Raw genomic sequence first — 144,179 nt, forward strand, 5'->3', positions numbered from 1 at the left:
CTTAGGAGAGCCCTGCCACACTCTTTAGAAAAATGCACAAGTTAAAACTTCCTTGCTTCAGGAACTTTATGTTTTCCATTTCAGACTTTGCCTGACTATGAGTAACTGAACTGTGGAAAGAGAAAAGGTCAGAGATCAGGGGGGATTAGTATGGTATGCAAGATTCTTTATATGAAGGAAAAACATGCCCTAAATTTTGAATTTAAATTCTTGAATTAGATGACCTCATTACGTTCATGTTCAATCATTACTGGAGTATGATTCTCAGCACTGTGATTACAGAGGGGGCCATAATTAGAATGTTCAATGGCAGAAAAGAAGTCATTCTGATACTATTGTAATACTTTTGCCTGGAAAAAGGAAACTTGCCTTCTTTTTTATTAAAAATAATATAATGCTTAAAGGCTGTTGAATTTGCAATTATTTTGGTTAGCTTTTTATATCCCAGGAAGTATGATTAACCTGTCAAGACTTAAAAACACATTGGCAGGTGTTTTGATGAGAATTTCTATTTTATCAATGGTTTCCTGCTTCCCCCTTTTAATACAGGTCACCAGATAAGAGTGGCTTAAAGCTCGCTCTCAGGTTTAATATGAATGAGTCACCTGGAAGGCTTGTTAACATTGTAGGGTTCAAACTCCTGCAGTTTCTCTGTTCAGCAGATCTGTGCTAAGCCCAAAATTCTATGTTACTAAGAAGTTACAGAGAGTTACTTACTATGTTTCTCTGGGCTTATGAGGATGGAGCCAGTAGTTTAAATGAGGGCAAGTGAATTCCTCATTAAATCATTTTGCTTAGGTTTATGACATAGCATATTTTATTGGAAAGATACTGTTGACCGTTCAAAGATGAATTTCAAAAATAGGCATTTAAGGTGTGCTTAGTAAAGTACACTGAACTTCCTGCTGTGTCTTACCAAGTATAATTCCTGACTAAACAACAGTATTTGTTCTCAAGGATGAAAGCTTATGCAAAGCTTGAAGTCCTAGTTAGAGAAGAATATCTAAGTATTTATGAAGGTCTTAGCCCATGACTTCTATATACCAATACCAATGAAATAAACTCAAGAAGTATGGGTAATATTGAAATAGTACAAAAACAAATCTATACTTTGGAGTGTTTTGAAATATTTTCAATATATTTGGCCTTGACCTTTGGGATACAGGGAGGTGACAATACATTTCTAGAGGCCACACCTCAGCAGAGCATTATGGTCACTCAAAACCTTCTACAGGTTAATAACATACATTGTGTCAGTTTCTGGGGGTCTTTTCTTTCCTTCCTTCTTTCCTTCTTTCCTTTCCTTCTTTCCTTCCTTCTTTCCTTCCTTCTTTCCTTCCTTCCTTCCTTTCTTCCTCCCTCCCTCCCTCCCTTCCTCCCTTCCTTCCTTCCTTCCTTTCTTCTTTCCTTTCTTCCTTCCTTCCTCCTTCCCTCCCTCCCTCTTTCTTTCTCTTTCTTTCTTTCTTTCTTTCTTTCTTTCTTTCTTTCTTTCTTTCTTTCTTTCTTTCTTTCTTTCTTTCTTTCTTTCTTTCTTTCCTTCCTTCCTTCCTTCCTCTCTCTCCTTCCCTCCCTCTCTCCCTCCCTCTCTCCCTCCCTCTCTCTCTTTCTCTCTCTCTCCCCCTCCCTCCCTCTCTCTCTCTTTCTTTCTTTCTTTTAATTTTAAGTTGTTTATTGTAGAAAGGCATAGAGAGGGAGAAATGTAAAGAAGTAGAGTGTGGCCATGGTCAGGTGGAAATAGGGGAGAAGGGAAGGCAGAGATGGGGGCGGGGAGCAAGGGAGCAAGAGAATAAGAGGTAAGAGAGCAAGAGCAGGAGTCTTTTTCAAAAACACTTTGTAACTAGTTCCTTGGAGAGAGACACTAATCTAGTCTGTACTTTCTTGCAGAGTTGGAGAGAAATATGTGTGAGTCGTGTTCTATTTGAAGGTATATTGATGATATGCACAAGATTGTGTTGAGGATTCCAGTGCCTCAGCCCTACCCAAATGACATAGCCTTACCTGGGAGGTGCTTTGAGGGATGACAATGCTTTCCTAGGGAGTCTGAGAATGAGTGAATTCCCAGTGTATGCAAAGACTACAACATGCAGCTTGTCTCTTGGCCTGGATGTTTACCCCCTGAGATTGGTTGCCTACAGAGACAAATGAACAGCCCCATAAACATGCTGAGGTTGTGGGTTGCCAATGGCAGCTGGTGCCCTCCATCAGACTGAGCACAGTGTATCCAACCCCAGTACTTTTCCTTTCTTCAGTTGCTCAGTGGCTGATTTCAGGGCCTAAGTCATGAAGGGTGGCACTGTCACATCATCCTTGCCTGAATAAAAGCTTCTGGCTGGGCCTGGTGGTGAAAGCCTGTCATCCCAGCACTTGGGAGGCAGAGGTAGGCAGATCGCTTGAGCTTGAAGCCAGCCTGGTCTAGAAATCAAATCCAGAACAGCCAGAGCTCTTTTCCACAGAGAAACCCTGTCTCAAAAACCAACCAGACAGACAGACAGACACACACACACAAACAGCTTCTTTCACCAGATGTTCAATGCTAGTATGTTAAGCTATGATTCCTAATAGATTCGCATTGTAAATAAATATTGTAAACACCGCACTTACCTTTTGTCTATTTAAATATCCATGCTAAAGCTAAGGCAGATAGATACTGTGACGTTAAGATGAGAAACAAACCTAGAAAACTCACGTTCATGGTCATGGGAATAAAAGAGAAACCACACTCTTAACAGGCCTTGCCTATTTTCAATTATTTCTCTGTATGTAATTGAAGCTTTCTGGGTTTTTGTTGTTGTAATAAATGGTTTCTATTGTTCATTTTCAGACACATTATCCTTACACTTAATGCTTGGATTTCTTTTCTCTGTCTTTCATTATATTCGCCACCTCCCCAACACACACCACCAGAAACTATAGATACTCTCTACCATCTCTCAGACTACAGAAGACTGGAAGAATTTCCCTGGACTACCAGAGTAGCTAGAATTGATAACCTCATATCTTCTACTATAGTCCCAGAGCGACTTTCCTGATAGCTATATGTTTTTGAACTGGGCTTTTCCCATTTCTTTTTCTTTTTTCTTTTTAGAGTTTTCTGAAATATTTTTCCTTTCTTAAAAAAATATGCTGGCGGTGGTGGTGCACACCTTTAATCCCAGCACTTGGGAGGCAGAGGCAGGTGGATTTCTGAGTTCGAGGCCAGCCTGGTCTACAAACTGAGTTCCAGGACAGCCAGGGCTATACAGAGAAACCCTGTCTCGAAAAAACATATATATATATATATATATATATATATATATATATATATATATATATGTGTGTGTGTGTGTGTGTGTGTGTGTGTGTATATGTACATATATATATATATATGTGTGTGTGTGTGTGTATGTATATATATATATATATATATATATATATATATATATATATATGTTACAGGGTTGGAGACATGGTTTAGAAGTTAAGAATGTTTTTGCTCTTACAGAAGACAGCAGTTAAATTCCTAGCAACCATCTTGGGTGATTCACAACCACCTGTCTCTTCAGTTTCATGGCATCCAATGCCACCCTCTGTCCTCTGCACCAGGCACCTATACACACATAGGAGTTAACATGTGTATAAATACAACACAAATAAAAATAAAAGAAATATTTAAGAAATTATATATTTAATATATATAGTTTAATATAAATTATATTATTGTTTTCAGCTTCTGACTCTCACAAATAAGATCACTATGAACATAGTGGAACATGTGCCCCTCCGGCATGGTGGGGCATCACTTGGGTATATTCCCAAGAGTGGTGTAGCTGGTTCTTCAGGTAGGTCTATTTCCAATTTTCTGAGGAAAATTGACTGATTTCCAGAGTGGTTGTCCCAGTTTGCAATCCCACCAGTAATGGAGGAGTGTTCTTCTTTCTCCACATCTTCTCCAACATGTGTTGTCACCTGAGGTTTTGATCTTAGCCATTCTGACTGGTGTAAGGAGGAATCTCAGGGTCATTTTGATTTGCATTTCTCTGATCACTAAGGACTTTGAGGGTTTCTTTGGGTGCTTCTCAGCCATTTGAGATTCCTCAGTTGTGAAATCTTGGTTCAGTTCCATATCCCATTTTTTTGATTGGGTTGTTTGGTTTTTTTTGTTTGTTTGTTTGTTTGTTTGTTTGTTTTTGGTGATTTACTTCTTGAGTTCTTTATATATTTTGGATATTAGCCCTCTATCAGATGTGGGGATAGTGAAGATTTTTTTCCCAATCTGGAGGTTGCTGATTTGTCTTATTGACTATGTCCTTTGCCTTAAAGAAGCTTTCCAGTTTCATGAGGTTCCACTTATCAATTCTTGATTTTAGAGTATGAGCTATTGGAGTTCTGTTTAGAAAATTTCCCCCTATGCCAATGAGTTCAAGGCTCTTTCCTACTTTCTCTTCTTTTAGATTCAGTGTATCTGGTTTTGTGTTGAGGTCCTTGATCCACTTGGACTTGAGCTTTGTACAAGGTGACATATATGAGTATATTTTCATTCTTCTACATACAGACAGCCAGTTAGACCAGCACCATTTGTTGACGATGCATTCTTTTTTTCCGTTGTATATTTTTGGTGTCTTTGTCAAAGATCAAGTGACCATAAGTGTGTGGTTATATTTCTGGGTCTTTAATTCTGTTCCATTGATTAGTGTATCTGTCTCTGTAGCAATACCATGCAGATGCTAGATGTCCCACGACAGAAGAATGGATACAGAAAATGTGGTTCATTTACACAATGGAATACTACTCAGGTATTAAGAATGAGGACATCCTGAGTTTGGGAGGCAAAGGGATGGAACTAGAAAATATCATCCTGAGGAGGTAACTCAGACCCAAAAGGACATGCATGGTATGTACTCACTAATAAGTGGATATTAGCCACAAAGTACAGAATACCCATGATATAGTCCACAGAACTCAAAAAGCTCAACAAGCTGAAGTGCCTAAGTGAGGATGCCTCTGTCCCACTTGGGAGGGAGAAGAAAGCAATTACAAGTGAGGAGGGAGAGAGGGACCTGGGAGAGAAAGTAGAGGTGGGAGTAGGGAAGGGGAGAGGGGAACCTGATCTGGTATTGGGTGAGGGAAAAGGACTGAAGCCCCAGAGTCAATAGAAAGAATGTAAACAGGCAACCTCAGGAGGTGGGGGGGGGCACCCTCCAGAATTCGTCAGAGACCTGGGATATGAGAGAGGGACCTTAGATGAAATGCCTGACAGTAGGGAGAGGGAACATATAGAGCCCATCTCCAGCAGGAAGACGGGACATCAAATGAGGGAGTGGGGTGAGGGGGCCATCCCAGAGTCACAACTCTGACCCATAATTGTTTCTGTCTGAAAGAATTTCATGGATGGAAATGGAGAGGAGCCTAAGGAAAAGAAGGTCCAGCGACAGGCCCAAAGAGGAATCAAACTCAAGGGGAGGTCCCAAGGTCTGACACTATTACTGAGGCTATGGAGCGCTCACAAAAAGGGACCTAGCATGCCTGCACTCTGAAAGACACAACAAGCAGCTGAAAGAATCAGATGCAGATATTTGCACCCAGCCAATGGACAGAAGCAGCTGACCCCTGTTGTTGAATTAGGGAAGGCTGGAAGAAGCTGAGGAGGAGGGAGAAGCTGTAGGAGGACCAGCAGTCTTAATTAATCTGGACCCTGAGATCTCCCAAACACTGGACCACCAAACAGTCAGCATACACCAACTGATAGGAGGCTACAACACACATACACCAGAGGACTGCAGGTCTGTGTTCATTCAGAGAAGATGCACCTAACCCTCAAGAGATTGGAGACCCCAGGGAGTTCAGAGGTCTGGTGTGGTGGGGGTGGAAGGTTGGGAATATCCCCATGGAGACAGGGGTAGGGGAGTGGGGAGAAAGTATGTGATGTGGAACAGTAGGAGGGTGGACGAGGTGGGGTGGGGTGATAAAATATGGAGTCCAAAATAAACAAACATACAAATAAATAAAATTTTAAAAATTATATTATTGTTGAATGATAATAATAATAACAAACTGACAAAATGTCAATGGTTAGCATATTAGATAAAAGTTCAAGTGCAATATCATTGAAAATCATGCAGAAATATTATCAATATATTTTTTGATCATTGTAAAATAAGGACAGACTATTTCTAAAATTAGCAGGATATTCTAGTGATTTCTGGCTTTTCAATAAAGGCATTCTTTTTCTTAGTAGGAACATTGCAAAAATTTGGTAACAACTCTACTTCTCATTCTCAGAAATCTTATTTCCCCCCAATTTTTATGAGCTGGAAAAATGAAAAAAAAATCATATACTCGGGTGCAATTGAATAAAATATTAGGTAGTTCACTATAAAATCTAATTTTGGCATATAACATATATTCTGAAAAAGAGGATAATGCTATTGTTTGGACACCATTGGGACATATACTTGTAGCACTCCTGTGTTGCAAGCCTGCACTCCAATGTAGATGGAATCTTTAAGAGGCAGTGTATAGAACCAAGTAATCAGGTCACAGGGATACCACTGTCCACAAAGACTAATACTGCTTTTGCAGAGAAAGTTGATTCTAGGGAGGGTGGGTTCTTACACACGTTAGTCAAGAGGAATCTAAGATTTATTGAGAGGAATCAAGCAAACCACACTGTGCAATGTCTGCACTGTGGTTCGGTCCTTTCTGTGTATTTGGCGTTTCCCTTTTACCTCCTTTGCCATATTGTTTAACAATCTGAGATGCTTGCCAAGATTCTCCTATTGAAACATGCAGTCACTAGAATTGTGAGCTTGTAAACTTCTTTTCTTTACGAAATACTGAGCTTTAGGTATTTTGTTACAGCAACACAATTTGACCTAGTACAGACTTTTTTTTGTATATAATAAACATAAGAAAATCATTCACACATAAACTAAGGAAACAACAATGCTAATAAAGCACAGAGGAGCAGAGAGGATAGCATTTTGGGCTGGTGGGTTCTTGTTGGTGGCCTTCTTTTTTTCCATTAATTTGTGTATTTATTCACTTTACACCTCAATTGAAGAGCCACCCTCCTCCCACTCCTGCTTTCACCTTGCCCCCTTCCCCTTCTCCTTTAAGAAGGGGCATCCCCCCTGGGTACCAACCCATCAGGGTGGCTTTCTTGTTCCTGCCTATTCTGAACTTCCTGTCCTCTGAAAGAGATTTGTTTAAGCAAGCTCAGGCATCAGATGCTTTCACCTAAACAATGTTTTTTCCTGTGATAAAGCTTGTGGATAAAAGTTCACTTCCACATGCTGAGATGCCAGATTAATAGGGACAACAGTTTCAGTATGACAGCCATGATGTTAAGCCAGAGGAGACAGAACTCCATAGTATGACTGGAAATTTCCTTCTGGAGAGAAGTGCACAGAGCGTTGTATAATGCAAGTCCAGGCCAACTGAATATTTTCTGTCTCAATATGGTCTTTAATTCTGGAGGATCTCCCTGTCATTTCAGACAGGGCTTCAGCCCCTACTAGAGGGTGATTTTGGAGAGGTGTTGAGGAAACATTTATTGCTGTACATTCTGCTTTTGGATTTGCTGACCCTGAAAATACTGGCTCTATCCAACTTAGCTATGCTCAGAATAAAGATTTGGCTTTGGTACGATTTTGAGTCAGCAATGGGAAGCAGTACTGGTTTAACGTACTGGTCTGGGAACTGGGCTCAGAGGTGAAGGATTCAGTACACAACAGGAGTAGATCATCAGTAGATTAAAGGTGTATGCCCAGTAAAAATGGCGGAGGTGGGTTAGTGATTTTAAGTTTTTCCACAAGAAAGAAATAGATACTAGAAGCCAACAGCAGCAGTTGGTAGATTCATTGCATAAAGTTTTGGGAGGAAACCAGGCTTTAGCTGTAAATGTGCAGGGTATTAAGACATTGCCAGATGATCAGGCAGAAGTTGCCATTTATGTTGTTGAGCAGTCTCCAAATGGCACCTCAAGTAGCGTTCCAGATACAATGTAATGTGCCCATTTCCCACAAGCCAGTATGAAAACTTCAGTGCAGCAGCTTGGTGTTCGCCTGTCTGTGACTAGAACAGAGTGGCCTCATGCACACCGCAAGCCAGTTTACAGAATCCTCCCGCTCCATTGATCTTGTCATTCAGGAACGACTCAAGATGAATAACCCTAATCCTGAAAAATGAATTCCTGTGTCAATGATCATCTCAATGATTTTTTTTTGAAGAATGAAGGTTCAGAACCTGATGACAAAACAGCATAAAAACCAAATGAGATCTCACACATGAAGATATTACTGATGAGATACAAGTGAATCAAACAACAACTTAGACCACAATTAAACAATGCAAGAAGAAATCTCCAGGATCACCCCAACACAGCCTGAAGGTCTGAATCCACTGAGAAAGTTAAAGACTGGCTGAGCTATCCAGGTTAGGAAACCCTGAATATTCTACTAGAATCAGTTCAGTGTGAACTAAATAGTGCCCGCTCAGAGTGATGGCTGACCAAATGAACTAATGTCTCAATCAGATGTAGAACCACTTCAGAGCTGTCAAATTTGAGTGCTGAGATGTAGATCTATTGAAAGGAATCAGCATAATTTGAAACAAGAGGACAGTCCTAGGCACCTGTTAGCACCATAAATTGATATCAACAATATATAAACCTGGTGGAACCTGTATCAAATGAAACCACTCATAGCAGGGATGGCATCTTTAATTGACAGTTTACAAATTTGTTTGGTAGGTTTGAAAAATGTATCCTTCACTTATATTAGGCCTTCTCTGAGATGACCACAGTGAGAAAACAAAGGAACACCTTGGATGGGAATTTTGAGATTACTGACATCTTTCTTTTATTAAATCTGAAATAACCACTTCAGAGCTCTTCAAAGATAACTATTCAAAGTTTCACTTTTAAAAGTTGTATCAAGTTTAAAAAGAAGTATGAAGTTACCAAAAGTGTGGGTAGTGTCACACATTTTTACAACAGCATTAAACATAATTGATTTGGTAGAAGAACCATGATGCTATGTATCTAAAATATTTCCCATTTAAACTTCTTTTCCTAATAATTTAAATTATGTATGTATGTATGTATGTATGTATGTATGTATGTATGTATCTATCTATCTATCTATCTATCTATCTATCAATCATCTCTATCTCTATTTATCTATCTATCTCTATATCTATCTATCTATGTATCTCTATCATCTCTATCATCTATCTATCAATCTATCAATCAATCTATCATCTCCATCTCTATCTATCTATCTATCTATCTATCTATCTATCTATCTATCTATCTATCTATCTATCTATCATCTATGTATCTCTATCATCTCTATCATCTATCTATCAATCTATCAATCAATCTATCATCTCCATCTCTATCTATCTATCTATCATCTATGTATCTCTATCATCTCTATCATCTATCTATCAATCTATCTATCTATCTATCTATCTATCTATCTATCTATCTATCTATCTATCATCTATCTATCTATCTATCTATCTATCTATCTATCTATCTATCTATCTATCATCTATGTATCTCTATCATCTCTATCATCTATCTATCAATCTATCAATCAATCTATCATCTCCATCTCTATCTATCTATCTATCTATCTATCTATCTATCTATCTATCTATCTATCATCTATGTATCTCTATCATCTCTATCATCTATCAATCTATCAATCTATCTATCTATCTATCTATCTATCTATCTATCTATCTATCTATCTATCTATCTATCTATTTACTTATCCAGTGTGAAAAAGTGCTGTAAGGAAAGTGAAAGATAAGTATATGAAGACTCTCACTCTCTTCTCATGCCAATCTCCGAACAAAGTCCATGTTAACTGTTACTGTATATCCTTCTGAATATTTTGCATATGCGTTCATCAAAATTCTTCCATTAATATGCATATCTACCTATCTATCCATCCGATTTCAATTTAAACCTAATATCTCTTGTTTATCTTTCTCTAGACAGAGGCAACATCTGTTCCAGATTCTCCTATATAAACATCTCAATATCTGAGGCCAGACACCAACTGCTCTTTCCTTTTTCCTTTCAGTTCTACTTGTTAATTGTTGATAAATCCACTTAAATATTTAAAATAACACTTCCCCTTTTCACAATACATACACATGTAGCCTGTGAACGAAGTGCTCTAATCAAAGTGCAAGACGCCGGCAAACATTATAATCTAATATGGATCAGGTCTGTGTCGAAGCCCCACCTTCTGTGTAATGGACTATCTGACTCATCCAGGTCATTTTAACACCTAATTTTGTTTGACATTCAGGTGATTATTTTCAGATAAAAAGTGTGATAGCTATGTAGAGTAAGATGTCATTTTAGTTGACTCATTGTCTTTATTTTAAATTTAGGTACTTAGAAGCATCGATTTATTAGCTAACAAGATGTGGTTACCCAAAGCCAAATTTGAATGAAGGGCAGAGGTTTTTTATTTGTTTTTGTTTGTTTGTTTGTTTGTTTTGTTTTGTTTGTTTTTTTCTGATCCATGTCTCACCAAATCCCGCCCCCCATGGTGGTCATCTCAGATTTTCATTAAATATCAACCTCAGAATATTAAATAACTTAAGGAAACCTCTTTCCTAGTAGAATACTTTCCAAAGTATTTTAAAGGTTTGTTATTTCTGGAATCTTTAAACAGAAAATCTATTTCCTAATGGATTCGTTAATTATTAGAGTGTGTGTGGTATATGCAGATCTATGCATATGTGCACATGTATGTGCCTATGGGGAACATAGGTTGTGATACAGAATATATTCCTTAATTCCTGTCTACCTTAGGTTTTGAGACAGAGTCTTGTTTTCTTTTCTGAGCCTGGATCTGTTTCAGCTCTGTTGGCTAGCTAGTGAGCTTTTCACATCCTCTTGTTTCTGATCCCCTGTGATGGTGTAACAGATGCTCAGGGCTACCTCTGAGGTTTTACAGAGATGCTAAGAATTTGAACGAAGGCTCATGCTTCTGTGGCAAGCATTTTACTTAATAAATTGTCACCCCACACTCTTCAGTTATTTTTAAATTTATAGAAAAGTATAAAAATTTATCTATAAACTCTAAACAATAGTTTTTCATCTACCATCTGGAGTCAAGAAACAATACATGAAGGGATTTGGATATCTACCGATTTTGAGACACTCTGGGAGTCTAAGAAAAAAATCCTGCATATTGGATACCAATTATGATTGCATTAATAACACATTTGATAAAGTTTTTAAAAAGTCACAGGGCATGAGCAACACTTCCGATGCACCTAGCCAAGTTCATCTATTACTCTCTTAAATTGTCTTCTCCTTGTTCGTTTGATTGTTTTATAGGTTTGTCAATGGGAAACCTGCCTAAAGCATTATATTGTTTAGTCTTTCCAAATTTTAAACTCTATATGAATTGAATGGTGTTTAAATTAGTCTTTGACTTCAGCAACCCGAGTTTTATGATTTATCATGGTGATTAGTGTAGGGTGAATTAGTTCCTTTCATTGATGAAGAATGTCTTACTACATGAATGGCATAAAGTCTAATTATTCATTTACTGTCAGTGAGCTCTTGGATTTCTTCCAGTTTGGCCATTATTGATAACACTGAGGAAATCCTTAGATATTTGCTCACCACAGGGATTGTGTTGTTCATCCAAGAAATTCAATTTTTAATACAAATGAAATCTGCATATAGCAGGCCCTGACAAATGCTTGAGTGAATTAATTTAAATAGCTTGATATGAGCTCTAAAGTCTACTTGAATATTTCCTAGAAAATATGTACCAAACGTCACATTGGAAGCACACATTTGTGGAAGTATTGCAGGGTAAAGTTGTAGATTGTTTAATTTGACATATCCGTTCTTGGAACTAAGTCCTTCTTAAAGAAAATGTGAAACAACTAAAAAGAGATAACTCACTGTCACTATGTGTGTCCCTTGCTAGACCACCAAGCAAAAGTACATTTACCCAGCTAAAACCTTAAGAAAACCTTCTGGGGCAATGACAGATAGAGCCAAGTACAGTCAGTCAAATATTTGTTCAGCTGACTTTTCCTGTCATGGTTGTCTCTCTTTGTATGGGTGGCAGTTGATTTGCCTTTGAGTTTCTTTCTGGTCCTTTTATTTTTATCTATGGGACTCCAATTCCAGAACATCTGTTACATGTTTATCCACGGCATTGCAAATAGAATCAAGGCTGCAGAGTGATTGGTGTCCCTCATTACTGAAGAAGACATGGTAAATCCACATCCTGTGCTGGATCTTTCGTTATAAAACCAGTTATCCATGAATATCTTGATTCATACCATGTGCAAAAGCGTAGACAGCAGGAGCACATGAATAACTAGAGTAATACCCCTGAAGGCATTTGCAGCTCCAAAGAAGCAGAATTCATTCACAAATTTCCCTCTGGAAGAAAGTGTAAAGAAGCCAAGTGCTTTCTGCCTGTGATTAGGCTCTTCTGTGCTATCCTCCATTCTGTTATAGAATATTTCAGTGGATTTTCTTGATGACAGTGATGTATCTGATCTCTCTCATTTCTCAGCAGGATTATTTCCAAAAAGTTTTTTTAATATCTGAATATCCCTATTTTTCTTAAAAGTTGATTATTTTATTTTATTTATTTTATTTTTTTTATTTTTTTATGCACATTGGTGTTCGATCTGCATTTGTGTTCTTGTGAAGGTGTCAGATCCACTAAGACTGTAATTATACACAGTTGTGAACTGCCATGTGAGTGTTGGGAATTGAACCTGAGTCTTTTGAAAGAGTAGCCATTTCTCTTAATCCCTGAGTCATCTCTTCAGCTCTAATATTCCTATTCTTTGTTGCACAATTTCCTCTGATCATTGCATGTGTAAGCAGGGATGTTCCAATTTATATCTGGAGAGTGAAAGCTGCAGCCAGCAGTGAATCATATTTCTTCATATTCTATTGGACCTCGCCAATCGTTAGTAAGGGGTTAACAAGAAAGGGAAACTTCCTGATGCCCACCCTGTCTTTCCCTGAATTCTGCAGGCTAGTTGTGTTGTTTCTACCTTGTTAGCAGTTTTGTCATTTTTATATTTATTGTACTGAAAATGTTTAAAACAACTCTTCCCTTTAAAAGTTCACTAAAGCCAGCATACTCTGTTAGCACAAAAGCAATAGCACTTTTCTTGCTAGAAGAGTGTCTGAGGAAGCTGTCTTTGCCCATATTTTCTCTTCTTTATATTTACCTGCTATACAGGTAGATTATAAGTACTGTAATATCTAACCAAAAGTGTTTTCATTATAATATTTTCCTCACTAACATTTTATGGCAGAGAATATAGCTCAGTGTTAAGAGTACCTGACTAGCACATACAAAGCACTGGTTTTGACCTCCTGCATTGAAAAGTAAAATCAAGTAACATTTTAAGGTACAAAAACAGAGACGTATATTTGAAATATCCTTGAAGGCTGAATACTTAGACTCACTTCTAATATTGGCACCGAAACAAAGAACAGCTACTCAGATAAACGTCGATTTCATATCCATAATGGGTATAGCAGTTGTTTATGTACGTCTGTCATCCTGCAACGTTTAGGTCATGCTTATACTAAACAATTATTCACTGTTTATCTGACATTCACATCTAGCTGGCATCTTATGAAATAGTTTGCTAAATCTGGCTGTCATTGTCCTTGAGATGGAGGACTTCCAAACGCCTGTAGACATTGGTTCCTTCCTCCAATACAATGTGGCTTCCACACTGCTGGACTGACACCCGACTTGAAGTAACATATGATAATCAACATATGATAATCATTAAGGGTAGCCGGTGTCTGACAAAGATTACTTTGACCCATCTGTGTACTTTTTGGTAAAATTTGTAAGGACTCAAGGCCAGACCATTCTTATTCTGCATTGGCTTCTTCATCCTCCACCCTTGGGTGTTGCTATATCATCTAGGCTCATCTTGGCCCATCTATCACCCAGGCTCACAAGAATCTTATTAGGTCTTAGCTTATAGGTGATTCTGCTGGGCTCCTGGACCTAGCAGAGGGTTATATCATCACCTGCCTGTGTGTCCTGGTATATAAGGAGAACTGCTTGCAACCCCAGTTTGTTTTCCTCTCCCCCTCTCCCCATCTCCATCCATCCCCCTCCCCTCTTTCCTTCTCCCTCTCTCCCCCCACCTCTTTCCACATGTTCCCAGCGGACTTCTCTCTCCTTCTTTCTGTAGTTCCCTCCTTCTGTGCCCTCATGGCTCTGCTCCTGTCTGTCTGTCCCTACCCCTTCTCTAGCTCCTCACTCTCTTCCATTTCCCCTCCCCCAAACTCCTTTTATATCAGGTTTGTGGCATGGTGTAATTTCTCATGGGGTCATTTTGACATGTGCCCACCACGTAATCCCTTGCCCTCTGCATTATATTTCACAACAGTAAGTCTGTTTGGTCAGAACCTGGTTTATCTTTAATGCTTCATTGCTATATTTCCACCACTGAACCTAACCTGTTCCCTGGTTGTAAATTCTCTTTTTACCTGAGATGTGTTTAAAGTGGAACTCAAATGCATTCCTTATTACGAGACTCTTGGGCATTGGTCATGCCAACTACGTTGATGGGTTTGCATGGAATCCTCTTTTCCATGTTTTACCACTGGAGAAGTTCTTAATGTTTGTGTACTGAGAATACCTGATAATGGATTTGAATAGTTTTGTCTCAGTAGATTTTTATGCAGATAATTTGTTCAATGATAATTCCAAGATTTCAAAGCATTGCCCCTTTTCCCTGACACCCACTTCAGGAATCTATTAGACAGTAATATTCCATGGTAAAATTGTTCTAGAGCTGACTATTCTAGCCCTGTAAGCTATGTACCATATTTCAGGGGGATGTAAGACTGCCTGTGGGAAGCCTGGCTGGCCTCCTCCCTACAGAATCACTTCCTGCTCAGCAGCCATGCTTCTGGGGTTTGGCCTTTGGTGTCCTCACTACAACTGAATTTCTTAGGTCTTTGGTTTTTGTTTGCTTTTATTTTCTTTGTCACTTGGCTTCATTTGGAGCTATCTTAGGCTTCTCTGAAAAAGGTCAATATTCTTTGAGTCTTGGAGATAAATAGTTAAAGACCTTTTATTGTTACCAAGAAGTCATAAAGTAATTAAACTTCATGCGAATGTGGTTAAATGAGGTGTTCTTGCAGATATGGATAATGGCTGTGCTTTCTGTAGAAAAGTGAAAGAGGGAAGAAACAGGAGGAGGAGAGAAGGAGTGAGAAGAGGAGGGGGAGGAAGAAGAGGACCAGGGGGAGGGGAAGAGAAGGAGACAAGGAGGGGAAAGGAGAAGAGAAGAGGAGAAGGAGGAATAGAGATTGAGTTTTGCTCATAAAATCAGAGGAAGTAAGAATCAAAAACAAGAGCCGGGCGTGGTGGTGTACGCCTTTAATCCCAGCACTCGGGAGGCAGAGGCAGGCGGATTTCAGAGTTCGAGGCCAGCCTGGTCTACAAAGTGAGTTCCAGGACAGCCAGGGCTATACAGAGAAACCCTGTCTCGAAAAACCAAAAAAAAAAAAAAAAAAAAAAAAAAAGAATCAAAAACAAAACTAAAAGCATTTAAAGTCCTTCTTTCAACGGCAAATGATCAGTACTGAGCTCCAAATACACTGGTAATTTCTATTAATAAAATGTTTTCAGCCTTCCAAAAATCTTTTATGTATGTCTTATGTGTGTGTATGTGTGTGTGTACATGTGTGTTTTCCTCTGGGAGCTTGTATATACTTAGTACATGTTGCAAATAAATTTATATCTTAAGCACTATTTTCCAATCAGTCTTTTTGTCACTTATTAGCAACTGTTTCTATATTATTGTACATGTAAAATTTTATTTTAGAGGTTGTAGAATGTTTCTGACTTTAATGTTAACAATTACTTGCATCATGACTTTAAGTGATTTTCAGTTAGTATCTTGTGGCTAAGTTTTTCCTATGTCTTTTCTTTTTTAGGATAAGTGATAATAACAGAATTTATTGACTTTCAATGAGTGACATTTTCCCATTTATAAAATTTTATATTGAAATGTTTTTAGATTTACAGAAGTGTTGCAATGTTAATACAGTTTTTCTAACTCCAGTTTTCTAATTTTTCTCTAATTTATCTTCATCTCATTTTCCCTGATGTTATTATCATCTTATCATATTCTTGGCATAGCTTCTATTAAGAAAATGTTAGTAGTACTAATTGAGTTGCAGTATTAATGCTACTTTTCTGTTCCAGGTACAATTCAGAAAATATGTCGCATTAATTTTCACATCTTTTTAAGCTTATCCAAATTACTTTTCATGATTTGACACTTTTGAAGAATAACACTTAGTTAGAAGCCCCACAATTTGGATCTTGCAAAACCTTGCCCTTGATGAGACTGGAAAGGTGATTGAGTACCTAAAACTTTTGAAGTATATATTGAAGGTCCTCTTACACAATATTAGTTACAGATTATATAAGAGGATATTAAAGCAGAACACCTTTCCTTTGAAGATTTCATATTTATTTTTAATTATGTATAGATAGTATGTGTGTCTGTGTGAAAGCATACAACATGTATGCTGGTGTCTATGGAGACCTGTAGAAAGTGTTGGATTGCCTGGAGCTGGAGTAGGGAGCAGTTCTGAGAAACCCAATGTGGATACTGAGAACTAAACTTGGATCTTTGGCAAGAGTATGAAGTGATTTTAACAGCTGAGTCATTTCTCCAGTCCCCAAACAGAATACCTTTAAAAATGATAACACTTTTAAATAATACATACTTTATATTTTATTTGCTTTATAGATCTTTATTCACCAATATGTTAATGTCAGTCAGTATTTTATTTCCTGTAATATTTTTGCTACTAGGAAATTCTCCAGATAGGACTCATCATCTTTCATAAATGAGCATTATAGTGAATAAATCCCTTATGAGTCCTGTTTCAACTTATTTAAAATGGAGAGAGAATTTGAAACTCTTGAAAAGGAACTTTTTAGCATCAAAATTTTTTCTTTTGAACTAGACTTACCTAATCTGATTTGTGAGCATCTTTCCTTCTTTGACCTCTTTATTCATATACATCTGACACACACACACACACACACACACACACACATTCATTGAGTTTCAAAGCATTTTGTTTCCATTGAGACAAACAATCACTTTCATCTCATTAATTATATAATATTAACCAAAAGAGCCATTTCAACAATGCCTACAACTAGAGAGACTGAGTTTACAAAGAATCTAACTGACTTAGTAGATGCATCATTTAGTTCCTGGCCAACAATCTCCTTAGTGGAGTCTGAGATAGGTCTTGCAACTTCATGTATTCATCATGCAAAGAGACCCAATCTATGCTCTTTAAGTGAAACATGAGTGCTGCTTCATCTAGGGCAGTAGTTTAGTCATGGTTGCTCCCTTTGTTGTCCATCATACAGGAGTGACTTTGGGCCATCAGAGTCCAAAGATCTTGTCATCTCTTTAAGTGGCCTGCTTTGCTCAGCTAAATATCTATCTATGGGAACTTGTAATTAGCATAATTAGCATTTCGATTATCTAGGGCTAAAGTGTAACCATTTTCATTCCACAAGAAGTTTCTAAGATAAAATTCTTGACTATTCAATTTCTGGTTATCCAGACTCTAAGAGCCTCTGTCCTGGGCATGTTCATCTTCATGGATTACTTCCCATGCCCCCTTTTAGAGCCTATTAACCTGATACTTGACCTTTGAAACCCTTGAGATGGTAAAAGAAGCCACTGTAGGCAGAGTGTGTTGTTTATCACTTTCTTTCAATTCCCTGGGACTATTAGTGTTTGATGGAAAACATTTTTGGCTGGTAAGATGGCTCAGAGGCTAAAACCTCTTGTATGCAACCATGACCTCCAGATTTTAATCTCTGGAACCCATGTGAAAAGACGATGGCTAGAATCAGTGGGTCAGTCTATAAACCAAGCTCTGCTCGTTCTCCGGCAAGATGGAAGGTGGAGACAGAGGAAGAGCATAGCTGCAGAAATCACATAAGCTCTACTTGAAAAACCAGTGTGAATGGACTCCCCCAAAGTCATCCTTTGACTTGACATGCATGCCATAACACCCCACCCTTATTTCTCTTTGTTTCACTCTCCCTCTGTGTCTGTTTCTCTCACACTGGTATGCATAAATGAATAAATATTTAAACATTTTGAGAAAAGATTAAAGATGCTTTGTATCAGACAATATTAAGAATTGTGGATTCCTCTTCTGCTTACAATGTTTTTGTCCTTACACCCACAAGAAGTAAAAGACAATCAGTCAAAAAATAAATAAATAAAAATCACTGGTCCCATTAAAAGCCTGAAAAAACTTACAGAACCTTCATAACACGGGATGAGGCACATGGATTGTCTAATTTTGCAGAGTGTAAGAGAAGGAAGAAGAAAGCAGTGGAAACTTCAACAAATACTTAAAGATTACATGCAGGCCAGCATATCAATTTAGAATAACCAAGCCCCTCTCAGGGGAAGTTTTTAGAGTCCTTTACAAAGTTTTTTCCATGGTTTGCATTGAATGATCACAAACAAAGGAAGATTGAGGGCAGTAGACTGAAATGAGCCCTGGAAACAAAGGAAGATTTGGTTGCCATGGGAATAGAGTCAGGAATGCTAAGAAGGCCCTGCCTCCAAGGCCCAGGTACACAGAATCAGCTAACTATTGGGCTAGACCTGACACACCAATGCCTGGTATAAATTTGCCTAGCACTAAATAATGAATAATTAAAGTTGACTGGCCGAGAGAGAAGGCAGAACTAGAAGAGATTACCCTCTGAGGAACTTACTTTTAGGAACTCATGCAACCTGGGGGTGGAGCAATGACACATGAAGAACTGACTTAGCCTTAGGGAAATATGAAGATTGTTGCTCTGAGATAATGAAGGTGGTGACTCCAATACCCAAAGCAGACTTACTGGATGGATCGCAGGATTGAGAAAGCAGACCCGATGAAATACTATTTCAGGCTTTCCTGTCTCATAACTTGATCAATTCTTTACAGAAGGAGTTTTCCATGTTTGAGTTTGGGGAAACCAACTGTGAAGAGCTAGGTTTTTAAGACAAACTGTGGATCTGATATATTTTTCTGTCTACAATACTGCTAGGAGTGAGGAATCTAATCTGGGGTGTCCTGTGGCTATATTGTGGTTTGGTTTTGCATCTACCTACTAGTCCCTGTACCAGTGTTCATGACCTTGCAGCCAGACTGGAGGCTATGGGAAGAGTGAATTATAAAACAAAAGTCATTTATCATTGTTTGCAGTTAGATTTTTTTTCAAATATCATGTACAGGAAAACATGCACAGGCAATTTGGCTTTATGAAACTTCTCCTAAAAAATCAATATGACATAGTGATGTTAAATGTTAAGGTTATTTTTTAAAAATAATACTTCCCTAAACTCTCCAGTGCATTCTCTCAAAAAGCCATAAATATACACAAGAGGCTATGAAATGGGTGGGGTGATGATTCATTATATTTTTCCAAGGTGAAATTTATTTATACCGCTTTCTTCTTACAAGGCTAACTGCTTGATATTTACATGCAAACAGAACAGCATGGTTAGGAAACACAAACTCAAACATGTTGATTACAATATAATTTCCAGTACTTCATAGAGGAGTTACCCAAGATTTCAGCTCTAATTTTAAATGTAGCACATATTCAAAAGCAAAAGAGACAGTAAACATTTACTCAGACTGCTCTTCACGAGTTCAGCTGGAAGCGTATTGCTCATTGAATTCAACTGCAGCTCAAGATTATACCCAGGGCACATAGAGGGAATTTCACTTAAAGAAAAAAAAGAAGCAGCAGTATTCTCATGCAACTATTTGCTGAAGAAACATTGAGTCGCAAACATCTTACAATATGACTTATTTGGAAATTATAACATGTTCTGTGCAAGTAGAAAATTTATCTCTACCTTAGGTTCCCTTCAGAGTCTATATGTGTTGGCAAAAAAAAAAAAAAAAAGTTAGCATAAACAAACGAGTATTTTTGTAAGGAATGGTATCCTAAAAATAATTCCAATTGCTACCTACATCAGAGCTTTAGTGCAAGAATCTGTTGATTTTCCAGATACTCAGTGTATTGAGAAAAGACAGAAATCCCAAAGTATTGATCCCCCTAGCTTGTCTTCCCACATGAATGGGCTTTCCTCAGGTAATAATTCGGTGAACCACACACTTTGTCTTTTATGACCTCCTTAGGGCAGTTTATTTTAAATGCATATATACAGATGGTACTTGTGTGTGTGTGTGTGTGTGTGTATTTGTTTGTGTAAATATCTATAAAGAGAAGAAGTCAAAATTTGAATAATCAATGTTTATATAAACTATTAGATATTTATGTTACCTAAACACACTTATATTCTGTGTAAATACTTATACATTTAGTAAAGGGGAGAAGTGCTTCTGTATTCAAAGATTTCAGTGACAGAAATATACGTGCAAAGAACAAAGGGAAAAGAGATAGCAGCATCTATGTAATTAGAGACATAACTGTTAAGATGGTTTTTACTTTAGGTTTAGTGTAGGAGGTCCACTATAAAACCCAGAGCCACATACAAAAACCTCTGTTACACATGTAGGCTTTATGGAAGAGTCCAACGTCTAATTAAATTAATTGATTAATATACTTCACATCCTTGAAGGGGACCTGTCTTTTCAAAGCCCTCTCATTCCTTTCCAATTGTAAGTCCTTATGCTTCCTCACGAGCTTCAGTTGAAAGTGGATCTGTTACTCTCTCTGAAACTTGAGCCTCTTCTCAGTCCACATTCTTCCTTCACGTTCCTTCTCATGGAGACACAGGATATCTGGCTGTTGTATAATAGATTGGAAAGTACATGTTTTGGTCCAAACATACATGAATTTTAATCTATTCAAGCCATTCACAAACCTTCTCACCTGGGTAAATGAGTGAACATCTGGGAACTCCTATTTATTCATCTATGAAAAGAAGATGCAGTAATACTATTATATTACACAGGTGGCAGAAAAAACGAACAAGGCCACGGCTTGTATATAATAAATGCTCATTATACCATCAAATATAAATTATTGCAGTCCCTTTGGCTACTACCACTTATAAATTCTCAGTGAGTTCAGAATTATAGAAAGCATTGGCGGCTAGTTCTTAGCTCAGCTTCCTATTCGGCGCCAACACTAATCTTTCAAGATCATGTCACTGTTCCTTCACTGATAGTGACACTGATAGTGTTTTATGTATTTCTGCACTTATTTTATGTTTAGTTTTGCAAAAGACATTTGAGGCTACATTTATGAGAGATGTATAATTTACTTTTTTAGAAGAATGTACATGTCTCTTTCAGGTATTGAATAATAGTCGTCTTATAGATGAGTTGGGAAGGTTCCTATATCTGTGATATAAAAGAGTGTGACTAGGACTGGTGTGATTTGTTCAATGTTTACTAAAACTCATTAACTGAGCCACCTGGGATAGACATCTGATGTGTAGGAAGTTTGGAACTACATTTCCTCTTTGTATATAATCATTCAGATATTCTTGTTGGAAAGGGAGTGCTAGATGGAAACAATCCAAATATATCGTATTCATTTATGAGGTTTTCAAATAGAAAATAGAGATAACAAGAACATAATAATTTAAAGCTGACCCACAAAGTTAAACATTCTCCTATCCATAAGAAGATGCTCTCTTTGTTTTAACGCTAAAGGTCATGTCCACTCTGACAGAATCATCAACATCTGCATGACCAGATGTTCTGCAGTAGGCTCCTAATGGCTTTAATGATTATTCTCATTTCCCGATATCTCTTCCTCACACTTCTGCCAGAGGCATCCTTTTGGCATATACAACTGATGGACTAAGTTTCTCCATAAAATTTCCAGTGGCTACTAACTGCCTTCTTGATAAAGCAAATTCAGTCTTAATCCTCAGAATTCTTCATTATCAGATTTATAGCTAACTCTCTGTTATTATTTCTTGACCTGTACTTCATTATAGTATCAAGTAGAATTCTGCATTCCTGAAATTCCAGTTATGATTTTACAATTTTAATTGTTTATGTATTTATTATTTTACCAACAGTTAAGGTAGACATTTTGCTACACTAGATAAAAGAAAATGGAAAAGCAATAGGTGTCAAGCAGAAATACAAAATACTTTCCAGGCTATAGAGGAAAAGAAAATAATTATTTTTCTCTAGGAAGGTGACTAAAACCTCTCTTTACTTTATATATATTTCCTTCAAAACAGACAAGTTCCTGTCTATTTGACTATAGGCTACATCTTGACCTATTTTTATCTCGTGTGTTCTATAACTGAACAATAATTTCTTTCTCTCTCTCTCTCTCTCTCTCTCTCTCTCTCTCTCTCTCTCTCTCTCTCTCTCTCTCTGTCCCCTTCCCATGAACTGGTGCTGTTGCATGTATGAACAAACTCAGGTCATACAGAAATGGATGATATTGGGGCTTGCTCAGTATATGCAAAGTGCTTGAACAAGAATAATGCTAAAAGCGTGCAAGGCATGTTTGATATTATGTTACACTGTAATCACAGTGTTGGGGAGGAAGAACCAGACATAGTTTCTGGGTTCATGGCCAGGCAGACTAACCTAACTGACCATTTCTAGCCCAATAAAGAATCTATGTAAAAAAAATTACTTTGAAGAAGGAATGACACTGGAGGTTATCCTTTGGTATCCACCTAAATGCACATTCACACTTGTACCTGCATACACGTGCACACAGACACACAGACACACACACACACACACAAACACTCACACACACGTGGCAGGAACTACTTGATCTCAAGTCTGTTTATCACAATGACTATAAATACTATAAACTTCACACTAGGTTGTTCTAAAACATTTTTTTTCATACAATAAATGTTTGTTTAACTAGATAGCTATCAATGCTATTATATTTCTGCTGATAGCCATAGATCATAAACATAAAATCTAATATAACATTGTTATCTGTTTTAGAACAAGGTTTCTTTGTGGGCAGATATCCCAATCAATATTCTAGTTCTCTTATTTATAAAAATGTATTGATATCTCTTCTATGAGAAGGAATAAAAATTCATCATTTTAAAAGGAATGGAGCATCTCTGTAAGTTGTTCTCAGACACATGTAATAAGAGCAAATACCTTATAAATGATATATAATGTATAATATGAAGTGGAGTCACTAGCATTTGAAATCTGTTTTTGCACAAGCCCCATCAGTTGTTCTAAACACACTCTCATGGTAACAGTTTGTTCAGCCAAGAATATCGCGAGCCAATATACACATTTGTAGAAAAATGCGACCCAACTCTTTCAAGGAACAAGGACATATTTTAGATCAAAATGCCAAGAAATCTAATTTTCTTAATAATTAGTTTCAAAAAAATGACATCTTTTAAGAGAAAAACTGTTATTGAAAACACCTCTCCCTCCTTATGCTACAGTGATTATACCAGATCTTGAGTTGCAAAAATGGGAAAAAAAAATAAGAAAAACATCTAACCTCAACAGTTACAGTACATATTTTTTTCCTTGTTGACATATGGGGCCAGTTGCCTTGAAGGCCATTAGCCACGTGCTCAGGAGCTAAATCTCCCAACTGTTGCTGTTTAACTTGGCAGTCCTGGAAAAGGTTAGAAAGCTTCACTTGAAACTCACAATTTCTGTAAAGCCCTAAAATAAAACATTATAATTTAAATTGATGGCAAGATTATTTTGTTTCATGATCTTAATTTGTAAACTCAAATAATGTATATTTCTCATTTCTCTTTCCCTTTTCAAATGCAGTATCTTTGGTTTTTGCAGGGAAACATATTCATTTATATATAACAAGTTAGAATTCAATGTCTAGATGTGATTTTATTGGGTTTTTGGTAGCCTGGGAAGTACTAGAGAGGGTAGGCATTACATTATTATGTTTTACTGGGAGCATTAAAGAAAAATGAACCTGTAAGCCTGGATGAAGAAGTTTTACCAAAATGTTTTGGAGAGAAATACTAGGTGAAGAATAGCTTTAAGAACTGAAACTTTATTATAATATCAGACAATGGCTTCATGCTGGTTGTTTTTCACAGGCTGAGGTTCATGCTAGGCAAGAACTCTGTTGTTGCACTGTATACCAAACTTTCCTATAAGAGAAAGATTAAACGGAATTCATTTTATGTAATGTGTACAGAAGGAAAAACAGGGGACTATAGAAATGGATCAAGGTTATACTTAAGTCACCAGAGTAAAAGTAAATTCTAAGTCTTATTTCATCCCGACTTGGCTCAGTCTTTCAGAGCTATAGTGCTTTAGTTTCTTAGGCCCATGCGACAGTTCTGGAAACCACCTAAGTTTCCTGGGCTCTTCAACACCAAGGTCACAAGTCATTCAATCCTTCAAAATCCTATGCTCATTTTTGTCTACACCATTTATTTATGCTGCTCCGTTGCTGCATATTTGTCTCCCAGGTGGAACTGTGGGGAGATAATGGAGTGCTTTAAGAGGTGGAACTGGCAGGAAGTCATCGGGTAACTGAGGTGTGCTCACAGAAGGTGGATCTCTTGTGATGCTTTCAGTTCTCCAGAGAGGTGTGCTATAAAAAGCATAAGCCAACCCCACAAAACTCTCTTAGTTCCTAGGTCAAGATGGAATCACTTGCTTGTTTTCACAGTTGCTATCTGTGTTACAAGGTGATGCAGGAGAATGGTCCTAACCGCCGAGTTTGTGCTCTGGCACTTTGGGGTTTCAGTCTCTGAAACTGCAGGATAAACGTGCTGTTGCTCCTTCTCTTTACATGGTAGCCTTTGCCAGTGTTCTCTTATGATGAGAAAGAATGTTGCTGATGTGGGAGAAAAGACTGCAATGGATGAGAATGGTTAAAATAATTATCGGTGTATGGCCAGTAGATCCAGAAACTATGCAGCAGAGGAGACTCTTAAAAGCAAATGAGAAGGACAGCAAGGTCAAAGCTATGCATTTGCCAAAGCACGGAAAGGCTCAGGGACCAGTAATTGAGAAGGGGAGGTAAGATGAACACTGAAACAAACAAACAAACAAAATCTCTTAAAATATGCAACCAATATAAGATATTGACTAGGAGAAAGATCAACCATGAATACTCGAGTCCTATAATTGCCAGATGCAGAGACAGATAAAAGTAAATTGACTCAATTAAGATAGAATGTATTAAAAGAAAGTGCGCATAATGATGAAAAGAACATGGCCTCATCACCACCCTTAATCCATGAAAATCGGCAGTAAAATAGACCCAGAGGACCTTTTTTTTTTTTTTTTTTTGAAGATTGTAAACTTTATATTTTTCCAATTTTTTATTAGGTTTTTTCTTCATTTACATTTCAAATGCTATCCCAAAAGACCCCTATACCCTCCCCCCACCCTGCTCCCCTACCCACCCACTCCTACTTCTTGGCCCTAGCGTTCCCCTGTACTGGGGCATATAAAGTTTGCTACCAAGGGGACTCTCTTCTCAATGATGGCCTAGTCGGCCATCTTCGGATACATATGGAGCTAGAGACACTAGCTCTGGGGGGCACTGGTTAGTTCATATTGTTGTTCCACCTATAGGGTTGCAGACATCTCTAGCTCCTTGGGTACTTTCTCTAGCTCCTCCATTGCGGGCCCTGTGTTCCAAAGGATAGCTGACTAAGAGCATCCACTTCTGTGTTTGGCAGGCACTGGCATAGAGGACCCTTCTTTAAAACAACTGAAGTATCAAAGGGAAAATAATTATAAATATTGTATTTTGTATACCCTCCCCAAAAGCTAGATGGCCACTCACAGCCAAATATGGATATCTGAAAAGCTCACCATATGATACAGTTCCCAAAAACATTTATGATGTGCCATTATCCAATATGATATCGGGATATCAGGGCAATTTCTCTATCTAGAAAGAGAACATTATTTTATTTTATTTTATTTTTTTTTGATTTTTAATATTTTTATTACATATTTTCCTCAATTACATTTCCAATGCTATCCCAAAAGTCCCCCATAGCGCCCCCCACTTCCCTACCCACCCATTCCCATTCTTTTGGCCCTGGCATTCCCCTATATTGGGGCATATAAAGTTTGCAAGTCCAATGGACCTCTCTTTCCATTGATGGCCGACTAGGCCATCTTTCGATACATATGCAGCTAGAGACAAGAGCTCCGGGGTTCTGGTTAGTACATCATGTTGTTCCAACAATAGGGTTGCAGATCCCTTTAGCTCCTTGGGTACTTTCTCTAGCTTCTCCATTGGGAGCCCTGTGATACATCCAATAGCAGACTGTGAACATCCACTCCTGTGTTTGCTAGGCCCCGGCATCTTCTCACAAGAGACAGCTATATTTGGGTCCTTTCAGCAAAATCTTGCTAGTGTATGCAATGGTGTCAGCGTTTAGAAGCTGATTATGGGACGGATCCCTGGATACAGCAGTCTCTAAATGGTCCATCCTTTCATCACAGCTACGAACTTTGTCTCTGTAACTCCTTCCCTGGGTGTTTTGTTCCCAATTCTAAGAAGGTGCACAGTGTCCACACTTTGGTCTTCATTCTTCTTGAGTTTCATGCGTTTAGCAAATTGTATCTTATATCTTGGGTATCCTAAGTTTTGGGCTAATATCCACTTATCAGTGAATACACATTGTGTGAGTTCTTTTGTGATTGTGTTACTTCACTCAAGATGATGCCCTCCAGGTCCATCCATTTGGCTAGGAATTTCATAAATTCATTCTTTTTAATAGCTGAGTAGTACTCCATTGTGTAAATGTACCATACTTTCTGTATCCATTCCTCTGTTGAGGGACATCTGGGTTCTTTCCAGCTTCTGGCTATTATAAATAGGGCTGCTATGAACATAGTGGAGCATGTGTCCTTTTTACCGGTTGGGACATCTTCTGGATATATGCCCAGGAGAGGTATTGCTGGATCCTCCGGTAGTACTATGTCCAATTTTCTGAGGAACCGCCAGACTGATTTCCAGAGTGGTTGTACAAGCTTGCAATCCCACCAACAATGGAGGAGTGTTCCTCTTTCTCCACATCCTCGCCAGCATCTGCTGTCACCTGAATTTTTGATCTTAGCCATTCTGACTGGTGTGAGGTGGAATCTCAGGGTTGTTTTGAGTTGCATTTCCCTGATGATTAAGGATGTTGAACATTTTTTCAGGTGTTTCTCTGCCATTCGGTATTCCTCAGGTGAGAATTCTTTGTTCAGTTCTGAGCCCCATTTTTTAATGGGGTTATTTGACTTTCTGGAGTCCACCTTCTTGAGTTCTTTATATATATTGGATATTAGTCCCTTATCTGATTTAGGATAGGTGAAGATCCTTTCCCAATCTGTTGGTGGTTTTTTTGTCTTATTGATGGTGTCTTTAGCCTTGCAGAAGCTTTGTAGTTTCATGAGGTCCCACTTGTCAATTCTCGATCTTACAGCACAAGCCATTACTGTTCTATTCAGGAATTTTTCCCCTGTGCCCATATCTTCAAGGCTTTTCCCCACTTTCTCCTCTATAAGTTTCAGTGTCTCTGGTTTTATGTGAAGTTCCTTGATCCACTTAGACTTGACCTTAGTACAAGGAGATAGGAATGGATCGATTCGCATTCTTCTACATGTTAACAACCAGTTGTGCCAGCACCATTTGTTGAAAATGCTGTCTTTCTTCCACTGGATGTTTTTAGCTCCCTTGTCGAAGATCAAGTGACCGTAGGTGTGTGGGTTCATTTCTGGGTCTTCAATTCTATTCCATTGGTCTATTTGTCTGTCACTATACCAGTACCATGCAGTTTTTATCACAATTGCTCTGTAGTAGAGCTTTAGGTCCGGCATGGTGATTCCACCAGAGGTTCTTTTATCCTTGAGAAGAGTTTTTGCTATCCTAGGTTTTTTGTTATTCCAGATGAATTTGCAGATTGCACTTTCTAATTCGTTGAAGAATTGATTTGGAATTTTGATGGGGATTGCATTGAATCTGTAGATTGCTTTTGGCAAGATAGCCATTTTTATAATGTTGATCCTGCCAATCCATGAGCATGGGAGATCTTTCCATCTTCTGAGATCTTCTATAATTTCTTTCTTCAGAGACTTGAAGTTTTTATTATACAGATCTTTCACTTCCTTAGTTAGAGTCACGCCAAGATATTTTATATTATTTGTGACTATTGAGAAGGGTGTTGTTTCCCTAATTTCTTTCTCAGCCTGTTTATTCTTTGTGTAGAGAAAGGCCATTGATTTGTTTGAGTTAATTTTATATCCAGCTACTTCACCGAAGCTGTTTATCAGGCTTAGGAGTTCTCTGGTGGAATTTTTAGGGTCACTTATATATACTATCATATTATCTGCAAAAAGTGATATTTTGACTTCATCTTTTCCAATTTGTATCCCTTTGATCTCCTTTTGTTGTCGAATTGCTCTGGCTAGGACTTCAAGTACAATGTTGAATAGGTATGGAGAAAGTGGACAGCCTTGTCTAGTCCCTGATTTTAGAGGGATTGCTTCAAGCTTCTCACCATTTACTTTGATGTTGGCTACTGGTTTGCTGTAGATTGCTTTTATCATGTTTAGGTATGGGCCTTGAATTCCTGATCTTTCCAAGACTTTTATCATGAATGGGTGTTGGATCTTGTCAAATGCTTTTTCCGCATCTAACGAGATGACCATGTGGTTTTTGTCTTTGAGTTTGTTTATATACTGGATTACGTTGATGGATTTCCGTATATTGAACCATCCCTGCATCCCTGGGATGAAACCTACTTGGTCAGGATGGATGATTGTTTTGATGTGTTCTTGGATTCGGTTAGCAAGAACTTTATTGAGGATTTTTGCATCAATATTCATAAGGGATATTGGTCTGAAGTTTTCTATCTTTGTTGGGTCTTTTTGTGGTTTAGGTATCAGAGTAATTGTGGCTTCATAGAATGAGTTGGGTAGAGTACCTTCTGTTTCTATTTTGTGGAATAGTTTGTGAAGAACTGGGATTAGATCTTCTTTGAAGGTCTGATAGAACTCTGCACTAAACCCATCTGGTCCTGGGCTTTTTTTAGTTGGGAGACTATTAATGACTGCTTCTATTTCTTTGGGAGATATAGGGCTGTTTAGATCATTAACCTGATCTTGATTCAACTTTGGTACCTGGTATCTGTCTAGGAACTTCTCCATTTCATCCAGGTTCTCCAGTTTTGTTGAGTATAGCCTTTGGTAGAAGGATCTGATGGTGTTTTGGATGTCTTCAGGATCTGTTGTTATGTCTCCTTTTTCATTTCTGATTTTGTTAATTAGGATGCTTTCCCTGTGCCCTCTAGTGAGTCTGGCTAAGGGTTTATCTATCTTGTTGATTTTCTCAAAGAACCAGCTCCTTGATTGGTTGATTCTTTGAATAGTTTTTCTTGTTTCCACTTGGTTGATTTCACCCCTGAGTTTGATTATTTCCTGCCGTCTACTCCTCTTGGGTGAATTTGCTTCCTTTTGTTCTAGTGCTTTTAGGTGTGTTGTCAAGCTGCTAATGTGTGCTCTCTCTAGTTTCCTTTTGGAGGCACTCAGAGCTATGAGTTTTCCTCTTAGAAATGCTTTCATTGCGTCCCATAAGTTTGGGTATGTTGTGGCTTCATTTTCATTGAACTCTAAAAAGTCCTTAATTTCTTTCTTTATTCCTTCCTTGACCAAGGTATCATTGAGAAGAGAGTTGTTCAGTTTCCACGTGAAGGTTAGCTTTCTATTATTTATTTTGTTATTGAAGATCAGCTTTAGTCCATGGTGATCTGATAGGATGCATGGGACAATTTCAATATTTTTGTATCTGTTGAGGCCTGTTTTGTGACCAATTATGTGGTCAATTTTGGAGAAGGTGCCATGAGGTGCTGAGAAGAAGGTATATCCTTTTGTTTTAGGATAGAATGTTCTGTAGATATCTGCCAGATCCATTTGATTCATAATTTCTCTTAGTTTCTCTGTGTCCCTGTTTAGTTTCTGTTTCCATGATCTGTCCATTGGTGAAAGTGGTGTGTTGAAGTCTCCCACTATTATTGTATGAGGTGCAATGTGTGCTTTGAGATTTACTAAAGTTTCTTTAATGAATGTGGCTGCCTTTGTATTTGGAGCATAGATATTCAGGATTGATAGTTCCTCTTGGAGGATTTTACCTTTGATGAGTATGAAGTGTCCCTCCCTGTCTTTTTTAATGACTTTGGGTTGGAAGTCAATCTTATCAGATATTAGAATGGCTACTCCAGCTTGTTTCTTCATGCCATTTGCTTGGAAAATTGTTTTCCAGCCTTTCATTCTGAGGTAGTGTCTATCCTTTTCTCTGAGATGAGTTTCCTGTAAGCAGCAAAATGTTGGGTCTTGTTTGTGTAGCCAGTTTGTTAGTCTATGTCTTTTTATCGGGGAGTTGAGTCCATTGATATTAAGAGATATTAAGGAAAAGTAATTGTTGTTTCCTGTTATTTTTGTTGTTAAAGTTGGCATTTTGTTCTTGTGGGTGTCTTCTTTTAGGTTTGTTGAGGGATTACCTTCTTGTTTCTAGGGCGTGGTTCCTGTCCTTGTATTGGTTTTTTTCTGTTATTATCCTTTGAAGGGCTGGATTCGTGGAGAGATAATGTGTGAATTTGGTTTTGTCGTGGAATACTTTGGTTTCTCCATCTATGTTAATTGAGAGTTTGGCTGGGTATAGTAGCCTGGGCTGGAATTTGTGTTCTTTTAGTGTCTGTATAACATCCGTCCAGGATCTTCTGGCTTTCATAGTCTCTGGTGAAAAATCTGGTGTAATTCTGATAGGCTTGCCTTTATATGTTACTTGGTCTTTTTCTCTTACTGCTTTTAGTATTCTATCTTTATTTAGAGCATTTGTTGTTCTGATTATAATGTGTCGGGAGGTATTTCTTTTCTGGTCCAGTCTATTTGGAGTTCTGTAGGCTTCTTGTATGTTCATGGGCATCTCTTTCTTTAGATTTGGGAAGTTTTCTTCTATAATTTTGTTGAAGATGTTTGCTGGTCCTTTGAGTTGAAAATCTTCATTCTCATCCACTCCTATTATCCGTAGGTTTGGTCTTCTCATTGTGTCCTGTATTTCTTGGATGTTTTGAGTTAGGATCTTTTTGCATTTTACATTTTCCTTGATTGTTGTGCCGATGTTCTCTATGGAATCTTCTGCACCTGAGATTCTCTCTTCCATCTCTTGTATTCTGTTGCTGATGCTCGTATCTATGGTTCCAGATTTCTTTCCTAGGGTTTCTATCTCCAGTGTTGCCTCATTTTGGGTTTTCTTTATTGTGTCTACTTCCCTTTTTAGGTCTAGTATGGTTTTGTTCATTTCCATCATCTGTTTGGATGTGTTTTCCTGGTTTTCTGTAAGGACTTCTACCTGTTTGATTATGTTATCGTGTTTTTCTTTAAGGATTTGTAACTCTTTAGCAGTGTTCTCCTGCAATTCTTTAAGGGATTTTTGTGCTTCCTCTTTATTGTCTTCTGCCTGTTTAGCAGTGTTCTCCTGTATTTCTTTAAGTGTGTTATTAAAGTCCTTCTTGAAGTCCTCTATCATCATCAGGAGATATGCTTTTAAATCCGTGTCTAGCTTTTCCGGTGTGTTGGGGTGCCCTGGACTGGGCGAAGTGGGGGTGCTGGGTTCTGATGATGGTGAGTGGTCTTGGTTTCTGTTAGTAAGATTATTACGTTTACCTTTCGCCATCTGGTAATCTCTGGGGTTAGTTGTTATCGTTGTCACTGTTTAAAGATTGGAGCAGAAGCTGTGTTCCACTCACCAGCAGTCTCTAAATCCTGCGGCGGGGGTCGTGGGTAGCTGACGGTACCCCAGTGCTGGTCCAGCCGGAAGAGGCCTGTGGTCCTACTCAGGCCGTTTTTCTGCTTCCCTAACTAATGCAGTCTCTGGTCCCGCGTGCAATTGGATTGGAGCAGAAGCTGTGTTCCACTCTCCAGAAGTCTTAAGATCCTGTGGCGGGTGTTGTGGGTAGCTGGTGAGTGTCAGCCGACCCTGCGCCCCAGCTGCCCCGGTGCTTTTCTGACCGGAAGAGGGTTGTGGCCCTATGTAGGCCGGATTTCTCTCTCCCCAACCAGAGCAGTCTCAGGTCCCGCGTGATTGGACTGGAGCAGAAGCTGTGTTCCACTCACCAGCAGTCCCAAAATCCTGCGGTGGGGGTCGTGGGTAGCTGGCGGGTGTCAGGCAACCCTGTGCTCCCGCTACCCCGGCGCTGATCCGGCCGGATGAGCGAAAGAGAACATTATTAATAAAAGTAATTTTATAAAAAATAGAGGGAATCCTGGCATCAGAAGATATTTTAAACAGACTTTGATTTACACACTCTTAAGAGATATAAAATGTTATTATTATGAAGTAAGAATTGATGCCAAAAATTCAATGAAACTGTATGAATCAAGTTTTAGAAAATAAAAATTTTGTACTTTTAATTAAAGACTCAGTACCCTGGTTAGAATATTAAGAAAAGAAATGCCTTGGAAAAAGAGAATAAAAGGAAAAAAAAAAGAACAGATATGAGGTATGAAAGATCAACAGGGCAGTTCTATGACAGGCACAAACACATCACTCATCTATGATAGATAGATGGATACACAGATGACCCATAACACAGATAGAGGAGGTGGAGGAAAACGTTCTTCAGGAAATAATACAGGAAACATTCAATTAACGAAGGCCATGGATTCTGAGTCGAGGAGTTATCCTTGTTTATGTGTCTGTTGGAGGAATAAAAACTGATGAAAATCTCTTCAGGAAGAACCAGGGCTTATTTTACCTCACAACTCCCAGGTCACTGCCCATCACTGAGAGAGAGAAGTCAGGGCAGGACCTACAGGTAGGGACTGAACAGTCATCATGGAGAGATACTGCTTACTGGCTTGTTTCAAGGCATGCACAGATATCTTTATTATACAAACCAGGACCACCTGGCCAGGGGTGAAATAGCCCATAGTGACCTAGGCCCTCCTGTATCAATTAGAAATCATAATTGCTCCCCACACATGAGAGAGGTCCAGTACGATGGAGGCTCAATTGGTTTCTTCCCACGGGTCTTTAGTGTGTGCTTTCCAGAACCCAACCAGCATACAAGTCTTCTGTGAAAGTTGGGGGGGGAGGAGAAGAAAGTACACTCAATCCAAGGAACTCTTTCCTAACATTCAGATTACCAAAATAACAAGGGAATTTCAAATTTTCCACAGAGCAAGAGAGATTGCATTAGAAGAATGGAACTAATTACAGATTTTTCAGTAGCCAGGAAGAGCTAGCTTTTCAATTCCAATGAGGGTGATTTCCACCCTTCAGACTTTTCACAAAGTGTGCACACGCTTGTGAGGCTAGGATAGTAGCATCTTCAGACATGTGAGAGCTGATAACCTGGACTCCTTCCCTGGTGCTCAGATATTTTGGGTGTTACTCTGAAATGATAGGTAAATAAGAAAAAGGAAAGCAGGGGATCTGGCAAAAGGAGAGCCAATAAGAGAAATGAAAATAGTCCACAAGGTGTTTCACGGACCAGCACCAGCACAGAGTTATGTGGGGGTCTCATGGACCAGCACCAATGCAGAGCTTTGCAGAGTCTCACGGATCAGTTCCAGTGCAGAGCTATGCGGAGTCCCATGAGCAATGGGTAAGGAGAGGCAGTTGACTTCAGGAAAGGCACAAAACTGACAGACAGTGAAATATATGTCTTACGTCACATGGAAATATAAAGCAATACCCTTCTGAAACTTAGAAGAGAAAAATATCATAGATTTAAAAAGTTTTAAAAATTCAAATGTTTATTAACAATGAAATTATTAATCACAGGGGGGAATGAAAGTTGACTGAGAAAATATACAATCATGTGGTCTAAGAGAACACGAAATACTGGCGACAAAATAATCATAACTGCTCTTAATTTTGTGGGATGGGAGCGTGGGGCACAGGCAGAATCCCATTCTTTTCAGATACAAAGAAGTTGAATGACCGACTTGATATAACTAGACGTAACAGACCAGGCATTTTATTTTTCACCACTCAAGCTGTCAGAAAAATAAGCCATGTTACTGATGATGATTATCTCTGATAACAAGATCAGTCACAGGCAGGGGACTGTGGCTTCCTTTAAACTCTATACATGCATCACTTTGTTGGGTAGGAAAACAGCAGATAATTATCAGCTATTGCTCTTTGCTGTTAAGAGAGCTCAGTCTATTCCATGTTGTCATGTAAAGTGTTCCCTGTCTTTGGTATCCTAAAGGAGTTGTAAGATAAAGAAAGCATTATTCTTCCTTGATCCTAAAACACACCCTTGAGTAGAAACTGGAAGTTTCTCTGTCCATGGTATTATCTCAGAGTGCAGCCGGCCAAAGAGGACTCCTTCTTCTGCATATTCCCTGAAAGGCAGTAGTTATATTCTCAGTGCCAAGATTTAGCACTTCTGTTTAAGGAATCTTTATTCCAGCCTTCTCTAGTTTCACTGGGGAAGACATTAAAACTATGGGCATTCTCTCAAGGAAGAATTAAAAATTCATTAGTGGCAGACTCATAGAAGAGAGTAGCACTCTGCTTATCTTTGGAGAGTGGCCTAAGGATGTGCAACCAAGGCAGGCCTTCTCTTCTCTTTTGTACCATTATGTAGGGAATTTTCTTTCTTTCTTTTTCTTTATCTTATTTATCCAGAGCTGTCAACTCACAGTTAAGCTAGCCATTATCTCACCCCTCTGCTAAAGCTTGTAGCAGTAGTTAAGGTATATATTGAAATAATCATATATTGCTGGAATATAGTGAAATTCCCTATATATTCTATTAGGCAACTACTCCTTTGTACTTATTATTAATAGAGTCAAATTCAGTCTAACATCTGCTGTGGCTAGCGTCTGACTATTACGCCTTCAGTTTATTCAGTTTTCTAAGGGATTTTCTACCATTAGCTTGGTGCCATTATATATGCAACCATGTTATGTTCTAAGATTCATTAGTTTGTAGACAATTCTCTGTATTATGTTGTAGTAAATACAGTGCTTGATGAAAGATGTGAGAACATAAAGTTAAAATTTCTTCACTGGGCATCTCCTGTCTTTGCCTTTCAGGTATTAAGAACACAGGTGGGTCATCATGAAGACCCAGCATTTTGTGGGTGTTGGGCATCTGAAGTTCAGCCCCCATTCTTGTATAGCAAATGATTATTTACTGAGCTATCGCTTTAGCCTTTATTATTTACTTTTATTTATAGATCTTCTGTTTAAAAGAAAGTTTACCAGAAGACCTCTGAAAATAGGGAAACTGGTTTCTTTTTATCTATCTCGTTAGCTTTATCACTTACTTCTATTTATAGTTTTTATGTTTAAAATAAAGTTTACTGGAATAGAGGACCTAAGAAAATAAAAGAAACTGTTTTCTTTTTATCATAGCCCACTTGGACTGGTGCTTCGCATGATTCTTGGAACAAAAGAGTCACTGGATAGATATTTTACTTGCTAAATGCTCTATTATATTATTACCTATTTAATTTACTACACAGCTTTATTATTATTAATACTTTATGAAATATTTTATTTTGTGTGTATTTATAATGACTTGCTTGGAATACCTTCTCTCCTGGTTAATTTTTTTTGTCAACTTGACACAAACTAGACTCATTTGGGAAGAAGGGAACCTCAGTTGAGAAAATGCTGCCCCACACTGGCCTACAGGCAAGTCCGTGTAAATTTTCTTGACTTGAGACTGATGTAGTAGGACACATCCCACAGTGGTGGTACCACCCCCTGGGCAGTAGGTCTTGAGTTGTAGAAGAAAGCAAGGTGAGCGAGCCATGCCTAGCAAGTCTGTGAGCTGATTACCTACTCTTCAGTTTCCTGCCTTGAGTTTCTGCCCTCAGTGCCCTCAGTGGTAGGGGATGGGAGGTGTGACCTGAGAATTAAAATCTGAAATAAGCCCTTTTTTCCCTCCATGTTTCTTTCAGCTATGGTCTTTATTTAAAAAAATAGAAACCTTAACTAAGGTACATTTCTAAAAGTCAAATCATGTAGTGTTAAGGCTTGGAACACATTGCCTGATGCTCTTTTTTTTTCTTTTTCTTTTTTTTTTTATTAGATATTTTCTTTATTTACATTTCAAATTCCCTTTCCTTTCCCCTCCAGAAAACCCCCTACCTCCTCTCCCCGCGCCCCTGCTCAGCAACCCATCAACTACCACTTCCTGGCCCTGGCATTCCCCTGTACTGGGGCATAGAACCTTCACAGGACCAAGGGTTTCTCCCATTGATGACCAACTAGGCCATCCTCTGTTATATATGCAGCTAGAGCCATGAGTCTCACCCTTTGTTTCCTTTGATTGTTGGTTTACTTCCAGGGAGTTCTGCAGGTACTGGTTCACTCATGTTGTTGTTCCTCCTATGGGGTTACAACCCTCTTCAGGTCCTTGAGTACTTTCTCTAGCTCCTTCATTGGGGACCCTGTGCTCTGTCCAATGGATGACTGTAAACATCTGTGCCTGATGCTCTTTTGAGTGACTGTAGCAGCGTTTACTCCCACCATATATTAGTGTGTCTACGTTGGTGATCTTCATCAAAATCATATTTTATAATTAAAATATCAAATTAAATTTGGTGGCTTAACAATATAATTTTAATTTTAATGTACATTCTTTGTACATGTGGGAGTTTTGTATATGTATAATTTAAGCTCTCTTTCTCTCTCTCTCTCTCTCTTTCTCTTTCTCTTTCTTTCTCTTTCAGTCTGTGTTGTAAGTGAGAACATGTCTCGTCTGGATCAATATTCCATGTGCTCTAGTTGGGTAAAGGGCTGCACAGCAGCGAGAACAAAGTGGTGTGAGGTCTGCCAAATCCTTCCTAGTTCTATGTGTTCTTTCCTCATTGAGGGCCAAGTGACAGTCTCCAGCTGCCATTGTGAATTCACCCATTCCTCTTTCATTCCAAATAGGCTTTGCCTTACATTTTTGGATGCTTTAATATTGAACACCTAAAACATTTGGATTATTGTTTTCTCACGTGATTGAACTCTCCCATTATACCTCTTTATCTGTGGTAATTTTTCTTTCCAAGTCTGCTTTGGTTGATATTATGATAGCATAATAAGTATTCTGACTTTCCTTATTACTGTTAACATGATTCCTCTTTTATTTCTATACTTCTATTTTTATGCATACACACAATCGGCTTTGTATTTAAAGCAGTTATCTTAAAAATAGCACTCACTTGTATCGTGTATTTTAATACTATAACAGTTTGCCTTTCAGATTGGTTTATTTGGCTATTTACCTGCCAGCCATTTGCTCTTTTTTTGTTTGTTTGTTTTTGGGTTTTTGTTTTTTAACTTGACCATAGACTTTCTTATTATTGTTTTAATCTTTGTCCACTTATCACTTATTTTCCATTATAATTTTATCCTAGTATTTACATCATTGATCTTTACAGACATTTCATAATGCTGCACTTTATTCAGTAAGAAATTTGCAGCAGTGTAGTCCCTCTGTCTCATTGTGGAAGCCTTGTACTTTTAGCCATACAACAACCAGGCAATGCTGTGCTACTGATTTTAGGTTGTATGGCTTATTACCTTTTAAATAATTAAAGATAAAAAGAGTATGTTTACATTCTTACCCTACATTTACCATTCTTCCATTCCTTCTGTAGATCCAAGTTTCTGATAGATAAAGTGCCACCAGCCCCGTTAGCTTCAATTGATAGTTAGGAATGACACATTTCTGCTATCTTATTTGGGATTGTGTGTCTCTACTGGCCACCAATTCTCTCTGAGATATTTGTCTAAGGCATTCTTTTTCTCTGTTCTATTCATGATTTTTGATAGTTAATGATGTATACATTAAATGTAATGAATACATTTAATGATGTATAAAAACTGGGGACTACATTTTTGTTTCAGCATATGTAAGATGTCTTTCTCCACCTTGTCTCTCTCCTCCCTTCTTCCCTCTTCTCCTCTCCCTCCTCCCTCTAATTCCCCTTCTCTGTCTCCTCCTCCTTCTTGCACTGTCTCTGTTGAGAAATCTACTATAATTCTTACCTTGTTCTCCTGTATCTCCATCGGAGTTACATCCACAGTTTTGTCTTTACCTTTATTTTTTTTACCAGTTAAAATAAGACACATTTGCTTCACCCTCCTTTTTATGTCTATACTGACAAGTATTCTCTGAGTTTCCTGAATCTCTACTTTTAAATTTTTCTGTAATTTTGGAAAATTCTCAGCTACTATTTCTTTGAAAACCTGTCCCTGGACCCAGCTTCCTCTCTTTTCTCCTCTGACATCTCAGTTGTTAGTGTGGTTTTCTCCCACGGCTCCTGACACTTCTTGTTTTATGCTTCTTCTTCTTTTTTTAATTTCTATTGACTTATTATAAATATCTTAAAATCTTTTTTTTTTCTGAGCCAGGTCTGTTGTTTAGCCTATTGGAGTCATTCTTGTCTGTGTTATATGGTAATTTCTACCATTTCCATTTAAGTTTTGTGATGGTTTTAATTTTATGACTGAAATTACCCATCTGGCTTTGCATGTGGTCTCCTTTCTTCACTGGAGCTTTTAATTTAATGTATTAATCCTAGTTATCCTTAATTCCCAATGTGATATTTCTAACACCTGTTTCATTTCTGATTCTAAGTATATCTGCTGTCTTTTCTTCTGAACAATATGTTTTTACTTGCTTTTCTGGATGCCTTTTAATTTTTTTGTTGGCAGTTGTACATCTCATGTCGATAGTAAAGCATGAGATGAGTACATTATGGTCAACAGGCTGAGTTCTTAGGTTTCTACTGAGCCTTTAGAGGGGGAAGAACTTGCTACCATTAGGTAAGATGTTGAGCTTTCTGTGTAGTTTGCTGTCATACAGTAGCTCTTTGTGTGATACTGTGTTTTTAGTACTTTAGCATTATCTTGTATATATGGTTGGGGCCAAAAGAATTTCCTGATGTTAGATTCTCCATCAGTCTTACTCTTTGACTTCTCTTAAAGAGAGCTTCTCCCTTCATGGTCTGTTTCTTTCCTCAAAGTTTCTTGCTGCTCATTTAACTCTAGTTGCATGGTTGTGATGATGATGATGATGATGATGTGTGTGTGTGTGTGTGTGTGTGTTGGTGCTGTTGCTGGGGTGTCCTTTGTTGTTATTGGTATTTGGCTACTCTGTGGGTTTCTCTTTCTTCACTTTTCTTTATTCCCTTTTCACCTTTCGACTTCCTAAGACTAGATAGGAGAAAACAAAAAAAGGATAGAGGGGAAAGGGGGTGACATTATGATTAGACTACTTCATGCTGATTAGGGGCATCGAGTTCCTTGGGCAAGTTTGATCTGCACCATCAGGCTATTTAATTTTCTCTTCTTGTTGCTTCTTCTTTGCACATGACAATTTAACAAACAGCAACCAACTCTCCCAAATGACCAACAGTGACCAAGCTCGTCTCTCAGGGCCCTAACCATTGTGAATCCTCTGAAAGGTTCCCAGAATTCCAAATGGCACATAATCCAGGAAACTATCTGCAGCTAGCAAAACTATACCTCTGCTAGAGCACGAAGCAAGTCGTAGTCAGCTACTGTGGACAATCTGAAGCAACCCCATTTCCCACATCCGGGATTAAAACAAAAATATAGTCTTATAATATTTCTGTGTTCTTTTTTTAAAGAAACCAAAATTCTCCTTACACTTTGTTGTTTGATAAAGGTTCAGATGCAGGTAAACACTGTTTTCTGCATCATTAGAGTGAATTTTCACGGGGTTACCAGCCTCTCACTCAGCTGGAAAATTGTGCCAGTCAATGTTCCTTACCCTTCTTCTGTTGGCAAAGAAGTTATTTCTCTATTCCCACTGCTTACAGAAAAATTAATATCCAATAGTGCTTCAAGGAACATGGGGTTTCTGTTTAAGGTCTTTGATCTAAGGGAAGAAGGAATCAGGTGGAGTTTTGCAGCTTTCTAGCAGAGACAGTCCTCTTTTAAGAGAAGAATTTCTGGGAAAGTTGTCTTAGCATCCTTTTTACTATTTTGTCAACGCTTTCTGGGGCTGTAGAGAAAGGCCTATAAGAGAGTGCAGGTATCCTGTTGGCAGTCCACAGAGCTCTGTATTTCCTAGCTACCAAGTTCTTTAAATATTCTTAGCACAATTGTTCTGATGTGTGCCCATCAGCAGCACTGCCAGGTCAGCAGATTCTTGCATTTAATTATCCTTGGATGTAAGTGTATTTTCTTGGACTTCAAGTCCATTGTTATATAGTCACAACTTAATGGTGAGGTTAATCAAGTATTTTCTTACAATGCATGGCTAGCATTCAGTGTGAGAATACATGGAACTTATAAATGATCTACGACACCTTGAATAGAGACTTGACCCAAGTGCTGATGTTGCAAGAACTCAAACAGGATGACCTGAGCAGCCTGCACTATCCATGACACTTTCCATCAGAGGAGTTTCTGGAACTGAAATTTTATGCTCTTGCTACTGGAGAAGCTATGTTTTGTGAAAGTTTTCTACATGGGAATTTCTCTGTAAAGAGCAATCTTTACATCCTCTTTCAAACTGAAAATAATTTCAAGCACATAGCAGCTTAGTTTTGCATCTTATAATTCTTATTTTCAGTTGCTTTTGGCAGTTGATTTTATTATAAAATGAGAAAGAACTACTGAACCGAAAGTAGTGTTAGACTGTGCTGGAGAGACCCAGTCTTCTATGTCACAGTGTTCATTCTCCTGGGATTTTAAAGGATAGCTGGTGAATTCAACATTGTTCTCAGGTAGTGAGATTACTGCCTTTTTGGCCTGCAGATCCTTGTCATCTGGTTACACAAGAATGGACACCTGATGATCAGAGACTGGTGTAGCTATTATTCATTGTGAAGTTCATCCATCTCATTATAGGTGAATGAAACTCAAACTGTTAGGGTATCAAATACAGTTGTTATCTACTTCTCTGTCCTTCCTGTTGAATATATGCTAAAAACACACAATGCACTTTAGGAATAGGCTTTAAAGGACCCCGAAGTGATAACTATTCCAAGGTCTCCAGTTTCAGCAATAAGAAAATGCACAATAGCAAGGGACTAGCAGATCAGACCACTATTCAAGGTAACAGGATACTTTTTAAGGCCCTTGCACTATGTCTTTTGGATATAACACTGGAGGACTGTTGCCAGAGAGGAGAATCAAGTAGTACCTTTGATTTTAACGTGTTTTAAAGACTCAAATTCATTGTATATTTTACCACTATTAAATGTCTTACCATGTTTACCAACAGAATTCTGTTGCTACTGACCATGATGCTCTCTACATCACTGTCTTCTTTGTTCTACTGGCCCTGCCCCTGTCCAGACACAGAAAGTCCTCTTTTCTTTGTGGCTTAAAAGCTCTGCACAAAGTTCCAATTTTTATGTGCCTTTCACAGACGGATTGCCTCTGGGCTTATTCTTTTTGTAACAGAGCAGTGTTCATGTCTGACTCTTTGCAGAGCTGAAGCTGTCTGTGTGTGGCATTGTGTGTTTTTTGTATACCTACATGTTTATCTTTATCCTGTCTGAGTGTAGATGATCTGTATTTTAAATTCAGAAAACATATCTACTTCCCTTACAGCTCACTACGATATCTAGTACACTGTTCTGTTATCGTGCTGTCTTTCCGATTTATAAATAGAAAGAAAATCAAACTAAAAAGTATTGACATTTTGGAAAATCTTACTTGCCAACTGTGATTGCAATTTGATTGGCTGGGATATAACATGCAAATGAAGGATGCTAATTTTATGAAGTATTGCTTGAGAATAATAATCATTTAAAATATATTTCTTTTATTTTTTGCATAAATGTAGAGGGGTCTCTCTCTCTCTCTCTCTCTCTCTCTCTCTCCCTCTCTCTCTCTCTCTCTCTCTCTGTGTAGTAGTAGTAGTAGTAGCAGCAGCAGCAGCAGTAATAGTGGAGGAGGATTAATTTTGCATAATTTTGAAGACAGGGAAAATGAATTAAACATTTAGCTTCAAAGTTCACACTGCTTATCTTTATGAAAAGATTTAAAAGATAGTACAGCTGTTGGTTACTGCCAACTGTGGGTGCCAGGATTGCACCATTAGGGACATCTTGCCATGTTGGTCATTGTTTTAATTCATAAGCATCACAGCTGGTTAAGATCATTGATTCCCTCCTCCACCCCCTTTGTCAGCTTGAATAGTATTTTCTGATACTTTGGAAACTAGTCATAAGGAAGGAGGCTTTTAGGTCAAATCCTGCTCAAATATTCTGAGTCCTTTGTCCTAAGTGTCCTTTCTATCTCTGGTAGATAATCAAGGACAATTGCAATATCCTGCCTATATTAGAGTCTCTTGGAAGGATGTTTTTGTGCCATCAATAACTAGATGGGATGTTTCTCATGCCTGACACTGGAGTTGAGGGGAACATTGTCAGCCCAAGTTGCAATGCTTCATTTAATGTATGTGTGTGTGTGTATTGCAATTTTTGGTAAAAATAAGTAATGATTTCTTAAGGCCTTTCCAAACATTCTTAGGGTTGTTAGGTGACTATCTTTGATACAGACATGGGACTGCTCTTGAAAGTTTTTATTGAGCACATCCCCTCTGTTTATATATTCATTTTGTAAGGAGATCATGCCATTATACTATTTATGAAACAATCTCTTGATATTTCTGTTAAGATATTATGGCAGCTGCTAGGTAAAGAAGCTCACCTAGAGAACCTGCCAGAGTTAATACTTAAACAAATGATCTTCCTGTGTGGGAGCAGAAGTATTATCCTCCAATTAACACTTATTTACTAAACAGTTGTTTTAGATATGCATAAATATTCTATAACTAGCATGGAAAATGTCATTTAAAGTAAAAGCTTTTTTATGAAAGATAAGCGTTGGAGATGGCTTTAGGTCTGGAAATGGAAAAGATGACAGATACAATTTCCCTTCTCTCCTATACTCATGGTCCAAGATAGAGATTTAGAAACAACTAAGGAACTTAAAAAGAGTCTGGTACTGGGAAGCATGCAGCAGGGATTTGTAAATTTCCTCTGGTGACTCATTGAAGAGCCAGCTTAAAGCCATTGGCCCAGAGCCAGTGTGTTCCTGGGTGCTTGTTAGAGATGGGGAGTCTTGAGAATCCATATTAGTGCTATATCAAAAAGTATATTTTAGCAAGATCCTCAGGTGGCTCCTACACACATTAATGTTCAAGAACTTAAAGCCTTGCAAACCACCTGGAGAGCATTTAAAACATGATATTGTGGCCTTGGTGATTCATTTGGGGTTGGGTGGAGCCAGACTTTGTTATGCTATTAACGCATCCTGTGATTCGGAAGAGCAGCCATGATCACAAAATAGAGGACAAGGCTGAGTGGTGAATAATTTATTATAACAGGAACCTTCCTGGAAAAGCAGCAACTAGGGATTTTGTAAAACAAATGTGAAGGATGCTGATGGTGGATCATACATCAGTATGTTACGAAGCTGAACTTTGTGAGGAAAAGCTTTTTCAGTGAGAAAATTCCAAGGGGCACCAAAACACCATAGGAGAAAGATCAGGAGATGTCAAAGATACTTAAAAACATGGATGTTTAATAGATGGTTTGGGGCCATTAGTGTTGTCATGAAGTAGAATAAGAAATGACCACAGGATCTTTGGCTCTAGGGACTGTGAGATTTCTTGTGAAAAGTGTAAAAGTCTTCCCAAGATTGTAAAAGATGAAAGCTTGACTATTTACATATACTAACAGGAAGACAAGAGTCAGAATATAGGAGGAGTAGTGTTAGAGCTGAAGGCCTCTTGTCATTAGCGCTTTAGAAAGCAAACATATTATTATCGGAGTGGCCCTCAGATTTACAATCAAGCATCTTCTCAGAGATAGGAAACAAATTCATAGAGGGCAGTGGCTTATTTATAGTTTAGCAGAAATGAGGGTACAAATATTCCCTTGTTTCTCCCTTTGTCTGTAGCAGCTTTATAGTTTTATATAAGAAATATAATTGAAGTAAAAGCTGGGATACACACATGAGAGTGCATGTAAGCATGTATACTCATACACTCACATCCCATTTCTCTGTATCTTCTGTCTTGGACTGTGTCGGATGATGTATTAGAGTTGTGAATTTCCTCAAATGTCCCTGTGCCTAAGACAAATGCCATAAGCAAAATACAATTAGTATTCAACATTGCAAGATACTCCGTGTTATCTAATGCACAAGAAATATCTTCTGATGATCTCTTTGCTTTGGTTACTTGCAAAAGCCCTGTCCCAACTGACTTTGTGCACTCCAGGCAGTTTCTGAACTCAGGATCCTCCTGTCAGGCCTCTACAGTGCTGGGTATCCATTGTGAGTCCATTTTATCCTGACAATGTCTTTTCTTGCCTTGTAACAATATTTTCTGAAGCCACTGCTGATTAACTGTCTGGTTTGATTCCAACTGTTCCTTGAAGTGGGGACATCTATTCCGGTTTTCTGATCTCCTACCAAGAATGTCTGTGTGCTCGGGGAGGGTGGCAGAATAGGTGGCAGATGTCAAGGAATTAGTGCCAATAAAACCCTTCATGAGCAAACGCAAGCTACCACAGTACAGAAGGAGCAGCTCCTGGCTGTGCCTGTCTGCAGTGCTTCTTGAGCTTTTTGCTTGAGTGTCTGTTTGTACCAAGGGACAGACACCTCAAACAGTACGGCTTAGATTCTTTGCTAACAAAACAAAACAAAATAAAAAACCAAACAAGAAGAAGAACAACAAAAAAACCAACCAAACACAAAACCCCCACAAAACAAAACAAAACAAAACAAAAACATTAAATTTTATCTTTTCAAGTTAGTCATTTTAGAATTTTTAAGTATATCAACATTTGGAACTTGTACACAAGGTCAAAAGGCAACAGTGACCAAGTTTTCAAGAGGACTGCAAACCACAAATAACAAGAGCCAGCACTTCAAGGAAAATTAGTTTGAAAAATAAGCACTGGCAAACATAATTGTTTTTTACCTCGTTCATATTTAGTGAACTATTAGTGGCCACAAATAGACATCTTCTCTGATGCACAACTATTTCTCATAGGTGCAATAGCAAAATACTCAAGTAGCCGAGGCAGATAGACATAGAACAGAGTTTTAAAGGGCAGGTCTGATGCTCACAGTCATCTATTGGATGGAACACAGGGCCCCCAGTGGAGGAGCTAGAGAAAGTACCCAAGGAGTTGAAGGGGTCTGCAACACTATAGGTGGAACAACAATATGAACTAACCAGTACCCCCAGAGCTCATGTCTCTAGCTGCATATTTAGCAGAAGATGGCCTACTCAGCCATCATTGGGAAGAGAGGCCCCTTGGTAGCAAACTTTATATGCCTCAGTACAGGGGAATGCCAGGGCCAAGAAGTAGGAGTGAGTGGGTAAGGGGGCAGGGCGGGGGGAGGGTATAGGGGTCTTTTGGGATAGCATTTGAAATGTAAATGAAGAAAATATCTAATAAAAAAAACCCAAAAAAACAAAAACAAATCACAGAAAAAAAAAAAAAAAAAAAGGGCAGGTCTGCCTAGATGGTAAGCCTGAGTTGCAGCAATTGAAAAATAGCAAAGTTGTCAATTATTTTGCCAATTTATTGATTTAAAATCCAGATGCAATAGTACATGTGAGAGGTTACTTATTGATCACTTTTTTTTTCTATTTTAAATATACATGTCTTTAACTTTTCAAGTGTATGAATGAGGTTTAGATAAAGTTCTAAATTTAGTCACAAATACACAAGTACCAGAATCATCTTAAAGTCACAGTTTTTTAATAAGGCAGACATTAAAGGCTTTCACCCGAACTAATACCTAAGTGAATTTTGCTTTGTTAAGATTCATTTTCCTGTTGGGCAGTGGTGGTGCAGGCCTTTAATCACAGAACTTGGGAGGCAGAGTCAGGTAGTTCAAGGCCATCGTGGTCTACAGAGTGAGTTCCAGGACAGCTAGGGCTATACAGAGAAACCCTGTCTTGAAAAACTAGCTAGCTAGCTAACTACCTAACTAACTATAATAAAATAAATAAAAGATTCAGTTTTCTAAGGAGTCAAAATCAGGTGAAACCATAAAAAAATTTCCAAATTTAACATAAAATCTTATGCTAATTCTTGGGGGTTTAATCTGTCTTCCTTTGTGTGTGTGTGTGTGTGTGTGTACATAAGTGTAGAGGCCTGAGCTATGTTAGAAGCAGGGTCTCTCCATCAAACCCAGAGCTTACAGATAGGACTAGTTCCACTGGCAACCTTGCTGGGGGTGGGTGTGGGTGGGGGGGTCTCTTGCCTTCTGAAGCTGAACTTTCAGATGTCATTCCATGCACCTACACAGGTTCTGGGGACCTCAAGTCCAGCCCTCTCACTTGTTCAGCAAGCACAGAGTCATCGTAAGTTCACAGTCATTAAGTTCAGAGTCATCTTTCTAGCCACTTCTATGCCAATTCTGTCTGAAAATGTTACTAATTTTTATGAATGCCTTGTTAGTTCAGACATTGAGAATTGGGCTCTACTTTACATTGGTGTACTAAATAATGATTTTAGAAAACCCTTTAGAAAACTGACATCATAAAACATTCTTTAAAAGTTTTTGAAAATAGTATTGATGAAAAATGTATATCTCACATGTGGTTGGCCCATTTAAACAGTGCTACAATGTGCTTGTTACATGATTTCAATCAGATTAATATTTTCTATTAACAGTATAAAAATGAACAACAGGAAAAATAAGACATTAAATTTTTATCTTTTAAAGTTAGTCTTTTAAAAAAATTTAAAGTAGCTTAATATCTGAAAAAGTTTATGTACTCTGCTTTTTCAGTGGAATAGAGAACTGCTGAGTCACAGGTGAGAGAGGGACATGGAAGGCTTATGCAATATCCCCTCCCACTCCAAGTAACAGCCTAGACAGAAAGCCACAGAAGAGAACTCTTAAAAATTGTGATTAGGAGCCAGGCAGTATGGTGTATGCCTTTAATCCCAGCACTTGGGAGGCAGAAGCAGGCAGATCTCTGAGTTTGAGGCTAGCCTGGTCTGCAGAGAAAGTTCCAGGATAGCCAAGGCTACACAGAGAAACCCTGTCTTGAAAAAAATAATTATGATAAAGATGCTGACATGTAGCTTTCCACAAATGAGGGCTTCTGGCAGGAGTGCCAGCGTGGACCAACTCAGTTTTGTTTAAGGGGCTGGCCACATGTAATTGACCATGTTCTGGTGATTATAAGGGCAATAAAACTTAGCCCCCCCTTTTTTGTGGGAGGTCATAAAGGGAGGGGGAGTAGATCTTCGAAGACTAGAAAGTGAGTGTGATCAGGGTTCATGATGTGAAATTCTCAAGTAATCAATAAAAATTTTATGAAAAGAAATATTCCTTATAAGTAGAATTTTGGTTATAGTCATTTAATTACATATAAATCTTTTCTTATAACTTTTAAAAAGCATTATATAAATTTATATCTATTCTCTAGATTACTCATAAATGCCATTTATACTTGGAACCATTGTATATTCATGAAGAAACAACATTATCTGAAAACTATGAAAAAAAGGAACAAAATTTAATTTCTTTCTAGAGTTTGTTTTAGAAGAAAATCATTACCCAATTGATATAGACAATACAAAATTCTATAACTTAGCAAACATTTTATGACTCATTGAATAAGTTTTTTATTAAAAACTATACTTCAAATAAAATATCTTATGAAGTAGAAAACTTCTAGTTTCTTTAGAAAGTCAGTTATGCCAAACGATGTTTTGCTGGGGCACATAGGTGAAATAATATCTTGTTAAAGCAGACAGGTGAAAGAATGTTTTCCTGAAGCAGACACAGATGAAAGGATGTTTTGCTATAGCAAACATGTGAAAGGACACATGATGTTCAGAAGGAATATAAACATAACCCCACTGGCCATGAGAGATGGAGCCTTGGTTTGATTTGCTCCGCTATTCTTTGCTAACCACATGCATGTGTTGCTTTGCCTTACAGAGCATCATTGATCGCCACTTGTGGTAATGCCACTATTGAGAGAAACTCGCCAAAGAAATTTATTATCTCCCTAACGTACTTAGAGTACTTGTCTTAGGTGACCAGATACCTTAATGCCTTATTCAAACCATTTTAATATTTTATGAGGCAGATTTAATAGATGCAAATATATGCTATTTACATAATCATTCAGAGGATAACTACCCAAATTTCGAAGTAGACTGAGCAGTATAGATTTTACAGGTCTGAACATCTAACAGAGTGGAATCTAAACGACATTTAGAACAAATTAAGATTATCTCCTGTGTTCCTAAGACTCGGTCTCACATAGCACAGGCTATCCAGGCTAGCTTAGACTTTCTACATAACAAGAAGGATTTTGAGCTTCTTTTCTTTATCTCCCAAGTGCTTGGGTTTTCATCAAGTACCACAATGCCTTTCTATATCTTTGAGGTATATCATTCTGTAATTACTTTTGTGAGACTACATCAAGTTTACTTTTCAGTTCAATTTCCAGAATTAATATTTAGAAGTTTAAATATCAGTTGGTATCAGTTGGCCTCGCTGAGAAAATGGAGGCTTAGGTTTAAGAGATCCTTACCAGCACATCAACAATGAGTTTAATTTCTGCTTTTCTGTGTCTCTGCAAATCCCAGTACCAAAGGATGTGGGGTAGCTCCACGTATGGTGTGACTCACCCCCTAAAATGTGTTGTAGCTATGCTGTTGTATTTTCTCTGCTGATGACCCTACCTCTGAGAGTGGGACAAAAAAGAATCAACAGGACTCATGGGCTTCCAGCCTGAGGAGAAAAAAAAGACTTAGGGAGAGATATTCCCTCAAAAGGCATAAACAGAGAATGATAAAAGAGGTCATCCAACACCTTCTGGTCTCCTCACATATGTGAATTATGTGCATATATAGTAAGAGAGAGACAGAGACAGAGATGGAGAGACAGGCAGAGAGAGACAGTCAAAGAGAGAGACACAGACAGAAACAGACAGAGACAGAGTCAGGCACAAAGAGAGACAGAGAGAGACACACAGAGAGAACAAATAAATGTAAAGACAAAATTACAGCCCACATATGAACTTCATATAGTTTGTTCCTTAGCAGAATAACATTTACTTAGCAGATGCTCATCTTTGTTTTCTTTTGTGTGCTTTTTTTTTGTGTGTGGTGGTTTTGTTTAATATGAACAAATAAAAATAAGAAAAGCTTTTCTTGTCCGTCTTTACTTCATGTTCAGTTATAATCAGAAAGGAAGCGAGGACTTTTGAGGAAGCCAGAATCAGGGCAAAGGAAGAAACTGGCTTAATATCTGAGGAGGCAGAAAATCCAGTGAAAATCTATTCCTGCAGCCACCCTCCAAATGGGGGAGATCACCACACTGGGAGGAGGAGTCAAAAGCTCACAAGTAAACTAGACTAGTCTGAGGCCTCAGTCCTCAATGGCCTCCAGAGATCCTGAAGGAGAACAGGACATCCAGAATGGAGATTCTATTTTCAAGAAAGAATCTAATTCTGTGGATTAGAATGAGCAAGAAAAAGTATTATATATGTCTGAGATTTTAATCAGAATGATTACAATGTTTTATAGTAGGATTTTAAAGAAGATGCTTTCATTGGTTTATATTTTAATTATTACTTATAAGAAATGACCTTCAAATTCCTGGCATTGCACCTCTGAAAAATAAGGTTCCAGGATCTAAATCCTGCTTCTCTTATTGACACACGCTCATCAGTTTGCAAAAGCTCTTTTAAAAGTGCATTGATATTTTCATGCAAAGTTAACTTAAAGTTATATTTATTTGGTTTGGTTTCTTATGAAAGTGTTGGGGGGCACTTCTGAACCTCTTTTTCTTAATTACAGACTTACACATTCCTCTCCCTACATTTTTCTCAAGTCCCAACCAAACATAATTTGCTCAGACTGTTTACCCCAGACCTCTTGAGCTTCCCTGCTGTTTCTCATCTTTCCTATATTGAAACCTAACACCTGAACGATGTTTTTCTCCATTTCTGTGGCTGCTCACTTCTGTGTCCAGCTTTTCAAACGTTCTCCCACTTCTCTCCACACAGCTACGACCCTCTCTGCACTCGTCATGTCGACTCCTCGCTTTATACAAAACACATTTCAATGCTCACTCAATGTATTTTCATCTGCACTTCTTCCTTGGTTAGAAAACAACCCCCCAAGAGATAGAGGCCTCTGCTGGAGCTGATCTCATTCCCTTGTGCTTTTATTTCTTTCTGCTTGGTATTCACTCAATAACAGGAAAAATGGTGACACTTATTGTAATAATACTCCACTTTTATTGTTGTGAGACCAATTTGTGGTGTCTACACAAATATACCCGGGGATGCTAATTCTCCCTGTGCACATGTCACACACATGGATTCACATTATTATATATTATATATGTAACAGGGTTTGAAGACAAGCAGCTAAACTGTCAGTTTCTGTCATGCAGGAAACAAACCCATTTCTTCTTTAGCACAACACCCCTGAAGAGTCAGTTATGTCTGGAAGTTGCTTTCCAGTGAGTGGACAATTGTTTCCTCATGTCCAGTTCCATTAGCAAATTTTTACCATGGTCCAGGTATACTCCAATGCTACTGCTTAGCTTTTCCGGGTTCCCAGACTCCTATCCAGGCCATAGGGTTCTATCTTACTTATGCAGGGGTGTCTCTTCCATTTAATGTATCCAGGTACTAATTTTTTTGGCTTCTGTTTCAGCTTGAGAATTCACTCAAGTATATGTAAGTGAATGCAAATGATGCTGCCAGCAAGAAGACAGGCTGTTTTGGTCGCTAAGCAACAGGGCTAGAAGTGATAATTTATAATCTGCATTGCTTTGTGACCCTCAGACACTTTTTGCTTCATTTCGGGTAACATGGGACTAGTAGGCTGACTGGGTATTGACATGACTCATAATGCATAAATAAGTACAAATTCTACGTACTTCTTTAATCACAGAATCGCAGTTTCTTCTAAGCTTCAGAGAAACTTTCTGAAGTAGCTTGGTATTTATATTCAAGGTCCCCTTGTGCCTGAAGATCTAAAAGCCATACTGGGTTGAAGTTTTATTTCATCTGCAGGATTACTAATGATCTTGTTTCATTGTTTTGTATTATTTGTATATTTGCTTAAAGCATGCCTATGTGTGTTTGAATATGTATGTGTGTGAGTGCATGAACCTATTGAAGTTGGAGATTGACCATGGGTAGCTTCCTTCATTACTCTCCCCTTCACGTACTGAGGAATGATCTATTGCTGACACTAGAGCTTGACTATTCAACTACTCAAGTCTCTATCTCTCTCTTATGAAGGCTGGAGTCACAAGACACAGACAGACATATCCACTTGGCTTCTGTGTAGGTTCAGAGGCTGTAAACTTTGGTTCTTGTGCTTATATGGCAAGCACTTTTTTTTCCCACTAAGCCAACTCTTCAGCTCTTATTTACTTATTTTGAGACCAGGTCTTACTCCAGCATACCAGTATACCCTTACCTTGTAGAGCAGGCTAGATGCAAATCCCAGATACTTCTTTCCCGGTATACTGAGTGCTGAGGTTATAGGCAAGTACTATCCTTTTTCTACTGAGACTATTCTTAAACTTATTTCTATATTTCAGAAAATTCCTTAAGTTGCTCAGTCTTCTGAGCTGCAATTCTTTCCCTGAAAAATAAAACACACACACACACACACACACACACACACACACCTTGATCTATTTCTCTATGTGCTTGGGTTCTGTTTATTTCTCTTTCAAATTTTCTCAGACTTTCTTACATCTCTCTGCAAGAACCTAGAGCCCCAGGGTATTACTCATAAACTTTAACCCCATTCTGTTCTCCTTTGTAGACTATACAAAGCCTCTTTTTTTGCCATCTATGAGTAATATTTAGAATCTTAGTAATATTTTGTGTAACGAGTATCAGCCATACATTAACATAGATAATAATAGCCATAATTAACATACATTAGACATCATAGTCTAATCCATTGACTCTGGATTAGAATAAAGTTACTTTTTGTGAGTACAGGCATATAATAAAAAAAGAATTTTAGTGAGAGAATTTGTGAGCCTTTCCCAGCAGTGGTTCAAGTAGGGCTGGGAGCACCACCTCAGCTAGAAAAGTGCAAACCCCTCTGTTCTTGCATGCATGGATTCTCAGTGTGTACCTGTGTAGGCTCACGGTGCTTGTCAAACACGGTAACATGACTGTAAACAGAGGCTGACAGGAAACACATCAGTTAATCAGCAATCTGAGAGAATAAACAAAGCTGAGTCAGCCGCAGAGAACAATCCCGAGCCACACAGAGTGGCTCTTGGGGGCGGTTTTGGGAAAAGCACAACACTAAGAAGGCATCTTAAAGACTCTTCTCTCTGGCCTAGATTTGATGCTGCCTTCCAGCCTCTTCTTCCACATTATGGCTTTAAGTCCTCACTGACTCCCTTGGTTGATTATTGTCTGGGGATCCCATAGCCTTGATTTTTCACTTTGCTCTTCAAATGTTTTCCACATCTCTCTCTCTTCATTTTGAGATGCTGCAAAAGTAAAAATAGAACAAAAACAGCACACATAAAACCATAGAGAATAATAGCAAGGAATTTAAAAATGTGGCCATGGTCACAATATGCTTCAGAATTATAGCACAGATAAAGCTGGCAATGTTCATGGACCCAAGTCCCTTCTGCCTTTACCCTCACAGAGAACATCTTTCATTGACCATAATGTGACCTTGTAGTAAGTATTAAATAGCTAGTTAGAAACGTGTCCCTAAAACAACATGTACTTTGTTCATACATATACATATTAGATGAATGATAGTCCCAAATGCTTTACTTAGCCAATCATTTTCTCACTTCTCATGCTTTGGTTGCCCTGTCTCTTTTGTATGTTCTTTCTCACACCTATGTGTACCTCATGCTTACTCTTCCATGACTTCTTTCTTTGTATTTTCTGTTTTCTCACTTTGGGTGCATAAGCATAATCATTTAAACTATAGACCAGAAAGAACACCAGAGGCAATTCCACCCTCCTTCACCCTGGAAACAAACAAACAAACAAACAAACAAATCTTTCAGAGCTACCTGAGCTCTGTGGCTTCCACATACATCAAAAGACTATTAAGCCCACCAAGCAAAGGAGAATAAGTCTGTTGGCATGAACTATTCAAACTCTTGGCTAAGTCAAGAGTTTAATAATTCTCTTGGAGAAACATTCCTTTTGTGGGCTACAGGTAAACTCTCACCATTGAATAATCCCATAGTCCCGTCAGTCTTGTCTTTTTCCTCAGGTGATGGGAGCAATGGTAGCTTCCTACTTGTGATGGTGCATATTAATTTCAACTTGGTACCTAAAAGACAGGCCTCTGCTCATACTTTTGAAGGATTGTCTAGATTAAATTTAGCCTCTGAGAACATTGTTGCAGGTTATCTTGATTAGGATAATTAATATGAGCAACCCATTTTAATTGGAGATGAGGCCATTGCCTAAGTAGGAAAACATAGACCATGTAAGACTGAGAAGTCAAGCTAAGCATTAACATGCAAGTATTAGTTTGTTGCTCTCTGCTTTTGACTGTTGTGTTGTGACCAGTTCTTTCAAGCTCTTGCTGCTGTGACATACGTGGCATGATGGGTTTGGACTTGAAAACTGGAGTCGAGTAAATTCTTTCTTAACCAAGTTACTATCAGCAGGATATTTTACATGAGCAACAGCAAAGAAACTAAAAAGAAACTATATTGATGCCAAAAGGAGACAAACTTGACCACACGGCTTTTAGGTCTTTGGAACTGTTTTGTTGAAAGAATGTGGAAGAGTTTGAAATCTTGAACTAAAAAAGCAGGTGAATGCTCGAAGCATAGATTAATGGAGAATTCTAGTGGGAATTTGAAAGACAACGATGCTGATGGAAATGTGGACCCTTGAGTTCCAGTTTGTGAGGTTTCAAGGGGTGGGGGGAGGACTGTTACCATGACTTTTCTCAAGGCCATTTGTGTGATATTATGACCAAGAATCTGACTTTATTCTGCTCATGTCACATGACCTTGAGTGAAATTGGGGGTAAAGCAAACAAAGAAGTAAACAAAAATGATAATGGACTAATTTTATTAAGGCAAAGTTTGTGAGGAAGGTTAAACTTTCAAATAAGGGCTGCATAGAAAACACAGCAGCTGTGACAGCTGAAAGATCAGTGCCATTAAAAAGATACCTAGTTCTTTAAATGAACTGGGATAATATAAAAGTGCTTCCTCTGGGTCAGCACAGAGAAATCGAGATAGCTGTGCTCCAAGGAAATAGGTTATATCTTTTGTTGATGGATGAACTTAGGGATGGTATCCATATGCTACTGACTTTAAAGTCATCGAAGATGTAAAATTGAAGGGGTTGTGGAGAGCAGGTAAGACCAGAAAATATGTGGCAGAGTCAGAGTCCCTGAAAGTTGGCCTTGTAAGACCACTGTGTAAAGCTTTGAAGATGAAACTTAATTTGTATTGGAGACCCCAGACTGTTGGTGATAACAAGATCTTCAGGCGTGGAATGAAGCTGACCAATTAAGTCATGAATCTGAGAAAGGGAGCGAAAGAGTGTTGGGGTATAATGAGGATGAGAGGGAGATAAGAGTGTTGGGGGAGAGAGTAATCAAAATACAGTAAGTATACTTATGAAATTGTCAAAGAATAAAATTAATCCATCAAAAATAGATCTCAGATAGATCAGGAGTGGATACATAATAGGGGCTAGAGCCTGGAATGAGAAAAGAGAAATGAATGGCTATATTTTAATGTTAAATGATACAATTAAAATAAATCTTAGAACACAGTTTTCTCCAGGTACTCCTGCTATAAATTCTCAGTGCACTTACTGTAATCCCATTTAGTCAAAGGAGATTTGCCTCATTCTTCAAGGAATTCTTCTCAAGCCTTGCTATGTAGCTTCTTTGCTATATCTGCTTGACCTCACTCAGTCAAACTCTGACACTTTCTTGTGCCTTCTTACATGTGTGTGATTTACCTCTTTGTAGAGGAATTCTACATGTCTGCTCTGACAAGGGATCACATCCAGAGACCATCTAGGTCTGTGTAATCTGGCTGGAATACAAACATACCTTTAATCCCATTTGAAAGAGACAAGCTAAGCAGATCACGACCAGCATAGAATAGAACAAGTTTCAAGTAAAGAAAAGCTTAGGTCCAGGTATGTGTCCACCATGGTTTTAATCTCAGCACCCAGAAAAGAGAGGCATACAGGTTTCTGAGCTTTAGTTGGTCAGTTTATATTGAGTTGGTGGCAGTTCAGTTGGTGGCAGTGCAGTGTATAGAGTTCTGAGACAGTTTTTACGTGGATACTTTTTTTTTTTTTTTTTTTTTTTTTTACATTGACTTTGTCTTGTTATTTTACCAGCACAACAGAAAAAGCCACAACAACAAAGAGAGACAAGGGAGAAGAAGAAAGAAACTATCCCTTAGCACCCACATCCATTAACCCATTTCTACTCCATACAACCTGAAATTTCCACAACACCTCCAAATGGTGACATCAAACAGAGACTTAGACTTTAAGACATGAGACTGTGGGTAACATTTCCTATTTAAATAATAGTGAAAGAACTCACTGACATGACCTGCCCCAGAATTTTCCTCATAGAATTTTTCTGGTTACCATATTGTCTTGGATATGGGTGTGATTTCTTTTCTGGTCTCTTCATCTTGACTTCTTCCGTGGTCTGAGATTTTTCTATTTCTCCAGAATGCCTAATGTTCATCCTCCAAAGGAAGAACCCTAAATATATAATTTGATCTCTAAAATAAACCAGAGAATCTTCATTCTTTAATTCATCTTTATACATGCCAGTTTCCCTATCTATAGAAATGTGGACAGAATTATATTTCTTGCTATTGGGAAATTAAATAAGATTATGTTTATAAAAGATGCCTAGAATGGTAGCTGACATATGGTATGCATGCAAACATTTTTGACCTATAGTCTGTCATATTCTTGTCCTGGACACTAATTTATCCTTTATCTTCAAGCATTATTCATCTTCCTGGATTCCTTCCTATATTTCTTTTTATGATGGCACACTTTCTGTGGTTTGCAGAATTCTGCTTCTTGGAGATTGGAATAGCAATTGTCCATTTCCAGTGTGTTGAGAGCCTTACATTTTATATATATATTAGATTCTCAGGAGGCATCTACAGAAATTTGTTGATTCCATCTGAAAATTCACTTTTTTTTTTTTAATATTTTTATTACATAATTTCCTCAATTACATTTCCAATACTATCCCAAAAGTCCCCCATAGCGCCCCCCACTTCCCTACCCACCCATTCCCATTCTTTTGGCCCTGGCATTCCCCTATATTGGGGCATATAAAGTTTGCAAGTCCAATGGGCCTCTCTTTCCATTGATGGCCGACTAGGCCATCTTTCGATACATATGCAGCTAGAGACAAGAGCTCCAGGGTTCCGGTTAGTACATCATGTTGTTCCAACAATAGGGTTGCAGATCCCTTTAGCTCCTTGGGTACTTTCTCTAGCTTCTCCATTGGGAGCCCTGTGATACATCCAATAGCTGACTGTGAACATCCACTCCTGTGTTTGCTAGGCCCCGGCATCGTCTCACAAGAGACAGCTATATTTGGGTCCTTTCAGCAAGATCTTGCTAGTGTATGCAATGGTGTCAGCGTTTAGAAGCTGATTATGGGACGGATCCCTGGATACAGCAGTCTTTAAATGGTCCATCCTTTCATCACAGCTACGAACTTTGTCTCTGTAGCTCCTTCCCTGGGTGTTTTGTTCCCAATTCTAAGAAGGTGCACAGTGTCCACACTTTGGTCTTCATTCTTCTTGAGTTTCATGCGTTTAGCAAATTGTATCTTATATCTTGGGTATCCTAAGTTTTGGGCTAATATCCACTTATCAGTGAATACATATTGTGTGAGTTCTTTTGTGATTGTGTTACTTCACTCAAGATGATGCCCTCCAGGTCCATCCATTTGGCTAGGAATTTCATAAATTCATTCTTTTTAATAGCTGAGTAGTACTCCATTGTGTAAATGTACCATAATTTCTGTATCCATTCCTCTGTTGAGGGACATCTGGGTTCTTTCCAGCTTCTTGCTATTATAAATAGGGCTGCTATGAACATAGTGGAGCATGTGTCCTTTTTACCGGTTGGGACATCTTCTGGATATATGCCCAGGAGAGGTATTGCTGGATCCTCCGGTAGTACTATGTCCAATTTTCTGAGGAACCGCCAGACTGATTTCCAGAGTGGTTGTACAAGCTTGCAATCCCACCAACAATGGAGGAGTGTTCCTCTTTCTCCACATCCTCGCCAGCATCTGCTGTCTACGTGGATACTTTTACAGAGACAGGTTGCAGAGAGAACAAGCCAGACACAGGTGAAGGTAGAACAAGCCAGAGAATGAAAAGGAGCCAGGAAATAAGAACAAATTGCGAGAGTTAGTTTGAGGCCAAACAGAACAATTCAGGGAGAAGCTGAGAAAAGTCAGATTGAATGTATCAGCTTGGAGAGAAGTTTGAGCCATAATAGGTGAGTTGAACCAGGTAGCCAGAGATCAGAAACAAGTAAAAGGAGTGAGCTTATTCAGAAATAAGCCTTTAATTGTAAAACATTGCGCTTTACCTTCTACCCTAGCCTTGTTTTTACCAGGGATGTTAGCGAGTCCATGCAGTGGGAAGTACAGACTGCAGACAAGTGCTTGTTGCCCCACACAGCCCAGAACTACTTGAAGCAGAACTTAACATTCTAGGCCCATGTGTTGTTTCAGAAGCCACAATTTCATCAGGCAAATACGAATTATTTTTACACCCTTTCCTCTCATTATGAAGTCAAAGAGCATGTTCATGGCACACAGATTTTAAAACTCCTGTGAAGAATTTGAGTCACTTGGCCTCCCGTTGTTTTGCCTTTTTATATAACTTTTATAGTACAAATGGACACTGAAGAGAGGAAGCAGTCAGGTAAGCGCTTTATTCCCAACCAGCCCACTGGATGCTCTTTGAACACTCCCGTGTGGCTAATCTTTGATTACATTACAGTTCGGTATTATCTGCTCAAATGGGTTTAACTTGTTTGAAGGGAATGCTTATGGCTTAGTACATTTGAAACATGTGTATTAGGGAATCACTATTGTAGAATTTTCTGTGTATGGTGCTTTTTGTTGCTTTAATATACATATACATATACATATATATGTTATATGTAATATATTTATATGTGCTTATATAAATATATTAATATATAAAATATATTTATACAAATATATAAAATATATTTAAGATATATAAAAATACAATATATATAATATATGTATATAGAATATATAAGTATATAAAATATATATGGTATAGTAAGATATACCATAGTCCCTTGAACATATGACTACCCATCCTGAATAATCCCCTTTCCTTTTCTGACTCCTGCTGGCCCTCCACCAATGCTCAACTAGACAACTCACCTTCATAAACTACATCTAAGCTGAAAAGTTGCTCACAGTGAAATTTTTTTCTTTGACATTCAGAGTCAGAGAGCAGTGCCCTCACCACTTACTACATTATCTTCATTGTTGACCTACGGCTACGCACTTACCTCCCCAATGAGATGATAAGCTCTGCATTGGCTACTATCTGACGCACAGATGCCTGGTATAAAATCTGTACATGGTTTAAGAAAAATCTTCCAGTGAGTTCTCAGAATAAAGAAGCTCTTATTGCACTCTGCCAGCAACCTTGCAAAGCATTTTTGCTTCCTAGCGTCCCCGTTTTTCCTTACCTAGACAGTTTTCTCCAGCAAAATCCACAGAAAGGAAAGTTGTTTTGCACTTAGCCTGTTGACGGGTTAATGTGTTGCACATCTGCCCACTTTAACCAGGGAAGGAAACCATTTTTACCCATTATTAGCTACTTTCATTTCCCTGTAAAACCTGAGTTAATGAGCTTGGAACTTGCCTTGCTACCATCCCCATATTAAGGAGTAGAAAGCATTAAGCAGAATCTATATTTCAGGTTAAGAGGACTGAAATAATGCTGATAACACAGTTGCTGCCATCTCCTCTGTATAATAGCATTTTTCTCCTAGACTTTCGCATACCTTTATCAAACCTAATGAGGCAGAAGGTGCCAGTTCCGTGTGCTGCGGCGAAGACGGCATCAATAGCCCGGACTGAATTCTGACCTAAGGAACCAGTAACAGGTTCCTTCCCAACACTTGAGAATGTGAACACAGAGAGCTGCCTTAGTTCAGGCCTTTTCTTTACACTGCAGACTCTGGGGCCCTTTGCTAGTCATTTCTCTATAGATGATCTAGGGACGATTATTTAAAAACCTTTGAAACTTTTACACCTGGATGGGTAGGCAGGCTAAGCAACCTCTAGGGAAGGGCGAGTTCTTATTTTTACCATCCTTTCCCATGTGGTTCTTGTATGTTAGAAAGAAGAATAAGTCTCACAACTGCTGGCAAACAAGTAAAGAAAAATGGCCCTTAAATATAGCAAATGGCAGCGCACTGCTTTGCCACATTTAAACTTAGACTATAGTTGATATTAATATACATTCAAACTGCTAAAAATTACTCCCAGCGGCAGCTGTGTAAAGTCACTTTTTTTTTCACACGGTTGCTTGTAATATGTGAAGTCTTAGAGTAATGCCTTTAAATAGTTGAAGAAGAGAAAACCGAAGGCGAGGTGCCAATTTCTAAATTAGGAACCATCACCTCTGTGAGCGTATTGGGTGAGGAGCGCTCCTGTGAGCTGTCACTGCTTGCTGGGTGGAGTGCCACTCCTAGGTTCTCAGGCTCTCACTGGTGCCGGGGTGGTCTCCACACGTGTGGACGTGGTGCCGTGCTTTATGGTGACAAGGGGACAGGTTCTGGCTTCACTCAGTTCTCATGTAGCTATCACATCTTTTGCCTTTTACCCATGATAAGTTGATGATGACTCATCTCCCAGCCTTTTTACACCGAATGTGAGGTGTCCTGTACTCTGCTGGTCATTTGGTAGTTATTAAAGAGATATGAGTCCTTCCCGGTCTTTCTTGTGTCTTTGTACATTCCCTTTTCTTCTTGCTGTCTTCTCACCTCAAGGAGCTGCACTTACAATGCTTACCCTGAGAATTTCCTAATGGCTTCAGCCCATGCTGCTTGGCTGCCCACTTTTCAATGTTCTTCTTTTTAGTTGGGAATCATTACTTTATTATTGATTTTATTTTCAGTTATATGTGTAAACCTATCTCAAATACTCAGAATAAGTGTCTGTGGACTTGGGGTGATTTATTTTTATGTAGTTATCATTCTATGTATTATTGTATGTTGTAACCATGGGCTCTAGTAACCATGCAATTGATTATTATTATTATCTAGGACCCATCCAGATTTATGTCTAAAAGGCCAGTCTCTAATAAGGCAAACAGTGGCTTACCCACTTTGGCTTTTAAGCTTCTAGTTAATTAAACAGCTTTCATTCTGTGAGCTGACCTACTTTTTAAAATAAACTATCAGCTGGCTGAGGTTTTTTCCACAATTTTTTTTTTTTGTAAAAAAAAAAAAAAAAATCAAAGCAAACTCCAAACTTCTCATCCTATTAATGTGTTTGAATTTCACTGACTACAGATAGCTAAATACTCACTGTGGAACCCAATTGAATCCTTAAGGATTTAAACGGTAGATTTAACTTAGGAAACATAAAAGAAGACTTAGAGTCAGAAATATTGTAAAGGATCAGTCCCACCAAATCTGTTGAGTGAAACACACACGGGAAGACAGGGTAGAGATAGCTCATCTGAGAGCTTCTAACCAGTGTTCACTCAAGCAAAGCGTTTCACACGTAAAAACAGCTAAGTCCTAGTTATATGTGCATGAGAACGTTCACGGCAAAAACTAGTTGCAGAGTTTGAGGTGAACTGAAGCACTCCAGTGCTTATACATAATTTAGTTCTTTCAATTACCCATCATCTCTAAAGGAATCATTATCCATCATTAAATACATGAATCCCTCTTGCCTCCAACTCAAAGTACAACGAGGATGCAAAACAATATTTCAAACTCAAGGTTCTATCTAATCTTGTGAGGTTTTTTTTTTTTAAAGGCTAAGGTAACTACCTTAATAATATCTATATATCATCTTGATTTAAATATTAATTGTACCCACTTACACAATCAAAAGTAATCCAATTTAGACAACATTTTATTTTATTTATTTTTTTTTGTTTGAAACTTTTCTTTTTTTTTTCACTGTTTTTTTTTATTACATATTTTCCTCAATTACATTTCCAATGCTATCCCAAAAGTCCCCCATACCGCCCCCCACTTCCCTACCCTCCCATTCCCATTCTTTTGGCCCTGGCATTCCCCTATATTGGGGCATATAAAGTTTGCAAGTCCAATGGGCCTCTCTTTCCAGTGATGGCCGACTAGGCCATCTTTCGATACATATGCAGCTAGAGACAAGAGCTCCGGGGTACTGGTTAGTTCATCATGTTGTTCCAACTATAGGGTTGCAGATCCCTTTAGCTCCTTGGGTACTTTCTCTAGCTTCTCCATTGGGAGCCCTGTGATCCATCCAATAGCTGACTGTGAGCATCCACTCCTGTGTTTGCTAGGCCCCTGCATAGTCTCACAAGAGACAGTTATCTTTGGGTACTTTCAGCAAAATCTTGCTAGTGTATGCAATGGTGTCAGCATTTAGAAGCTGATTATGGGATGGATCCCTGGATACGGCAGTCTCTAAATGGTCCATCCTTTCATCACAGCTACGAACTTTGTCTCTATAACTCCTTCCCTGGGTGTTTTGTTCCCAATTCCAAGAAAGTGCACAGTGTCCACACTTTGGTCTTCATTCTTCTTGAGTTTCATGCGTTTATCAAATTGTATCTTATATCTTGGGTATCCTAAGTTTTGGGCTAATATCCACTTATCAGTGAATACATATTGTGTGAGTTCTTTTGTGATTGTGTTACTTCACTCAAGATGATGCCCTCCAGGTCCATCCATTTGGCTAGGAATTTCATAAATTCATTCTTTTTAATAGCTGAGTAGTACTCCATTGTGTAAATGTACCATAATTTCTGTATCCATTCCTCTGTTGAGGGACATCTGGGTTCTTTCCAGCTTCTGGCTATTATAAATAGGGCTGCTATGAACATAGTGGAGCATGTGTCCTTTTTACCGGTTGGGACATCTTCTGGATATATGCCCAGGAGAGGTATTGCTGGATCCTCCGGTAGTACTATGTCCAATTTTCTGAGGAACCGCCAGACTGATTTCCAGAGTGGTTGTACAAGCTTGCAATCCCACCAACAATGGAGGAGTGTTCTTCTTTCTCCACATCCTCGCCAGCATCTGCTGTCACCTGAATTTTTGATCTTAGCCATTCTGACTGGTGTGAGGTGGAATCTCAGGGTTGTTTTGATTTGCATTTCCCTGATGATTAAGGATGTTGAACATTTTTTCAGGTGTTTCTCTGCCATTCGGTATTCCTCAGGTGAGAATTCTTTGTTCAGTTCTGAGCCCCATTTTTTAATGGGGTTATTTGACTTTCTGGAGTCCACCTTCTTGAGTTCTTTATATATATTGGATATTAGTCCCTTATCTGATTTAGGATAGGTGAAGATCCTTTCCCAATCTGTTGGTGGTTTTTTGTCTTATTGATGGTGTCTTTAGCCTTGCAGAAGCTTGCTATCATGCTTCCTCCAGTCATGAAGGTGTGCACCAAAATAAACCCTCTTCTCTTAAGCTGTAGGCATTTGCTCATAGCAACCAGAAAAGTAATGAATGCAACAGCCTGGCCTGTGCATGGACTATGGTTTTAAGTAGAGACTGTGTCTATGTAGATAAGGTCAAGTCAAGAAAATGTCTGATTGGATCGAATTGGAGTCCACAGCCAGTGACTAGAGATGTTGAAGGAAAGAAAGACTTGAAGGCACACAAGAGGCTATGTGTAGACGGAGCGAGACATTGGAGTTAATGGAGTTAAGGGTCAGCAAAGCCACCGGAAGGTGGGAAGAAGCAAGAAAGCATCACCTCTTAGAGCTTTCAACATGGTCCCTTTCCCGTCAACATTCTGGTTTCATATTTTTGTTTCTAACATTTTACAAAACAAATATATTTCTCAAGCCACTCAGATCCTGGTCACTTCTTACAGAAACCCCCAGAAAACTAATACAGTTTCCTAACAGTTTAATATTTTGGAGGATATTTAAGGAGTTATTTTAAGCCCACAAAGTGAATTTCTGTATATTACATACTCAGAATTTTAAGTTACTCATACCAAAAATCCACCCTCAGTCTTGGCCACCTGAGAAGTCTTAGGAATTAGATTTTGTGTTTAACTTAGTCTTTTTATATCATATCTGAATATTTCGAGCATACCTTTCAAATTTGCTGGAAACTTTTGTAGATTGTCATATACAGCGTGGCAACTAAAGTTAATCAGGAAATTGTCAAGAACTCCTTTAAATTCTTTTGTAGATGGATGGGAATGACCCCTTTCTTTAAGCAGGATTTTCATATAATTGTTAATTTGAAATTTTATGTCTCTACCTACCTACATGTAGCTTTAGATACATATCTGTCTAGTCTATTCGTGCACTTACATCTCTCTTTTGTATTTGCATATAAAAATATATTTTCAGTTTCTGTTCATCCATAGTCTGTCTGTCTATCTATCTATCTATCTATCTATCTATCTATCTATCTATCTATCTATCATCAATCTATCTGTTTGTAGATTCATGTATCAAATACAGATATAATTTACAGAGGCATATATATATATATACATATATATATATATATATTGTAGATAAAAACCAATTTTTGGAAACATTCTGTAATTGTACTTTCTTTCTGTGCATTGTATTAAGGAAACACATGTTTTCTAAACACATGTTTATTTGCTGGCTCAATGTCTTCTATGGGACCGAAATCTGCATGAACTACTGAACTACATTTTGGATGCTGGGAGGACCTTCCAGGCCTGATTGCACTAATGGTAGAGAGCATAGGAAGGGGTGGATTCTGTGGAAGCCTTGCTGGGGATGAGGAATGAGCCACCTGGACCTCTAGCTGAGGCCTATTGGGTCCAGACAAGAGCAGTCAGCAGGATTGCCTAGATCTGGATGAGAGCCATCCTTGTCTAAGGAAGTGGGATGTCCCTGGAGCAGAAGGGCTGAAGGGTCTTTGTAGGGGAAGGGCTTGGAAGACATGTTCTTTCAGAGGTCACAGTAGGGACAGACATGCTGTAATTATTCCTGTTGACTGAAGGCCAGGAAATGATGAGGACTGTGGAGCACACAGCAGCATTCTTGATTTCTATCCAGGGAATCATTTGTTCTGGTAAAGAGGTCAACTTTTTGGTGCTTCTGTCCCTGTGTTTTCTCTCTATAGAGGTGTCAATTATCTTGACTCAAAGAGAGCATGCATTTGCATCTCTGAACCCCATCCTAGACATCATATTTAGATAAAAGCTTTTATTTTTCTTTTACTGCTGCAGTTCTGGTGTCCTTATTCTAGGAGAAGTGAAACATTGTGGATCATCACATTCCTTCTAGAAGTAGCTGCAAAGTGCTGGGGCTTAGTCAAATGATATAGAGTGCCTAAATCACCAGTTTAGTAAGAACCTTACTGGTTCTGGACCAATCAAGATGAACACTGAAGGACTCTCATCCACTCTCATTCATCGATTGGGTTTAAAAGTGAGTTCCTGGCCTGGGGATATGGCTCAGTAGATGCTGTGTAAGCTTGAGGACCTGGGTTTCAAAAGCCAGGCTCAGTAACATATGTCTGTACTTCCAGTGCTCCTGCTGAAAGATGGAAGACTGATACTCAGAGCCTCAGGAGTAGACTAGCCTGACCTATGCCATGACAAACAGCAGAAGGGAGGGGGGAACTTGATCAAGAAGATGGTGAGGACTGACTCTTGTCAGTCTTCTGATCATGAGGCACAGTAGGTTCAAACCCACACTCACATAAATCAACATACATATGCAAATCAGTTCCTGTTGAAATTAAGTCCAAAATATGTGCTTCTTTGCATAATTCTGAAGTATAATTCATAAAAGTAATATACAGCCATCCCTTAGTATCTACAGGAGGTCAGTTTTAGGATCCCCTGAGAATATGGAACTCCTTGAACACTCAAGTCCCTTATATCAAATGTGACAGTATTTACCTTTTACCTGCACATCCCCCTATTTTACATAAGTTGCTCAGTAGTCTTTGTACATGAGGGTATCTGAACATTAACCCAGTAATCCTCGGTTTCAGTTGTCTGATTTCTCCACAGTTATAGACAGCAAGAATTTAGTTTGTAAATCTTAACATTCACCCCGATTTTGTCTTTGGATAATTAGCAGGAAAAGGAAATCTGGAGTGTATCGTTTTGTCTCTTCTTCTTATATTATTATTGCTCTTATTATTATATACCACAGCTACTGCAATGTGAAAGGCAGGTGAGTAGCTTTCACACCATATATTGTTTAGGGAATTATGACACATACGCAAAATGTCTGTTTGTTTAACCTGGGATCAGCTTTCCCCTCAAATATTTTGAGTCTGTGTTGATTTCAGAGATGTGGAGTGCTAGGCTAGATTCTCAAAGTCTATGGTATAATGATTCTAAGTATATAAGCATTGAGTGAAATGATTGCCACAATCAAAATAAGATATACATCGTCATACTTCCTTGTCACTTGTTACTATGGGGAAGGGAAAGAATATTTTTATTTACTTTTGGCCAGTGTCATGTAATTAACAGAGTTCTCAATTGTAGACTCCAGGTTAAATATAGAATCGCTGGAGATGGTTTTCTTATAACTAAAACCTTGTGCTTCTCCTTAAAACCACACTACCCTGTACTTCCAATGTCCCGATCCTTGGCAATCATTGTTTATTATCTACTTCTGTAAAATTGACTCGTTTTTAGACTCTGTTCAGTGAGATCATGAAGTATTTACCTTTCTGTCTGGCTTAGGTCACTTAGCTGAAATTGTCTTTAGATTTCCACTTTGTCTCACATACCAGGTTTTCTTCACATTCTGCTTCATGTGTATATGTAAAAACAATACTTTTATCCATCTCATATCTCACATATTAGGATGCTGCTACTAAGGACAGATAGCTGTCTGAGACGGTAATTTTGTTGCCTGAGAAACTGTACTCAGAGCTAGGGTTGTTGGGTTGTGTGGTAGTTTTATTTTTGTGGCTATTTTGTGGGCCAAACTTCTATGATGTTTGGTCAATTTACATTTCCATCAATAGTGGATGTGGGATTCTGCTCCTCATCTGACTTACCACCAACCACTTGTCATTTTGATATCATCCATCCTAACCAGTTATAGACGACAGCTTTATGTGGTTTTTCAGTATAGGTGAACAGTGAGCTGAGGTGATTAGGTGCTTTATCTCTTACAGAATGAATGCAAGGCCTCTGTTCTCTGCATCAGCACTATGGAAACTATATAGTATTGTACTTGGGACTACTACAAAAAGGGGCAAAGCCAATGGCTGCCAATGAACTGTCCTTTCACTGTGTTAAACCTTGTTTGCATTGATTTAATTTGCTTTGAAACAATCCAGATGACAATGGAATGATAGTTTGTTATAAGAACGTGTACAAGAACCACTTGGAGAGTTAATTACTTTTTTTAAAAAAATGGCTTTGTTTGAGTCGTTTTGGGAGTTTTTTGATTTCTGGTTTTGATAAACACTAGTAGTTATGAGTAGCTTTCTTTTGGTGGGGGGAGCAAGTAAAAGCGACCCTGGTATGAATCCAGGCTTACAATCTCAGCATTTGAGAGGCTGCAGTAGGTGAGTCAAGAGCTTGAGGCCAGTGTGGAATGTGTATTTAGACACTGTCTCCAAAGCAAGAAAGCAAACCATCACTTTAGCCTGATGTGAGCCCCTGACTAGGAAGCATTTGCAAGAATGCTCTCTAGATCACCCTGCAGCAGGATACTGTTCACAGTGACTCATTTCTTCCTCTTGCAGAATGCTGACTATAGTCTGCGTGGGTCCCAAGTTGCTCAGTAGTCTTTGTACATGAGGGTATCTGAACATTAACCCAGTAATCCTCGGTTTCAGTTGTCTGATTTCTCCACAGTTATAGACAGCAAGAATTGAGTTTGTAAATCTTAACATTCACCCCAATTTTGTCTTTGGATAATTAGCAGGAAAAGCAAATCTGGAGTGTATCGTTTTGTCTCTTCTTCTACTCCTTGCTGGTGGTGATGCTGGTGGTTCAGATGGGTGAGGGTTGGCTGTGACAGATGAAGCAAGCATCACTTGATGGACAAACTTCTCCTGTGTACTGGTGACTGAGAAAACCAGAGCCAGAAGCAGAGAGAAGAATGAAGGTGGCTCATACTGTCTGCCACAGTGAGGCACATAAACTCAAACAAACAGCGTGGGATGGTTAACAGAATCATAAAGGGTTAAATAGTATTGTGATAGATGATATTTCATTCGAGACTACTTCCACTGGAACATATCACAAACTAAATTGGAAATAAAGGCTATTAAGCTTCAGTCAACCCATGAAATTATGACTGCAAACATTCATTACTTCTGGAACCTGCCTATTGACAGCCCCTTGCCTGAAGAAAGAATTATACATCCCAGTCACAGTGGAACACAATCACGGAGTTTCAGATTATAAATTCATTGCCTTGTTCATAAACCTTTGCTATTGTTTTTGAGTAATATTATGTATACATACATACATACATACATACATACTACACAGTATGTATACACATAGACACATAGACACATAGACACACACACACACACAAACACACACACACACACACACACAATGGTTTGTATATGCTTGTCCCAAGGAGTGGCACTATTTGGAGGTGTGGCCTTGTGCAGTAGGTGTGGCCTTGTCGGAGGACGTATAGCTGTGTTGAAGGAAGTTTGTCACTGTGGGCATGGGCTTTAAGACCCTTGTTTTAGCTGTGTGGAAGCTAGTATTCTCCTAGCTGCCTTAAGAACAAGAAGTGGGATTCTCAGCTCCTCCAGCCTCATGTCTGCCTGGTTGCTGCCATGCTCCTGCTTTGATAATTATGGAATGAAACTTTGAACCTATAAGCCAGCCCCAATTAAATGTGGTCTAAGATTCTCTTATTCACGGTGTCTATTCATGGCCATAAAACCCTAACTAAGACAATAGATATTTGTTATGGCTTGTATATGTTCAGGCTAGGGAGTGGCACTATTAGAAGGTGTGTCTGCCTAGATGCTGCTATGCTCCCACCTTGATGATAATGGACTGAACGTCTGAGCCTGTAAGCCAACCCCGATTAAATGTTGTCCTTGATAAGACTTGCCTTGATTATGGTGTCTGTTCACAGCAATAAAGCCCTAACTAAGACAATATCATAATGTTGAAAATAAAAATCTATGTGCCAGATTGTTCAAAGAAGGCAAAATAAGATTATATCTTATACATGAACAATTAGGGTAAGGAGTAAATAGAAATGTCCAAAGATGCAAATTTGCAGATGTTCACAGAACTAATTCATTATTTTCTAAATAGTTATTGTTTACTTCTCATTTTTTTATTCAACGAACATTTATTGGGTAGATTCTTTGTCCCAAATATCCACAAAAGGAACACAAAGTTAATAATAAGCCTTGCTCCTTGCTCTGAATGACAAGTAATAGCACATACAGTGTGACTGAGTCAGTAAACGTAGCTTCTGAATTGTGTACAGGGATTATAGGAGTAGATGAGGAACCTTAGAATGAATGGATCTTAGAAACTAAGAAGACTTCCCTTAGAACTGACTGTCAAGATGTGGTGCACACTGTACAAGCAGCCTGGGGGCAGGAGCTGACTTAGGACAAATGATTCAGTCTGCCTTCGTCAGAGCTGTCTCTCCTCCCAGTGAATGGAGGATGAAGAAAGAAACTCCTGACTGCTCAAGGGGCTGAGAACGAGTAACAGTTGAATACTCATTCTTAAGTAATACATTTACATCTTCATTTCTAAGGATCTGGAAAGGGTGAGGAAGAGGGGCAGAAAAACAGGGTAAAAGTCAGACGATAGGAAGAGGGACTGTACCATGCTACTCTCAGGGCAGGAAACTGTCCTGAGCTCAAAGCTGATATGTTCACCTGCATTGAGCCAGCGGGAGATTGGTCTTGTTGACAGTCCATTGTGAATGTTTCATGGGTAGAGGGTATCATGGGGCCCTTCCCTCCTGTTAAACTTTTGGTTACTGGTGGATTCTATGATGGGGAGAGTCAATATCCTCATTTATGTGCCCAATGATGAGCCCACACATCTCTGAGAGAGAGGTGAAAACCCACAGCTACTCAGTTTTAGTTAATAGAATCAATGATGGCTAAGTAAGTCTAAAGAGAAAAACATGATACAGAAAAGGGTTTGGAAGGGAAGGGGTGGAAGGGTTGACGAAGGTAGGAGGGAGGTTGGAGTGCATTATATACATGTGTGAAATTTCCAATGAACAAATTTAATTAAAATAATATAAATGTAACAGCATCAAAACAAAAACATGATACTCAGGTCTAAAGGGACACCATATTCCATTTTTTACCTTACTTGAAGGTGACGTAGCACCAGTGTAAGGGTTACTTTGGTAATGCTAAATGAACTTTATGTTTGGTTTTATTCTTTTAGAAAGCTGGAGTTTTGTTTAGCAGATTTGTTATCATTGAATTTTTGGATTATTGAGATGCAAAGCTATATTGAGTGATTTTCAAAGTTATTTGTTATTTTTCACTTCTGAGGAATATAGTTTTGAAAGAAAATCTTCAATAGGTTATAATTTTTGTTATGGTTTGTCGTCAGAGAGAGTTGTCAATTTCATAGGATCAAAACATTCCACTTTATTTAAGTTCGGTGGGTCTCATAGGCTGCAGTGCAAATCTGGGAATGGCTGGGTCTCTTATGAAATAAGGATGCTATTGAGAGACCTGATACAGCAGTTTGTTTAGAACAAAGTGAACCAGTTTTAGCCAGGAATCCCCTTACATGGGGCTTCTATTTATTAGAAAATATACAGCTTGATCAGTCAGTGTAGTTTCAGAATAGAATTTGGTACATTTTAAATATAAACAATCTTAAGAGACTTTGTATTTTTGTCTTTTATTTACTGGGTCAATTACATCCTCATAAATTTGTAATTTGTCTCAATTTTATAGGAAAATGCAGATAACACCTTTTATCTGATATTCTATAAAGATAAAGGAATATCCATATTTTGGATCCAGTGATGCAACCCTATGAAAAACTACAGCCATTTTTTACCCTGAATAAAACTTATGACACTAAGAAAGAATAAAATTCCTAAATAATTTGATTATTTAAAGGTTTTGTCATGCAGTATAGATATTGTGGAACAATCATCATGTTATAACTGCCTATATGTCAGGAATTCCACCACATATTTTGGAATTACAGCATGAGAATAAATTGACCCATAAAGCAAAATGTTTTCAAAGCTTAGGATGAGGCTAAATTTGAGAAAGGGGAAGTTAAATTATTGCTAGCAACCAAAGAGATTTGTTTTTTTAATGAATTTTTTTTGCAAATTTTGTATGTCAAATGACCTTATTTTTCCAATCCCATTTTAAAATTTATTATTATTATTATTATTATTATATTACTTATTCACTTTATGTCACATTTACCGCACCCCTCCCTGCCACTCCTTCCCACAGTCCTTCCCTCCCTCCACCTCCCCTTCTCCTCTAAGAGGGTGGCACCCCTGGGTAGTCCCCCACCCTGGTACATCAAGTCTGTGAGGTTAGGCATGTCCTCTCCCACTGAGGCCAGAGAAAGCTTCCAAGACAGAAGAATATATCCCATGTGCAGGCAAGAGCTTTTGGGATAGCCAACCCTCCAGTTTCCAACCCCATTTTTAAAGCCTTGAAAACAGTTCTGCATGGGCTAGTGATAAAATTTCAAAGTCCTTAAAGACTACCTAAGAGCAACGGCTTTAGGATGCCTCTGTAAACTCCGTTTTCCCAGTCTTTACTTTCTCCTTGATTTCTTCCAAGTCATAAGTTCTATTTTAAAACATTTCATTCATTTCTCAAGTGATTACTAAAAACCAATAACAGTTTAGTCACACAGTGAATATAGAGTCCATATGATAATATAAGACAGCAGGATTTTCTTAAATGATTGCTGACAGATGGGGATTTCTGTCTCATTCAGCTTGGACTTCACGGGCAAGTGATTTAATCCTTTTGTGCTCTAATGTCCTTGTCTATAAATCATAAAAGTAAAAGATAGTTCAGAGAGGCCAAAGAGGTGGCTCAGCAGGTAACAAGTCACATTGCCTTTGCAGAGGACCAGAGATTGTTCCCCAGCACACATAAGGCAGCTCATAGCTTCTTGTAACTCCAGCTCTAGGGAATTCTATGCCTCTGGTCGGTGTTGTCACCGTCACTCAAGAGAGCATTTTCCTCCCAGGTATGCCTAAGTCAGTCTAAATCTTTTCTTTAAATAGGCAAAATAGTTCAGAGAAAGCCCTGCTCCTTCCCTTTCTGCTGCCAGTTGAAGCATCCTTTGTCCATGGGAGCTGTCACGTCACAGGTCTTCTGTGTGCGTGTTAGCCTCCTGTTTAGTCCTTGGACTCTGCTCTGTTTTACTTGGCTGTTTATGTGCTCATTATATTTAGTAAACTGAAAGCACTTTGAAAGGAAGAGTTGCTATTCTCATTCTTACCATGCCTAATTCTTACTAAAAATTCAATAAACATATGCTGATGTTCAATAAAGCAGAGGTCATAAGATTTGTTTTGCATCTGTCAGGTTTTTTTTTTTTTGAATCATCTTTAGATATTTTGTAAGATCTGATGCTATAAAAGTCTATGTGATGCTAACTGGTAATAGTATCATTATATCCAGTTTCTCTCTCTGTCAGGTGGTGTGTTGGGTTTTGTTTATATTAAGGTGGGGTGATTGAATTATTCCTGCATGGGCGTGTTCTCATGTTGTTACCACATTGCAGAATGCCTTGGTTTCTTGTTTTGCTTTCTGTGTATGCCTGCCTACAGGTAGAGTTTAATTGGGCACACTCTTGGGGCACTAATGAACTTCTTTTGTGCTTCACCTTGCTTGCCATGTCTCATAGTTCCTTATCAAAGTCCTGGGCATAAAAGTGTGTGTGTGTGTGTGTGTGTGTGTGTGTGTGTGTGTGTGTGTGTGTGTGTGAGAGAGAGAGAGAGAGAGAGAGAGAGAGAGAGAACACTTGTAGGCAAGCTGGATGATCTTGGCGACAGAACACTTGTGTCCTGCATCTGCTGGACAGAGCCAGCCAAACCACCTGTTGTATTTCAATTTCTCATTCTCCCCTCTCCCCCGGAATCTGCTGCTTGTTGCAGAAAGTTTGAGATACAGAAATTCACAAGAATAAAAAGTTAGAGGTCAGCCTATTCTTCCCCACCCCCCTTGGGGATTCCCACCAGGTTCTCTGCACTGCCTGCTCATCTTCACAATGCAGGACAATCTAGGAACAAGGCTTTCTTTGTCCTGCTCCTTTTCAAACCTTCTAAGGGATAAAGTTTCACTTTCCTCTAAAGGAGACCGATCTTGACGTTTCAGTGTGTACAAGGTCAACGAGAGTGTGTCTCCGAACGTCAGCTGACAGAGTCACTTTCAGGGCCTCGTGGGATTTGGCATGTCATTCCTTTCACACACTGAATCCTGAGAAGAAGAGCCTGTTTCTTATGTTGGCCCATAAAATATCCAGTGGGATACTTTACACAATGATGGAAGGTTCAATCTATTTCTTTAAAAAACCTGGAGAAGACCTCTTACCTTTCTCTAATCCTAGGATTGCTCAGACTTTCTTTCTCCGAATAAAATATAGTAATGGCATGAAAGGTATGTTTTCAATTTTCCCAGTGTCTTTCCTAATTTACAGGAAACATTGGCAGGTAAGCTGCTCCACCTTCATTTTATAAAAAGAGAAACTGATGCCTGCAGCAAGGGAATGAGTTTCCAGGGGAAAAAAAAGAGGACTCAAGGTTTCCAAAAGCTAGTCCAGGGACATATCAATAATTGAGCCTTCCCAATTCCCAAACATTTAGAAAGGACTCTATCCACCTCTGCCTCTGTCTATATCAAAGAGATCCAATCTCCCTGAACGTGTCATCTAACCTTTGGGAACGTCTGCCACGAAGTCTCAGAGACAGTATAGTCACAGCTGCCTTAACCTGCTAATCTGGATGGCAAGCTGCCTGTCTCAGGCTGTCTGTCTCCTTATAGCCTATGTAGACTTTCTGGATTGTTTTATAGAGTAGAGTCCCAATCCATGTAGCTGTAGTGAGTGCTCAGCTAATACTAAATAGCCACACCAATTCTGGCCCTTTTTGGAACATGGGCTCTATACATGTTGTTTCTAATAACCTCTCCTCACTAATCACACAGTGCAAACAAGCAGTCTACAGAACTCATGGTTGGTTCCCCATGAGTCTTAGGGAACTTGAAGTTTGAGTTCAAATCCCAAGACTACAAATGATCGTCTCTTAGACTTGGACCAACTATTTCATCTCATGAAGACTCAGGTTTCTCATCTGAAAATGAAGAAAATATTACTACTTACCTTATAATCTTTTTTTTTTTAAAGGTTTATTTATTTATTATATGTAAGTACACTGTAGCTGTCTTCAGACACTCCAGAAGAGGGTGCCAGATCTCGTTACAGATGGTTGTGAGCCACCATGTGGTTGCTGGGATTTGAACTCTGGACCTTCGGAAGAGCGGTTGGGTGCTCTTACCCACTGAGCCATCTCCCCAGCCCCTTACCTTATAATCTTAATTAAACTACTAAATAAAAGATTCTGGGCTCTTTGATGAACATTAGCTGTGTGCCTTATGCCCAGGAAAATCACCCTGAGCAAAAATAAGGTCATTTCAGGTGTTGGTGTCTCATTTCTCTAATCATGCTTCCATTCACACCCTCAAAATCCTTTTACTACTGCTGAGGTACAAAACAGAAGCCTGGCATCTATTTATCAAGGTAGATCACACAGTCCTGCTGGCCTCTCTTCCCTGCTGTCCTTCCTGCTGGGGACTGTTACTGTCATTGAAATGGGGTGGCAGGAGAGTTCTCTGAGTCACATTTGAAGTTTTATTGAAAATTGTTTCAAAAGAGTTGTAACTTTCATTCCAATGCCTTTGGTTTTAATTGAGAACCTTCTATCTCCTTTTGGTCCTGATAAAGAGTCTCTGGAGGGCCTAAATGGCCAACATCAACCTGGTTTTGTCAGATGAAAATTTGAGCCTGATTCATTCTTTTCAGAAGAGAGATTATCTTTCCAGAAGTTCTAGAAGCCAGATCTCACATCCACAGTGTCTCCCCAAGTTTGAATCTCAGTGGCAGAACCCCTTATAATTCTCATCAAGCTCACGCTGAAGAATTCATGTCAATGATACTCATCAGAGAAAGGTGAAAGAGTTAAAAGAATGGAAATGGCCACCATCTATGAACCAGTCAAACTTTCTCCTTACCATCAAAACCTCCCATCCAGGAAAGCTATGGGACATACTGCTTTGATCTTATCAGCAAGATCTTATATTGCTTGCAAACAGCCAATCTAAAAATCCAGGCTACCTTGGACCTGCCAGTATTGAAATGACTGGTATTTGTTCTCTTTTTTTTTTTTTTTTTTTTTTTTGCTTCAATTCTCAGCATCCCTTAGCACTGCCACTTGCTAATGGGCCAGGTGTGGGAGATGCCAGCTGTAACAAGGAAGTAGTTTGTCATCTTAAAGGATGTCACTGGTCATCAAAGAGTCTTTTTTTTCCTTTTTCTTTTTCTTTTGGTATAAGCTTTAAAATCTCCCTGAGTCACAAAGTCATGTGATGATAGTTGGTACATCTATAGACACTGAATGACTATGTCAATTACAGACTATCTATGGAAGAACAGAAGTCTCTGATGGAAAGGAGGATTGTTGTTGTTGTTTTGTTTTGTTTTTGTAACAATAAAAATAGAAAGTAAATCTAACCTGAGTACTAGCAGTTGCCTGCTATCAATCTATTTTATTATGTTTAGTAAGTTTTACCCAAGTAGGGTAATTGGAACTTTATCAGTCATAAATAGGAATAGTTCTATATAGTGTACTTACATAAATATAAAATACTCATAATTTGGTGAATATAAATATATACTTAACAAGGGGTGTCACAAGGGATTCAATATATTTATTGAATATATGTATTTCTGCTCTCACAAAGCTACAATCTTTTGTTCACCATATATATGTGTACATTCATACCTACCTACATACATTCCACTAAATAATTTTGTGTTAAACACGTGATTTAAATACTGGACATTTATAATGGCCTACATCTTTTATTGGAGAAGTCCTTGGTAGTTTACTGTTAAAGATACAGTCTAACTTGAACTTTGGAAAATGTTTGAAAAGTTAGTATAAAAAGATATCAAGAGAGAAGGCATACTGTTGTTTGAGAAATGAACTAAAAGTTTGGAGATAGGGAAAACCAGACTATGTTTTGAGGTAACCAAGAATAAATTGTTGTCTTTGGAGCAAGGAATGAGCTGAGAAGAACAGTCTAATGCAAGCAGGAAACATGGGTGGGCTCAGTTGTGACTTCTTCTGAGCACTATGCTAGAGATCCAGTGTGTATTTGTTCTTCAATTTGCGATGTAGTTACATTCCAACTAACATTGGGCTGTATTTATCGATTTTAGTGGTCCCACTTTTTGATTGCTCAGGAATGCAGAAGATATTCCTGAATAACAGTGAGTTACATCCCGATCAATACATCAAAGATTGAACATATTGCAAGTGGAAAATGTGGTGTATTGATTTAACTTAGCATATATAATAGAATAGACTACCTTAAGCATGCTTAGAATATGTTACCTAGTATTTGGGCAAAGACCTGTAATGTAAAGGCCATTTTATAAGAAACATTCCAGAGTCTCAGGTAACTGCTGAATGCCTATGTCTGAAAAAGACACTGGTGACACATTAGAGGGACAAGTCATAGTTGTTCACACGTGGTTGCCTGAGAGCTTAATCCTGTGGACTAGCCTCATGGATGTGCCTATTGCACAGAGCCATGTCAAGAACAGATGAAACTCAAGTCTAATTTCTTCTGAGTGTGAATACTGCTGTGCCTTCATAAACTGAAAAATGGAATCAAGCCATCATCAGGGACTAGCCCACAGTTACTATGTAGGGTTTTGTTTTTGGCGATGCTGTATAAGAGCCTCAAGTGGTAGCTCCCAGTAAGCTGCACAACCAGAAGGGTAAACAATCAATGCCCTGTAGTCTACTGGAGAGATTTTTAAAATATTTACATAGAAATATCTACATTACTACATATCTGTAAAATTCTCTCTCTCTCTCTCTTTCTCTGACACACACATACATACATACACACATATGAGGTATTCAGTGTTTTCTTATAAAACAGGATGGATATTAAACAATGTAAGATGATTTTGCACTATGTTAGGTGACTGTTTAAGTGTTGTGAGCATGTTTAAGATAGTCGAGATTAAACTGCTTTGTTTGGTAGGTTAAATATACTCAGTATGTTATCCCATAAACATACAGGTTTATTGCTGCCTCACCCCATCGTAAATTAACCATTTATATTTTTTAAAATAACCAAAGAACACCACTAAAACTGTCATATACAAAGTAATACTTAAGGGATTCACTTTTACGATTGTGTAGGAAGGCTCTCAAAGGGAAGGAGATAAGAAGGCTGAATTATAGGTTTGTAATATTGTATAGAAATGACCATTGATAGAATTTATATTGGTATATAGTCTAGAAGGCAAAACCTCCTTTTAATGTGGGATAATTAACTATGTAGTGAGGAGCAACAGATTACAAAGATGAAAGAAGAAGGAAACAGAGAAGTAGCCTCAGGATTTTCATTGGTTTGAGGCTGGTGACAGAAGTGGGAAATAAAGAGGTAAACATTTTCTAAACATGTATTGGTACCAGTGTTTAGAAAACATTCATTTTTACTTAGATTGTTAATAAATAAACATCTTCAAGTTGGCAAGCTAAATTCTATTAAATCTCAAGGCCTATAAGGCCAGCTATTAAGAGTGGTTACGATAAGCTACACAGTATAAAGTGTGTAGAGAGGTAAAATACTAAACATATTGACAGCATCATTGATTGCCCTAAGAATTTACTAGAAATAATTCTCTGAAATGTAATTTTTATATGTAACTTCATTTTCTCCCTCTAAGAAATCAATACTATCCCTCAGGTGGGGGTTTTTAACATATTATTTAGCTAACCTCTTAAGTGAATAGGCCATCAGTTAATTATTATTTCATAATAGCATTTGAAATTTGAGATTGTTAATATTAACTCTCTTGAAGACTGTTGTTACATTGCCCATAGTTTGAATCCTTGCCCTTGACTTAATATTTTGGTGATCTTAAGTTAAAGTAATTTTTCTTGTACAATGAAATGGACTAAAGATTAGGTGAGATAATAATATAAATTGATTGTCATGGTGTCTTACATATAGTATGTTTGAATAAAATTTAACTGATATATGTTACCTGCACAAATTTATTAGCATTAATGAACCCTGGGAAAAACATACAAGACCATATCTCATCTGTATTCAATTTGGTATGTTCTAGAGCACAGTCATCTTGGCCTTCCAAAAACATCTGTATCCTAGTACAACCTAGTAGCCCATAGGATATTTAAATCTTGCGGATAATAGGAATCATAGCCAAATTTTGTCAAAAAGAAATCAATTGTCTGTCTGGCTATAGCCTTTGACCTGACCAAATCATCCTGACGTTGAAATTATGGGGTGGTGTTTTCTTATTCTGCCCTGATGAAATTCTTGACAAAGAAGATCATCCAAGGTCATGGGCATCCAATGCCTGCAGATGAAAAAATCACTAATATCATGTAGCCCTTAGGTATGCACTCACATACATACCCACACAGCTTACTTGGCTTTGTGGAGAACCCACAGGACCAGGGTAGCTGGTTTCGGCAAGTTTTCTTCATAAATAATTACTGTGGAAGATAATCCATGTCTAGTCTGGTGCCTCCATCTCTCCATCTCTGTTGCAGAATTTTGTCTTTGTGGTATCTTTTCTCTCTGAGTAATTCATGGGATTCTAAACTTCCAGCCAACCCCAGCCACATTAGCCTTAGTCCTCTGGAGGTGTTTGAATAACCAGCAATTTCAGAGGGAGCAAGAGTTAAGGCTTCCTGCAAGTGCCAGGTTGTTTTCTCAGAAATCACCTGAGAAACTTGCCCGTACCCATCATTGCATCCTGGAGCAAGCAAACTGGGTCAGCTTCTTCACTGGGGGTGGCCGTGACAATAGAAAGGAAGCCCCTGTACTAGATTATACCAGAATAACAGATACCTAGTTATCTCATACTTATTTAATTAAAAATTGTTTTTCCCACAGCCAATTAACATTTCCACGAGAAGAAGAGGGAGGATTGATTGGCAGGTTTTAACAATACATTGTCTCTCCTCAGAAAATCTGAGGCTCTACTTCAGCAGCCATCCCTGCGAATTGTTATTTTTATTCTTATTATTGTCATCATTTCAGAAGCGAGGAGCTAAAAATGTCCCTTGAGAAGAAAATCCGAGATAAGGAGGCAGATAGGATTCTTTTTCAATCCTGTCAATTACTCTTCTGGCTTTTGACTTGTCATATGAAGAAAAGATATTGTCCCTCACTTTTTTTGTATGTCTTTCTGCATTTTATCTATAGAATTTTGGGTCTATTTCACATTACTCTTTTAGATCCACAATTACTCTTTTTCAATTAAAAATTTTTAGTAGATGATTCTATAAAAAAAATAAATAAAAGCCTTTGGAGATTCTCATTTCCCACGATCACATGAAAACAAGATAAATGTCTTCCATGAATCCCCTTCATAAGGATAATGGACTAGTTCCTGTGATGGCTATGTTAACCTGACATCCACATCAAAGGAAACAGCTTTTTGAGCCAGACTGTCCTTAAAGGTGGAGAGACAGACCTGTCAGTAGCTCAGAGCCAGAAAAACCTGATTTCCAAAACTAGGATCAAACTGTCGAGACAACGCTGCCTCCATGGGAATCAAGACAAACTCACCTGTCTGAACCCCCCCTCCTACCTCAGACATAACTAAACTACAAAGGTGGAGCATCCACCTGTGAGAAAGACATCAAACATTTGCATCAGGATTTCCCTTCAGGGACTTGGTCCAGAAGACTAAGATTACTCTTTCAAATAAACTCTAATTAAATACTGTGAGTCTCCTCTTCCGTCATTCAGAAAACAGATTGCCTCATTCAAATTCTTTCTTTCTGTGACAGAGAAAGTGGGAGAATTGAGTTTCTTTTAGGGAAAAAATAAATTAGAAGGATGGAAAGAGCATATGGAAGCAGGGAGAAAGGAGGGAGACGAAGATATGGGCTAAACTGCTCTGCATGTACTGTGAACAAATGGCCATCAGCCAGTGGGCATCCACTTCACACGGATGGAAATGGCTTATGTTAGTCACGCTGGTGGCACAGTGGCCGTAGTGACTATGAAGTGATGTACACAGGTGTGAATGGATGCCTTCCACACTATACTGGGTGACCCATGCAGAAAAGATAAAGTCATTTTAAATAGATTATTACTTGGGCAGTATGTAGAAGGAGATAGCAAAGGGGGTTCTCACACACTGTCCTTTGAATTATGACAATCGGAGGGTTATTTTACGGTTTTCTGTGATGTGTTGCTGGACAAAGAAAGCTTTTTTTTTTTTTAATTTATTTAATGGACAAAACTCACAAATTAGCTGAGTTCCTCTAATTGGAAACTGGAAAGACTCTATTAAAGTACTTTATTGGAATATTTCTTTCACACCTTGGGCAGGACTCCAAAAGAGACTTGTCGTGCTTCATTGTGATTATATATATATGAAAAAAAAATAGTACGGGGGCAAAAATAAATATGCAATCAATAGGGCAGGCCTCCAACCCTGCTTCTTTGTTCTGGAGGGTGGGGTGCATCAACACTTCTCCCTGAGATGGTCATATTACACAGAGAATCTTACACAAAACCTAGTCCGGAGTCACACAGATCCCTGCGTCTGATATTTAATCTTTAGTGCAAGCTGTTTCTCCCTTTCTGTTGTGCTCATAGGCAATACTCTGGATGTGCTTGCAGCCTAATGACACTTTTTTTTTTAAAAAAAATTAATGTAAATACTTGATTATAAAACTATTTTACAACTCAAACCTTTATTTGAGAAATGTAGTCACACCCATAAGTCCTTGACTCTTAACTTCAGTTCTTCACAAGGGTAGAACCTTCAAGGTTCAAACTTTTCTCCTCTTGACCCTAGAGGAGCAGCATCAGCACTAACTGGAAACTTAGATATCCAAAGTTTTGGTAGTTCTGTTGAATCATTGATGGCAGAGTGGATCCTGAAATCTCTGCTTGGAAAGGAGTCCTGGTGATTCTAAAGCCCTTTCCTGTCTAGGGAACATTGTGCTACACAATCACTGTGTGGACCTGAAACACACCAGTCCCTAGAGTGGCCTCATGACTTAACATAATTTTATCTGAATGTACCATAGAGACAACCTCTATCTAGACCATTAAAAAATGAAACTTGGAAAGAAAACTACTTTCACTGCCAAGTACAACCTCCAATTGTCTATTGACTGATAAAATTATCTTAAATAGGAAAACATTGTAGGTCCTACATTTAACTAAGATTCTTGCCTTTACAGTTTCAATATTAGCAAGGCTCTTGAAACACATCAATAATGTAAATCTATGAATGTTTTTCCATTTCCTCCTTTTTGTTTTGGGGAAATTGAAGCAGACAAGACTAATTTCATGTTCTGATGAATCTCAGGTGTTGTGTTGTCTAGTACATTTTTGTGAATAAGATGCCTCTGTGGGTGTGTAGCAAGGGAAAATCATGGTGGTACATTTGTCTCTTCTTTAGTGTGTCAAAGAGGATCTGGATTGCAGCCTTGCTGGCTGCTTTCTCAGTTGGATACTTCTGCTGAGGCAGAAGCACAAGCAGGGACTCTATGGTGACTTTACAAGGTGTTGCACGTGTAAACTGTTTTATCAAACATGCTTTTTTTGGAATTGTCTATGTCAGCCATGGAGAGGAACATACATGACAATCCTTTGACTATAAATAGGTGCTGAAACTACTTAGTAGTGATTAAAAGAACCATCTTGTTCTTTAATGATTTCATGGATCAAATTAAGAGGCTAATTGAAAGCATTGAATTTTAACCTTAATGTATCATAGAGACAGCTTTATCTGCACCATTAAAAACAAGGAGATCTGGGAATAAAATCATTTGCACATTTGTTCAAGTACAGGCCCTGACTCTACTTATTGCTGAAATCGTTTATATCGAGGACATATTCCAAGATAACAAAGAGGGCAAGATATATACAATCAAGAGAGTAGATTTTCTCACATTACATTTTTTTTTCTGGGTGCAAAAGGAAGATTGAAAAGTCGTTCTTAGAAGACCAAAGTGTGGACACTGTGCCCCTTCTTGGAATTGGGAACAAAACACCCATGGAAAGAGTTACAGAGATAAAGTTTGGAGCTGTGAAGAAAGGATGGACCATCTAAAGACTGCCATATCCAGGGATCCATCCCATAATCAGCTTCCAAACGCTGACACCATTGCATACACTAGCAAGATTTTGCTGAAAGGACCCAGATATAGCTGTCTCTTGTGAGACAATGCCGGGGCCTAGCAAACACAGAAGTGGATGCTCACAGTCAGCTATTGGATGGATCACAGGGCCCCCAATGAAGGAGCTAGAGAAAGTACCCAAGGAGCTAAAGGGAACTGCAACCCCATAGGTGGATCATTATTATGAACTAACCAGTACCCCAGAGCTCTTGACTCTAGCTGCATTTGTATCAAAAGATGGCCTAGTCGGCCATCACTGGAAAGAGAGGCCCATTGGATTTGCCAACTTTATATGCCCCAGTATAGGGGAATGCCAGGGCCAAGGGGTGGGGGACTGGGGGGGGAGTGTATTGGGGACTTTTTGGATAGCATTGGAAATGTAATTGAGGAAAATACCTAAAAAAAAAAAAAAGAAATACAGTCAGGTTAAACGTATAAAATAGTTATATGTGCTGCAATAAAACCAGTCTGATATTCTCAACAGTAATAGTGAATGCAGAAAACATAAAGAAAAAAAAAAAGAAAAGTCATTCTTAGGAACAGGGGTCAATGGGAAGAAAGGGCTGGGTTTCTGCAGGAGGAAAAGAGTAATCCAAGATATGAAAGATTAAAGCCTTGCACTTTCTCACAAGATTCCCTCCAGTTAAGCCTTCATGGAATTTGGAATTTGAGAAGTGGAATAGTCTCATCCTAGAAAAGGCAGGACACTGTAATGTTGAGTTGTTCTCAATTTTATATTCATTTTCAGCAGAGCTCATTGCTAGTTGTTATCATTTGCCAGGTGGAATGAGCTGGGGTCTGCCAATGCTCATCATTACGTGTTAAATCCTCACAATGAGACTGATGCTCCAAAGCATGGGCTTTAAAGGGCATCCTTTAAAAGTGGATCCTCTCAAGGCTATGAGGATGCTTGTTTATGTATATTGTCCTAGGTTACACCACTGCTGTCATCATTGCCTGAGCACTATGAAGAAAGGGAACAAGATATCGTGGACAAATTCTCTCCGCGATGGTATAATTAAAACATAACGAAGAAAATAAAAGTCGCGAATCAGTTTTAGAAGCCTGCTCATGTTACAAGATGTCAGAGTCATGCATAATGCAGGAGAGGAGCTGCTTACAGAGACTGTGCACAAGAGGATTTAAACTTGATTCTTGGATGTGTGGAGCTGATCTTTGAAGCACGAGGTCTGATGAGATTCTGCCTGACTCCAACGACATTCCAAGGAAGTGCTTCTCTCTCCATCCGGTGCACGCTTATTTGCAGGGTGCTGAATTCAGACGGGAATTCATTCATATGAATGCAGGGAGCCTTCATATGGTATGGCAGACTGCACCTCCACCATATTTTCCATTAATCACCTTTTCTTTGGCATCTTCAACACGGGCTTCATTATTGATCTGTTTTTTGAACCCTCTGTGTGAATAAACGTACGATCACAAAATTACCCATTGATCAATGTCAGCAAACACACTCCTGCAAACACAACCTTTAACTCCTTTCCTGCCAGAACCTTCGTTAAATTTCATTTCTTAGGCAAAAGCCATTACAACAACAACAAAAACTACCCAGATAGTCCTTGTAGGCAAAAATCCAGGCTTCACCACATTTACAAGAGTAGGTATAAAGCTACTATGAGAATCACCCTTCAAGTCAAAAGGCCTTTCCTACTCACTCTAATGACACCCCCTCCACTGTGAGTTAAGGGCTATATTGGTCTTTGTTGCCACATACAGAGAAACCACCATCTTTGAATACATGTACCAAGTAAAAACATATTTATCCACACACTAACCTCTCTAATTTGGACATAATTAGAGAAAGGGCTATTTAATTACTGAAAAGTCTTAAATTATAGATGGCTGATTACTTTTGAGTACATAGAGTAATAGCAGGAAATGACTAACAGAGTTGCCAAGTACAGGACCTGCCAGGCCTGTTTTAATGAATAGCTAAAGATCATTGAAATTAGCACATTAATTGTATGCATGTAAATTGCTTCTGCTAAGTGCATTAGAATGTTGTTCTCTTTGTAATCACATTGAAATTATTTATTTGGTGAGTACACCCTTTTCATAATTATTCACAAAAGATAAAAGGTGACCTCGGTATCTCTCTTACCTAAATCTTAGTATAGCCAATTCCATGCCCCCATCTACATTCTGCCATGAATATAAATAGGCTTAGACCTTTTCATTTGTGGGTGCAGTACTTTGTAGATTCAAACAGACTCAGATTGAAAATACTAGAATTAAAAAATCTATATATGAATGCACTAAACAGTCAGGCACATTTTTCTCTTCCAGTCTTTCCCTAAACATGACAAAATAACAACAATGTACACATTGTCATTAATGTGCAAAGTGACCCAGGCATGATTTCATGTATATGAGAGAGTATTCATGTTTATTTGTAAATACTGCCCCAAACTTACATAAGAGATTTGGATATCTCATCTGTTATGCTAGTGCATAAATGATTTCCTTAAAAGTCCAATCTGTTTCCCAGGCACTTACTTTCTTCCTCTATTCTCTTGCACAGTCAGTCGAGTGAGTGAGTAAGGTTGCTAACTTCAGATAAAACTTCCTGAGCACGAGTCTTTGTCTGAGCTACTGATGTGACTCTAAGTTTACTGCTAAGTATCTCTGAGCCTCAGTGTTCTCATCTGCCCTAAGGGGGTGTTTGTTATAAGGATGAGATGACAAGGTATGTACAGAAGTGCATCTTAAACCTTGTGCCAAAGTTTTCCAGACTTCTCCTGTGAGGCCTCTGAGGCTCCCCATTCAGCTGGGCCCACAGTCTACCCCAGGCACGTCTTATTATCTGAAAACCATGTTTTGGAAGCATCTGGATCCATAGTAGTTTCTCTTCAGTTACCATCGAGCACTAAACACTACAACCGTTCACTGCAGGAGCGATCCAAGAAAAAGAAAAGGAAAATAGAGGGATGATACAGGAACCAAAAAAGTCATCATAGCATCCCTGACAATTTGTCCCTAAATGTATCCAGTGTGCAGTCACTCACCACATTTCAGTCTGCTCTCTCTATGGCTGAGTAGTTCAATAGATTCAAAGACAAATCTCTCATTGTGCAGGGACTTGTTCCTTTTGAAGTTCTGTCCATTGTTCCTGTCTGATATTCTCAGCAACATGGAACAGGTTTGCGTGTGTGTCCCTGTCCATTTGATATCCTTTCGAGCGCTAAAAGAACTCTCTTATCTCCTACTGATGTTGTTTTCCAAGGTTAAATATATCATCATTGGCCACAAAATGTGTTTTGCCATAGCCTTGGTTACCCTCAGTCTTCCACTTAAAATGTGTTTTCTGATGGAGTCAGATGAAACAGGATAGAATATAGACAAACCCAATTTGTATAAATGATACTCAAAGTAGATTTTTTCTGAAAAAAAAAAAACTTTGACTTACTCTGGATCTTATATGAGCTGCTAAGCATTTTCAGAATAGTATAATGGCCTAATAGCTCTGAAACTGGGTAGATTTGTTGTTGTTGTTGTTGTTTTTATTATTATTATTAATGAGACTAAATACCTGACAATCATCTGCTTAAAGAAGGAAGGGTTTATTTTGGCTCTTGGTTTGAGGATATTGTGAAAATAACATCATGGAGGCAGGGCTATGAAGCAGCTGCCACGTCAGGCAAAATGGAAGGAGAGGGGAGGCAGAAATGGGCTGTGCAAACCCTCAGTTTCATTTTCCTCTTTATATCAATCCACGACTGGAGCCTACAGACTGGTAACACAGAGACTTAGAACAGTTACTCCCACCTCAGCTAACTCAATCTAGAAACACGGATATGCCCAGAGATGTGTCCTTTATGTGATTCTAGATCCTGTTGACAATCAACATTATCTATCAAAATGAGGTAAAGATAAAGTACTCTGCCTTTTCACTCACATGACAGGCTTGCTTGAGAAAAACAAAAAACAAAAAACAAAAAACAAAAAACAAAAACAAAACCAGAACATTTGAGGGTAATTATGTGTTGTTTTTATGGCCAGGTCAGTAATGAAGTTTTATTCAAGATAACAGTTACTAAAAGCTAAGATATATTCTCAAATTAGAGCTGGTAATATTTCTCAATGGATAAAAGTATTTGCCTTCAAAACTTGTGACCTGAGTCTGATCCCTGAATCCACACAGTAGGAGAGAACTGACTCCTGCAAGCTGCGTTTACTTCTAGGCATGAGTGTGTGTGTGTGTGTGTGTGTGTGTGTGTGTGTGTGTGTGTAAAACATATGTTAAAATTAAATAAGGGAAGGTTTGTTATCTGCAGAATTCACATGAGTAGCATCAATTTGGGGGATTTTTAAAAAGAACTATTTAATATTTCTTTTATAAAAAACATGGCCCAGGCGATCATATAATGCTCACAGCAGCATAGTAACAGTCTCTCCGGTTTTAAACGATAGATGACTGCCAAACTAGTTTGCTTTGTGCTATTTGTGCAAATACTCTTTTGAGCTGAAATTGTATGCTATTCCCTTATTTTAATACCCTCAGGATGAGTCTATAGTCAGGGGACTAGAAGCTACAGGAAATCCTTAGTTTATTAATTCTTTGAGAATCTCATAAAGACATTTTGAGAATATTTACCCCATCCTCCTTCCCTTAACTATATTCTCAGATCCGTCTGCCACTTCCTTCCCCTCCAAATTTTGTAGTCTTATTTTTCTTTCTTAAAAAAAAATCCAAAAGTTTAAAAGCAAAACTCTTTAAGTCCAATCTATACTGACCATATACTATCAGGTGTAAAATGACCTCTTGGAATGTGAGTGATTTACTAGGGGCTAAAACCAGAAAGAAAGTTGACTGTGTCTTCTCCAGAGGCCATTGAGGGTCCATAGCTCAGCCTGTGATGCCCTTTCCACACTGGTTTGATCTTGTGCAGGTCTTATTCAGACTACCAATTTTCTTTTTTTAATTTTACAAGACAGGGCTTCTCTGTGTATCCCTAGCTGTCCTGGAACTCACTCTATAGACCAGGCTGGCCAAGAACTCAGAAATTCGCCTGCCTCTGCCTCCCAAGTGCTGGGATAAAAGGTGTGCACCACCACTGCCCAGCCAGTCTACCAATTCTTAAGTCTCTACCTGTTAGGACAAGTGAGGACTGTGGGCTTCACTTCCCCACCTAGGGAAGAAAGGACAATTCTCAGGGTACTTTTCTCTTCTTTCAGATATTTTATTATCCCTATTTTTTCTCTCTTGCTCTGTCGATTCCTTTGGAGTATTCTCAAGATAAAATTTGGAGTGAATGAGAGTACATATGCCTATCTCTCTCACAAAAGGTTGGAACCTAGGTTAATGGGAGGAATTATCTCTTTATAAGTATTAAGACAAGAAAAGCACCGGGGCAGCTGGGGCGCAGGGTCGGCTGACACTCGCCAGCTACCCACAACACCCGCCACAGGATCTTAAGACTTCTGGTGTCAGCATTTAGAAGCTGATTATGGGACGGATCCCTGGAGTCGGCCATCATTGGAAAGAGAGGCCCATTGGACTTGCAAACTTTATATGCCCCAATATAGGGGAATGCCAGGGCCAAAAGAATGGGAATGGGTGGGTAGGGAAGTGGGGGGCGCTATGGGGGACTTTTGGGATAGCATTGGAAATGTAATTGAGGAAAATATGTAATAAAAATATTAAAAATCAAAAAAAAAAAAGAACACAAATAAAAAAAAAAAAAAGACTTCTGGTGAGTGGAGCACAGCTTCTGCTCCAATCCAATTGCGCGCGGGACCTGAGACTGCATTAGTTAGGGAAGCAGAAACTGGCCTGAGTAGGGCCACAGGCCTCATCCGGCCGGATCAGCGCCGGGGTAGCGGGAGCGCAGGGTTGCCTGACACCCGCCAGCTACCCACAACCCCCGCCGCAGGATTTTGGGACTGCTGGTGAGTGGAACACAGCTTCTGCTCCAGTCCAAATACGCGGGACCTGAGACTGCTCTGGTTGGGGAGAGAGAAATCCGGCCTACATAGGGCCACAAGCCTCTTCCGGTCAGAAAAGCACCGGGGCAGCTGGGGCGCAGGGTCGGCTGACACTCGCCAGCTAGCCACAACACCCGCCACAGGATCTTAAGACTTCTGGAGAGTGGAACACAGCTTCTGCTCCAATCCAATTGCGCGCGGGACGTGAGACTGCATTAGTTAGGGAAGCAGAAACCGGCCTGAGTAGGGCCACAGGCCTCATCCGGCCGGATCAGCGCAGGGGTAGCTGGAGCGCAGGGTTGCCTAACAACCGCCAGCTACCCACGAACCCCGCCGCAGGATTTTGGGACTGCTGGTGAGTGGAACACAGCTTCTGCTCCAATCTTTAAACAGTGACAACGATAACAACTAACCCCAGAGATTACCAGATGGCGAAAGGTAAACGTAATAATCTTACTAACAGAAACCAAGACCACTCACCATCATCAGAACCCAGCACCCCCACTTCGCCCAGTCCAGGGCACCCCAACACACCGGAAAAGCTAGACACGGATCAAAAAGCATATCTCCTGATGATGGTAGAGGACTTCAAGAAGGACTTTAATAACACACTTAAAGAAATACAGGAGAACAATGCTAAACAGGCAGAAGACACTACAGAGGAAGCACAAAAATCCCTTAAAGAATTGCAGGAGAACACTGCTAAAGAGTTACAAATCCTTAAAGAAAAACAGGATAACATAATCAAACAGGTAGAAGTCCTTACAGAAAAACAGGAAAACACATCCAAACAGATGATGGAAATGAACAAAACCATACTAGACCTAAAAAGGGAAGTAGACACAATAAAGAAAACCCAAAATGAGGCAACACTGGAGATAGAAACCCTAGGAAAGAAATCTGGAACCATAGATACGAGCATCAGCAACAGAATACAAGAGATGGAAGAGAGAATCTCAGGTGCAGAAGATTCCATAGAGAACATCGGCACAACAATCAAGGAAAATGTAAAATGCAAAAAGATCCTAACTCAAAACATCCAAGAAATACAGGACACAATGAGAAGACCAAACCTACGGATAATAGGAGTGGATGAGAATGAAGATTTTCTACTCAAAGGACCAGCAAACATCTTCAACAAAATTATAGAAGAAAACTTCCCAAATCTAAAGAAAGAGATGCCCATGAACATACAAGAAGCCTACAGAACTCCAAATAGACTGGACCAGAAAAGAAATACCTCCCGACACATAATAATCAGAACAACAAATGCTCTAAATAAAGATAGAATACTAAAAGCAGTAAGAGAAAAAGGCCAAGTAACATATAAAGGCAACCCTATCAGAATTACACCAGATTTTTCACCAGAGACTATGAAAGCCAGAAGATCCTGGACGGATGTTATACAGACACTAAAAGAACACAAATTCCAGCCCAGGCTACTATACCCAGCCAAACTCTCAATTAACATAGATGGAGAAACCAAAGTATTCCACAACAAAACCAAATTCACACATTATCTCTCCACGAATCCAGCCCTTCAAAGGATAATAACAGAAAAAAACCAATACAAGGACAGGAACCACGCCCTAGAAACAACAAGAAGGTAATCCCTCAACAAACCTAAAAGAAGACAGCCACAAGAACAAAATGCCAACTTTAACAACAAAAATAACAGGAAACAACAATTACTTTTCCTTAATATCTCTTAATATCAATGGAATCAACTCCCCGATAAAAAGACATAGACTAACAAACTGGCTACACAAACAAGACCCAACATTTTGCTGCTTACAGGAAACTCATCTCAGAGAAAAGGATAGACACTACCTCAGAATGAAAGGCTGGAAAACAATTTTCCAAGCAAATGGCATGAAGAAACAAGCTGGAGTAGCCATTCTAATATCTGATAAGATTGACTTCCAACCCAAAGTCATTAAAAAAGACAGGGAGGGACACTTCATACTCATCAAAGGTAAAATCCTCCAAGAGGAACTATCAATCCTGAATATCTATGCTCCAAATACAAAGGCAGCCACATTCATTAAAGAAACTTTAGTAAATCTCAAAGCACACATTGCACCTCATACAATAATAGTGGGAGACTTCAACACACCACTTTCACCAATGGACAGATCATGGAAACAGAAACTAAACAGGGACACAGAGAAACTAAGAGAAATTATGAATCAAATGGATCTGGCAGATATCTACAGAACATTCTATCCTAAAACAAAAGGATATACCTTCTTCTCAGCACCTCATGGTACCTTCTCCAAAATTGACCACATAATTGGTCACAAAACAGGCCTCAACAGATACAAAAATATTGAAATTGTCCCATGCATCCTATCAGATCACCATGGACTAAGGCTGATCTTCAATAACAAAATAAATAATAGAAAGCCAACCTTCACGTGGAAACTGAACAACACTCTTCTCAATGATACCTTGGTCAAGGAAGGAATAAAGAAAGAAATTAAGGACTTTTTAGAGTTCAATGAAAATGAAGCCACAACATACCCAAACTTATGGGACGCAATGAAAGCATTTCTAAGAGGAAAACTCATAGCTCTGAGTGCCTCCAAAAGGAAACTAGAGAGAGCACACATTAGCAGCTTGACAACACACCTAAAAGCACTAGAACAAAAGGAAGCAAATTCACCCAAGAGGAGTAGACGGCAGGAAATAATCAAACTCAGGGGCGAAATCAACCAAGTGGAAACAAGAAAAACTATTCAAAGAATCAACCAATCAAGGAGCTGGTTCTTTGAGAAAATCAACAAGATAGATAAACCCTTAGCCAGACTCACTAGAGGGCACAGGGAAAGCATCCTAATTAACAAAATCAGAAATGAAAAAGGAGACAGAACAACAGATCCTGAAGACATCCAAAACACCATCAGATCCTTCTACCAAAGGCTATACTCGACAAAACTGGAGAACCTGGATGAAATGGAGAAGTTCCTAGACAGATACCAGGTACCAAAGTTGAATCAAGATCAGGTTAATGATCTAAACAGCCCTATATCCCCCAAAGAAATAGAAGCAGTCATTAATAGTCTCCCAACTAAAAAAAGCCCAGGACCAGATGGGTTTAGTGCAGAGTTCTATCAGACATTCAAAGAAGATCTAATCCCAGTTCTTCACAAACTATTCCACAAAATAGAAACAGAAGGTACTCTACCCAACTCATTCTATGAAGCCACAATTACTCTGATACCTAAACCACAAAAAGACCCAACAAAGATAGAAAACTTCAGACCAATATCCTTTATGAATATTGATGCAAAAATCCTCAATAAAGTTCTTGCTAACCGAATCCAAGAACACATCAAAACAATCATCCATCCTGACCAAGTAGGTTTCATCCCAGGGATGCAGGGATGGTTCAATATATGGAAATCCATCAACGTAATCCAGTATATAAACAAACTCAAAGACAAAAACCACATGGTCATCTCGTTAGATGCGGAAAAAGCATTTGACAAGATCCAACACCCATTCATGATAAAAGTCTTGGAAAGATCAGGAATTCAAGGCCCATACCTAAACATGATAAAAGCAATCTACAGCAAACCAGTAGCCAACATCAAAGTAAATGGTGAGAAGCTTGAAGCAATCCCTCTAAAATCAGGGACTAGACAAGGCTGTCCACTTTCTCCATACCTATTCAACATTGTACTTGAAGTCCTAGCCAGAGCAATTCGACAACAAAAGGAGATCAAAGGGATACAAATTGGAAAAGATGAAGTCAAAATATCACTTTTTGCAGATGATATGATAGTATATATAAGTGACCCTAAAAATTCCACCAGAGAACTCCTAAGCCTGATAAACAGCTTCGGTGAAGTAGCTGGATATAAAATTAACTCAAACAAATCAATGGCCTTTCTCTACACAAAGAATAAACAGGCTGAGAAAGAAATTAGGGAAACAACACCCTTCTCAATAGTCACAAATAATATAAAATATCTTGGCATGACTCTAACTAAGGAAGTGAAAGATCTGTATAATAAAAACTTCAAGTCTCTGAAGAAAGAAATTATAGAAGATCTCAGAAGATGGAAAGATCTCCCATGCTCATGGATTGGCAGGATCAACATTGTAAAAATGGCTATCTTGCCAAAAGCAATCTACAAATTCAATGCAATCCCCATCAAAATTCCAAATCAATTCTTCAACGAATTAGAAAGTGCAATCTGCAAATTCATCTGGAATAACAAAAAACTTAGGATAGCAAAAACTCTTCTCAAGGATAAAAGAACCTCTGGTGGAATCACCATGCCGGACCTAAAGCTCTTCTACAGAGCAATTGTGATAAAAACTGCATGGTACTGGTATAGTGACAGACAAATAGACCAATGGAATAGAATTGAAGACCCAGAAATGAACCCACACACCTACGGTCACTTGATCTTCGACAAGGGAGCTAAAAACATCCAGTGGAAGAAAGACAGCATTTTCAACAAATGGTGCTGGCACAACTGGTTGTTAACATGTAGAAGAATGCGAATCGATCCATTCCTATCTCCTTGTACTAAGGTCAAGTCTAAGTGGATCAAGGAACTTCACATAAAACCAGAGACACTGAAACTTATAGAGGAGAAAGTGGGGAAAAGCCTTGAAGATATGGGCACAGGGGAAAAATTCCTGAATAGAACAGTAATGGCTTGTGCTGTAAGATCGAGAATTGACAAGTGGGACCTCATGAAACTACAAAGCTTCTGCAAGGTTAAAGACACCATCAATAAGACAAAAAAACCACCAACAGATTGGGAAAGGATCTTCACCTATCCTAAATCAGACAAGGGACTAATATCCAATATATATAAAGAACTCAAGAAGGTGGACTCCAGAAAGTCAAATAACCCCATTAAAAAATGGGGCTCAGAACTGAACAAAGAATTCTCACCTGAGGAATACCGAATGGCAGAGAAGCACCTGAAAAAATGTTCAACATCCTTAATCATCAGGGAAATGCAAATCAAAACAACCCTGAGATTCCACCTCACACCAGTCAGAATGGCTAAGATCAAAAATTCAGGTGACAGCAGATGCTGGCGAGGATGTGGAGAAAGAGGAACACTCCTCCATTGTTGGTGGGATTGTAAGCTTGTACAACCACTCTGGAAATCAGTCTGGCGGTTCCTCAGAAAATTGGACATAGTACTACCGGAGGATCCAGCAATACCTCTCCTGGGCATATATCCAGAAGATGTCCCAACCGGTAAGAAGGACACATGCTCCACTATGTTCATAGCAGCCCTATTTATAATAGCCAGAAGCTGGAAAGAACCCAGATGTCCCTCAACAGAGGAATGGATACAGAAATTATGGTACATTTACACAATGGAGTACTACTCAGCTATTAAAAAGAATGAATTTATGAAATTCCTAGCCAAATGGATGGACCTGGAGAGCATCATCTTGAGTGAAGTAACACAATCACAAAAGAACTCACACAATGTGTATTCACTGATAAGTGGATATTAGCCCAAAACTTAGGATACCCAAGATATAAGATACAATTTGATAAACGCATGAAACTCAAGAAGAATGAAGACCAAAGTATGGACACTGTGCACCTTCTTAGAATTGGGAACAAAACACCCAGGGAAGGAGTTACAGAGACAAAGTTCGTAGCTGTGATGAAAGGATGGACCATTTAGAGACTGCCGTATCCAGGGATCCATCCCATAATCAGCTTCTAAACGCTGACACTATTGCATACACTAGCAAGATTTTGCTGAAAGGACCCAAATATACCTGTCTCTTGTGAGACGATGCCGGGGCCTAGCAAACACAGGAGTGGATGTTCACAGTCAGCTATTGGATGTATCACAGGGCTCCCAATGGAGAAGCTAGAGAAAGTACCCAAGGAGCTAAAGGGATCTGCAACCCTATTTTTGGAACAACATGATGTACTAACCAGAACCCCGGAGCTCTTGTCTCTAGCTGCATATGTATCGAAAGATGGCCTAGTCGGCCATCAATGGAAAGAGAGGCCCATTGGACTTGCAAACTTTATATGCCCCAATATAGGGGAATGCCAGGGCCAAAAGAATGGGAATGGGTGGGTAGGGAAGTGGGGGGCGCTATGGGGGACTTTTGGGATAGCATTGGAAATGTAATTGAGGAAAATATGTAATAAAAATATTAAAAACCAAAAAAAAATAAGTATTAAGACACCTTTGCTGATATTTTAAAATAGTAGTTAATTATGTAGGTGGTGGTGTTTGTCTAGTGGTGAGAAGTCTTGTGGTCATACGTATGAATGGTGGTTATGCATGTTTGTAATGCTTATGAGTACAGGAAAATAACATGAGAGGTGTGGTGGTTTGAATGAAAATGGCCCCTATAAGCCCAGATGTTTAATAATTTGTTTTCCAGTTACTGTAATTGTTTGAAAAGGATTAGGATGTGTGTCCTTCCACATGAAGCTCAAGAAGAAGGAAGATTAAAGTGTGGGTATTTCTGTCCTTCTTAGAAGGGGGAACAAAATACTCACTGGAGGAAATACAGAGACAAAGTGTGGAGCACAGACTGAAGGATAGGCCATCCAGAGACTGCCCCACCTGGGGATCCATCCAAGATACAGTCACCAAACCCGGACGCTATTGTGGATGCCAAGAAGTGCATGCTGACAGGAGCCTGATAAAGCTGTCTCCTGAGAGGCTCTGCCAGAGCCTGACAAATACAGAGGTGGATGCTCGCAGTCAGCCATTGGACTGAGTACAGGGACCCCAATGGAAGAGTTAGAGAAAGAACTGAAGGAGAACAACAGACCCCTCCCACCCCTCACACCCCCGAACTCCCAGGACTAAACCACCAACCAAAGAGTACACATGGAGAGACTCATGGCTCCAGCCACATATGTAGCAGAGAATGGCATTGTCAGGTATCAGTGTGATGAGAAGCCTTTGGTCCTGTGAAATCTTGATGCCCCAGTGTAGGGTAATGCCAGGGTGGCAAGATGGGACTGGGTGTATGGGTGGAGGAGCACCCTCATAGAAGCAGGGGGAGGAGGAATGGGTGGGAGGAACCAGGAAAGGGGATAACATTTGAAAGGTAAATAAAGAAAATATCTAATAATAATAAAAAATTAAAAAATGGATGTGTGTCCTTGTTGGAGGAAGTGTCCAATAAGGTTTCAAAACCCCTTGCCAGGTCCAGAGTCTTTCTTTCTCTGCCTGGCCTGTAGAGAAGAATGTAGATCTCTCAACTACTGCTGCAGTGATCTACCTATCTGCTTTCCACTCTGATGAGCATGAATTAAACATTTAAAAGTGTAAGCGAGCCCACGACTAAGAGCTCCCTTTTGTAATAGTTGCTGTGGTCATGGTTTCTTTTCACAGTAATAGAAAGGTAAGTAAGACAGGAAAGATCAAAATAATAAATGTGATTAGCACTGGGTACCAAGGTTACAAAGTGCTAGGGTAAAATTTTTTACAATGAGTATTCGTATTCATTACATTAAAAAAAAAAAAGCTGAGACTATGACAGAGTCTCTCTGGCACTGGAGAGGTGGAGTTTGCATCAGAAACATTTCCTATGTTTTCTATTAGTAGCCTTGCAGGGGGGTGGGGAAGGACCTTCTCTCATTCTCCTCATTCATTCCTTCTAACTTGTGGGAGTCTTGTTAATAGCAGATTACAACAAGGGAGAGGCACCTGGGAAACAACCAAAGGAGATTGCATTACACTGTGACAAAAATTGTTCAGAAAGCCTTTCTGTGTCAATAAACAGAAGGCAACAGGTATGCATAGTCTTCTTTATATAAAGTACCTTTATAAGATTCCTTCACATCCAGATATACATTCATTAATCTAAAACATTCCTAGCTTCTCTGGAGTAGTGTGTATGATTTATACTTTCACATTAATTTTCTGGATTTTTGTTTAAACACAGGAAATCAGGGACTGGTACCTCATCACTAAACTGAAAGATCCGTGTCACTAGAAGCCATATTTATTCATTTGTTGTTCATTTATTTATTTTCTTCTCTATGCAGGCCAAATCCTGCCAGACAGATTCAGCAGAATATGGAAGCAAGGACTTTCAGCCTTCTGCTTAGGGCTTTCAACAGCAGACCTTTGAATTCTCCCTGGTAGCAGTTATGGATAGAAGACAGAGATACCCTAAGAGACCTAAGCAAAACCAGACTGGAGATGGGCTCCAGTAGGGGGGCGGGGCCTGCCATCTGGCTGGAATCTCCCATTGCAATTAGATGAGGAAGCTTTATATTTGGGGCAGTAAATAGTGAAAGGCATTGATAAATCTCCCTGTCCTGTCTCCTTTTTTTTTTTAAAGGGGGGTTAGGTTAATTATGAATAGTCATTAATTCACTCTAGAATGCTTGAGAAAGGATGGCTGACAAAATGACAAATGCCACAGTCAGGAGGCCCCATATCCGTGGGACATGAAGACAAGGCCTTTGACACACAGAATGAATGAGAGGGAACACAGCGGAGGGACTAGGAGCCACAGGCACAAGATGCTCTGTGTGGCTGTTGGGGCTGGAGGGCACTTGGTGAGCTTGTGACCAAGGTCAGAAATGGCTTGTGAGCTTGGGGTGAGGAAAATGTAGAGGATATGAAGCTGAAGGTGCTGGGATATTTGTCCTGGGAAGGACATGGAGAGAGATGGGTCCTCTGGACTAGATGCTAAGAGGCCTTGCCTGGCTGGCCTGAAACAGAGAAGCAAGGTGGGGCCTTTGTAGGGAAGGTGGAATAGTTAGTTGGAATAGTTAGTTGGCTTGGAAACCACCCAATACCCTCTAGCTTATAGACAGGCTTATGACATTCCTCTCCACGCAGTAAAGCTGGCTGGAGTGAGTGGGGCCAAATGACTCACTCAGAAAGAGAGCATTAGGCTCAAGTTGCCATACCTGGAGTTTTAGGAGAAAAATTACTTTTGTCCCTTGCTTGTGGCAGGGGAAGCAGTGTTTTTGAGGGGCAGAATTATACACACTGACTTAAGAAAGCTTTATAGAGCTAGTATGTCTACTAAAGAGGTGGGACCCAAGTAGTTGAAATTTCAGATATTATGAGAAACTTCAGAAGTCTGATTGGAAGCTCTAAAGATCTCAGTCTTGGGCAGACTGGACAGATCCATGACAGGGCTGGAGGTGGTATTTTGCAGGAGTCTTTATCAGCCCTGGAGGAACGTAGAGAGGATAGAGCTAAATAATCCTTATCTAACCTGCATTCTGTGCACCATGGACCTCTATAAGCCACTCTACAAGTAAGTAGTCACTCTTACTCAAGTCCATTCTTTTCTGGCATCGCAGTCTTACGCCTATCACCTTACACGTGATGAGGCCAGATGTAAGTATTATCTACCTCCATCCAGTTGGCCTGATCCACTCTCTGGAGATCAGCTTTCTCAGGCCACTGCTTCCGTTGTGTTTGTTTGTTTCCTCATGCAGTAACACTGAGGCTGAGGGCTTTCTATAGAACATGGAGTCACAAGATGGGCTTAGAAACTGATAACTTTATGTGTAAAATTAGGAAAAATTAAATTGGAGCTGTACCCCAATCCATTCTGGTGGTGGGTTCCTTAGATCTGTTCTAAGAAACTCTGACTCACATAGGTGTCTAAGAACCAGTGCTGTGGACTCTTAAAGCTGAAGTTCCAAGCATTCACTTCCAGCAAGTGTTAATAGCCTATTCCTCTTTTATTTGGCATTTATTGCCTCGTGTTAATTTGATTTGTTTGTCTGTATAACCCAATATCTTCAGAGCCAGAATCTCCTGGATCTGAATAGTCTTAGATTTATTAATTTGTAAAACTGTAAATTTGGAAAGGACACCAGGAAAAACAAATGTTGTGATATCTTAATATTTCATAAACCTTTGAACAGAACCACTTGCATAGTGAACGTTCAATTAACATCTGTTGAATCAAATAGCAGGGCCACAAGGGGCTGTGCATGCGAATTAGGACTTCTGAGACCTCATGTCACCACCTTAATTTAGTTTGTCCCTGTTGGTGCCCTCTAAGGGCTGCTGAATGCCTGGGGACAGCCTTGGATGCTTTTGCCAGCCTTTTCCCCATGGCCCTTTGTGTGGTCTGTGAAATTTGCAGTTTGTGATCCAGATGGCAGAAGGGTGGAATTAAGAAAATGAGAAAAAAAACAAACAAAAAAAATAAATATAAAACTCAGGCTCTTATTGCTGCTTTGAGGTTTGACATGAAATATGAATTTGACATATACAAGAGATAATATCTTACCCGAATATCTAAAACACTAGTAAAATTTAATTGTAGTACATAGCTGTTAATTATTAGGCTCTGGAGCATTCCAGAGCATTTGCTCATAAATACTTAGTTAGTTGAAGATTGCTTGCCCTATTAGAACATGCTGACATCGGCTATGAAGACAGGACATTTGCCAGTCGTTGCTGCTTGATGCAGGTTTGAAGTCTGGGGAATCCAAGATCATTTATAGCTCTAGTAAAAAAAAAAAAAATAGGCAGCCACAGCAGAACACACATGTTGGATTGCAAACTACTTGCTTCCTTTTTATGAGTGTTCATAAGAGCAGAATCCTTGACTTCGAAGGGTGGCTCTATGGAGATTCTTCTCCTAAATGAATTAGGTCATGGGTGTGATACACATTTGTAAGTGGGTGTGTGCCACTTACTGGTAGGCGCTCTATAACAGTGATATGGTAGATATGCAAATAGCTTTTATATTCCATTTTTAAAATCAAGATTCCTCCTTAGAAGCTGTTGCTCCCAGAGAAATAGAGAAGACTTGAAAAATGAAGAATGTAGTGTTCTCTCCAGGCAAAGAGCATGCAGGGGCAGAACCTAGGCCCCTCCACATGTGTAGCAGATGTGCAGCTTGGATCCTCTAACAATTTGGATGGAGGCTGTCTCTGATTTTGTTGCCTACCTTTGTCCCTTCCCCTAGCTGTGCTGCTTTGTTGTCCCTCAGTGGGAGAGGATGCACTTAGATCTGCTGTGACTTGATGTGCCAGGGTGGGCTGGTACCCATAAGGGTGACTCCCCTTCTCCTCAGAGAAAGGGGGGAGTAATGGAGGAAGGGGTTTGTGAGGGTGGGTTTGTGATGAGGGGGGCTGAAATCAGGATAATAAATAAATAAATAAATAAATAAATAAATAAATAAATAAAAAAGTAATGTTTTTTAGGGAGAAAGTACAATGTGAGAGTTTATATTTCAGAAACTAGAAGGAATTCAGAAATGTAATTTGTTCTCATAGGTTAAGGTTACATACTAATGAAAATATGGGAAAAATAGAAGTGCTCTGATTTCTTTCTTTTCTTTTTAGTTTAAGCTTATTAGTTTCTAGACTAGATAGCAAAGGGTTTGTTATGTTACACACACACACACATGCACACGTACACAAACACAGTGGGGGAGAGAGAGGTGGTGGGAAATAAATATTAAGAAAGAAACACAACACATCTACAGAACTTTCTGGGTTTTTTTTTTATATTTGGATTACCAAATATCTTTTTTAAAAAATTTTTAATATTTTTATTACATATTTTCCTCAATTACATTTCCAATGCTATCCCAAAAGTCCCCCATAGCGCCCCCCACTTCCCTACCCACCCATTCCCATTCTTTTGGCCCTGGCATTCCCCTATATTGGGGCATATAAAGTTTGCAAGTCCAATGGGCCTCTCTTTCCATTGATGGCCGACTAGGCCATCTTTCGATACATATGCAGCTAGAGACAAGAGCTCCGGGGTTCTGGTTAGTACATCATGTTGTTCCAACAATAGGGTTGCAGATCCCTTTAGCTCCTTGGGTACTTTCTCTAGCTTCTCCATTGGGAGCCCTGTGATACATCCAATAGCTGACTGTGAACATCCACTCCTGTGTTTGCTAGGCCCCGGCATCGTCTCACAAGAGACAGCTATATTTGGGTCCTTTCAGCAAAATCTTGCTAGTGTATGCAATGGTGTCAGCGTTTAGAAGCTGATTATGGGATGGATCCCTGGATACAGCAGTCTCTAAATGGTCCATCCTTTCATCACAGCTACGAACTTTGTCTCTATAACTCCTTCCCTGGGTGTTTTGTTCCCAATTCTAAGAAGGTGCACAGTGTCCACACTTTGGTCTTCATTCTTCTTGAGTTTCATGCGTTTAGCAAATTGTATCTTATATCTTGGGTATCCTAAGTTTTGGGCTAATATCCACTTATCAATGAATACATATTGTGTGAGTTCTTTTGTGATTGTGTTACTTCACTCAAGATGATGCCCTCCAGGTCCATCCATTAGGCTAGGAATTTCATAAATTCATTCTTTTTAATAGCTGAGTAGTACTCCATTGTGTAAATGTACCATAATTTCTGTATCCATTCCTCTGTTGAGGGACATCTGGGTTCTTTCCAGCTTCTGGCTATTATAAATAGGGCTGCTATGAACATAGTGGAGCATGTGTCCTTCTTACCGGTTGGGACATCTTCTGGATATATGCCCAGGAGAGGTATTGCTGGATCCTTCCGTAGTACTATGTCCAATTTTCTGAGGAACCGCCAGACTGATTTCCAGAGTGGTTGTACAAGCTTGCAATCCCACCAACAATGGAGGAGTGTTCCTCTTTCTCCACATCCTCGCCAGCATCTGCTGTCACCTGAATTTTTGATCTTAGCCATTCTGACTGGTGTGAGGTGGAATCTCAGGGTTGTTTTGATTTGCATTTCCTTGATGATTAAGGATGTTGAACATTTTTTCAGGTGTTTCTCTGCCATTCGGTATTCCTCAGGTAAGAATTCTTTGTTCAGTTCTGAGCCCCATTTTTTAATGGGGATATTTGACTTTCTGGAGTCCACCTTCTTGAGTTCTTTATATATATTGGATATTAGTCCCTTATCTGATTTAGGATAGGTGAAGATCCTTTCCCAATCTGTTGGTGGTTTTTTTGTCTTATTGATGGTGTCTTTAGCCTTGCAGAAGCTTTGTAGTTTCATGAGGTCCCACTTGTCAATTCTCGATCTTACAGCACAAGCCATTACTGTTCTATTCAGGAATTTTTCCCCTGTGCCCATATCTTCAAGGCTTTTCCCCACTTTCTCCTCTATAAGTTTCAGTGTCTCTGGTTTTATGTGAAGTTCCTTGATCCACTTAGACTTGACCTTAGTACAAGGAGATAGGAATGGATCGATTCGCATTCTTCTACATGTTAACAACCAGTTGTGCCAGCACCATTTGTTGAAAATGCTGTCTTTCTTCCACTGGATGTTTTTAGCTCCCTTGTCGAAGATCAAGTGACCATAGGTGTGTGGGTTCATTTCTGGGTCTTCAATTCTATTCCATTGGTCTATTTGTCTGTCACTATACCAGTACCATGCAGTTTTTATCACAATTGCTCTGTAGTAGAGCTTTAGGTCCGGCATGGTGATTCCACCAGAGGTTCTTTTATCCTTGAGAAGAGTTTTTGCTATCCTAGGGTTTTTGTTATTCCAGATGAATTTGCAGATTGCACTTTCTAATTCGTTGAAGAATTGATTTGGAATTTTGATGGGGATTGCATTGAATCTGTAGATTGCTTTTGGCAAGATAGCCATTTTTACAATGTTGATCCTGCCAATCCATGAGCATGGGAGATCTTTCCATCTTCTGAGATCTTCTATAATTTCTTTCTTCAGAGACTTGAAGTTTTTATTATACAGATCTTTCACTTCCTTAGTTAGAGTCACGCCAAGATATTTTATATTATTTGTGACTATTGAGAAGGGTGTTGTTTCCCTAATTTCTTTCTCAGCCTGTTTATTCTTTGTGTAGAGAAAGGCCATTGATTTGTTTGAGTTAATTTTATATCCAGCTACTTCACCGAAGCTGTTTATCACGCTTAGGAGTTCTCTGGTGGAATTTTTAGGGTCACTTATATATACTATCATTTCATCTGCAAAAAGTGATATTTTGACTTCATCTTTTCCAATTTGTATCCCTTTGATCTCCTTTTGTTGTCGAATTGCTCTGGCTAGGACTTCAAATACAATGTTGAATAGGTATGGAGAAAGTGGACAGCCTTGTCTAGTCCCTGATTTTAGAGGGATTGCTTCAAGCTTCTCACCATTTACTTTGATGTTGGCTACTGGTTTGCTGTAGATTGCTTTTATCATGTTTAGGTATGGGCCTTGAATTCCTGATCTTTCCAAGACTTTTATCATGAATGGGTGTTGGATCTTGTCAAATGCTTTCTCCGCATCTAACGAGATGACCATGTGGTTTTGTCTTTGAGTTTGTTTATATACTGGATTACGTTGATGGATTTCCGTATATTGAACCATCCCTGCATCCCTGGGATGAAACCTACTTGGTCAGGATGGATGATTGTTTTGATGTGTTCTTGGATTCGGTTATCAAGAACTTTATTGAGGATTTTTGCATCAATATTCATAAGGGATATTGGTCTGAAATTTTCTATCTTTGTTGGGTCTTTTTGTGGTTTAGGTATCAGAGTAATTGTGGCTTCATAGAATGAGTTGAGTAAAGTACCTTCTGTTTCTATTTTGTGGAATAGTTTGTGAAGAACTGGGATTAGATCTTCTTTGAAGGTCTGATAGAACTCTGCACTAAACCCATCTGGTCCTGGGCTTTTTTTAGTTGGGAGACTATTAATGACTGCTTCTATTTCTTTGGGGGATATAGGGCTATTTAGATCATTAACCAGATCTTGATTCAACTTTGGTACCTGGTATCTGTCTAGGAACTTCTCCATTTCATCCAGGTTCTCCAGTTTTGTTGAGTATAGCCTTTGGTAGAAGGATCTGATGGTGTTTTGGATGTCTTCAGGATCTGTTGTTATGTCTCCTTTTTCATTTCTGATTTTGTTAATTAGGATGCTTTCCCTGTGCCCTCTAGTGAGTCTGGCTAAGGGTTTATCTATCTTGTTGATTTTCTCAAAGAACCAGCTCCTTGATTGGTTGATTCTTTGAATAGTTTTTCTTGTTTCCACTTGATTGATTTCGCCCCTGAGTTTGATTATTTCCTGCCGTCTACTCCTCTTGGGCGAATTTGCTTCCTTTTGTTCTAGTGCTTTTAGGTATGTTGTCAAGCTGCTAATGTGTGCTCTCTCTAGTTTCCTTTTGGAGGCACTCAGAGCTATGAGTTTTCCTCTTAGAAATGCTTTCATTGCGTCCCATAAGTTTGGGTATGTTGTGGCTTCATTTTCATTGAACTCTAAAAAGTCCTTAATTTCTTTCTTTATTCCTTCCTTGACCAAGGTATCATTGAGAAGAGTGTTGTTCAGTTTCCACGTGAAGGTTGGCTTTCTATTATTTATTTTGTTATTGAAGATCAGCCTTAGTCCATGGTGATCTGATAGGATGCATGGGACAATTTCAATATTTTTGTATCTGTTGAGGCCTGTTTTGTGACCAATTATGTGGTCAATTTTGGAGAAGGTACCATGAGGTGCTGAGAAGAAGGTATATCCTTTTGTTTTAGGATAGAATGTTCTGTAGATATCTGCCAGATCCATTTGATTCATAATTTCTGTTAGTTTCTCTGTGTCCCTGTTTAGTTTCTGTTTCCATGATCTGTCTATTGGTGAAAGTGGTGTGTTGAAGTCTCCCACTATTATTGTATGAGGTGCAATGTGTGCTTTGAGATTTACTAAAGTTTCTTTAATGAATGTGGCTGCCTTTGTATTTGGAGCATAGATATTCAGGATTGATAGTTCCTCTTGGAGGATTTTACCTTTGATGAGTATGAAGTGTCCCTCCCTGTCTTTTTTGATGACTTTGGGTTGGAAGTCAATCTTATCAGATATTAGAATGGCTACTCCAGCTTGTTTCTTCATACCATTTGCTTGGAAAATTGTTTTCCAGCCTTTCATTCTGAGGTAGTGTCTATCTTTTTCTCTGAGATGAGTTTCCTGTAAGCAGCAAAATGTTGGGTCTTGTTTGTGTAGCCAGTTTGTTAGTCTATGTCTTTTTATCAGGGAGTTGAGTCCATTGATATTAAGAGATATTAAGGAAAAGTAATTGTTGTTTCCTGTTATTTTTGTTGTTAAAGTTGGCATTCTGTTCTTGTGGCTGTCTTCTTTTAGGTTTGTTGAGGGATTACCGTCTTGTTGTTTCTAGGGCGTGGTTCCTGTCCTTGTATTGGTTTTTTTCTGTTATTATCCTTTGAAGGGCTGGATTCATGGAGAGATAATGTGTGAATTTGGTTTTGTCGTGGAATACTTTGGTTTCTCCATCTATGTTAATTGAGAGTTTGGCTGGGAATGGTAGCCTGGGCTGGAATTTGTGTTCTTTTAGTGTCTGTATAACATCCGTCCAGGATCTTCTGGCTCTCATAGTCTCTGGTGAAAAATCTGGTGTAATTCTGATAGGCTTGCCTTTATATGTTACTTGGCCTTTTTCTCTTACTGCTTTTAGTATTCTATCTTTATTTAGAGCATTTGTTGTTCTGATTATTATGTGTCGGGGGGTATTTCTTTTCTGGTCCAGTCTATTTGGAGTTCTGTAGGCTTCTTGTATGTTCATGGGCATCTCTTTCTTTAGATTTGGGAAGTTTTCTTCTATAATTTTGTTGAAGATGTTTGCTGGTCCTTTGAGTTGAAAATCTTCATTCTCATCCACTCCTATTATCCATAGGTTTGGTCTTCTCATTGTGTCCTGTATTTCTTGGATGTTTTGAGTTAGGATCTTTTTGCATTTTACATTTTCCTTGATTGTTGTGCCGATGTTCTCTATGGAATCTTCTGCACCTGAGATTCTCTCTTCCATCTCTTGTATTCTGTTGCTGATGCTCGTATCTATGGTTCCAGATTTCTTTCCTAGGGTTTCTATCTCCAGTGTTGCCTCATTTTGGGTTTTCTTTATTGTGTCTACTTCCCTTTTTAGGTCTAGTATGGTTTTGTTCATTTCCATCATCTGTTTGGATGTGTTTTCCTGTTTTTCATTAAGGACTTCTACCTGTTTGATTATGTTATCCTGTTTTTCTTTAAGGATTTGTAACTCTTTAGCAGTGTTCTCCTGCAATTCTTTAAGGGATTTTTGTGCTTCCTCTTTACTGTCTTCTACCTGTTTACCAGCGTTCCTTTGTATTTCTTTAAGTGTGTTATTAAAGTCCTTCTTGAAGTCCTCTACCATCATCAGGAGATATGCTTTTAGATCCGTGTCTAGCTTTTCCGTTGTGTTGGGGTGCCCTGGACTGGGCGAAGTTGGAGTGCTGGGTTCTGATGATGGTGAGTGGTCTTGGTTTCTGTTAGTAAGATTATTACGTTTACCTTTCGCTATTTGGTAATCTCTGGGGTTAGTTGTTGTCGTTGTCACTGTTTAAAGATTGGAGCAGAAGCTGTGTTCCACTCACCAGCAGTCTCAAAATCCTGTGGCTGGGGTCGTGGGTAGCTGGCGGTACCCCGGTGCTGGTCCAGCCGGAAGAGGCCTGTGGTCCTACTCAGGCCGGTTTTCTGCTTCCCTAACTAATGCAGTCTCAGGTCCTGCGTGCAATTGGATTGGAGCAGAAGCTGTGTTCCACTCTCCAGAAGTCTTAAGATCCTGTGGCGGGTGTTGTGGGTAGCTGGCGAGTGTCAGCCGACCCTGCGCCCTAGCTACCCAGGTGCTTTTCTGACCGGAAGAGGCTTGTGGCCCTATGTAGGCCGGATTTCTCTCTCCCCAACCAGAGCAGTCTCAGGTCCCGCGTGATTGGACTGGAGCAGAAGCTGTGTTCCACTCACCAGCAGTCTCAAAATCCTGTGGCGGGGGTCCTGGGTAGCTGGCGGGTGTCAGCTGACCCTGCGCTCTAGCTACCCTGGTGCTGATCCGGCTGGATGAGGCCTGTGGCTTTACTCAGGCCGGTTTCTGCTTCCCTAACTAATGCAGTCTCAGGTCCCGCGCGCAATTGGATTGGAGCAGAAGCTGTGTTCCACTCACCAGAAGTCTTAAGATCTTGTGGCGGGTGTTGTGGGTAGCTGGCAAGTGTCAGTCGACCCTGCGCCCTAGCTTCCCAGGTGCTTTTCTGACCGGAAGAGGCTTGTGGCCCTATGTAGGCCGGATTTCTCTCTCCCCAACCAGAGCAGTCTCAGGTCCCGCGTGATTGGACTGGAGCAGAAGCTGTGTTCCACTCACCAGCAGTCTCAAAATCCTGTGGTGGGGGTCATGGGTAGCTGGCGGGTGTCAGCCGACCCTGCGCTCTAGCTCCCCTGGTGCTGATCCGGCCGGATGAGGCCTGTGGCCCTACTCAGGCCGGTTTCTGCTTCCCTAACTAATGCAGTCTCAGGTCCCGCGCGCAATTGGATTGGAGCAGAAGCTGTTTTCCACTCACCAGAAGTCTTAAGATCCTGTGGCGGGTGTTGTGGGTAGCTGGCGAGTGTCAGCAGACCCTGCGCCCTAGCTTCCCAGGTGCTTTTTTCTTTTTTTTTTTTTTTTTTTTGTAATGATGTTTATGGGATTTGATGAAATAAGACTTGCTACTTCTTATTTTGCAAGTTTCAGGGTCATGATGACACTGCTGGTCTAGCTTGTTTGACCTCATCATGGGTAGAAATACTTCATCCTTGGGGATCCAGCATCTCCCAAGTGCTCCAGGTCTTAAAACCTCAGCTTCATTTCCTGACTCAGCACTTGAGATCGAAATCTGTACTGGACATTGCTCCTTCCTCTTAGGTACCATAGCCCAGTCTGTGCACCACTGGAGGCTTCACCAGCATGATTTATGTCTTTGATGGCACATTTGAGAATCTGGGCACTCTCTTCTTTCTGACTTCCTTGGCAGTCTTCTGTTATCTCATACTAAGTGAACTTCCTCTATTTCATGCTGCCCTCTTGATGCCAATTTCCTGGTTCAATTATAAACTCTTATGCCCTGCCATATTCTTTAGATACTTTGGTCTGTCTGCCAATCTGGTCACTGTCCCAGCACTTGGAGCTGGCCAGTCCTCTCTACAAGAGAGGTCTACTTTGAGGTTTCAGGTTCTTGCATTATGACCTCTATAAGCAATTGCTTAGTTTAACACATTCAACTGATGTAAAATATGTCATTCAACACAGTTGCATCCAATATCACTGCTTAGTCATTTTTCCTCTAATTAGGTTGAGTTTCATTTGAAGAATTGTTCTCACAGTATTTTTATTACTCTGTGTGGATTGTGTCACTTTCTTGAAAAGTCTGAGAAAAATTCCTGTAGGAGCTTCAAGGGGTACTGTATTCTACCCAAACAGTTCCTATTTGTGAACTGTGTCTATTTGTGTCTTGATGTCCAAGATAAAAATGTATGACCTAAATATTGTGCTTGTTTACTGCTTTCAGTCTAAATCTAGATAAAAATAGGGTTCAAGAACAGAGGGAAAGAAATGATTGTGTGTGTGTGTGTGTGTGTGTGTGTGTGTGTTTCATTGGGAGCATGAGGGGTAGGTAAGGACAGAGAAGACCAAGTATGGAACTTATGGGAATCAGAGCAGACAGGTCATAGGATCTCTTTATGAACAATGCTTATACAGAAATGTGAGGAAAGCTGAAACAAAAGTTTTAGGTTTTACTTAAAAGGAAGTATTTATTTTTCACTTAAAGGGAAGGGATGTTTTGTTTTTTTATGATGAATGTTGCAATGAACACATGTACTTTCTGTGACTTGCTTGAGGAGAGAATGTCAGATCTAAGACTGGAAAGATCAGAGCCTGTGAGAAGTCCTTTCTGGAGCTGATGATGTAATAGCTATCACAGACTTAAGCACTTACCCTGCTATGTAGAGCAGTACACCAAGTGCTTGAGTTGATCCATGTATGTGTTCATGAGTGCCTTCTACTTGTGCCCAATTCCCAAGTGAGAATCATAAGGTTTAAAGGGGGCTAATGAACCTGAACCACATAGAATGCAGTTACTAGTGAGGCGTGTAAAGCTCTACAATACGACTCCAAATCTGTGTGCTTCAGAATATAGTCTCCTTTACTGTGATATCTCAGCTTTATTCTTCTACAGTAGTGAAATCATAGAGATCACAGAAGAGAAATAGCTAGTTACAGTAGCACTTTATAGTTACCACTTGCAATTGATTTTTAAACACAGTATTTCTTCATTCTTGGGGGGGGGAATGTGGTATTATTGTTTGTATTCAACACATCTATATTACCCTTCCCTTCCAAATGCTGGGTCGGGAAACATGGGAAAAGAGAAGGGTATAAGTATAAGAGCCAGAGGACAGGGAGGGATGTAGTGAATGTGGTACAGCATGAACTCAAAGCAGCCGTGCTTAACTTGCATAAGACCTCTACAAGATCAAGAGAGTTAAAATTCTATATGAACTCAGGAAGCTTCCCAATTCTTCACTCCTAGCTAAAGAACTAATAATAGTTAATGGCTGCCAAAAGAAGGAGAGCCATTTTTCATTTATTGTGTGTGTGTTGGTGGGGGAGGGAGTAATCATTAGTAGGCTGTTCATGTACTGATGAGTGACCTCATACAAATGAGCATGTGGACAGCACACTAATGGACATAATCGGATGTGGTGTGTGTGTGTGTGGGGGGGGGGGGAGAGGGTAGGAGAAGGGGGAGGGGGAGAGAAGAGATATGATATGAAGTTGGAGATAATACTGTGGGGCAGCTGGATAGAGGGAGTGGACATAAATATGATTCAGTTATATTGTACATGTATATGAAAGTTTTAAAAAGAAGAAATAAAGGGAAAAAGAAGGAGCCTAACATAGAGTCTTGAAAATATAAAGTAAGTCCATAGTGTTGTAGATAGATATATTAGACACTTGGAAGACTCTTGTATGGTATCCATACAATGAGCATCTGTCCATTTCCAGTTTTATTTTTCTGTCAAAGACAGAGACTGTATAAACACTTACATGAACATTGCTAGCTCTTGCTTTACATGCAGTTTCTTTTCATGTATTTGCCAATATATATTGCTGTGAATATTGTTCGATTAAAGAGAGAGATGCATTGAGCAGTGGCGCCTGTTAGAAGTCAATGGTTTAAATGAAACATTTAAACTACATTTTTTTTAAAAGAAAGTTTCTATATATGTGAGGTTTTACATTCTCTACACACCAGCAAAAATTATCACCTGTTTTGCTGACTTGCTTAAAGCAACACAATGACGGAGCCTGAATAAACCAGAATCAGTAATTACAGATAGTTCCCGTGCCTGTCTCAGCTGAACACGTGAACATCATTCATGCCAGTCTATGTGGGTGGCCTGAGAACCACAGCTTCACAGGTTCAGGGAGAGATTACGCATCGCTGAGTTTCATGTCTGTTTTTACGGAGGAGATTTGGTTTTGAGAAGTTACTCAAGAGTGTTTATATTGCTTCACCCATGGGTCTGTGTGCTGTTAAGCTTGAAATGAAAAGAATGGCTTTGTGGTTTGGTTTTACGAGGGAAGCAAAGCCATAGAATTATGATCCAGTGCATATAACAGTGAAGGATCACAGTTTAAAGTCCAATAATTCTTACCATTTATCTTCACTAGAGGATCTCAAAGAATTTTATGAGAAATTATAGACTAAGAATTCAGAAAGAGTTGTATGCAATTTATAGTTTAAAAAAGGAAGTGCTAAAATTTTCTGGAATGTTCTAAGGCTGTCATTAGAGAGCTTGTGTTGAGAGCATAGGATGTGGACATTGAAGCTAGGAACTCTGACAGGATTAGGTGATTCGGCCTCTTTGAATGATGTTGGCTGGTTTGTCTAGGGACCCTGATTGTTTGAGAGGAAGACAGAGTAGCCAGTATGGTTCGATTCTCTAAAATATTTAAGAAGAAACTGTAGTGAATGTATCAATACAACTGTAATTTGGAAGGATTGTCCCCCCCCCCCCGCCTTTGGAAATATTATGTACCACAGTGAAGTGAGCCAATAACCAATAGAAATTTGCCTCCAATATAAATGGCTATTCTAAATTCTATTAGAAAGAAACTCTGCTTGAAGTATTTGGGTTAGTAAATCCAGTAAATGAATCTAAACTAGTTTAAAACCAAATATGAAACATTGTAAAACTTAATGCTTTCTGAATTCTGGCCATTAAAAATTTTTTAAATTGAATTCTTGAAAAAAAAATCAGCAAAAAGTAATTTCAGACTTAACCAGCCACTGAGTGGTTTGGTTTTTGTTGTTTGATGGTCTTATTTTTGTTGTTGTTGTTGTTAATCTTTCATTAGACTCAGTAAAAAGTTCAAATCTGCTTTCATCACTTTGGATTTTCAGTTGAGGAAGGTGAGGTTTTAAAAGGAGATGATGGAACTTTAGAAAAAGTGAGACCTCAATAAAGACGTAGCACTCAAACATATTGTTCAGAAAGACAAAACTACGCCATGACTCTTTAAATGCTATGAGACCTTCTCAGGCATTCTGAGATTGGAACCAGGAGAAGGATGGTGTAGAGAATTTGCCATGAGACAAAGACCTTCTGACAGTTCCAGAGATGGTATCTTCATGTTAAGAATATCAGTCTTTAGCCTTGTCTTCTTATAAGTTCCTAAGGGAGGTGCCAGTTAGGGATGGAACAAAGCGAGAGCCTATTGCCTAGCAGACAAATCTCTTCTATTTGTGTTGACCTTGGTCAGGATAAGTGGTCATTAATCCCTCTGTTTTTACCTTTTCCAGGTAAGGATACATCCTCTTGACTATCCAACCAAGTGGTCCTCATCCTGTGGCCTTCTGCCCAGTGCATCCTGGGACTTGGTAGTTTGCTATATCTCCTGAATGAAGACTTTCTGAATCAGAAATGAAAGCAGGAGGGACTGGTCCCAGTGTCCTATTTTTAAAGCTCCTCTGGCATTTCTGATGCTGGCTAAAGTTACACTTGACCAGTGTATATTTCTTGGTAACTATGTCAACATGTTCCTATCCTGGTGCCTGATTTGTTGTGGGCTTTGCAAGGTTACCCTGGAAGTGGCAAATATACTTAATTTGTAATGTAACACACTTGGATGTTTACTATTATATTTTAGTATCTCTCTTTTATAAACCCTGTGTATTCAGGAATGAGTAGTTGGCCTTACAAATTATTCATTTTCTTTCCCTTTGAGATGAGCCCTTCAGCTTTTCATTTAATATGAAAGGTCATCTTCAAAGAAAATTGTTGTCTGCTGCTTCAGTCATTCAGTTCTCTAGAGAGTTCCAGGGAAGAAAAGCTGGTTCCTGTCAATCATTTCTTTCTCACATTTTTTTTAAAAAAAAGAATAGTCACATCATTGTCAGTAATGATTAATAAAATTTCTCATGTAATTTTTCATGCAGGAGTGGCCGAAGTTCAGTGGCCAGAGGTGTGCCGTTTTACTCATCCCAAACTGGCTCTCATGGTGGGCCTGAGTCACAAATTCATCAGTCATATTCTGAGTTCTGCTCAAAGTGATGTGAAAATGAAAACAAAAATATAATCATGGAGAAAGAGATGCAGTAGGTCTGCAGAGCAGCAGAGCTGAGACTGAAACATCGAAATGCATATGCACTACAAGCCTAAGTTATTGGAGATGTGAGAGAAACAGGGGGATTACGTGTTCTAGTTTTTGCTGGGCTTCCCTAGATCAAACCTATTTTGCATCTTTTTTAGAAGAAGACTACGTGGATTAAATTATAGTGTTATGTGGGTGCGCATTGAGTCCCTGGAAACTAAGTTCCTGGGGACTGTGACAACAAAAGTAAGACTTGAGACATTTATCTGGTGCTATTTTCTGTATGGGCCCTCTCTTTTAAGGAATTCAGTGGGGAAAGATTCTTGCCAAGTTCAGAAACTCTGGAGAGCAGTTGGATCAGGAGAGCTCTGGCTTTATTGGTAGCTTAAACCCACAAAGGGCTCATGTTATGATGGAATTATTAGGGGTAGTGAATGAGACGGTAGAATCTAAATAGAAAAATAAGCTCAATGATGGGGGCATGCACTGAAGAAAAATTCTTGTCTCTAAGGATCTCTCTTTTCATTTTTCAGCTACCATGAAGGACTCTGTTCCATGGTGCTTCCTTGTCACAAGTTTTCCCATAGCAATGAATCATTAATTCCCATTTAATAAATCATTAAAAAGTCATATTATGAACAAATAAACAAACAAACAGAGTGGCTAGCTCTGAATTCCAGGTCAGAAATACTCAGCTTTGTATTTCAAGCTCCAGTGTATCTATTCGTTCAGAATAAGGACTAAATCAAGGGGAGAACTTAGCTCTAAAATGCAGATTCTGGAAGGCATTCATTCTGATGCTTCATTCTGAATTAAAAGCTGGGCGAGTGAACAATGAACCAAATATAGTGAGGAAGTTTCTTCGTTTGTGGCTGTAGAGACATGAGAGCTGTCAAATTATGAAAAACAATATCAAGTATTTTAGGCTACTTTTCAGTGATGCAAACAGTACATGATAGTAACAAATGTCAGCAAAATATTTAATGATGGAGTTGTGTATCTGAGGTAAGCCACTCAAATTGTATGCCAAAATTAAAGACTATTTATTTCTTGAAAAGGTGATTTCTTAGGATAGAATTTCCTTGCCAAAATATTAATGATGAGGTTCTTATAATGAAGTTGAATTGAAAACTTGGGAAATTTTGAATTTTTTTTGAGAGGGGAAGCAGCTCTATATTTTAATGGAAAAATATAAAATCAATTTTATCTACCCCAGTCCCAGCACACCTCTCAGGAAGTAACGATAGAGGGTATGAGTATAAGAGCCTCATACACAGAATCACTCAAGGAGTTGAGATCAAGTCAGGACCAGCACTCCAGGCAAAAACTTCTTTCTTCCTTCCTTCCTTCCTTCCTTCCTTCCTTCCTTCCTTCCTTCCTTCCTTCCTTCCTTCCTTCCTTCCTTCCTTTCTCTCTCTCTCTCTCTCTCTCTCTCTCTCTCTCTCTCTCTCTCATTCTTTATTTCTCTCTCTCTTTCTTTTTTAACTTTTTTTCCTATTTTTATTAGGTATTTTCTTCATTTACATTTCAAATGCTATCCCGAAAGTCCCCTATACCCTCCCCAACCCTGCTCCCCTACCCACCCACTCCCACTTCTTGGCCCTGGCATTCCCCTGTACTGGAGCATATAAAGTTTGCAAGACCAAGGGGCCTCTCTTCCCAATGATGGCCGACTAGGCTATCTTCTGCTACATATGAAGCTAGAGACACACGCTCTGGGGGTACTGATTAGATTGTATTGTTGTTCTACCTATTGGATTGTAGACCCCTTCAGCTCCTTGGGTACTTTCTTTAGCTCCTCCATTAGGGGCCCTGCGTTCCATCCAATAGCTGACTGTGAGCATTCATTTCTGGCATAGCCTCACATAATACAGCTATATCAGGGTCCTTTCAGCAAAATCTTGGTGTATGCAATAGTGTCTGCATTTGGTGGCTGATTATGGGATGGATCCCTGGGTGGGGCAGTCTCTGGATGGTCCATGCTTTCGAAGGACCAGCACTCCAATTCTCCAGTACTCAATATTGCTTCTTTACCATACTGGGCATTGGGCTGAGTTAGGCCTGCTTTACCTGTGTCTCAAGGGTCTCTAACTAGGCTTCAGTAATTGTGCTAGAATTGTCTTTGTAAAACAGATCTGATCATGCCACTCATAGTATAAAGCTCTGCCCCTACTCTCCTAGCCTGGTTTCAACACAGATCATTTGCCATTTGATGTGATCCCTCTGGCTAAGTTCACTATTTGGCCCTTGATGCCACATGCTTCTGCAGATCAAACTGCATGCCATTTCCAAAAGTTCTCATCCTTCTTTGGACACTTGTCAGTTAGTGTCCTTCTTCATTATCTGGACTTATTTTACATAGAGTATCAATTTTCAAAAGCTTTGCTCTCCTTCCTGGGAAAAGGAGAACAAAATTTTCATATAACATCTTATATTCACAAGATTGGTCCCGCTGGATTGTAATAAGCTCTGTAGGTATCTCTCACAATTTATATCCTTGGAATTGTCTGAAAGTAAGACCTTTGCTTGTGTGGGTGGGGGAGGTGGCATATACTTGCCTTTGGATGTCGGGCCAGAGGTTAATGCCTCTTCCTCAATCATTCTCCATTGTAGTTTTTGAGACATGATCTTTGATGGAGCTCTTTGATCCATGTAAATTGGCTAGACAGCAATCGCCAAGGATATTGCTTCTTGCCTTTGCTAGCCAGAATTACAGGCATGCCTTGCTACTCCTAGCAATTTTTTTTTTTTTTTGCATGAATGTTTGGAATGGAGCTCAGGATCCCCTGTTTGCACAATTAACACCACGGAGTTAGCTACCTCTCCAGCCCAGGGACTCTTTCTTTCGTATCACTTGATCCTTAACAGCTCCTTGGCACATTAGAAGGCACTTGAACAATGTTTTGGGATATCAAAATGAAGTCAACAAATTATTTGCTAAGGGCTGCAACTAACCCTAAGTTTAGGAAAATGTAAAATATGTTAGAAAGTTCTGGGTAGAGCTCTGGATTATTTAAGCATATAAAATACCTTTAAGAGTTTGGGGAACTTAGTCCTCAATATTCAGATACTTTCCTTATTAATGAGTGTCAGAGTAAGGGATAAAGTAGTAACTGAATAACCCAGTTCAGCTTCTATGTGTTTTGGGCAGCTTTTTGAACCTTTGAGCACTGAAGTTTGCATTGTATACCTGTCAGCTGTTTTCTAGCTATAGAATTACTTATGCCCCAAAAGGGAACACACAACATGCTTTGCCTAGATAAGAGATAATAAAATCCACAGAAACTCATTTGCTTCCCCTCCTCAAGACCAGTTGATGAATTTGTTTGAAAGTTGTTTAGTTTCCAAATCAGCTAGCTATAAATGACTAAGGAGCATCCCAAATTGTCCTCCAGGTTTTATTTGAACAAATTCATGTTGAGGTTTTGTCTGTTGCTATGTAATGATAAGTGGCATGTTGGCCCAAGTAATATATAACCTTGTCCCCAAGTTATTCCTGATTGGTGAATAAAGATGCCTACAGCCTATAGCTGGGCAGAGTTGAGACAGGCAGGGCTGCATGTTCCTAGTCTTGGAGTTGTAGAAGACCATGAGGAGAGAGAGAAGAAGGTGGAGAAAGAGAAAGACACCATGAGTTAGGAGTCAGGAAAGTATGGGCATGGGGGGTTGGCCAAATGGAGTTAAGAGAGTTCCAGGTAAAACATAGTAAGTAATAACTCAGGTTATCAATAGGAAAGTAGATTATAATTGCATAGAGGGTAGGTATCTGCTCAGGTCTAGTGGTGACTAAGGCTTATTGAAAATAATAAAAGTTGTGTGTCTTTTATTGGAGATAGTGTAGGTCAAGAAAAACAGCCCAAGATTCTTTGTAAATGTCACTGACTGAAATAGCCTATAGACAAGTATAGAGATGTATTAAGAGACCTCAAGAGAAGTTAGATATTAGTTTTGTTATTAATACTATCTTATTATGATTGTTTAGGATGAGTGCTTTATCATAGAGAAACTTTTAGTTGTTTACTCAGCTATATCTCTCATCCAGTCTACAATACTGATTTACATAATGTCACATGGCCTATTCAAGATTTGGAAGGTGATTCTAGATAAGGAGAAATGTAGACAAACTGTTTTGAGGATCCCTTGTTCATGGGTCTTGATGTTTTGCTCACAGTGAGGAGGGAAGGAATTGGCATTTCTCATGTTTTTGTCAATGAGAATGTGAATAGTCCCAAGGTCTAGATTTTGCCGTCTTTGTGCTCTGAGTTATGTAATATGATTCATGACTTGATAAGTAGGAAATCATATCAGGAGGTTTCTAATGGGGCTTCCTGGGCTGGACTGAGGGGAGGCGAGGAGGGTGCTACTAACAGACAAGCATCCCCAAGGAGGAGCAAGTGGTTTATATGGCCTGGGTTAAGCCAAAGAACAGAAAGAAGATGGAAGGATGAGGGGAATAAGGAGGATGGGGGAAGCAGTATAAGGGGAAGGAGGAGCATAAATAAAAATAAAATTGATTGTCCTTGATGTTATTAAACTTACAAGCCATATCTTTAAATTGTTTCCCTTCTGATGCAGATGGGAAGATAATGGGGATATGTTGCAAAACGAGATAATTAACAAGTGTGGAGGAGATCACATTTGTTTTTCGTAGCTCATTTCTTTGGGTAGGAATTCAAAGAAGCAGGACCAGACAGCTGACAGGTGTTTCTGTCCTCGCTAGAAGCTGAGCAAGCTGAGATGAAACAAGTCAACACAGCCTTTTCCAGTGATTCCTGAGGTTACTCATTTAATCTGGTAACCAATCACAAAGCAAGGTTTTTAAACAGATTACTTAACTGGCCCATGGTTTAAATCAGTAAAAAAATATGCTTAAATCTGCTCCTTGTCCCAGGATTCCAAGTTGAACCTTTCTGACTCACCACTTTCTTTTGTCCGGTCATCTTTGCATTACTGTTCAAAGTACAGAGAGCAATAGCATCATTGCTCTCTGGAACAATTTTAATGTGAAAAACTCCTGGCTACAGCCCAAATCAGAAGATTCATTGGGAGTGCTTATTTACTAACTGGGTTTCAGCATCAAAAGTGAAAAGCACTGATTATCCGGGAACCTAGAAACAGAAGCAAAATGTAAGATCTCTCTTGTGTTGCTGGCTACTGGCAAGGCTATGACATAGCTATTGACATTAGAGGGAATATAGGCAGCAACTGGTATGGGTTAATATTAGGGGTTTTATTTCACAGATGAGATCATTTATCTGTAAAAGATCCCAGGATTTGCAAATCCTAATGCAGAATTTAAACTTGGATCCGGTCCCTAAAAGCCTGTGCTCACTCCATTCTACTTCTAAATATTACACTATAAAATTTCTATTGTCACTAACCATAACTCTGTAATATAAGGAGCTGGCAATTTTTCACCTGCCAAAAATTATATTTTAATTTTAACACAGATAATAAAAATCTGGTTAAAAGGACTATTTCTTTTGATAAAACTCTACAGTGGCTTGTAAATAATAGTATAGTTAGCATCTGTGTGGTTGATAAAAGAAATTGCAGCGCTATATAAACAAACTTTTTATCCTTGCCAGCAATTAAATGGAGAACTGACTTAACTAAAATTTAATCCAGGAGGAGGTAGCACATAATCAAAGCAGGGATCCAGACTGGACAGGGTCACATGACAAAGCCCAGTCAAGATGAATTGGCTCCCTGGAAGGCTAATCAACTTCAGAGAGAGTGGAAAAGGCTTTCAGGTGAAGAAGTGCAGCTGGGAGCAGGGAGACTGGTTGTGTTGTGTGACCCAGTGATCCCTGAAGTAAGTGCAGCACACTCCTGCTGATGAACTCCAGGCTTTACATAGGAAATTTGAATTTTCTCAAGCTTCAAGACGCTCCTTTCATTCTGGCTTAAGGAGGAGGCCTCTTTCAAGAGTAAAGGGAAGGACAACAAATGACTCAAACCACTGGGATCTGTGGTCAAGGGATGCTGCTCTTCCTTTTTTGAAGCATCAGGACAGGAGGACAGCTGAAGTAGACTTGTGGAGATCTTTGAGCTATTTCTACCAGCTATAAAGAGTGTCAGCACTACCCCACCATGGCACCTTTGTGATGGACACTTTTGGATACAGATAGGAGTCGTCACCTTAGTTCAGAGAGCTGAAGTACAGAGAGACGTATGTTGTAATCTTTCTTTTCTTTTTTTTTTCATAAAAAACCTCCTTTTTTTTCTTTTTTTTACTCTATACGTGTGCCTTTACATCAGTCCTGAAATTGGTACTAATCCCATAGCTTGCTCTTTTAGTAGAAATCTCACTGATGTACATGAAAAGGAAACCTCAAAATAGATGATGGAGTTCTGAGTTATGTAATATTTGAAAAAAAAATCAAAATTCTGAAATGAATCCACAAATTATGGTTAATAGGACCTGGACTTTTCCTCGGTGTATTAATTGTCCTGAGATCAGGGCTCTGTGGAAATGCATCGTCGTGGCTCACTATCATGGGGACTCTTCTGATGAATGAGACAGTAGGGCCATTCATAGAGGCACGAAGAAGCAACAGGGATTTTTCAAACTTACTTTAAGTATGATCCATTCATAGCCATCTCTTTCATTGACATAAAGCAGAATTACAATGCCTGGTATCCAAAAACTTTAATATTTCAGACAGCCCTCAGGACTAAAACTCTCATATAGGTTACAGTGCCCAGTTAGGAACTCTGGGTAAAACTCTACACAGAAGATATTAGATTTACCAAATCAAAATCATTCCAGTATTGATTCTCTAAATGCTACCCCCTTCATCTCATCTGGAATTTTGGTCTTATTTTTAGACTTGAAATCATGATGCAAAGGTCTGTATGTTAATGTTAGCTCTTTACATCTACATCTTATGTAACTATGTAAGCGTTTTTGAAGTGTGGTTCTAAGCTTCAGTGCAGAAGTTAACATATTTAAATACTAGAGTTCAGTTTTGTCATTTAGTATTGTGTAACTCTGTCCATTCATGTAAACTTACTAATTTTTTATTTTCTCTTATAAATCACAAGATGTTAGGTGATAATATCTCTGAAAGGGCCCAGTGCCTATTTGTTATAGTAGAGGGCTTCTGACATGGTGACACTTATTCAAAATTCTTAAACCAAAATGTAGCTTCATTAAGGTCAAGCCACTCCTGCATGTATTTACTTTACATTTGTACACAGAAGTGTCACATACAATAGAGTGAATATCTGCTTATTTCCAATTTGTGTGTCTCTTGGGGTATATTTTTATTGCAGAATTCGACAGGTCAAAATCTCTTTAGTGTTACAACTTGTGACGTCAATATAATTTGGGTTTTTGTCCTTTATTCGTAGGACTAATTGAATAGTTATTTGGTTCTAATTTTCTGTGATTTGTACAGTATTTTTTTTTCTTTAGTAAGTCATTAACATTTTCTAAGGAATTTTACATGCAAAGGCAACTTATTCAATAGATTAGTGGCTTTGGCACTTTTCTGCCTCAAGTCTCTTGAGTCATAGGGCATATCTCATTCACAACAACAGCTCATGGAAGTGATGATTATTAATGAAACAGTGAGAGAGACATGACTCAGATATTGTTATGGCTCAAATATGAAACATTCTTTATGAGCTCCCATCTTGGACTTGTTTCCATTAGAAGGTACTGGAAGCTTTAGAAGGCAGATTCTGGCTGGAGAAATTAGGCCATAGAGGGCACGTCCTTGGTAGCTATACATTGCCTTGTCCTGCCACCTTTCTCAACAACTCTAGCCCTACCACACAAATTCCTGATGAGATATGAGTTCTCAGCTACTGCTCTAGCACCAAGCATACCTGCCACTGTGTTCCCCTCTATATAGGCTTTCTTCTATAAGCTGGCTTGGCTATAGTGTCTCTTCCCAACAACGGAATAGTAACTGAGATAGAGTCCAGTTCTAAAACACACAGTATTGTAGGAAATTCTTGGACTTATGCTTGCACACTCCAAATTCCTAATTTGTTCACAATGGAACTAGTTACTTGGTGTGTTGCTGGGAAATAATACCCTACAAAGGCAACTTTGAGAAGGAGGGGTTATTTTGGTTCACAGTTTAACTGTATGATCCACCATTGTGGGGAAATCATGGCAGCATGAGCTTTAGGTAGCTGGTTACACTGCAAGTGTTCAGGCAAGAAGCAGAAAGAGATGGGTATTCCGCATCGCTTGCCATCTCGTTTTCAGTCTGTCTAGGACCCCAGTCTATAGAATGGTGTCATCTATATTTAGGGTTGTTCTTCCCTCAATTAATCTAATCTAGAAACTTCCTCTCAGACAGCCCCAAAGGTCTGTTTCCATGGTGATTCTAAAGCCCATTAGGCTGATGATCAATATTAACTACCACAGCAACACAACTGTATAGATTAGCATTGAGGAATGTCTCAGCAAACTGCTTCTGGGTTCAATTCCTGGCTTTTTAAAATCAATTCATAACCATTCCTGACAGAAAACCTTTTCTGTGCTTCAGTATGCTCATCTGAAAAATAATAACAATGCCTATCTTACGGGTTTTGGTGAAACTTGAGATAATAACACATTTTAGAAACATAATAGAATGTATAGAGAAGGAGAACTCAATTAATATTTGCCTGTCACTTCCATAAGGGCTTGGTGTTTGCTGCAATACTGATTTGTATATAGAAAGGTAATAGGGTCTTAGATGGGCAGATTGTGTGAGGCACCTGGGAGGCCTGACCTGAGTTTCAGAGCTCACAGCCTGGCTATTCTGAGCATGTCTCGGCATTAGTTAAATCACAGAACCTAAAAAGATTCTATGGTTATCTCTGTATACAGAGCTCCAGGGACTCTTCAGCTACAGAGCATGCTCTTAACACCTATAAAATTATGTAGGAGTCTAATTCATCTATTTTTACTTAGTGCTTAGTAGAGTTCGAAGTATAATGAGTATATAATAACTTCTCAGTAAACGTCTGTCACTCCAACATGTAACGAAGAGTTCCAGTATGTGTAAAATTAGATATACTGCTCATGGGAATGACTTGTTTCATCTTTAGAAGCTTTTAGATAGCTTTTGACATTTTTTAGATAGTACTGAAGACAGTTCCCAGACCATGGCACGAAGAGGGGCGGGGTGGGGAAGAATTCTCAAAAAAAAAAAAAATCAAATTGCTCATCAGTTCAATAAGGTGGGATGGCGCCATGATAGGCTAAATTCAGACAATAGATTCAGAACTGGTAGATTTGGTAATTAAAGGGAAGCAGAGCATTATCTTCTAACACCTTCAGCCTGTGCTTTACAATGTACACATGTGCTCACAAGCGTAAACACAAGTGCAGCGTTTAAATACACAAGTATGTCATGAAAACGTAACCTAAGGCTTTTAAATTCTTACTATTATTATTTATTTATTTTATGTATGCGAGTACACTGTAGCTCTCCTCAGACACACCAGTGGAGGGCTTCAGATCCCATTACACATGGTTGTGAGCCCCCATGTGGTTGCTGGGAATTGGAGGCTGGACCTCTGGCAGAGCCATCAGCGCTCTTAACTGCTGAGCCATCTCTCCAGCCCCAACCTAAGTTCTTTTCAAGGCTACATAGCAAGCCTCCTGAAAACTCAACAGTTCAGAGGCATGTTACGTATGTAGCATATGTGCCTATGATTTGTTGGGGTACTCAGTAAAGGCTCATTTATACTCCACGCATGATCTAATAGTGTAGGTCAAAGTTTGACTAGAACTTTCCCTTTCAAGATATCCCACTCACAGAATAGGCACATTAGTGTCAGCTGGTAGCTTCACTGTACATGGGCCAGTATCCTCAGTTTCTCTCTATAGGTGACCCTCTATGGACCACATAGCTTTCTTTGACCCTCTATGGACCACATAGCTTTCTTTAAGTGCATAGTGTTTATGTTCCATGGGTGGGCTTATCAGAGGGTGAGATGAAAGCAAGGGTCCATGGTGAAGGCTGAGAATGCACCTAGACTCAAGTGCCAAAGCCAAAGTTCACCCAGGGTCAAGGAAAGTCCCACTCACTGGATTGCTTCCCTATGGGAATGCTTTCGTATTACATAAGATAAAATGGGAAACTGTGGAAAATCCAGTCTGCTACTGCAAATTCTACGTTTCCCAATAGTATTTAGAAGAACTTTAATTCACGGACCTCTGGAGTTCCCTACCAAGTCAAGACCATTGTGAGATATAGAAAATACGCTCCAAAAAAGGCAGAGTCTAAGGATAAAATGCTTCAAGGGAGATTTTGGGAAGAGACAAATTCAATGAGATCTAAAAAGTACCATGAATAGAATGAAGAGATAGGGTAGTCAGTCGACTGAACTAGGTTGGTACAAAGAGCTAAGTGTAAATGTAATGTAAAGATTCTGCTTGGGGAACTTCACCTTGCCTGTTGGTGCCTGTGGAAGAGAGTTAGTGTGAATAACCAAGGCTCCCACACTGTGGCTCCTTTGACAGAGCATGCAGTGTTCATAGCTAGGTTTAGTTTTTTTCTACTTCTGATTCTAAAGAGTTTCTCAGGATTACCAGAGACTCAAAACAAAACACAACAAAATAAACAAAACACAACAAGACTACAAAACAAAACAAAACAAAACCCCCACATGAATCTGACCCACCAAATTGACAGTAATTGGAAAATCTATGTCTGACATGTGTATTAACATTTTGTGAATAAATATTTATTTAGAGCTTTCAGATAAAATATCCCATCAAGAGGAATCGTAACTTGGCTGAGGAATGCAGACAATGAACCAAATGCCAGGAGCATAAGGCTTTCTCTCTCTCTCTTTTAAATTATTTTATTTTCTTATTTTACATTTCAAATGCTACCCCAAAAGTCCCCCATACCCCCACCCCACCCCCCTACCCACCCACTCCCACTTCTTGGCCCTGGTGTTCCCCTGTACTGGGGCATATAAAGTTTGCAAGACCAAGGAGCCTCTCCTCCCAATAATGGCCGACTAGGCCATCTTCTGATACATATGCAGCTAGAGTCAAGAGCTCCAGGGTACTGGTTAGTTCATATTGTTGTTCCACCAATAGGGTTGCAGACCCCTCTAGCTCCTCCATTGGGGACCCTGTGTTCCATCCAATAGCTGACTGTGAGCATCCACTTCTGTGTTTGCCAGGTACCGGCATAGCCTCATAAGAGACAGCTATATCTGGGTCATTTCAGCAAAATCTTGCTGGCATATGCAATGGTGTCTGCATTTGGAGGCTGATTATGGGATGGATCCCTGGGTGTGGCAGTCTCTAGATGGTCCATCCTTTTGTCTCAGCTCCAAACTTTGTCTCTGTAACTCCTTCCATGGGTGTTTTGTTCCCAATTCTAATAAGGGTCAAAGTGTCCACACTTTGGTCTTTGTTCTTCTTAAGTTTCAAAGCCTTTCTCTTTAAGGAGAGTCATTAAAATGTTTTTTTTTTATAAATGTTTTATTTTAAAATATTGTGTGTACATCTAGTAAAACTGACCAGCTGACCCAGGGAACTTTTCATCCTCTTTGCCTGTATCAGTTTTAGTTAAATTACAATAATTAGTAATTAGCCTTTATTAATTGCATAGGGAGTCGGAACAATTGATAATGTCCTCCAAAGTCACACCATTACTCCACCCAGGTTTTGGAGTGGGAAAAGAGAACATTATACATTTTCTTCCCCCAAATATACTTATTACTTTCAGATTGCTTTCCTTTATGTGTAGCATACTATCAAAGCCAAGCTGTGATTGAATGGGGGATTCTGCTTTCTTCCTTCTGGAATGGTAATCTGGCAAGCTGACTGACTGACTTAGCAGGAGGACTCTCTCTGTGGCTGGTCCCTGACCTCACCAGCCTCTGGGAAGTACTTTGATAATGATTTTCCACAATCATATAATTAAAACCAATCTCATGTGCTTCTGTGGTATTTTCTGTTTAATAATTTAGCTTCCTTGTGAAGAACCAGGATAATTAAATGGTGGTACATTTGTGACAACTATATGTTCCCAAGTTTGGTCACTATGTCAAGGTGAGGGCTTGTTGGTAGCTCTATGCAAAATGTTAGAAGTCAAGGTACAGGAACACTGAATGTCAGAGAGGCTTTTAACTTCTTTTTTGGACACTTAGATTGACACCTTGGGCTCATTTACCTTGGAAAACTGAGAAAAGGCTATAGAGGAAGGTCACGAGACTGCAAGCATCACTTCAGGCTTCCTGCCCCTTTAATTTACATCAGATCATTTATTGAGTCTAACTACATCTTATTCAGGATTCAAGGCACTACCTTGATCACAGTAGATAAATCTTAACACCTTTGTAAGCAGCAGGACATAGAAATTGTGTGAATGCTTCTGTAGTCAGGATCCTCTTCCTGATACTAAGCAGAGACAAAAACAAACTATTGTCTTGTTTCATCTCCTTGTAGTGATGACAGCTCAAGCAGCTGAAAATTGTACTTTTTCTGTGAGTTGTAGGAGCTCTCTAACCTATGACTTGTAACTGATTGCATACACTTAATATTATGTTTGGACACGTTTCAAAAAGGAATTGCTGGAATCAGTGTTGTTTTTCTCTTTTTCAAGTTTAATTCACTTTCTATTCTAACTGGCACTTCTGTGTTTGAATGAATACCAGTGTTTTCAGAAAATCCATCACAAGATAACTTTAGTCACTAACCTGACACCGACTGTATCAATAGTGGAGTTTTACAAAATGTATGCCGTTTTCCTTTATGAAGTCTTTTTTTTTTAAGAGACTATTTCATTTTTTTTTCACGGAGCTAAGCTGAGGAGAGCCCTTCAAACAGCATGACTTCTTTAGACAGGTAGTAATTTATTGTTAGACACTTGGAAACTGTTTGCCTGGCAGAAATAAACATACAATAAAATTATCCAAAAGCATTCAGGTAAGTGTTTTGATTGAACAAATGACAAGAAAGTTTGGAATCTGAGTATTCTGTAAATTGTAGAAGCAACTTTGGCAATTGAAAGGATGAAGACAAATCATGTAAAGAGAAATGTATTTTAATTTCAGAAATGTGCAGTAGTGTAGAAGATACTAAAGGTAACAGAATAAAAGATTTCAACAAAGGAAAGAGAATTACATTTAAAAAGCTGAAAAGATTACGATCACATGATGACTGACAAGTATTAATAGAGCTATTAAAGATGTGATTAAAGAAAATGCACATGAAATATTTCAGTGTTTTTCTAATGACTTTGACATATTTTTTTTCGTTGAGTTTTAGCAATAAGATGTAAAAGCCCAGCAGGCTAAATGGTAAAAAGAGCTTTTTAATTGTCTAACTACCAATCTTTGTGAAGGTCTGTGTATTCACAACATACATATATAAACACCCACACACCCAGAAAATAAATTGACAAGATAGACTGTGTCTTTTATGGCTGATAGAAAAGACAAAGATATACCTTATTAGATATCATATATAAAGAGGAGCCGTACACTCATCCATATCAGAACCAAGTTGTACCTTAATTATGGTTTTATACTTTTGTTTTTGTCCTAGGAAAAGGTGTTGAGAAACATGGTTTTACACTGGGTAACCTAAAACAATTCTTTTATGCAAAGAGATATTTAAGTAGTAGAAAATGAATACAAGTTAATATGAATAGTTTATTCTGGACTGGAGATTTTTAAAAATAAGTTGAAATCTGTTTTGCATCTGTGATCTGATCTTTTGGTACTGAGAGTCATGCACTGTTTAGTCTTTTCCAAACCTTAGGGATATTACCCATTGCTGGCCAAAAACATTTTAAAAATATTTTTGTTTAGGTTTTAGTCACAATGATTATTTTCAGTGGGATTAGTCAGGGTTTAAGAAGTGCCATTTCTTGATACTACTCATTCTTGCTTATGGGTGATGTTGCAATCCAAAATTTGAGAACTATTGCTATAGATAACATTTATATTGGTGATACACGGACAGAAAAGCATTTCTATCTTTTAAAATGTTTGCATGTGTTTTCAACCTGTTTCGCTTTAAGTAACATAGTGTAGATCTTGCTTCTAGAAGTTTTTTGCAGTTTAAGTTTGCCATACATCTTCAAAGATGATTCAGCAATAATTTAGGTCTCTCACATGTACATATATTTGTGAAATAACTACATTTTTAGGATTGAGAGTTAATTTTATTAATGACTTTATTCTAATCTTCTGCACATTTCTTTTGACTTCGGTGGGAGAGGAGAAAAGTGACTGCTTTTTTCAATAACACAAAAATGTATAACGAGGCATGAAGACATTTAAATGAAAAGATATCATTTTGAAAGATGCAAGATGTTATTATATTTGAAATTATCTAACTTCTTTATGGGTGTTTTAGCCATAAAGTTGATCAAAGAAACTACTTAATAGAGCTAATAGGGAGAGGGCAAAATTTGGCTAATCCTTTGGGTAGACACTAGTATTAGGTAGAGGAATTGCTCCAGAATCAAACTCAATTTGTCACTTCCTAGCTGTTGGAGCTTTGAAAAGTCTATTCTCTCATTAGTAAAATATAAATGATTCTTGGAAGTGTTGAAGTGGAAGAGACACTAGATATTCCCAGGTATCTTATTCCTATTGAGACAGTAGGACTTGAGATAGAACACTACTATTAAAGCAAGAAAGATGTTTGTATGATTTACATATCATCTGTCTATCTATCTATCTATCTATCTATCTATCAATCATCTGTCTATTGACATATCTACCTATCTATATAAGAATTATTAGAATTATTTATTCATTGAATCTTTTGTTCATTTGACAGGCAGATATTGGACATTGAGTATGTGCTCATTGAGCTTGTCAGGGTGCTAAGCACTGGAGACAAAAAGATAAATTATATGCCATACCAATAAGGAGTTCAGTTGGCTAGGTACTGAGGGCTCTGTCATTTAAAGCTAGCAATTTCTGTGAATTAACTAACATTTGTTTATTAGTGTCTATTAGAGTCTCTTAAAGGGCTCAACAATTTACTCACTCTTTCCCTTCCTGAAGCAACAAACTAATCGATGGGACGAAGCAATAAATATCTGGAAAACAAAATAGAGTAATCTATAAAGTTGAACAACATACTTTTATGTGTGAATGAGCTTCCTGAACTAAATTCTGGAGTTATCAAGACTTACCAGCCAAGTTATAATAAGTGTTGGACCTCTAAGTCCTCTGTAGGAATGTGGTCTTTATCTCAAACTTGTCTTATAGTTTAGAGAGATGAAGGACAGTCTTCACTGGGCAAGCAAAAAAAAAAAAAAAAAAAAAAAAAAAAGTGGTGCTCCTGGGCAGGCTATATCCTCCAGCCATGGAAAAGCTAGAGAAACGTAGCCTGTGCTCACCTCCAAGATTTTGTTTGAACATTTGTCAGACTCCACACTTTTTTTTCTCCTTGTTATACCCTTATGCAATAATCTTTTCCCCTCAGGTATCCACAGTTTAGATTTTTTTCAAAACTGAGCCTTTTGAATGAAACACAACGAGATAAACACACTCTACTGTATCTCTTCTATAACTACAGAAAAGACCTTCTCTCCAAAATATCTAACATTTAACATAACCTAAAAGTTATAAATGCAAGTAGACTTTTTATGTACTAGAAAGATGGTCTGAGTGGTTTTAGTGTATTTATACTTTTTATCACGTACTTTCCTGTTTATTCCGAGAATTTTGGTTTCTTTAAAAACACAGAAATATTATAAGAATATATGTTCATTTTAATCCCAGGTGTGGAATATGAGGGTGCTTCAGACTGTCCTCAGCAGGTGACTATGATTTGCCCCATGGTATAATTTTGCCAGCTGCAGATAGTTTCTATAATTGTATGACATTTGGAATTTTGGGAATTCTTTAGAGTATATAAATGCTAGGGCCCTGAGAAGCTGGTAGCTGGTTGGTCCATTGGTGTTTGGAAGGTGTTTGCTGTGGTTTGTCAAGTAGTCATGAGAAAAGGGATGAAAAAGAGAAATTAGATATCCTGACAGCAAAGATCAAACTTGCCCCAAGGAACTTAACACCCTTAAAATCAGCAGGAAGTAGTCTAACAACATCATCCTCCATTTCCCCTCTAACCTTTGATCACTCCTACCTTAAGGGATTGAAGGGAAAAAGCAAAGGGGTAGACGAGGGCAGAAGAAAAAAACCCACAAAGTAGCTACACCCATCAGTCCATATTGTCAAATCCCAAGGAAGGGAGCCGTGTGCTTTCCTTACCAAGTGAGTAGCAATAACACAGTGGCTGCCCTTTGTTTCTCTACCAGCATAGAGTTAGCAAACACTGTTGGGTTAAAGCTTGTAATATTGCCAAAATGTTGGCTTTCTAGAGCCTCTCCTCCCCACTGAAGCAGAGGAAGACTCCAGATCTCAGAGTTGAGAGGCTCTGACCTGACATTCTCCTTACTTCTCTTCTCCTCTCCCTTCCCATCCCATTCCATTCCCTTCTTTTCTCCTATCTCTTACCTTCCTTCTCTTTCATTTTTGTTCGTGGGAAAGGAGGTGTGTATTCCACAGTGCATTTGTGGAAATCAGAGGACAATTTGCAGATATGTTTTTGGATGACCTTGAACTATTGATCTTTCTGCCTCTAGATCATCTTCTTAAATGCCGGGATTAGAGTATTACGTTTGTGCATTACTATACTTAATTTATGCAGTACTGGGGGTGGGGCTAAGGCTTTGTGGATGTTATGCAAGCACTCTACAAATTAAGCTACCAGCCCTCTTTCTCATATTTCTAACAAGGGAACTGGGAATAGGGAATCTTATAAATAGAATGGAGAAATTTATAATGGAAAATAATCAGAAAAAGTGCTCCCTTTAAATCCTGGTTTGTCTTAGAAAAACCACTGAGTTTTCTGTTCATTAAACTAAATCTCAACAACTTTAGAGCATTACACTATAATGAGAACCATTATATGTTTCAGTATGAGTCAACATGGCAGACCAGATATCCCAGAAAGCGTTTAGAAAACTGAGATTGGAAAAGCAGTCTCCTAAGAATGAGTCAGGATATGAACAATTGTTAAAACATAGATTAGTATTCTACTAAAATGTATTTAGTATTGATCATATAACATTCACAATGTCCAGGTAGAATCTGAAAGTACTCAACGTATCAGCAAAACCCAAGAAATTATGAGGAGAAAAGGAGATCAAATGACATCAACCACAAGAAGACCAAAATATTGGAAATACCAGAAAAGTCTGAAATATTGTTAATATATGTTGTATTACATATGCCTAACAAGCAAGGGAAAGGTAATCTAGAAAATATAGAATTTAGAAATTATAAAATCTAGAAAATACAGATCTAAAAATTATAGAGATTTTTAGCAAAGTACAGTGATGCACAAAATATGAAAAATAGTAATAAAAGAAAGAAAAATTTGAGCAGAGAAGTACAGTAATAGTTTTTTAAGAGATCACTAGGGCCATACAAAATTAGAAAGTAAAAGAAAGAGTTAGGAAGGAGAAAGTCTCAGGGACATCCAGAACAACTTCAATTGTAATATTTATGTTATGAAAGAAGAGAAATATTGACAAAAGTAAATAAAAATTCAGAAAATATGTAGTAGATTTGAACAACACCATCAATCACCTTTCTAAGATGTTCACAAGTCAAAATAGAAGAGAGCATATTCTTTCCTGGTTCAGATAAGTGTACAAAGTGAATGACAAAGAAACAGCAATTAAGTTTAAAAGGACTGCAATTATTGGAAGTATGTTTTGTGATCATAAATTAAAATATGCAAATAGATAATAGAATAATGAAAGGAAAACTTTAGAAAGCTAAATAAAAATGGGGGCTAGAGCATGACCTAACAGTTTAGAGTTTAGAGTGCTTGCTGTTCTGCCAAAAGACCAGAGTTCAATGTTCAGAACTCACACCCAGGGGCTCTATTGGCTCTAACTCTATGTCCAACGCCTCTCATGCCCTTTTCTGGAATAATCAAAGGCAACCACAAACATGAACATGTACACACACATATGTATAGATAACTAATAAAGGAAGAAAGTTAAATAAAACATTATTAAATAATTAATCAAAGATGAAATCTCGAGGGATATTGAAAATAATTTTGAGTGGAAGGAACATGAAAACAGCTTAATTTTATATAAATCAGAATGGGAAGGATCAATCAGTATTGGGAAGAAAATATCTAGTTTTAAAAGTTTATATGAAAAAGTAAAGGCGCAAACCAATAACTTAAATATATTAGTTACGTTTCCATTGTTGAGATAAAACACTGTGATCAAGGCAACTTATAAAAGAAAGTATTTAATAGGTTTGTGTTCAGAGGGTTGGAGTTGATAATGGTGGAGTGAGGGCATGGTTACAGAAACAGCCAGGAGCTGACATCTTGCTCCTTATGTAGAAGGGGAAGGAGAATGGTGTAAATCTTTTGAAACCTAAAATCCTGCCACAGTGTCTCAGTTCTTCCAAGGCCACAGCCCTAATCTTAGTTAAGCATTTTCATCAACTGGGAACCAAGATTCAAGCATATAAGCCTTTGGAAACAATTCTCATTTAAACCCTCATATTAAGTTTCAAAGAAATGTAGGAAATAAAACAATGCAGAAATCAATTATATTGCAAACAGAAAAGACCAATGCAATTAAAAGCTAGTGATAACCCCCAACCCTTCTTTGAAGGTCTCCTTAAGCAGCTCTGGCTGGCCTGAAACTTGATATTTAGCCTAGGCTAGCCTTGAACTTGTGATCACTTTCTCTTACATCATGATTCTTTAAAACAATAAACCGAAACAATTGATAAGCCTCTCCAGAAATTAGCCAGTTAAATAAGATAAGGAAGTAATAATCCACATTGACAATGAAAGACAGAATTCTACCATGGATCCAGCCGACATTCAATGGTAAGAGAACATTCTATGGACAATTTTATACACATAATTTTATAACTGAGATAAAATAGAGAGACTCTTAGGAAGACAAAACTATGAAAACTTCACTAAAAAGCAACTGGCAATGTCTCAGCTTATACCCATTTACAAACCTAGTTAATTGTTAAGTATGTTCAAAAAGACTCTCTAAGCCGAGAGAGATGCCATGGAGAGTGCTGTAAGAATTAAGAAGAAATAGTACCAATTCTGCATTGTCTTGTAGCTTATTTTAAAAAAGACAAAATGCTGATAGAGCTAAATGGTAATGGCACAGAAATGATCAACATTTCTCTCATAGAGGGACAGCCAACCTTCCACAAACTATCAGTAACTCAAATTCAGTAATATGACAAAATATTAATCACTGAAGCCCAGTGAGGGTTGTTCTAGGAAAAGCTCTAGCTAGATGTTAGAAATGCCAGCTCATTCCTGAACCAGTCCTGGATCAAACTTTAAATTCCACCTGTGCACATCATCAGATTAACAGACTTAGTAGCAGATAGATGGTATAATAACATCAAGACCCAGAAAAAGCATTTGACAAGATTTAACATCCAATTCAGGATGCAAATTAGCAGTTCACTTGAAATATAAAGAATGCCTATGAAAACTACAGCTAACATCATACTTACTGGTGAAAGACTAACTGCTTTTTTTTTTATATATATATGGTAGAAACTAGGCAACTACTTCTCTCCTTCTTCCTATTCAATATGGCACTTGAAATCTAGCGAAAGTGTTTGTTCTAGAAAATGATACAAGAGGCATTTCCCCATTTTGTTTCCTTTCTTTCTAAATTATTGGAAAGGAAAAAAATCTATTCTTATTTGTCATATGATTTCTACACAGCAATATTCTAAAATCTATTAAAAACACTAGAACTAATAAATTGAGTTTAACAAGGTTGCAGAATTCAACTGTGGTAGTCAGAACTCAATTACATTTTTAGAATATACAGTAAACAATTGGGAAATTGAGTTGTTAAAAAACACAGTAACATTTGTGATCAGTCCACTGTGAAATATTCTGAGGAAAATACAATAAAATGTGTGTAAGATTTGTATGCTAGTGATATTGATGGAGTCACATATCATATTTGTTGGTTGAAAGATTCTATTCTGTATAAAATGTCAACATTTATCTTTATATTTAATGAATTCTCAATTAATATCACAGCAGGAATTATTTTTGAAGATATCAACAAAGTGACTATATGAAGTATATAGAAAGACAAAGAAACTGGAATATTCAAATAAATTCTGTATACTGAGCTTCAGGACACATATTATTGCCTCCTTAAAGCTGTAAATGTCGTATCAGACAGAGTTCAATTACTACAATGAAATACCAGAAGAGTGAACTTTTAAAGGGAAAGCATTGGCACCAGGGGTGTTATATAACCCTGGTTGGTAGAGTGATTGTGTAGCATACAGGAAGCCATGGTTTGATCGTCAACATGGCATAAATTGGGCATGGTTGTAAATATTTATAATCCCAGTAATTGGAAGATAGAGCTAGCACAATCAGTAGTTCAGGGTCTTCCTTGGCTACATAAAAATATTTGAGGCCAGTTTTCTACACATTAAACACTGTTGCAAATAAACAGGGATGAAGGAGTTGAGAGGATGAAAATGTTATGGGGGTTCATGGATGTGAAGGACCCACTTCAAAATTGAATGGGTCCATTACATTGGAGCTCTGGTAAAGAAACATCACAGTGGTAGAAACTGCTTAACTCTTGAGCCAGAAAGAACACTGAGAGGTCTAGTGAGGATTCCCTAATTCCTTTCCAGAACATGCTGTCAATGACTTAACAATTTCCCAGAAGCCCCCACTGGCTAAAGGCTGTGTACCAACTTGAAATACAAACTTTCAACAAACACACCTTTGGGTTACACCCACACAAAGTGTTATTGTGTGAATGCAGTGGAAACACAGAAATGTGGAACATTGGAGCAAGAGAAAAAAATGATATAGATCAAAATAAAAGTGATAAACACTTTTAGGATAGCATTTGAAATGTAAATGAAGAAAAATACCTAATTAAAAATAAATAAATAAAAAAAGTGATAAACAGACTTTTCCCCAAAGTTTTAAAGGCAACCCAACAGGCAAAGGACAGCATCCTTGCAATAAGTGGGTGAAATTCACTTGGAAAAGAATGAATTTTTCATCTACATTTAATTCCACATACAGAAATTAACTCAAAATGCATCAGAGGTGTAAACACAGAAGTAAAATTTAAAAATTCTTAGAGAAAAACTTTTTGATTGAGGAAGAATTCATAGATGTAACACCAGAAACAATTCACTCAGTAAGAAAGGAGTAAATTGAATGTTATCAAAATTAAAAACATTTGTTCTCTATAGAATTCTATTAAGGGAATAGTAAGATAATACAGAGGAGAAATATCTATAAATCATATATTAGATAAAGAATTTGCATCATAATTTGTAAAGGACTCTTGAGACTGAAAATTAGGAAACAGCCCAAATTAAAACAGTATTTGAATCTCATTTTAGTTCCAGCCCCATGAAATTCAGATTAAAAAAAAATGTTCTTCATTATACATCATTAAGGAAAGGACCATTAAAGCCACCAAGATGTAGAGCTAGCCTCATGCACTTATTAGCTGTCCTAAAGTTAAAAAGAAAATAAAAAAGAGATGATTTCTATCACTGCTGCTATGGAACAAAAGGGACTCTCATTCACTGTTGACAGGAACACAAACCAGTGCTTGACTCTAGAGGAAGACATGGCAAGTTCTCAAAAGTCTAAATATGTACTTGCAAGATGCTCCATCTATTCCACTTGTATTCAGGTATTCAGTATAGTGAAATGCAGGTTTGTGTTCATACTAACGACACACACAGACTCAAGTATTCTTAGCTCCATAGGTGAATATTTTTAGTCACATCACTTAAACCTGGAAACATCCCAGTTGCTTTTAAGTGGTCTATAGGTACACAAGTGGGTACATGTACATTATGAGAAATTACGACCAATTAAAAAGGAATGAACTCTTGACATCTACACAGACCTGTTTTATGCTAAATAGGAAGCAAGGCAATATACTGCACCATCTCATTTACAGGCCATCATGAAAGTGGCCCTCCCAACAGAGAGAAGAAAAAGGTAACAGAGGCTTGTCAGGCTTATGGACACAGCATCAAAGCTATAGCATCATTTATGAGTGGTAGGCTCTTTTGTGCCTTGTCTGTGGTCATGGTGAAATACGCTCTGACTGTTGAAGACTCAGAACTATACGTGAAAAAGAGCAAATCTTACTGTTAGTAAATAGAGTTCCAGCTGATTCATCATCACTGTTCCATGAACAACTCTAAAATGATTCACTGTGCTTCCAGCTGACTAATCTGTAGTTTCATGCTAAATAAAAGGGTTCAATAGTTTGCTTCTTTGTTAATATATTTTAATATTCAGCTAGGAACGTAATAGATGGCCCTCAGGTTAATATTAAAGCTATTAGCTTTAAATTGTGATGTTTTCAAGGATTTAAGCCCCAGTTCCCTTTTCTAGTACTTAGTACTCTGGACCACACTTTAATTAAAATGGTAATTTCTATAAAAATTTAATCATTTATCTTCAGTAACACTTCCTCTAAAAATGAGATAAAATAAAAATTCTCCCCATTCTCTTCAGTATTCATTTTCTGATCTTTCTTAATTTAGTGACATCTGAAAGTTTTATTTCCACAGAGGAGCCTTAAGGTGGGAGAGTTACCTAAAAAAGTGGTAATGGTAGTACTTCCCATGAAGAAATGAATAAACATGTTAACTAGAGTGTTCCATGCTCTTTCAAAACTTCAAATCAGCATAGTATGTATTGTGCCCTTTTATACTCTTTTTGTAGTGGAATTAAAGACCAGTTAGGTCTCAAAGGCTATCTAGGCCTTAGAATGTCACCATACATACAACTGGTTAGCCCGCCACAACTCCAAGAAACCCTTTGCCAGACTCTCCAGTTATCTGAATCATGACTCATTGAGCCTTGTAGCCCAGATACCATGGTGGTTTTGAGGAGATAGCTCAATCCAGGTTCTTATTGTTCATTTGATGTTTGATCCTTATCTCCAGATTAGCGATAAATTTACTGAGAGAGCTACGGTCCATAATACAAAAAAAAAAAAAAAAAAAAAAAGAGTATTGAGTATTCTTTTAGATGGAGAGGAGACAAAGAGATAAAAGTCTTTAGTTTTATAGATGGTGTCACATGGTTATCATTGCTGTGATGAAACATCACAAACGAAACAACTTGGGGAGGAAAGGGTTTATTTGTCTTAAACTTTCATGTCACCGTTCACTGTCAGAAGAAGAACTCAAGCAGGGTAGGAAGCTGGAGGCAGGAGCTGATGCAGAGGCCATGGAAGGGTGCTGCTTACTGACTTACTCCTCATGGTTTGCTCAGCCTGCTTTCTTATGGAACCCAGGACCACCAGCTCAGGATAGCACTACCCATCACGGGAAGGGCCCTCGGCCTTCAATCAGTCATTAAGAAAATGCCTTACACCAGGATCGTATAGAGGCATTTTTCTCAATGGAGTTTCCCTCATTTCCACTTACTCTAAGTTGTATCAAGTTGATATAAATCGAGCCAGCACGGTTGGTCTATGCTTTAAATCTTCCCACCTAGTCCAAAGCGACTTGGCATTATAGAAACCTCCAAATTCACTGGAATTCATCAGCCCTACCTCTTGATCAAACCTGATAATGCTGAAGTCAATTCAGTGTTCTAGTTTGCTAACCTAACATGCCAACTATTTGATGAAATCTTTGGAGTATTACCTGTACTTAATGTAGCTCACCGATTGGTGGCAAACCACAGTACAGATTAAGTAGCCTGTCATATGTATTTGTGAACCATTTGCCATTCACTTGACCACAAATGATTACATGCTTCACAGTGACTCATGAGTTAAGTTCTGTAGGAGATAGTTGGAAGCAATGAGGTTTTTCTTTTGTCTCCATGGCCTTCCATTCTGGTTTAATATAGAAATAATTGATTCTGTTCTCATATTAAGCAACCAAAAATTCCAGTTAAAGGAAATCAGTAGAAAAAAGGAAATTCATGTTTCAATTTCCAGAAGGAAGACTTCATTTATACCTAAAATAATTTCATCAAGGAAAAAGGTGAAGCATTAAATGTATGCAATTCTAAAAAAAAAATGGGGGTGAGTAGGTTGGGATACTGAAGCCTGTGAGAAATTTAACAGACTCTAATTGGTCCTGAAATGTGTGGGTCACCTGACTTCTGATTAAATTTTCTACAGGTCTATGCATTAGTGGGAGAAAGTGGGATATGAGAAGAGGCATTGGGTATGTTACAATGAAAAGTAGTCTCTCTTCTCTTTATCTTGTCTCTGTCTGAACCGTTGAAACGAAAGCCATTGGTTTCAGCATGCCAGCATGGAGAAGAGCCTATGGAACGGGAACCCAGCAGAGGGAATTCAAGCGAGCTGAGAGAAGATACACATCACTTGCTTCTAAGGAAATTTCTCAATTGTTTTGTACCTTATTTTTTTTTTATTTCCAACTCCATGACAACAGAATATAATTTATAGACAGCATGAGGGTTGCAGGGTGATATGATGTATATAAACTGATCAGGGCAAGTTTTGGCATATAGAACCCTGAATAAGTGAAACCCGGTTGCTATTCCAATAGGTAAAAATAACAAATGTTTTTCCTTGGTATATTCGGGATAGGTAAATACATAAATACAGGGCAGGATTAACTAGTTGAATAAGTACTTATGTGGTTTTCTATAGACCATATGCTAAGATGTGAAGAATTCTCCCTCAGACTACCAGGGTTGACAAAATTACTTTCAAAGACTACATTCTTAAGATTTCATCACACTGGGATTAAGATATCAGAAATGTTCTAAAAGATAAAATCAGCAGTGAGTGGTGGTTCACCCTCCTACCATCTTAATGGTATGGAACTTGATTTAGAAAAAAGAGGAAGGGTAAAAGGAAAGATAAAAGTAAGAAAGAATTGGCCCAGAGATAAAGAAAACAGAGAGCAAAGTGATGATGTTTATTTGAAGATAAATTTTACTTTCATAATTTTGCCAAGGTTTTAGAAAAATTAATACTCTAAAGAAATATGGTAGTTATTCAAAGGCTTCAAGAGTCAATAAAAATCTGGTAGGTTTTTAATTTGTGAATCAATATTTTAATTTTATACAAGCAAATGTAGATTTTAAGTGGAATTTTGAACTTCCATATTTTTTGGGTAGTACAGTTATTGACAGTATTTTAATATGGTTTTTCTTAATGCTCCTGGCAGGGAATTTTATTACCTTTGTGGCCTGTTATGAATGATCATCAACAGTTTAAAAAATTTCCTCACTGTTTTTTTTTTTTGTACATAGCTGTCTCCGTCAGCCTTTCTTTGAGGACACACTATTTTCTAATGCATACAATCCTTGGTGTTACCAAACTGACAATTTATCATATTGTTTGGAAGGATAGATATTTGTAAATTACAGCCTTTAAAAAGTCAAGAGCACTGTGTATACAATTGCCCACTCACTGAACAAGCACCCATCTGGGTCTGTAAAAGGACCCCACCCCTCTCCAGCAAGTACAATTTCAAGGCAGGAAAATCTTCTAACACAGCAGCCTCTTACTGCTATTGAGCATTCCTGAGGAAAAGCTCTTTCTTATATTGAGTCTGAGCCAGCTTCTTGGTTATAACTTGACCTTTTGTCAACATGTCAAGAAATTCTTTCCACTCTGCCATGTGATGGCCCTTTGATTAAGTTAATGTTACCTTTCATGGCCTACGATACATGTAAGTGCACATATGAAATAAACACACACACACACACACACACACACACACACACACAGGTACTTGTGTGGTCAGGCTTCTTTTTATGTCTAATCTCTTCAGTCTATTTGTGTGGTACAGATGCCAGGATTCCAAGTTTCTTACTTTTCACCTTTACTTGTAAGGTGTTCATGTTCTAATGACAAGTTCCGTTTTCCTATTGTGCATAGATGACTTGCAAACTACTCATATAAGCCTACCAGGGCAGAGTTCTGGAAAATTCATTTGTACTGAGTTAGCAGAAGACATGTACTGTTCCCCCTCTTATAGTCCTTCATATTAGGGCAGTGTACAATAATCTACCAGAGCTCTTTATTAGACTCCCAGTGGTATTGCCTCCTTTGCACAGTAGACTGTGAATATTTAGCTACATAATTAGCAAATGAAAAGAGTCATCTGTAATTCCATAAGGATCCTGACTACAGAAACTACATCTTCTGGCTGCCACTTTATAATAACACCTCCAAGTGTTTTAGGCGTGGTATGATGCTGTCTCTAACCCAACCACAACAGATTGATCTCAAAGCATTGTAGTTGGCTGTCACTGATTACTACAGCCACTGGGATATGCTCAGTTTCAGTGGAACTTTGCAAGCAATCAGATCCCGTATGAGACTAACATTCAGAGAATCTGTCAAATCAAAGCTTACCCCTCTGTTCTCTCAGTGTTATAAGCTACAGTCAACATTCTTTTTTTTTTTTTTTTTGGTATTGTAATATTTATTAAGTTTTGTAATTGACATGGTCATATGAAATGCAAAGAGAAAAATACACTCCACCCTCTACATTTCTTTACTGGAGATTTTCTTGAGCTCAGGAATTTTTTTTTTAATTTTTAATATTTTTATTACATATTTTCCTCAATTACATTTCCAATGCTATCCCAAAAGTCCCCCATAGCGCCCCCCACTTCCCTACCCACCCATTCCCATTCTTTTGGCCCTGGCATTCCCCTATATTGGGGCATATAAAGTTTGCAAGTCCAATGGGCCTCTCTTTCCATTGATGGCCGACTAGGCCATCTTTCGATACATATGCAGCTAGAGACAAGAGCTCCGGGGTACTGGTTAGTTCATCATGTTGTTCCAACAATAGGGTTGCAGATCCCTTTAGCTCCTTGGGTACTTTCTCTAGCTTCTCCATTGGGAGCCCTGTGATACATCCAATAGCTGACTGTGAACATCCACTCCTGTGTTTGCTAGGCCCCGGCATTGTCTCACAAGAGACAGCTATATTTGGGTCCTTTCAGCAAAATCTTGCTAGTGTATGCAATGGTGTCAGCGTTTAGAAGCTGATTATGGGATGGATCCCTGGATACGGCAGTCTCTAAATGGTCCATCCTTTCATCACAGCTACGAACTTTGTCTCTGTAACTCCTTCCCTGGGTGTTTTGTTCCCAATTCTAAGAAGGGGCACAGCGTCCACACTTTGGTCTTCATTCTTCTTGAGTTTCATGCGTTTAGCAAATTGTATCTTATATCTTGGGTATCCTAAGTTTTGGGCTAATATCCACTTATCAGTGAATACATATTGTGTGAGATCTTTTGTGATTGTGTTACTTCACTCAAGATGATGCCCTCCAGGTCCATCCATTTGGCTAGGAATTTCATAAATTCATTCTTTTTAATAGCTGAGTAGTACTCCATTGTGTAAATGTACCATAATTTCTGTATCCATTCCTCTGTTGAGGGACATCTGGGTTCTTTCCAGCTTCTGGCTATTATAAATAGGGCTGCTATGAACATAGTGGAGCATGTGTCCTTTTTACCGGTTGGGACATCTTCTGGATATATGCCCAGGAGAGGTATTGCTGGATCCTCTGGTAGTACTATGTCCAATTTTCTGAGGAACCGCCAGACTGATTTCCAGAGTGGTTGTACAAGCTTGCAATCCCTACAGTCAACATTCTAACCTGTAACTTTTTTCTGGTCAAATTTTGTGGCTAGTCATGGCTTTGCTGTGGTTGGCATGGGAGCACATTTGATGAGGGATGAGTCAGTCCTGCCAGCCCTGTTCTTCTAAGCTAGAATTGAAAGTTCCATTGAGCTAACTAGCATTTGAAGTATCAGTTTGGAAGGACTAGCATGGTCATTACCATCACCATGGAGAATTAGAAGAGGCTAGGCAAGATTGGTGGTGTCACTTTCTGGTCTTTTTCAGTGACCAGAGGTCCTCTGTTACAATAGTGCTAGTGTACCCTAGTTCCCTATCTTCTGCAAGTGGGGAATGATAGGTACAGAACCAGATACTTAGTGTTATAGACTTTAAGATCTGATGTACCACAGCATAAACAGTGGGGAACAAGGAAGCTAAGGAGCTACTGCTCATTTGCCCCCATTGTCTTCCCCAGGGCACGATACTCCAGCAATCTTGTAAAACCAAGGTTTTGGATATTTTCCCTTCTGTGACAGTTGTTGTGAACCATGACTTATCCACAGGTATGGCAAATAAAAGCAGGCTACATATAATGACTATGTTTTTCTTTTATTGAAAGTAGATTTTTTTTCATACAATAATTTTTTACTATGATTTCTCTTCCTGCAATTCCTCTCAGTTCCTCCCTACCTTCCCTCTAGTCCCAGTCACACCCATTTTGGTTTTCCATAGAAAATAAACAGGCATCTATGGAATAGTAATAAAATTAATAAAATAAAATAAAATAAAATAAAATATGATAGAGCAAAAAATGAACAAACAAAAATTTTGGAATAGAACAGAACAAACAGAAGAAAGAGAGGTCAAGAAAGAGCATGAGACACACATATAGACCCAGAAACACAGTCAAATATGCACAAATCCCATAAAAGCATAAAACTGGGGACCATAGTACAAACTCTTAGGACTTTTAAGGTTAACAGTTTTTTTTTTAATGCTCTTAAACAACATTATGAGACAACGAACCCCCAAAGGTGTTGTTGAGTTAGTATTTTGTTGGCCATCTACTGCATGGCATACAGCTTACCCTTAAGAGTGATTTGTTTCCCCAGTGAGACTTAATTGTAGAAAACCAAATTTTTATTTGTAAGGGGTTATTAATTGGTGATAGCGTCTGTGTTAGGGATGGGAGTATGTGTCTACTTCTATCAGCTCTAGGATCCTATTTGGTACAGACCACACAGACTCTGTGCATGCTGCTATAGTCTCTAGGGGTTCATATGTGTGTTAGTCTTGCTGTGTTCATAAGATTTTATATCCTTGGTGTTCTCCATCTGCTCTGGATCTTACACTCCACCTTCTCTTCTGCAGAGTCCCTGAGCCCTGATCAGGAGGGATTTGCTGTAGACATTCTTTTTAGGGCTGAGTGTTCCAAGGTCGCTTATTTTCTGCATAATACTGACTATGGCAGATATTTGCTCCCATTTGCTTCAGGAGAAAGCTTCTCTGTGACACTGATCTATGAGTATAGCAGGATGTTGCTAGGAGTCATTTTATGGCTATATTCCTTTAGCAGAAAATTACTATATGGTTTTCCCTAAGTGCATGACTTGTCTAGTCTCAGGATCTTGGTCATCCAAGCAGGAACAGGTATGGGTTCCAACTTAGAATGTGAGCCTTAAATCAAATGACATCTTTGTTGCTTACTCCCACAAGTTTTGTGCCAGTATTATATCATCTTATCTTGCAGGAAGGTCTGCATTGTAGACTGATGTTGATGTTTACCTTCCTCCTTTGGTAACATACAAAGTACCTCCCAGTACCATGCCTGGGTTTAGTCAGTAGGGGGTGAAGGCTCCAAGACAGGAACCAGCTCGACTTCTCCATGTTCAAGGAGTTGTGTAGGTGTATATTACCTGTTAGAGTATTACTTTCAAACACCTATGCAATGGCTTTATAGCAAGATGGGTGATTTCCCTGGACTGCCATCAGCTTTTTCATTGACTTGAAAGGAGGAGTTTAACATCCTAGTTTTCAATCCGATTAAATAATTTCTAATGCAAGTTTGTCTTTCAACATAAAAACTAAACTATCTTTTCTTTCTTGGTTAACACTGTCATATGGTTTTCCCAGTCTGAATCCCCATAGGAGAAACATCAATATGAACTAACCAGTACTCCCAGAGCTCCTTGGAACTAAATCACCATAAGATTGAACATGTCTATTTTCTAAAATACATTCATCTTATGCTCTCAAATACATATTGCAAGGGATAGGAACTTGTACCCATTTTCAGTAGTTCTCAACCTTCCCCTTAGTTTGGAAACTGCCTACAAGATAAGATGGTTCAATTCTGGCATAAAGCTTGTGGGAATAACCAACAAAGATTTGGTTATTTTTAAAGCTCCTATTCTAAGTTGGAGCCTACATCTGTTCCTGCTTGGATGATCAAGATGCTGAGACTAGATAGGAAAAATAACAAATACACAAATCAGGTTTCTATGGTCTTCCCAAACTCTGTGTTAAGAACACCCAGGAGAAATAGACTATTATTAGTTTAGGACTTGTTAAAGTATAAAATTGCTAAGAGCTGTCTCCTGAGGGGCCATGCCAGTGCCTGGCAAATACAGAAGTGGATGCTCACAATCATCCATTGGACGGAGCACAAGGTCCCCAATGAAGGAGTTAAAGAAAGCACCCAAGGAGCTGAAGGTGTCTGAAGCCCCATAGGAGGAATATCAATATGAACTAACCAGTACTCCCAGAGCTCCTTGGAACTAAATCACCAATCAAAAAAAAACACATGGTGGAACTTGTGTCTCTAGCTGTATATGTAGCAGAGGATGGCCTAGTCAGTCATCAATGGGAGGAGAGGCCCTAGGTCCTGTGAAGGTTCTATGGCTCAGTATAGGGGAATGTCAGGATCAGGAATGGGAGTAGGTGGGTTGGGGATCAAGGGGGGGAGCGATGAGGGGATAAAGGATATTCAGAGGGGAAACTTAGGAAAAGGGATAACATTTGAAATGTAAATAAAAATATCTAATTAAAAAAAGATTGACTATTAACCTGAAAATTTATTAAAATTTGGCTTCTTGTCTTGAACTATATATATATAATAACCACAATAGTTATTTATGTATATATATCATATTATTTACAATATTATATATATGTGTATGTGTGTGTGTGCATGTGCGTGTGCATGTACATGAGCGTGTACGTGTTGTGTACGTGTATGTATATGATTGGGCTAAGACATACCTTTGTGGCCAGAAACACATTTCTGAGTGTTTCTATGAGGAGTTTCTAGACAATATTTGCATTTGTGTCAGTATCAGAAGGTATGCCTTCACTGTTGAGAGTGCCCATCTTCTTCTTTTTTTGAAACAGTAAACATATTTGAATATATTATGGAAAATTGTTACATGTCTACAACAGGGTGGAAAATTTCTAAAAAAATTCATGATGTAGCAAAGAATTTGTGTCAAGTGTGTGTCAATATGACCAATAGACACATACAAGGTAACATAAAAGAGAATATAGCAAAAGTTAATAGTAAACATTTCAGAAAATTGTTTAGCTATTATATTGGTATTTATTAAAGTAACCCTTGGAGGCCCTTGGAAGAACCAGCTGATAAAGAAAGGATCACTTTTCTTGTTGATCTGAGAATTCCATCCTTTTCTGAGGTTTTGCCCTCAGAAATTCTGGCTCATAAGTACTGTTCAGTTAGATTGTTTCCACTACTTGATTGTATGGTTCTCCTGCTCATAGCAATACCCTATGCAACCTCTTTACCTTCCTAATCTTGTTAACCAATTTTCTTTATCAGTTTTCTGTCTCTAGAGCAGTGATTTTCAAGCTACGGGTTGAGACCACCTTGACACACATCTATTTCCAAAATATTATATTACAACTCATAATCGTAGTAAAATTACAGTTAGGAAGTATCCATGAAAAGAACTTTATGGCTGGGGTTCCTACGATATGAAGCAGCATTAGGAAGTTTGAGAACAATTAATCTAAAGGCTATCAGTTCTGTTTCTCCAAAGAACGATGACTAATATAACTGTCTTGGTTCATTTTGGAACTATGGGAGATGCAGAGGGTATTATTACTCTGATCTTCCACTTTCTTGGTTCTGAGGACATTCTTAAACATTCTTAAACAAAGGCCAAAGCAAGAATGATGAGGGTTTTAAATGACTAGATGGAGTTGGTCTTGAGACACCGATCCTCATTAGAATAGTGAAATGCTCAGATAAGCTATGTAATATAACTTACTGCCTAGAGTGGATTTAATAGCCCTGGAAAGTGTGGGGGGGATTTATCAGGATTGGAATCTTGAAGATTACATTGCATGACAAAAAGTAGCATGCATCATTTACTAACCTCAACTTAAAAGGAATTTCTATTGTAACTAAGCAGGAAAGTCACGCACTCAGTATAATCAACAAAGGGGCAATTTTCTGGTAAACTTAAGCAGAGTCATTGAGTTTTAGGACTGAGAGTCAGAGCTTTTGTTTTTTTCAGACAGTCTTGCTTTGAGCTCAGGCAGACTTCAAACATGGTGAGCATTGTTGGTCTTGGTGTCAGTCTTGCTAGACTGGCAGAACTGCTTCTTGCACTATTAGCTGTGCCTTGATCCAGGGGCTTAATCCTTTAAATCTCACTTCCTCTAATGAGGCTAAATGTGGCTTGCGGAGCATCTCATGTGACCAAGTAACAAAACAACAAACACACTGTGAGGATGATAGCAACTAGAATTTGTTGAGTTCTTCCATCTACAGTTTTTTTTAAATACTTAGTTTGCTTTGTAATTTTCGATTGTTTGAATTAGGGTCTCCTTTAACTCAGGTTGTCCTTGAACTAACTATAGAGCAGAGAATAGTCTTGAGTTATATATCCTCCTGCCTCTGCCAACCAAGTACTTGGAGAGCAGGTATATTCGGCTTTAATTTTCCCCATGCTCGGCAGTTCTGAAGGGTTGCTTTAATTTCAGAAATCATATATTGAAATACTACTCCCAGCAGTATTCTAAGCCAAGGAAATGGAGAAGTTGTGGATAAGTGTTGAGACCCAAAAGGCAGCTATGGCCTGTACTATGTGAGAACATGGTGGAAAGTACTATTTCTGAACTAGGAAAAAGTTCTCACCAGACCCCACATCTGTCTGCTGCTGTTATCTTTCACTTTCTGGACTCTGAATACACATGCACGTGCACGTGTGCACACACACACAGCCACTCATGGTGGTCTTTTGTTAAAGCTGCTTGTCATTTATATGAAAGATTTTAAAAGTTGAAGAAGTTACATGGATGTAAGCTGTTGTTAGTACTAGCATATTTTATCTAGATAAAACTTCTGTGCTTTTATGGAATGGTTCTCTACCAGCTAGGAGTTTAATATGCTTAATATCAGCCATATAAAGAAAAATATAAGTATAACCTTGGTATCTTAGAATTAAAGCTAGAATATATATATATATATATATATATATATATATATATATATGAATAGTCCTCTTGATATCTATGTGAGCTTCCATTTTTGCAGCACTCTAATAATTATGTTAAGAACATATAATCAGTTCTGTACAATGAAATATGAACATAAATAATGCATTC

The sequence above is a fragment of the Mus caroli genome, unplaced genomic scaffold (genome assembly GCF_978045245.1).
Source record: "Mus caroli unplaced genomic scaffold, Mus_caroli_1 scaffold_17, whole genome shotgun sequence".
In the NCBI taxonomy this organism is placed as follows: domain Eukaryota; kingdom Metazoa; phylum Chordata; class Mammalia; order Rodentia; family Muridae; genus Mus; species Mus caroli.